We start from the raw sequence: 144,179 nt of genomic DNA on the forward strand, positions 1-144,179 counted from the left end.
AATCGTTCGTAACGGTAATACCAAAAGAAGGGAAGGACGCAACCTTGTGCTCTAGTTATAGGTCAATAGCTTTATTAAGCTCTGACATAAAACTATACGCAAAAGTTATAGCAACTAGATTAAAAGATCTAACGCCTGAATAGATCCATGCTGATCAGACTGGATTCATTCCAGGTAGAGAAGGGAAAGGCAATGGGATAAGAACGTTACTCCTATTACATAAATCTATAGGCATTAAAACCTCAGATCTACTATTGTCAAAAGACACAGAAAAAGAATTTGACAGGGTGGATTGGGGGTTTATGCTAGAAACATTAGAAGATCTGGGTATTGGTCCTAGGATGAATCAATGGATAAGAGCACTTTATAGGAATCCGACAGCATTGGTAAAGGTAAATGGAAATTTCTCACCTCCTTTTGGAATGTATAACGGGACGAGACAGGGATGTCCTCTTTCCCCTGTCGCTGGAATCTTTTTTAACTACCATACGGAACAGCGTAGAAAAAGGGGAGACGAGGAGCATAAGGTAGCAGCATATGCGGACGACGTTCTATTTTACATTACCAACCCAAGAATAACACTTCAAAATATAATAAAAGAACTAAAAAATATGGGGAACTCTCAAATTTCAAGATTAATCCAATCAAGTCAGAAATTTTGAACATCGGGCTAAGTAAGAGAGAGAAGAACTAGCCCTGCAGAAGGAATTTTCATTCACATGTGCAAAATCAGAAATTAAAATACCTAGGAATAAACCTAGCCTCTTCTCTAAAGAGCCTATACCATGTCAACAATATCCCTATGCTAAATGAGTTAAAAGCAAATATTAAAATCATATCACTATGGCCACTTTCATGGCTGGGCCGAATAAACATGGCCAAGATGGTAATACTTCCTAAAATCTTATATAAATAAAAAAAAAAAAATAGAAATCAAAAGACTTTCACACAAGTGTGAATGGAGCCTAGGGTTGTGTTTTTTTGCCAGCACAAAATGCACAGGTGCATCCCCCTGCAGACAGTTCTATTCATGTAAATTGGGATGCAGCAGCTATGAACTGTGTCCAGGCAACCACTGTGTCCCAATTAACATGAACAGGAGACCTGCATGTGGATGCAGCAGAAAAACTGTGCATCCCGTCCAGGCAAAACACGGCCCTCACCTGAGAGTATTATACCCAAAAGCAAATGGGATTTTTTATATTGCAACTTACCAGTTCTTAGATGTGGTGGCTGCATTCGTTTTCTTTTTTGGCTTTCTTTTTTTTATTTTCACTTGGTGATCCTGCCAGTAAACCTGTTATTTTTTCAAAAAAACAAGCTGTTCTGCAGATGTAGCAGTTAGACAGTTGAGATAAACCATTTACCACTGACAGGGGTGCTTATAATGATCAGTTTATTTTATTTACATGAAACCTTTATTCCAAAAAGAAAAAAAAACAGTTTGCTGTAACTGCTTAAAATGTATGAGATAGAATTTAATCTAAATTTGTTAGTGTATTTAAATGTGCTAGTACATATAACACTCCCATACCCCCTGACTGACAATGCTGCTGTCCAAAGGTGTCCCCTGTGTTCCTTCACTCATAGTATAGGCACTCTAATACAGGAGGTATGTTACTGACCAGATCAACAGGTGAAAAAAAGCCTAACAAAATAAACTAATGCAGCCACTACATTAAATGATTTGTAAGCTGCAATATATTACATTTTTTGTTTTGGATTTGATAAAGCTTTAGAGTGTAACTAAATGCAATTCTTTATTTTGGATAGAATGAGTGAGGGTTATAACCCTTGTCAGTTTTTTTATTTTCTCCTCTTATAGAGGAGACTTCCTTCCTGTACCATAGCCAAAACAGGAAGTGAGAGGAAATCTCTCCAAAGTGTGGGAATCACAAGGTGTCATCATAACTAGTGTCCCCATTGGGATTTCCCCTCGGTTTCTGTTCTGGTGACGACTCAGAATGTGGAATTTTCTTTCACTGGTGTTTTTAGTATTAATTCACCAGGACGAATAGAGAGGGTGACTGTCTAATGGTGGCACAGACAGCAATAACAACTTATCCCTCTCCCCTCTAATCAAAACTAAAAATATGGGCCTCTGTAAAGTAAAGTGCTGTGCACATCAAGGCCTTATGGTCTTTTTGTGTTCTGGAAAGAGTAAGTGTTGAAGTCCCAGCACATTTAGATATATTTGGGATTTTTTTCACCAAAAATATTTGGCAGAACACATATTGGCCTAAATTGATGAAGAAATTCGATTTTTTTTTTATTGGATGTGCAGAAAGTAAAAAAAAGTATAAGTTATTACCTGATAACTCCCTTTCCAGGAATCCTCCAGGACGGTCACATGAGAGATGGCTCCTCCTCCTACAGGAAACACAAGCACAGTTAAGTTTAAAAGGCCGCCCCACAGGCTGCCCCACAGTTGTAAAAAGATGAACTGGCCTGCTTAAGCGACTAGCTCAAACTATAATTCTAAGTATACAATTTACTAATAGGGTGGGGGTCCACCGTCCTGGAGGATTCCTGGAAAGGGAGTTATCAGGTAATAACTTATACTTTCCCAAGTCATCCTCCAGGACGGTCACATGAGACCCCAACGATGCATACCTAGGGTGGGACTACTGCCTGGAGCACTTTGCGACCGAAGGATAGATCCTGGGCTGAGACCAGGTCGACCCTGTAGTGTTTGACAAACGTCAGATCACTTGACCAGGTGGCTGCTTTGCAGATTTGCTCTGCTGAGGCCCCAGCCTTTTCTGCCCAAGATGTTGATATCGCCCTGGTGGAGTGTGCCTTGATACCGGCTGGTAAACTTTTGTTTTGCACTGTGTAGGCTGCGCAGATAGCCATTCTGATCCACCTGGCTATGGATGATTTTGAGGCCGCATTCCCTTTCTGAGTGCCTCCAAAGAGTATAAATAAGTTAGCTGATTTCCTGATTTCTCTGGTGACTTCTATGTAGTGTAGGATACACCTCTTGACGTCCAGAGTAGAAAAAAACCTCCTCCCCTGGTGAGGTTGGGTTTTGGCAGAATGATGGAAGGACTATTTCCTGTGTCCGATGAAATTCTGATGATACTTTCGGAAGGAAAAGAGGGTCCGCCCTGAGGATTAATTTATCTGGAAAAATCTTTAAGAAAGGTTCCTTGATGGAAAGGGCCTGTAGGTCGCTCACCCTTCTGGCTGATGTAATTGCCACAAGAAATGCCGCTTTCAGAGTAAGATTCTTTAGATTGCATTCTTCTAAAGGCTCAAAAGGGGCTTTGGTGAGTGCCTGTAGTACTAGTGTTAGATCCCATGGGGCCAAGCTAAGGTCTTTGCTAGGCCTGGATCTTTGGATGGATCTAAAAAACCTCTTTACTAAAGGATCTTCTCCTATAGGTTTTTCCAGAAAGACTGACAGAGCTGCCGCCTGCACTTTAAGGGTGTTTACGGCCAGACCTTTGTCTACTCCGTCTAGAAAAAAATCCAGCACAGTGCTAATATCCTTTAGGTTTCTGTTGCTGGGCTCCATTTTAAATCTGTATGTCTTCCATATCTTGTTGTAAATCTTCCTGGTTACTGGTTTTCTGCTCTGGAGCAGTACTTCCGTGACTCTTGTAGATAGTCCTTTATTTAGTAGTATGTTCCGTTCAGGATCCATGCTGCTAGTTGTAGCGTCTGACTGGAGGGGTGATGCGCTCCCTTTTGGGCCAGAAGATCTTCCTGAGCTGGTAGAATCCAGGGTTCTACCTCCGCCATTTTCCAGAGTGGAGTAAACCATGCTCGTTTTGGCCAGAAGGGTGCCACTAGGATTACCCTTGTCCCCTCCCGATGGATTTTCCTGATTGTCCTTGGAATCACTTGGATCGGGGGAAACGCATACGCCAGGCCGAAGCTCCAGGGAAATGCTAGGGCATCTATGCCCAATGCGTTTCTTTCCTTGTGTAAAGAGAAGAACTTCCTTATTTTTCTGTTGCTTTCTGTGGCAAAAAGGTCCACCTCCGGTGTCCCCCACTTCTGTACCAGCTGGTTGAAAATCTGTTGATTTAGCTCCCACTCCGCTGGGTCCAGGTGCTTCCGGCTCAGTAGATCTGCCAGCACATTTGTTGACCCCTTTATGTGCACTGCCGAAAGGGATAAAAGGTTTGCTTCCGCCTCTGATAGAATGTCTTGCGCTAATCTCATCAGGTGATTTGAGCGTGTACCACCTTGGTGGTTGATGTAAGAGACTGTCGTAACATTGTCCGACTGAATTTGGACATGTTTTCCTTTTGTTTCTTGTTGGAATCCTACCAGAGCTTCTCTTACAGCCGCTAGCTCCCTCATATTTGAGGACACTTCTTCCCCAGATTGGCACCAGATTCCCTGTCTCACCTGATGTCCTATGTGGGCTCCCCAGCCGAAAAGGCTTGCATCTGTCGTTATCCTGACCTGTACTGTGGGCATCCAGAGTCTCCCTTGAGAGAGGGAGTCTTCCTTTAGCCACCAGGTTAGTGACTTTTTTACAGTTGGTGGAATCAATATTAGACCGTCCAGTTCTGAGGTCTTCCCATTCCAGTGACTCAGGCGATGTCTCTGGAGAGGTCTCATGTGTAGCTGAGCCCACTGTACTGCTGGGATGGCTGCTGACATGAGGCCCAGGACCACCATGGTGTTTCTTCTTGATATACGGTGTAGCTCTATCAAGCGCCCCGTAGCTTCTTTGAGCTTCACAATCTTGTTCTCTGGTAACAGGATTTTTTGTGTCACTGTGTTGATTCGATAACCCAGGAACACTGTCTCCTGTGAAGGGATTCTGTTGGATTTCTGGGTGTTGATCACCCACCCCAGTGATGTGAGGAAATCTTCTGTTGTTCTGAGATTTTCCAACACTTCTGCCTCTGATTTGCCGTATATCAGGAAGTCGTCTAGGTAGGGAATTATCTGGACCCCTCTTACTCGAAGGTCCTGGACTACCTCCGCCATAATCTTGGTAAAGATTCTCGGTGCCGAGGAGATTCCGAATGGGAGTGCCTGGAACTGGAATAGGCGTATTTGTGACCCCAATCTGGTTGCGAACCTTAGGAACTTTTGATGCCTTCAGTGGATTGGCACATGTAAATAGGCATCTTGGAGATCTAGGGTTACTAGGAAAGCATCTTCGGGAAGTAGGGTTCTCACTGAGAAGATGGATTCCATCTTGAACCTCCTGTACCTTACTCTTCGGTTGAGGTCCTTGAGATTTAGGATTAGGCGGTGTTTGCCTGATGGTTTTAGCCTTAAAAAGACTCTGGAAAAGAACCCTTCCCCTTGGTGTGATAAGGGTATTTCCTTTATTACCTCCTCTTGCAACAGGTTCGAGATGGATGTTTCCCAGGCTTCTTTTGCTGGTGATGTTCTTGGTAGAGATGTTACCCGAAATTTGTGAGGGGGAGTTGTCACGAATTCTATCTTGTAACCTTCCTTGAGAATCTGTACTATGAAACGGTTCGTACAGAATTCTTCCCATTGAGGGGAGAAGAATCTCAGTTTCCCCCCTACCGGCCGTCTGGCGTCACTGGGGCTTGCTGACATTGCTGCTATTATTGGGGAAGGGGTTGTTTGGTCTACCCTTGCTCTTATTGTATACCCACTTCCTCTGGGTATTTGGTTTTCCTCCCTTGGACTGTGTATCGCCTCTCGGGCGGCGAAAAAATCTCTTCTGTTTCTCCTTCTTTTTGGCGGGGAATCCTTTTGATTTGTCCGCCGATCTTTCCAGAACCTTATCCAGTTCTTGGCCAAAGAGTAGCTTCCCGTCAAAAGGGATACTGCACAGCTTATTTCTGGATGCGTAGTCACCTTCCCATGTTTTAAGCCAGAGGGCTCTTCTGGCAGAGTTTACCAGACCAGTGGTTCGGGCTGCTATCCGTACACCTTCCGCCGCTGCATCTGCCATATAGGCCACCCCTTTCTCTATCAAGAGGAGGGAATACTGTGCCTCTTCGCTCCCTGGGACCTTTTCCAACTGTCCCCTTAGCTGTTCCAGCCAGAAGGACATGTTCCTAGCCACGCAGGTATTTCCCATATTTGGCTGAAAAGATGCTGCCCCCGCCTCATAAGCCCTCCGAAGTGTCACATCGATCTTCTTATCCATCGGATCTTTTAAGTGGCCCATGTCTTCAAAAGACAAGTCCGACTTTTTTGACACTTTGGCTAGAGGCGCGTCAATTTTTGGACATTTGGACCAAACTCCTACTGATTCCTCGAAGGGGAATCTCTTTTTCATTACTTTAGGGAAGAAAAGCTTGTTTTCGGGACATTCCCACTCCTTCTTGATGATCCCTTTCAGGGATTGGTGGACCGGAAAGGTACGTGTCTTCGGAACCTGTAGGCCTCTATATAGTCGGTCTCTCACTGATCTTGGTTCTTCCTCTTCTTGTAAGTCTTCTGTTACATATATTGCTTTCAGTAGTTCTTCCGTCTCTTCTGTTGGAAATAGGTGTCTGGTCACTTTTTCCTGTACCTCACTGTCATGCTCTTCTGAGTCTGAGCTGTCTCCTCCCAGGAGTTCCCCTTCCTCATCCTGGGAGTCTGATTCTGAGGATTCTTCCATTAGCCTGGTGACCGTTTGGATCCTTGCCGTTTTTGTGCGGTATCCTGACGTGGATGGTTGGTCTGCTCTTTTCATCCCTTCTATGGATGACTGTAGCGATTTCAGAGTGGACGTGACTTCTTTTTTGAAATCAAGGAAACCCTTCCCTAATGGCTTGGAGTCTTCATTGATTACTTTCTTAATGCATCTTTGGCACAATAGCTTGTCTGAATCCGTTGGCATTTTTGTCCCGCAGGTGCGGCAGTGCTTTTTCTTTGGTTTAACCGAAGTGTCTGTGGTTTCTGCGGGCTTGGGCTGTAGACAGAGAGAGAAACAGAGACACATATCTAGTTATCTCCCGTCTCAGGGTATACGTATACCCTCCCCCTCCCCTGACCCCCTTAAATTCTCCCCCTTTTTTCCCCCCTGACCCCCCTTTTTTGAGAGGCCAAAGGAAAAGGGCCAAAAGAAAAGAAATTTTTTTGGGGGGGGGGGGGTGGTGGTGGGGAAAGAGGAGCCCCATTCCCCTCTTCTTCCCTCCACTTACCATACTCGGGCTGGGGCCACACACCACAGCCTCTGGTAACAGGGACTGGTCCTCCGCCATTAGGACCGCCTGGAGGGAAGGAGCCTTGCAGCAGGTGAAGCATAGCCAAGCCGATCTCCTGTGAACTGGCGCCATTTATATTTGAATTTCCCGCCAGAGCGTCTGACGCTGTTCCGGCGCTCTTTGCAAACATCCAACATGGCCGCCGCCCCACTTCCGGTGGCGGCGCCATATTGGCTACGTCACTTCCGCCGCGCCAGCGGCGACGCTGGCTGTCACAGCCCATGCTGGAAACTCCACCGGGAGCCCAGCGTGGAGATGACCCTTCCGAGGGGAAATGGCGAGCGGCTCAGCACGGCCTCCGGCTGGCCGCCATGGTCCCCTCTTGGTCCGCTATACCTCGGTCCCCCTGGAGTAAGGTAAGCGTTTAGGCAGGATACTGGGTTTTACCTGCCTAGGTCTCCAGCCTTGCTTCTGCCCTCTAAGATAGAGAGAGAGAGGAGGGGGTATCTTCTGAAGCCTCACAACCCCCTCCTCTCCCGTGGACGTCCTCTTTCCTTGCCCCCATTGCTGGCACCAGCCCGCCAGATACCCTTATCGGCACAGGCTGGTGAAGGGAAGAGGTATCCCAGGACACCTGCCCAGGATAGGGAAAATAAAAAAAAACAAACAGGGGATGTTCAGGACCATGCTTGTGTAAGCAGGACAGGAAACACAAGAACTGTGGGGCAGCCTGTGGGGCGGCCTTTTAAACTTAACTGTGCTTGTGTTTCCTGTAGGAGGAGGAGCCATCTCTCATGTGACCGTCCTGGAGGATGACTTGGGAAATATATATATTTATTTTGAATTGACAGTCTTTTTTGTTTTTAGCGCAAAAAATAAAAACCAAAGAGGGGATCAAAAACCACCAAGAGAATGCACTATTTATGAGGGAAAAAAGGACATCAATTTTATTTGGGTACAACATCGCAGAACCGCGCAATTGTCAGTGGCGTATCGCATTAGTGACATGGTCATAAAGCAGGGTGACTAGGTGTCCCCGATTTTCGGGAACATTCCCTGGATTGAGAACACTGTCCCCGGTCGAAGTCTGTCCCTGGATTCAGGGCCAGAAATTTGTAGACAGGGCATCCCATGCTGGCTGAGAAACAGACTGGTGGCTCAGATGTAAACGCCCCCTGCTGGATGATATCATTGCTGCTCCTGCTACTGTTCAGGGGAGGAGAGGCAGAGCCAAAAATTGACTGTGTGGAGGGCTGAGACCGGGAGGTGAGAAGATGGGGGAGAAGGGGGGGGGGGGGGTCTGTTTGTACACAGGTGAGGGCAATGGGGGAGCGGGGGTCAGAGCTGATGCAGTTGCATGGAGAGATGGAGAGTTTAGCTGTTGTGGGGGAAGGGCTAAGAGGTGGCTGCAGAGATAATCTATGAGAGAAGGGTGCAGAGGAGAGCTATGGATGTGGGGGCAGAAGTGTCCTCTGTGCATAGCAAACCTCTGAACCCTGTACTCTATACCTAACACCCTCCTGTGTATTACATAGTCCTGTGCCCAGCCCTCAGTGTATTATGTAGTCCTGTGCCCAGCCTTCTGTATTATGTAGTCCTGTGCCCAGCGTTCTGTGTGTTATGCAGTCCTGTGCCTAGCGCTCTGTGTGTTATGCAGTCCTGTGCCTAGCGCTCTGTGTATTATGCAGTCCCATGCCCAGCGCTCTGTGTGTTATGCAGTCCTGTTCCTAGCGCTCTGTGTATTATGCAGTCCTGTGCCCAGCGCTCTGTGTATTATGCAGTCCTGTGCCTAGCGCTCTGTGTGTTATGCAGTCCTGTGCCTAGCGCTCCGTGTATTATGCAGTCCTGTGCCCAGCATTCTGTGTGTTATGCTGTCCTGTGCCCAGCGCTCTGTGTATTATGTAGTCCTGTGCCCAGCGTTCTGTGTATTATGCAGTCCTGTGCCTAGTGCTCTGTGTATTATGCAGTCCTGTGCCCAGTGTTCTGTGTGTTATGCTGTCCTGTGCCTAGCGCTCTGTGTATTATGCAGTCCTATGCCCAGCGCTCTGTGTATTATGTAGTCATGTGCCCAGCGCTCTGTGTATTATGCAGTCCTGTGCCCAGCGCTCTGTGTATTATGCAGTCCTGGGCCCAGCGCTCTGTGTATTATGCAGTCCTGTACCCAGCGCTCTGTGTATTATGCAGTCCTGTGCCCAGCGCTCTGTGTATTATGCAGTCCTGGGCCCAGGGCTCTGTGTATTATGCAGTCCTGTACCCAGCGCTCTGTGTATTATGTAGTCCTGTGCCCAGTGCTCTGTGTATTATGCAGTCCTGTGCCCAGCGCTCTGTGTATTATGCAGTCCTGTGCCCAGCACTCTGTGTATTATGCAGTCCTGTGCCCAGCGCTCTGTGTATTGTGTAGACCTGTGCCCAGCGCTCTGTGTATTATGTAGTCCTGTGCCCAACACTCTGTGTATTATGCAGTCCTGTGCCCAGCGCTCTGTGTATTATGCAGTCCTGTGCCCAGCGCTCTGTGTATTATGTAGACCTGTGCCCAGCGCTCTGTGTATTATACAGTCCTGTGCCCAGCTCTCTGCGTATTATGCAGTCCTGTGCCCAGCGCTCTGTGTATTATGCAGTCCTGTGCCCAGCTCTCTGTGTATTATGCAGTCCTGTGCCCAGCGCTCTGTGTATTATGCAGTCTTGTGCCCAGCGCTCTGTGTATTATGCAGTCCTGTGCCATTTGCCAATAAATATATATATATACAGGGCTTTTTTTCAGCGGGAACGCGGGGGAACGCAGTTCCGGCACCTCCAGCAATACATGTATGTAATGGCAAGGGGTGCTGGGGTGTGCTACAGGATCTATTGATGCTGGCTGCTGGGGATCTTTTGTCATTGGAGGGGATCTATTTTTGCCTGAGGGGGAGGTCTGTTGTTGCTGTGGGGAATCTATTGTTGCTGGAGGTGACTCTTCTGTTGCCGGGGGTCAGTTGTTGCTGGAAGGAATCTGGAGAGTCTATTGATGCTGGCTGCGGGTGGGATCTGTTTTTTCTGTCGGGGGTCTATTGTTGCTGGGCGGGGGGGGGGGGGGGTATTTTGTTGCAGTTGGTCCATTGTTGCCAGGGGAATTCATTGTTCCTGGCTGCAGGGGATCTATTTTACTGCTTTTCTTGTTATCGTTAACAAATTACATGCAAATTACTTTATACCACAAATGTTACTTGGTTCTATATTCTCTGAAACGGGCAGTACTGGGAGGTGGGTGGGGTTTGGAACCAAGGAACGATGCTCGAAGGTTGATAGGGGCGGAGACAAGGGGATATCCAGAAAGGAGGAGTTCCTGCACCTATTCTCTGAGAAAAAAAGCCCTGTATATATATATATATATATATATATATATATATGTCCCCGGATTTCATTTATAAAGTGGGGTAAATCTTCTAGAGGTCAAGTGGTTAAAAATAAAAAAAAAGTTTGTCTGGCATATCCAATACTATACAAACTTCTTGTTATGACCTCTAATCCTTCTGAATCCCATCTGTACTTTTCTCCCTGTCTATACAGTACAACGTGTCACCATTGCACACGTTATTAAAGTTTCAGCAATAGAAAAAAAAAAAAAAAAAAAAATCTATTTCCTGTGTCAAAGCACATCCGTTTCCGCTTCCTGCTCTCTCTGCATTCCCCAGCCCCATCTTCAGGCTGACGTGTCGCGGCTGATGACGTTCCTATAGCTGATAGGCCGGGCCGTATTCTATATAAAAGCTGAACGAGACGGCCGCAGCTTTCCCCGGCAGTCAGCGGATCGGGACGCGGAGTGAGTGTGAAGGGAGTCGGGAAGGAGGGTGATCGGGTGTCAGGGGAAGGGGGGGCCGATGGATGGTGTTAGGAGGGCAGTCAGCGGAAGTGTTTAGTGGGGAGGGAGGGAGGTGGGTGCTGCTGCTGCCTACGTGGAGTAAACACAAGGCTGGACTGCGTGTACACCGAAGCACTTGTCATTGACTGGCGTGCCCGGGGGGTATGGAGGGTAGTAAGCGATCCCTCATCTCCTGTATGGCCGCTGTGTGATCATGTCCTTATCCTTGGCGATCCCTGTCCTCTGCACTGCGATCCCCTCTTCTACATCCTCCTCTCCATCACAGCTTCTCCCATCTATGGCAGAACTTACTATCCCCCTCCCCCCAAGTAGTAGGGAATAACCAGTCTGTAATGCACTCAGGCTATCCCTACATTGGTCCCATTTACCTCCACAGGTCTGCCCAAGCTTTTTATATGGGATCAGTCCACCTAGAAGTCATCCTTCAGTTTTGGATGGATGCAGATGATTGACACCAGCTTGCCTTTATTTCTGATTATATTGTGCACCATTACTTAGACCCCCCCCCCCCCAATTCCATCTACTTGTTTCCCATGGAGGCTGCAGCATGATTATTGCCGGCAGAGCAAAGGCCAGAAAGATAAAGGAATGTGTTGGGTAATTCTGCTTTCCAGCAAAAAAAAAAAAATGACATCTCAGTTTGGGACGTTCCGATTCTTAAGGCCTGGTTCACGCTAGTGTGATTTCAGATGGCACTTCAGTCCTGCACAATCGCAGGACAATGGAAATATTTCCAAACATCAATTGTGTGTGTGCTACTTTGGTGCAGTTGCCACATGATTTTGTCCCCTAAGACTTCAATGGAAAAGCACCTAAAATGCATGTATTTCAGTGCATTTGTGGCAGTTTTGTGTATAACGTTCAGTCTCCTGCTCCTGTAAAATGAATGAAGCCTGAATAAAATAGTCAAAAATGCACTACAAAAATCACACTGAAAATCCGAACAAGCCGCGGCCGCACTAGCATGAACCTTGCCTTAATATGTTACGTTCCCCCCCCCCCCCCCCCTATGTAGAAGTCAGTGACCTGTCAGCCTGACCCATATGGTTGTAATCCTGCTAGTGACTAAAATATATAATACACACTAAAAACAAAGTCCAAAAAGCTCAAGTGTGTTACTTGTCTATATCAAAAGAACTCACAATCAAAGTGTTCCAAAACCATATGGTTTTCAACATTGGGAGTTGTTTTGATCTAGACTTAAGTTTTATGGAACTTGTTTTCAATTTATTTCAAGGGATAGAGCGGTACCTTTTTTTTATTACCTTTCTACATTTTAAAATGTTTCTTTTTAAATGTGCAGCTTTCCTCTGATTCCCACACCTTCAACTCAGTTCTTGTATTTCATTATGAGTTTATATATATATATATATATATATATATATATACTTTTTTTTTTTTTTTTTTTTTTACCCACTGTAACTTATTAACTATTAACCTAGAATGAGAAATCCATTAAAGAGCAGTGACAGTATGGCTTATTACTTTGTGCATTCATAGGCGTATGTTGGGTAGCCTAGTAAAGCCATGGCGTACATTTTTATGGCTTGCACCTTAGTCCTCCAGTATGTAGTCATTACATGAGATGAAAGCCTCCTCTGCTCATTGTCTTTAATAGCAATGTATAAAGACGGTCAGGATCCATACACCATATGGACTTTATGGTAGCTGTTGGTATCTACTCAGCTGAATGGAAACCTTGTGTCAATATTGATGTGATATTCAGTCAATATAATGTTCAGTGTTTCTGTATGGCCTATATTCTCTGGGTCGTTATTCTGTAGAGGCAATATAGTACTGACATCAGTGAATGGCAAAGTGCAGAATTGCATCTAACTTTGTGAAAAGTTTTTTTTTTTTTTTTTTCAGTGTGTTGCTATGTGCTACCTTAGTGTTCCACTCAATACCTAACTGGAAGCAGAGATTCAACCTGAGTCCGAAGTGGTGACGTTGGCATAGAAAGAGGCCTGAGGTGGGAGGGGTATGCAGAGCTAGAGGAGGGGGGAGGTGAAATCCTCCTAATCCAGCTCCCAGGCACAAGTCTGTGTTGCAATCTCTGCTAGTGAACCTAGCACCAGACTTCTTAAATATGTGAACTGTGGGACTTTTGCCTTGTGACTTGTAAGCACATTGCCGAAAATGTATCTGATTTCTCTTAGTTTGTGAGTTCCCTTCCATCGGACAGTTTTTAAATGAATTTGCTTTTATAAAGGTATCTAATTGTTTTTAGAAGTATATGTTCAATTTTTCTCTCTTGCAATTGATTTATGATCCATATGCAAGGTTAAAAGCTGTTTAAGATTGGCAGAATATAGAATTTAAGAACCAGACACAGTTCAACCTAGGAGCTAACAGGCACTTCTAAAGGGACAATTTGCTTTGAATTTTCTTAAGCCATAGGTTCACATAATGGCCAAGCACCTCCACTGCTCATACCTATTTTACCCATGCTGTACTACGGTCATGTTTAATCACTAGATTCCTGGAAAAAAAAAAAAAAAAAACCTGTAAGTTCCAAGTTGTGCTTAGTCAAAGCTTACACAGGACTAAGCTCCTACCCCCCCCCCCCCATATGACAGCTATTGGGTCTGATGATTGGCTGTCCAGGTGTTTAGCGCTGCGGCATGGATGGATAAGGAGAGCTGCATGCTATCTCAGACCCGTTAGTTTTACTTTATGGCAAAAGGAAATGGACAATTCCATTGACCAAATTCAAAGGAAAGCTGTCATGACACATAGGTTGCCAAAGTTTACTTTGCTGAAAATATTAACGCCTGAGTGGCATGCCGATCTTCTTGCCTTTTTATATGTTCTATCACTGAACTGGGGAAATCTACACATAAGAGTTTCTGAGGTCCTACTCTGTGTATTTTTAGGAGTTTTAGATCTATGACAACTGCACAGCCAGGCAATCTACAATTTCAGGAGGTCAGCAGTGACATGACGCGTTTTCTTTCATTTATAGGTGTATTTGCCCCCTGACTCCTGGGTCTAGTTGAGCTCTAATATACAATGCTGGATGAAATGATTTGGACTACTTTTGTGCTTTGCCTAGATTATATTTATAAATAATTGCTCTGTTTTGAAAACGTATTGTTTTATTTATACATATAAATCAAATACGCCTTATTTTCAAAACAACTCTTGCCAAAATAAATACCTGGAATAAAGGGCTTTCTGCCAAAAAGAAACTGCTGAATAATCTTCTGATACAGACAGTTCAGAATTTCAGATTCCTGGCCTCCCAAACAGCCCGCATTCCCCCCATCCAGAGTCCCTTTCAGTTAGTTCAATTCTCTGACCGCCCATATTGTCCTGTACTGGAGTTGGTCGCCCATATTGTCCTGTACTGAAGTTGGTCTCTACACAATCCTGGAATGGGCTCCAAAGTATCGTGTGCTGCAGCAAACCCTAAGCTGGAGACTGTAACCTGCATAGTATAGTGTACATTTTTCCCAGCACACCATGGACCTTGACAATTGGGTACATTTCACACGGGTGGACTGATCAGGTCCGCCTGTCTGTTTTCCAAGCGGACCCGATTAGACCATCCATTGCCCTGTATGGAGCAGCAGACATGAATGGGCATGTGTCAGTTTACACCCGCCTTGATCCTATTGGATCTGCTAAAAACAGACGGATGGAGCATTTGTTTCATATCTGTCTAGTGGGATGTGTCCCCTCTGCATTAGTGGGGTTGACATGGCCCTGTTATCTGCCTGCTCAGCGGGGAGCAAAGGACAGATCCCCCACTGAGCAAGCCTATCTGCTGGTGAAGTCCGCACGTGTGAAACAGGGCCGAAGTCTGAAATGTGAAAGATCACATCAGCGTGCAGTGTTTCGGGTCCTTGCAGGACCCCCTTCATCAAGCATGTGATGATCGTATGCCTGACTAAGGGGGTCCTGCTCTGCCCTACAAAAAAAGTTGCACTCTTCTTTTTTTTTTTTTTTTTTTTTTGTGACTTTTCTTTACTAATAAAAAGTTTAGACTTTTTCTGAAGATCCATGGTGTGCTTGCATATTTTTAAAGTGTGCTGTAGTAAAGTTGGTCTCAGTGTTGGACAAGGGATCACATTCCTGAAAGTGTTGCTTTCTGAAGTTTTAGCGGACAACCACTCTGTTGTACTACAGCAGCAATCAGTAGAGTGGGTAGAGGTAAGCATCCAACTTATTTGTGGAAAGTCGATTTTTTTTTTTTTTTTTTTTTTCTTAGAGTTTCTGTTTTACTCTTTGTATTCATGAGCCATATTGGAATAGTGTTGCGTTACCTGTCATTCTGTAGAATTACAAAAATGTTTGTATGGAAAGAACTTGTTTGTTTGGAATTTATTTTTGGTTTAACGTGGAGACCTCCTTATGGTAAACAAAATGTAAACTTCTGGAACTTTTTCTCTAGTTTATTATCCCTGAAAATCTATGATCTGCTTTGAAAATTATCTTTGTTTCTTTTCTAATACTAGTCCAGATTCTGACAGAAGTAGTCTTGTCTCTGCACCCTGTTGCTCTGCGCTTGTCCTAATCGCATGCATAGCGTCGGGTAGCCGCCCCCATGTCCGGCTTTATAAAGACATTCATGCAGCAGTACTGCTCTTTCGGCTTGCATTCCATAATTCCAAGCATTCTAGCAACTGAAGGAATCTTTCTGTTACAGAAGCAAGTTTTTTTTTTTTTTTTTTTTTTACATTTACTTTAGCTTATTTTAGTTAATCTAAGTAGTAAAATTGATTTTAGATATTTTTACATATTGGGCAATTAAAAGCAACAATATTTGGATACAGTTATCATGGTTTCTGACTGTAAGAGTAGTGTTCTTTGAGTTCAGTTTGTGTAATATCTAGTCACTTTATTTCTTTATACCAGCCGAGTTGTGTATCTGAAGGTTAGGATTGTTAGACTTCAGTGATAGCTTGGGGAAAACATATTTTATTTGCAAGGAAGGCTTGGAGAATCTTGACAATCCTAAATTTTATGTGTGTGTGTGTGTGTGTGTATATATGTATGTATATATATAATATAGTATATGTGTGTATGTATATATGTGTATGTGTGTGTGTATGTGTGTGTGTGTATATATATATATATATATATATATATATATATATATATATATATATATATATATCCAACAGTTTGCACTACAAAATGAGTGCAGACAGTACAGTTACAATGCAATTTAATGCAGGAGGAATCGGATTTGAGCTTACATTTTGCTAGTACTTTTGGTCAAATGTGCAGTCGTTTAGCATATGGTAGTAACCGGTTTCAAGTCTCTGAATGCCAGGCTTGTAAAAGATGCATGCAGATAGATTTTAATTAGTTGTTTGAGTTTCAATTAAGGATACTTTCTCTAAACAGCGTTTAAGTGGATTTCCAGGCAGCCAGAGGGTTAATCTGGGGTGGAAAGCACTGTGTAGTGTATGCTGAGCTGGCAGGGAGCACTGTCTCTTTAAATCATCCCCTCCCCCATACCGGTAATACAGGCTGTGCTGAGGTGGCAGTACAGAGGGGCCTGTCCCTGCTGATCACTAACCTCCAGCCTTCCATTGCTCCAATGCTCGGAGTGTGAACCTCCTTCTCAGCACATACACACCTGCCAACTCAGTGGCCTGTGACACTGATCCTCGCTGATCCCTCGTGTGCGCTGTACAGCGTCTCTACATCTAGCACTTCCTCATCGCTTCTCTCCAAGCAAGTCCGCCTACAAATCAAAGTTGTTCTTACTGCTTACTTGTAATTGGTGGATTAGAGCAAGCCAGGGTGGACACTCCACTATTCCCATAAAGTATTTCCCTTTGGCCGGTAAATAAAGATCTCAAGCGGGACATGACCCGGTGTGTCTTAAACTTTCCAGACAGGAAAGAAAAGTCCACTTTAACCACACAATATCTACTAATGTTTTCTGAACTGTCAGCAAACCAGTCTAAAAAGTAGGTTTTTAACTGCTTTAAATTGTATTGTTCCTGTTAAGTACACAATGCGTTTGTGAGGAGAGGCTGTGAACTGTTGTGGAATCTTTTAGTAATGTTTTATTACAGCTCTGCCTCAGTGCTTGTGCTAAATTGTTCTTAATTGTAAATCTTTATTTGCAAAGTAATTATGGAACATCTGCTGATTTAGCCTAACACATGCAGATGTAACAGCCTTTCATTTAAGTTTCTCAAGCAAGGAAACCTTGTTTCTTCAAAGCTTGTTGCGATAATTTGTTATAAAATGTTACTGGTTTGACAGTGGTGGTGGCTGAGGGCTCTCTTCCCCCCCCCCCCCCCCCCCAGTTCAGTTGAGCTGCCTTGATCTGCAGAGATAAAATCCGGGGGCACACAAACAATTGTTTTCCATGTGCGCTGGTCACATCACAATACTGCCTTGTAGCATTGCACCGATACCGGTATCAGTGCTGATACCAAACATTTGCATGAGTATTTGTACTCCTGCGAATGCTCTGATACTAAAGCCTAGTACAAACTATCAGTTTTTTTTCCGTTCCATCCAGCGGGCTGAATGAGAAAAACTGAAGAGCTCGAGAATAGAGATCCTGTACTAACCGATGTTAGTACAGCCATCTCGCCAGTGCGCTATTGTGTCCTGATGGGGGCAGCATCAGCAGGAATGACTGGGGCATGCGATTAGGAGTGGTCACACAGCCTATTTAAAGTGATGATGGGGGGGGGTTGACAACAGCCGCTGCTTTTTGCATGTAGCCGCACACAGAGTGGATAGCTTTGGTTATGGATGTCCTAGCCTTAATGTAGTAGTGTTCAGGCTCTGACATCTGGATCCTTAAATAGGAAGCCCCTGAACAAGAACCCTGCATTGATAGTTCTTGTTCAGGGACTTCCTGGTAAAGTTGAACAGTGCTCTGTCCCTGTCTTTTTAAGGTTCTACTTTCCCACACGGTCCCTGTGTCAGTGCCCGTTCGCGCTAGGTACATTGGGATTGTGCTGGTCTCAATGCAAAAATCATTTTTCTTATGCCAGTTCACACTATTGCAGCTCCCTGAAAAATGTATATGCAGTACTTTTCACACTACCCTGAAGCTAATGGGACTTCATGAAATATCACTTCGTAACATTTTAGTAAAGTTCATAGGAAAAAAGTAAGCCTTGTACTGCATCAGGATCAATGCACTCCAGCGGCTGTGACTGCTGTCTGAGACTAAAAGTGGCCAATTCAACACACATTATACTGGTGTGGCCTGCTGTTGTCACCTTTAGGAAACCTGCAGCCACCAGAGTACATGTAGACCAGGAGTGGCTTCCAAGAAGCTGCCGGAAATGCAACTGCGGCAGTGAAAAGCAACAAAGGATGAAAATGTGAAAACCAGTACCAATCTGGCACCTCAGTGCACAACACAGTAGTGGGCTGCGCAATTGCACTGAAGCAAGTCGGTTGACTACGGCCAGTTTCTTTATGGCCAGAAATATTGTTTAAATGCCGTCAAACTGTCCACGTCCATGGTCTGAGCAGTTTTACGTGAACAGCAGTAGTGCCAGCCATTGATTAGTGCATAGTACAAATCTGACAGCCATCCACATAGATTGTGTGCGTGCAGAGTTTTCCCTGTTTCCCTGAAAATAAGACAGTGTCTTATATTAATTTTTGCTCCCAAAGATGCGCTAGGTCTTATTTTCAGGGGATGTCTTCTTTTTCTATGAAGAATATGGTACACATTTATTGTTGAACAAAAAAAGGAAATGTATTACCTGTATACGGTACGGTAGTAGTTGTCATCACAAACCTCCCCCCCCATTTTGATTCCACCCCCCCTTCTGTTCCTCCTGTGTCATTTTGATTCCACCCCCCCTTCTGTTCCTCCTGTGTCATTTTGATTGCCCTCTCTGACCCTCCTGTGTCATTTTAATCCCACTCCACCCACCCCTGTGCCAGTGGACACCTTCACCAGACATCCACCCCACCCCTTTATCAGACCTTTCCCCCCTACCTCAGTCACCCCTGTGTGTCCACACAATGTGCTCGACTCCTGCCCCACCACGCGACTCACTGTCTAATTGTGAGTCAGCCAGACTCTGTTAGGGCAGAGCAAGCAGCAGGCACTTCCTGACTGCGCTGCGGCTATCAGTGAGGGGCGCCCCCCGCTACGGTCCAGAGCCCAGAGTTACGGTAGCTTCGGGGGGCCTTATTATCGGGGAGACCTTATGTTCAGGGGAGGCCTTATGATCAGGGAGGTCTTATTTTCTTGGGGGGGGGGGATACCTTGTATTTCAGCGGGAGGTAAAACTGTAACAAGGTCCTATTTTCGGGAGTTGTCTTACTTTCGGGGTAAACGGTAGTTCCACCAGCAAGGATCCACAAATTCACATCGGCGGCAGCCTTTGTGACTGTATCCTAAAGCTGGCGATACACTGATCAAACCTCTGCTGGTCCAGCAAGGAGTGGCCTAATTTCTATTTTAAAAGTTTTATTTTTCAGATAAAGGAAAATACAACAAGACTTTCCGGTAGCAAAAGCTATAATAAGCTCAGTGTACAGGGACAGGCTGACAAAGGGAAAGAGATGCCCAGACAAGGCTGCTTAGACAGTTGCAGGGCTTGGCATGGAGAGTAGCGAGTTTGTGTAGGATTTGTGGTTCTCTACAATTGGGCAGTCAACTGATTAAATGAAGCATGGTGAATGTTTGTCTTGTTTGAATGCTCCATGCTTACCCCTAGATACGTTCCTCCTCGTGGTGAAGAAATGGCATCTTTCCCCTCCCCAGGCAGAATAGCCAGGTTTTTGTGGGATGAGGATTGGCCTGTGCATTTCTTTGGCTGAGGGGGCTAAGGGAGTTGATCCTTCAAGAAGGACAGGAAATTTGTGAGGCTAATTGAATGGAGAAATGTTGCAGTTAGAATTTGAGGGAGAAGAATCTTTTAGCCTTAAATGTAAGACCCCTTTCACACTGAGGCGCTTTTAAGGCGTTGTTGCGCTAAAAAAAAGCGCCTGAAAAGCTCCCGAAAACCAAATTCCATTAAAATCAATGCTTTCACACCAGGGTGCTGCACTGGAGGGGTGGTGAAAAAAAAAAAAACTCCTGCAAGCAGCATCTTTGGGGCGCTCAAAGGCGCCCCCTCTATTGAAATGAATGGGAAGCGCCTCAAAATGGTTCTTTTGAGTCATGTGGCCTTAAAAAAAGTGCACCACTAGCACCTGGCATTTTATGGGCAGTTTTCGAGATTCAGTGTAAAAGCAGCTTAAGGAAAGCCGCCTGAATAAGTCTAGTGTTGGAAAAATAAGATAGAAAAGCCTAAAGCAGTTATAACTTTAGACCTGTCCAAATGATAATGAAAACATTTTCAGTCTGCCCATTGGAGAGATTTATTATTTCCTGCCCTGACAGGAAGCAAGGGGAAAATCTCACCAATATGGCCAAAGATAGCTATACGAATCTAACAGAACCGCTAACCCTTTACCAGCTTAGACCAAATAAAGCTACAAGGAGCAAATTGTAAGATTTAAAAAGTATACAATGTGAGATTAATAAACATTTTTAAACTTTAATTATTTTTTTTCCCACTTGCCAATGAAAGAATGGGTCTTTGAATTTTAAAGTGGCACTTCACCCCCCCCCCTTCAGGATTTGGGATTTTTTTTTGGGGGGGGGGGGGTGTTGATGGGTACCTAGTTTTGACAGGTACCTGCTCCAACTTCTAGTCAAGTGGCAGCAGCAATCTGAGCGAATGTTCGCCCCCCCCCCCTTCCATCCCCCTGCCGCCTCTTGGGACATGTCGCAGGTTCCAGGAGACTGCAGGACCAATCACGGGTGCAGCATGGCTCACACATGCGCAGTGAACAGCCGGCTCCAGAAGGAGTCAGTTGGCTGCCCACAGTTAGGATGCCGACGCCTGCACCCGAAGCCCGGTTGGGTAAGGACATCACTGGGTCCTGGGACAGGTAAGTGTTTTTTAAAAGTAAGCAGCTACAGTATTTGTAGCTGCTGACTTTTAAATTTGTTTGTACAGGGTGAAGAACCTCTTTAAGGTCAAGGCCAAAGAGGGTCACTTTTTCACTGCATGTTCGAGTAGTTAAAAAGCATGCAAACTAGTAGCAGATCAGTGCAATATAGCGTGAAGAAAATCTATACTGTATGTGAGTGTACCATGAAGGCCATGCACCAACATGAGGCATTGTATGGGTTTTCTGCATCTTTTTCTGTGGGAGAACCCCAAGAGTATGGTTAACAAATCTCTCAGAAAAGAAAGGGTGCATTGTAATAGTGATGCAAAACGATATTCTTATTATACATTTTTTTTATGTAATGCTCTCTTGTGTTTTTCTGCCTCCTTGTAATGTCCCTCATGAGTCCCCAAACTGTTTATTTTCAACGAGCAGTGCATTAGTTGTGGTCTTGTGTGCCGCCTTTACACCCTACTACTACTCCACCATCTTGGTTGCAAGCAAAAGAGGGTGGCTATGGTCCTACATACAGTAGAACCATAGAGAACGAACATAGCCACTTTCTAACAGGTTGTCCGAACACAACAGCAAAAAAATAAAATGTATTTGGTGGATGCTGATGGAAATAGAGGGTACTCATTTGCATTAATACATCTTATTTATATACTGTGTATATATAGGGGGGTATACAAAAAAAATCACCCCTTTAATAACATTTTGTTGCTTTGCAGCCTAAAATGAAGACAGATTGTTTTATCAACTGTGTGAACAACTAGTGAAAGATATAACCGTAACATGTCAGGAAAAAAATGAGGAGAAATGCAAAAACCTCTCAGAATCACTGAGTTTGAAAAGATCCTCCCCTTCTAAAACTTCTAAAACCCAATCAGGTGTAGCTAATCACCTTCTCAATGGTGAACACAGACATTTGACTTTCAACTGTGATCAGCTGTGGTCATTTTGATTAGCTCAGCATGAAAAAAACACTTTCCTGAAGCATTTCAGGCCCTGGTAGTGCAACTGAAGCAAACACTCAACTATGGGTGTCAAAGCACTGTCTCCTGGATAAAGTTGTGGACAGGCACAAGTCAGGAGATGCAAAAAAAATTCAAAGGCTTTATCAATGCCTAGAAGCACAGTGAAGTCTATTAAGAAGTGGAAGGTATAGCCAGGAGGAAACTGGTCAGAGAGGCTACTAAAAGGCCTACAGCAACTCTGAAGCAGTTGCAGGAATTTGACAAAGAGTGGTCATTGCGTGCATGTTGACACCATTTATCACAAATTCTCCGGAAATGTGGCTTGTATGAGAGAGTTGCAAAAAAACAGCCACTCCTCAAAAGGCCACATGCATTTACGATTGCGCTTTACCAAAACGCACCTTGAAGTATCTGAGGCCACATGGAGAAAGTTATGGTCAGATGAGACTAAATTTGAATTATTTGGCCCCAACACCAAGCGATATGTCTGGCGGAAATCCAATACAGCTCACCATCCAAATAACACCACTCCTACAATAAAGTATGGAGGTGGTAATATCCTGTTATTGGGGGTGTTTCTCTGCAGCAAGGACTTGGAGCACTTGTCAGGATAGAAGAAAAATGGATGAAGGGAAATACCATCAAACTCTTGAAGAAAATCTGCTGCCCTCTGCCAGAAAGTTGTCAGTGGGAAGAAGGTTTACCTTCCAACATGACAATGACCCAAAGAACACAGCAAAAGTGGTTGAAGAAAGGTGAATGTCCATGCATGGCCTAGTCAGAGCCCAGACTTAAACCCCATTGGAAATCTGTTGAATGACTTGAAGACTGCAGCTCACGAATGGTCACCGTCAAATTTAACTGAACTTGAGCAGTCATGCAAAGAAGAGTGGGCAAATATTGCAAAGTTAGTGGAGACATATCCTAACAGACTAAAGGCTGTAATTAAAGCAAAAGGTGGTTCAACAAAATACTGACATAAGGGGGTGATCCTTTTTCCAACTCGGTGATTCCGTTTTTGAATATTTTTTCTGACATGTTTGCGTTCTATCTTTTACTTGAATGTTATAAGTTGCACTGAGTAAATACAACTGGATAAAACAAAAACTGTCTTCTTTTCAGAATGCAAAGCAATATGTGATTATTTTAAGGAGGGGGGTTGATTCTTTTCTATACCCCGCTAGATGTAGTGCCACAACCATCGCTAACTATGCAGCTTTGAGTAGGGATAAGGTGTTCCTGGTTTCCTTTGGGAAAAGGGCAATGGTTTCATAAATTTGATACAATTGCCATCTTGCTGGAAAATCTTTGATTCCTTAGGACGGAGAATGATAAAAATATGAGTGTGCAGTCTTTGCTGTGTGTTTTTAAGGAACTTCCTTTATTCCTGTCAAAACCATGTTTCAGGACAGGAGACTGAATGTTTCCTCTGAAACCAATTACTTATCCTTCGAAGTACTGCCAGTTTAAGATCTATTCTCGGGCCACATGATACAAAAGGTGGTCTGTTGGAATGAAGTCATTCATGGCTGGCGATCGAGACCCTGGAAGACAGTTGGTGAGGAGCTTTGGGATTCCGCATCGCTGGATCCATGTTGAATGTAGTTTGGCTTTAACTATTGACTTCAGTACTTTTGAGTCCCTGAGCAAGAACCAGTATGCAGCTTAGAGTAAAGCTTGGTGATAAGTTTTTTTTTTTTTTTTTTTTTTTTTTCTCCATTAGACCGCAACTACCAGGACATTGTATTCTGAGAGCAGCACTCACAGCTGTCAATACACAGATTATTGGCTGTAGCCAATCAACTGAGGAAAATTTTCCAACATGTTCCTTCAACAGAAGTAGGTCAAACAATCAACTACTTTTGAGTCAGGGATGGCCACGCACTGATAGGATTTTGTCTGCTGCCTGCTGAACAGGCTGAGTTTTAATCAGTGTATGGCCATTTAACATCCGAAACCCTTATCTTCTTCTGCTCCCTTTCTCTATGTATATCTTATTTTCAAAAGTTATTGGGACGCCTGCCTTTACATGTACATGAGCTTTACGTACATGGCATCTGTCTTAGTCCGTAGGGTTGAATATTGTTGGCCCACCCTTTGCATCTATACCAGCTTCAACTCCTCTGGGAAGGCTGTCCACAAGGTTTAGGAGTGTGTCTATGGGAATGTTTGACCATTCCTCCAGAAGCACATTTGTGAGGTCAGACACGGATGTTTGACGAGAAGGCCTTATTCCCATTCTCCGCTCTTATCCCAAAAGCTGTTCTATTGGGTGGAGGTCAGGACTCTGTGCCGGGCAGTCAAGTCTCTCCACCCCAAACTCATCCATGTTTTTTATATACCCTTGTGCACTAATCCAAAAAGGCAGGTGTCCTAGTACTTTTGGTAATCTAGTGTATGTTTTAAGGCTGGGCTGCATGGAGCAATATGGGATTCTTTTGTCCTTTTTCTGAAAATTGATACACAGGTTTAGGGTTTCATGCTATAGGTTTTACACTAGGATGTGCACATAATTTCACCGCTTCATTAAGTTGTACACTTTTAAAAAGTCTGGTAAAAAGTGGTACCTGCATGAGAATACTTTGCCCTCTGTCCTGGATGTTTGTTCTCGAAGAGCTATATCTGAAAAATATTCTGCATCTGACAGTTCTAGTTGAGTTGGATACCTAGCTCCCTGGTGCATATGCTGCTAGTCCTGTAGTGATGTAGGGGGCTGATGGATGGAACAAAAGGGTGCGATAGGTCTTGGCAGGCGACACATCACTTCATCACATTTTTCAGACAGGTGGATTTGAGTCATGGGTGGTGGAACAGTAATACAGTAGCAGTTTTCTCTAGGGCCAGCAGTGATATTGGTTTTAGACCTTTTAAACTGTTGTCTGCATTAAAGGGGCTGCCTTTTTAACAAAAAAGTCCTGCCAGTATGTATAAAGTGTAGGTACCTAGCAACAATGTGCAATTTCTTTTGCCACACAAATGGCAGATTATTATGCTTGGACAAAGTTCCTGAATATCTGGCAATATCTATTCTGATTTTCATCCTGTTGTTGGATTCCTGTTGACTAAGAAGGTAGGCTGCTATATAGTGATGGTTCAGTAGGAATATGTGGGAGGGAGTAGGAAAACGTTGACTCTTTAGGAAGTGTCAGAGCTTTGTATAGTGCAATGACTGCAGGCTGCTTTTTTTTTTTTTTTCTTCTTACTGAAGAGGGAAATGTGCAGTGTTGCTCACTTGCAGTTGGCTAAGTGATTACTGAAGTTCTAAACACCATACATTTAACTTTTTTTTTTTTTTTTTTTTTACGAAGGCCTGATTCACACTGGCGTACTATAGCTGGCAGTCTCATTTCAGTTGTGATGCAGCGGTTGTCCTAAACACCCACTGTATGAGTTCAGGGCTGTGTCAGACTGGGAGCAGCGGCTGTGTTTGTGCAGCTACTTCCTCCTAATTGAAGTGCAATGGGAATGCAGAGAACACCCATGTATCCTTGTGCAGGAAAACACAGCCCTCACACATGTGTACGCTATAGTACACTTGTGTGAACAAAGCCTAAGAAATTGTTTTCTAAAGTTTAGGTGTGACCCTGTCTCAGTTGAACCTATGCTCCATTTTAAAGAGAAGTAAAGTTCAGGATATTCATCTGAATCAGTCTTCATTTAATAGTGCCAGCCTCCCTCCTGGATGGCATTTTAAATGGCATTTAAATGTATGTATTTACTCGCAGCAGGAATGTCAACTCCTTTTCAGGCTATAGTATGCAGAAAAGGCTGTCCTGTCTGCCTTGGCCCTGTGCTGAAAACTTGGCTTTCTGGGCTTTGTGAAGGAAAATTGCACCTACCCTATTTTAACCTCCCCTCCCGAGTGCATACCTAGCTTGAAATTGTGAAAATTTTCTTTGCTGTTTGTGACCTCCTGTATGGTTCTATAGGACTTTCTCCTGAGTTGGGAGAAACTTGAGACATAACCCCATCTAGCCCCTATAGAACCGTATGGGAAGCTACTCCACTGTGACTTGCGTAATAAAGATTGTCCAGTTGACTGGGATATAAAACATTAGAGGTCATGGGCACGATCACAAGGTAAGTGAGCATTTAGGGAGGGTAGTTTTGATAGCTTAGTTTAAGGTGGTGGTAAAAAGGATGGGTATCTCCCTTACCTTCTTCTATCCATGCTTGCTTGATTCACCTGTCAGGAGCAAAGGCAGAGTTAGACAATTTCATCCTTTATAAAGTGAACCTGTGCTTTGCCCATACAGGGCAATGCTACACACTTTTATAAAAAAATAAAAATCTATTTAGTACATGCATCTAATCATACCATACACATTCACATGAATAGTAGCAATGACAGTAACAACACACAAAAAAAAATAAAAAAAAAATTATTTATCCTTCCTCCCTCCATGCATAGTCCTCACAAGGATACTTTTAATATTATCTACAGAGTTTCCTAACTACTACCAGTATTAAAGAAAATGAAATCAAACGCCTCTGCAGCCGTACCAGAATCGGCCAGCCACCCTGACATATCCTGTCCTATTTCCTCAGACAACCCCTATGTGCATGGGTTTCTCTGTACAGTGATAAATTACTATTAACCAGACCTTTCCAAAAGGAAACCGTAGGTTGAACCCTTTTCTTCCAATATAAGGTAATGGCCTTCCGTGCATAAAACAAAAGACTAATACTTTTTCAGCTCTGGTAGGTAACAAAGCAGTCTCCAAACCCAGTAAACAATTTCAATAGTCCTAGGAATAGAGATTGTTGTATGTGCATTAAGTACCTTCAAAACTTCTCACAAAAAAGAATGATCTTAGGACATGACCAAAAAAATGTGTATTGTTCCCCACAAGGTCTCCGCATCTCCAACATTCAGGAGAGCATGATGGATACATCTGCAATCTAGCAGGAGTAAAATGAGCCCTATGCACTATTTTATACTGAATTTGTCGGTCCCGCAAGGAGACTTAACTTTTAAATGGTAAATCCCAGATCTTATTCCAGTCCTTCGGGCCTAAACCTGGCATGTCCCTCTCCCATTTAGCGCATAGTTTATCTAACGGAGGTAATGCATCCGCTACTAAATGAGCGTAAATCTGTGACCTGCCCTTTTTTATTACAATCCAAACTAAGCAAACATTCCAACTTGGACTTCTCTACCTGCAAAGGTGCATTCACAAATTGACTCCTGAAAGGATGAGCAAATTGCCTGTAGTGTAGAAATGATAAGTAAATGGAATCCTAAACTCCTCAGAGTTGAGCGAATGACTTCAAAAAGCCTCCCTCCACCACCTGAGAAAGAGACTTGATCTTGTATTTAGTCCAAATCATCGGGTCTGGTAGCTTAACAAAGTGAGGTAGAGCGGGTTGCTTCCAAATCGGAACAGTGGTCCTCAACCCTGGTCCTCGGGGCCCACTAACAGGCCAGGTTTGCAAGATAACTAAATTACATCACAGGTGATCTCATTTGCTGCTCGGTGATTGCAGTGTTCTAGTCTGCATCTCCCCAAGGTAATACTTAAAACCTTGCCTGTTAGTGGGCCCTGAGGACCGGAGTTGAGGACCACTGCATTAGAAGATACCAATACGAAAGAACCACGCTCCCGGAATAATCCAGCCCTCCATGCCCTAACTGTGGCGGACATCAAAGGTGTCAATGAATACAGGGCTCCCAATCCCCGAAACACCAATACACGCAAAGCCTCCAATGATCCAACTATGACCGCCTCCCAACATTGTGGATGGATTGGTCTGGTCCGGGGAAAACATCAGGCCACCGTGATCAACTGGGAGGCCAAATAATACTTCTGCATATCCGGAAAAGCCATCCCACCCTGGGAGGCAGACCTCATGAGCGTGGCTAACCTGTAACTCGGAGGGCTAGGGGACCATAGAAAAGAAGAAAAAACACTATTTAGCTGAACAAAAAAAGACTTCGGAATCCACGATGGATAGTGGCGTAGAAGATAAATGAACTTGGGTATTTTCATTTTAACTAAATTCACCCGACCCAATACAGAGATGTAGGCATTCCCAAGATGTGTCGCTTGGTTTCTTGTACCACCAGGGTCAAGTTTAAAGGAGCATACTCCGAGGACCCTCTAGAGACCCAAACTCCTAAATATTTGAATGTATCCACCCATTGAAGCGGAAGATTCAGGGCAGAAGATTCCCTCGCTCCCCGGATCAACAGGTAGTAAAAGGGATTTGGACCAGTTAACCCTCAGTCCAGTGAATGTAGAAAATGTATTAAGAATCCGTACTGCTCCTTGCCGTGAAGGTCCCGCATCGCCCAGGAACAGCAACATAGCGGCGGCATATGCCACTCTCTCCTCCAACCAACCTACGCGATGTACATGAATATGTGGGGACGTGCGGAGTGCCTCCGTCATTGGCTTGATTTGCGAAGGCAAAAAGTTGGGGAGAGAGGACATCCCCGACACCTACCCCAATACAAAGAAAAAGGGAGAGAGAGGGCACTGACCAGGCTAATTTATAAGAATCCGACTGCATCTATCTTCAGCCACTCAATGAACTGCAGGGGAAAACCCATCCTCCTAAGAGTCTCCCAAAGAAAGGGACACTCTACAGTACAAGCTCACTTTAATCTCCCTGCCCCCTGCAACATACACTGCTCAAAAAAAATTTAAAGGAACACTTTGAAAAGGCATCAAATCTCAATGGGGAAAAATCTCTTGTTGGACATCTATACTAATGTGCACTGGGTAATGTGGTGGGAATGAAAGGATGCCACATCGCTTGATGGAAATGAAAATCCTCAACCTACAAAGGGCTGAAATCAAAGTGAAAAAAATGATGCGGCAGGCTAGTCAATTTTGCTGAAATTTCATTGCATCAACTCAAAACGGTACTCAGTAGTTTATACGGCCCCCACGTAATTGTATGCATGCCTGACAATGTCGGGGCATTCTCCTAATGAGACGAGGGATGGTGTTATGCGGTATTTCCTCCCAGAGCTCCTGAACAGGATGAGGTGCAATCTAGTGGTGGCGGCTTGGCCGAAACATGTCCCAGAGGTGTTCTTGTTGGCTTTAGGTCAGGCGATTCAATGGTATCAGTTCCTTCATCCTCCAGGAACTGGTTGTATACACTTGCCACATAAGGGCCGGGCATTGTTGTGCACCAGGAGGAATTTGGGACTCACTTCACCAGCGTAGCGTCTGACATTGGGTCCAAGGATTTCATCTTGATACCGAATAACAGTCAGGGTGCCATTGTCTATACTGTAGAGGTCTGTGCATCCCTCCATGGATATGCCTCCCCAGACCATCACTGATCCACCACCACGGTCATGCTGAATGTTACAGGCAGCAGAACGTTCTCCACGGCTTCTCCAGACCCTTTCACATCTGTCACATGGTGTCAGGGTGCATGTGCCAGTGGACCTGCCAATTCTAGTGTTCAATGGCAAATGCCAATCAAGTTCCAGAGTGATGGGCAGTGAGCACAGGGCCCACCAGAGGAAGTCGAACAGTCAGGTCACCCTCATGAAGTCTGTTTCTGACCTGCTGGAGATCATTTTGTAGGGCTCTGGCAGTGCTCATCCTGTTCCCCCTTGCACAAAGAAGCAGATACCGGTCCTGCTGATGAGTTAAGGACCTTCTACCGCCCTGTCCAGCTCTCCTAGAGTAACCTCCTGTCTCCTGGAATCTCCTCCATGCTCTTGAGACTGTGCTGGGAGACGCAGCAAACCTTCTGGCAATGGCACGTATTGATGTGCCATCCTGGAGGAGTTGGACTGCCTGTGCAACCTCCTATAGGGTCCAGGTATCGTCTCATGCTACCATTGGTGACACAGACCATAGCCAAATACAAAATTAGTGAAAAACAATCAAAGATTAGGAAAATGTCAGTTGCCTTCACCTGTAAAACCATTCCTGTTTTGGAGGTCGTCTCATTGTTGCCCATCTAGTGCACCTGTTAATTTAATTACCACCAAAGCAGCTGAAACTTGGTTAAAAACCCCCTCTGCTACTTACTAACCAGATCAATATCTCAGGAATTTAATTGACTTGAAGCTATACTCTGATTAAAAATTGTTCCTTTGATTTTCTGCACAGTGTATATTACTTTTCCTTCTGTCCTATACTACTTGGTATGTCCTTCCCCTTTTATGTTCGTTGTACCTTACTCAGGGTTATGGACTTTGAGTCAGTGCTGGTGAATGGGCTTGCTTAGTTCATTCTCAGCAGTACCGAAAAGTACCTAGCATTTTGTACACTCCTGACAGTACTTATCGCTAAAGGGCATTGGCTTATGTTGCAGTTGTTGGAATCACTGGCTATCCTTTGTGATTCCTGGCTGCAAGCGTGTCAGTCTGTCAAAAAAACCCTGAAGCTTTTCTAGGTTTTGGTGTTCAGGATTTTCCCTGCAATAAGGTAAAAAACATTCTGCATGTAGCCCCCCCTCCCCCCCCACTTACCAGAGCCTGATGTCATTCCAGCAATGTGTACAAGTGCATTGGCTCTCACCCTCCTCATTGGCTTAGAAATAACTGTGGGAGCCATTTGCTTCCACTGCTGTCAATCACAGAAAGTAAAGTTGGGGGGGGGGGGGGGTTGAGGGTGTCAAGCAAGCAGTTTTCTATAGGGGCACACAGTGGGTGGGGGGAGCCAGGAGGGCCAGCAGGGTCTGAGAAGATGAAACAATGGTTTGCACAAAGCCGGTAAGTAGCACGTTTGTTTTTGCTTAAATAAGTGATCCTTCACAATCATGTAAGGGGAGCGCTAGGCTCCAAAAATAGGTTAATAGCTATATATTCTGTAGCTGCTGACTTTTTGATACAAGGACACTTACCTGTTTGGGAATCCAGTGACGTCACCCAAACTGATTCGTCAATCTGCTTCGGATGCACGCACTGCAAGTAAGGAAAATAGGAAGTGAAGCCTTCTACTGCGCATGCGTGAGTCCTGCCATGCCACATGAATGGTCCCGTAGCCTTCTGGGACCTATGATGTGCCCCTGAAGACTGCGGAGGAAGGAGGGGAGCCAAACTTCTGGCTCTAATCGCCACAATCAATCAGGTCCCCCCCCCCCCCAAAAGGTGCCAAATGTGGGGGTGAAGCCCCACTTTAACGTCTCAACAGACCAACTGTCCAGCAAAAGTCTCAGTTGCAGGGATGAGACAAACAACTTAAAGCAGAGCCAAACTCTGCAGTACTTTGCTCCCTTCAAAGTTCCAACATCCCTCGCTAATATCTTCCACCTGGCTTCTGGGTGCTGAACTGCGACTGTTCTCATTGGCCAGCATGGGATGACGTCAACTCCTGCGTGCACACAGTGGTGCAGGCATACAGCAAACAGGTGTTGTACCGGAAGGTAAACCGAGCTGCGCAACCGCTCTGTGTACATTCCAGAGAAGACTGAGAGCAGGCAGTTGGGTTTCTTTATTGCAAAAGACCCATTGCATGTCTCTTCTGCCATAAAGAGCTGGTCTGCCTAATTCTTAAAGTGGGGCTGTAGTTTTGCTTTAATATGGATAGAGGTGCTTACAGTGGTCAGCTTTTATGAATTTATGTAAGATCTTTATATGAAAAGAAGACTGTTGCTGTAGCTACTTAAAAGGTGTTGGCTGGAACACTGCTCTGTGTTCTAGTCCAGGGTCGGCAGTCTACGGGCCGCACTCGGCCCGCCCCTCCGCCCCTGCTAAATGTCTGGCCCATCAATGCATGTGATGACTTTACGTGCACCAGACCCGCAGACATTGTAACCACCTCATCTGAGAAAAATCTGTGATGCCCGTGTCCCCTGGACACAGCCAATCACAGATAGTAATAAATGCCCAACCACCGCTCATTTGCCATGTGATTGCCTCAGCCAATGAGAGATGATCTCATATATATATATATATATATATATATATATATATATATATATATATATATATATATATAATATATATACCGTGTGTGAGGGAAGGCGATCTGAGTGCAGAGTGAGTTTTGTAGTATGTTACCTTGCCAATATAGTACCCCTCAGTGACCAGTGTCAATGCGGCCCTTCATGCATTCACATACATTAATTCTAGGCCCTTAAGTAGAAAAAGGTTGCTGACCCCTGGTCTAGTCCATCTAAATCTCCTAGCGCATTGAACACTACCCACTCCTTAGTTTGACAATGACCCGTCCAAGGGTGTCTGTTACTCTTCCACCCATAGTGGACACACCCTAACAGGAAAAAAGCTGAAAAGAAAACTAATGCTGCTATATATTACTTTTTTGTTGGGGGTTTATTATCGCTTGAAAAGCACTGGTCTTCTCTAAATGCCAAAAGATATCTTTCTCTGCTTTTAAAGTTCTGAGCTTTCTGGAAACCACCTGAACGTGGCCATTCCTGTATGGTAACTGCTGATCACGCCATCGGAGTGCCATTTTGTCAGATGCTCTCATGGCTTCCCATAATTCCAAACTGTACTGTCATGGACTGCTTCATGAAACTCCAATAAACCTTCAATTGGTTAGCAATTGTATAGCACAGGAGTCCTGTCTATAAATGACACAAGTGACTGGTCTTGAAGAGGCATTGGTATGTGGGGCTACAACCTGGTAATTTTGTTTTAGTTGGTGACCACCAACACAAATATTCTTTGGATCCGAGAGTTTCTGTGTTGTCTTAATGCTTTTGAAGCAGTTGTTACTATTGTGATGTTCATATGAGGCAGTGACTTGAAGGAATTGTGTGAACTTTGTCAGAAATATCCTGTTTTGTGGGGTCCATGGTATCTGGAGATGCAGTCTTTATTTAAAGTGTTTCTAAACCCTGCATTCACTATATCTGGTCTCCACAGTACACATAACAAATGCAATTATTTTAGTAATTATAAATGGCTAAATACCGATTCTCGTCCGCTGTATATAGCAGTCTTGTGACATCTTGTCCGTGTCTGGTTCAAGCTTGTAGGAGGAGTTGTGTTCTCCTCTGATTGTCCTATGTGGCTGCATGACCCCTGACCCTATGACTGGACAGTTCTGATTGGTCTGGTGCTGATCACATGCATTAAAAAAAAAAAAAACCCTGTAGCAATACACACCAAGCTTAGCATGTGCGGAGTGCCCCCAAGTCTCTGTACTATCAGCAGATGGATTGGGGATAGTTGAAGAAGGGGAGGATCATAGAAGACTGGATCAAACAGCCTTTTTACACAATGCGGAGAATTAACTCCTTAGTTTCCACAGGGAGTCTAAAAAGCATGCTTTACTGCATATACAGACTGCTTTTACTGCTGTGGGTTTAGTAACACTTAATTGTTGCTTTGTTGACCGCCAACACCTTGTCCTTTGGATATAAGGGTTGTGCTGTTGTCTCATGCTATGAAAGCAGTTGTGTAAAAGACTGATGTGCATGTGAGGCAAAGACTTGAGGGAATTGTGTTTGAAGAACCTTGTACTTGTCTCTGGGGGATCCCATCCTACATGAGAGACTGGAGCACATCTGCACTATCCCCATAGATCTCCTGCAGAGAATAAGATGTTTGGTTTGTTTACCTAGAATTCTTTACAAAACCACTACAGTTCTGTAGATCAGGATGCATGTGTCTCGCCTTAATGGACTTTTTGGCAAGATTACACGTGGCTATAATGGCCACTGCTGTAGCTTAGCTTGTAATGCACTGCAGACCTCTGTACTCATCTGCTTTAATTCAGGGAAACTCTGCTTCCTCAGATGGTGGATCGAACTTCAGCTGATCTGTTAAATGGCCAATAGGATTTCCAACAGTGGACAGGGCCTTTTCAATCCAAATGTCCTTGTCAAAACGGTTTTTCCTAATGTTTGCTTCCATTGAGTGTCATTTTGTTTTCTTAGCTGGATGGCGCCATAAATGTAACAGAAGTACAATAAGCTCTGTAAGGCCTCATGCACACTGGGCATTTGCCCAACTCCTATGAGGGCCTTTTTACCTGGCAGGAGAAAAGCAGCTTAAAGCAATAGTAAACACCGCTGGGATACTTGTACCTACAGGTAAGCCTATAAACAAGCTTACCTGTAGTGTAGGTACAAGGGATTTTGCATAAAAATGCACTGTTTGGGAGATATTCAGTGTTGCTCCAGCCTTTGAGGTCACCGGCGCTTGCTCTCTGAAAGAATGGCATACATGTGTCGTTCCTTCAGATCTGTGCCATGGCCCTGACTCCCGTGGGTGGGAGTGACGTCATCGGGGCTCGACCATACAAGTGGTCACATCACACGTACCCCGAAGGGAGACCAGGTGAAGATGGAAGCCTCCTCAGTGGCGACCCCAGACAGCTGGAGGGCTTCGTTTTTAAAGTGGATGTAAACCCATTCATGAATTTTGACCTGGGCACATATATCTGACGTGTTTTATCTCCCTTGAAAGCCCTAGGTCCTGTGGCTTTCTCCTGCTCAGTTCTCCTGTTAGCATGATAACTTCTGACAAGTTCTCCATCAATAAGATAAAACCAGGCTGAATTATGTGTTGGGGTGGATGCTGTAGATTAGCGGAGAGCTGGTCTTTTCACATCACAGCTCTGCTTAATTCTGCCTATGAAGATGGGGTGTGTGCCTTTTTCTTCCAAACAGCTGTCTGTATAGCCAAACTTCCCTCCCACAGGTGAATCAGGAAGAGACATTTCTAAAAGGATGTGCACTTTTTTTAAACAAGAAAATAAAGCTGAAGACAGCACATATACAAGTAAAACTTATGTAGGGAGATTTGATTCATCTGTGTTTCATCGGAGGCTGTTCGCTTCACTGGGTATATGTGAGGGTTTACATCCACTTTAAGGTAAGTATTTCATAATGTGCTAGTATGCGGTGCTCTTAACTTGCAGCAAGATTTTTTTCTTAATGTGCATGAGTTAACCCCCGCTTTAAAACACCTAAAGCTGCGTTTTGCAAACGTGTTTAAGCACATCAAGTGTTTCGGCATGCATTAATTCCATTGGCCAGAATAATAATTTATTCCGGCTGTTGAAATCAATGCTCAAGCGCTAAACGCACGTAGCATTTTAGGCACATGTACAGGCTTTTGGGTGCATCAAGCGTTTTTTCTCTCCTCAAACACTCCTCTCCTTACGGCGCACGTGACAGTTTTTTTTAGCCTCTAAATGCTCCTCTTCTAATATGCCTGTAAGTGTCCAAGTGTGCACGGTGATATAGGCTCACAGTAGAGGGGCGTTTTTGAGGCTGAAAAAAAAGCCAAATGCCTGTAAAAACTGCGTTTATTTTTTACATCCTGTGTACGTGATGCCTTACGCATATACTTGGGCCCCATTGCCATATAAACGGCTCCTCAGATCACCAGTGAATCTTATAAATACATTTCCATTGTTTTAAATGATTTGTGACGACATACTAAAGTTATATTGCTGGATGTTAACACAACAATAGATTGCTAAGATCTTTTGCAGTGTTTAAAGGAAAACTATACAGTAGGCTGCTGGTCTTTACTTTGAAAATGCTAACTGCCTGACTAATGTTGAGCAAACACTTTGTTCAGAATCAGGTGCTCTTATTCATTCCTTTGCATTTTTTGTTCTGAATCAATAATTCAAAGTATCAATGCCTGATGGCCAGGCAGCTAGCATTTTCTCAAATATAAGCAGCGCACAGATCTCTCTCAGTACAGGTTTCCCGAAGACCATTGCATGTGGTATTTATTTTATTTGTGACCTAACCAATATCACAATATGCACTTTGAGCAGTGGATATATTACCCAGTGTTTTGACTCTTTTATATAAATGTCGCAAATTATAGTTCTCAAATCGTGTCTTACCAAATTCTCCCCACGTGAATCCTAGTCTTTAAGCCTCAATTATTTATTGATGCTGTTTTGGGTTGACATCTTAGTTTTTGTAGGTTTTATGCTGACATGTGGCTGAAAATGTTAATGTCGGTTTTTATTTTTTTTAACAGAAGCTGGCAGGCTGAAAGAAGCGTTCAGCTCACCGGACGGACTTTCTGGCTTTTGACCCTTTAGCTGGTAAGTTGATTGCTGGATTACTGCTTCTTTGTATCTCCTAAAGGATATTTTTCTCAAATTAAATAAAATCTTGTATTTATGTGCAATCCCATTGCACGGAGTAGTCCCTTACCATCGCTTTTGGCATTCCCTGGCTGACGATGTCCTCATCAATGCTCCGCGTGCCTCCTTAGCAAGCTAGTTGTGAAGAGGGCACCTGTGCAATACCTAGCTGGGCTGTGTACGTCCATAGACACACTGTCCCGGTAAGCCTCACCCCTGCTCCCTCACTGGAGTTGGTCCACAGCAGGAGCCTATGGCTCCCATTGCTCAGTATCTCCTGTGAAACCAGGAATAGGAGCAGTGCTGCGGCCAGGACAGTGAGAGGAGTTGGACAAGCAGGTAATGCTTTAAGGTAAAGTTGTAAATTAGAACTTTAATTCTTCCAGGCCTCCATCATAAGTCTGGGTTACGAAGAACTATCTTGGAGGGCTTAGTAGGCAAGTCCTTACCTTCAGCAGTTTATTCTAATGTTGAGGCCTACTTTTAACAATCACAAGAACAGGCTTTAAGATGTGAACTGGCCCCGAAGCAAAGATTTATAGAGTGTTATGTTGCTCCATGTCTCTTTATCATAACGAAATCAATTTCTTCTTTGGAAAGTAACAGATATGTCTGCTGGATGTATTTTTTTCTGAACGCGGAAGCAGGAAAAGCGCAGTCAATGTGAGACCCTCGGGGGCTTGCAACTGAAATCAGGTCTAGTCTATAATAACATTTGTAACAAGGTTTACGCATTACATTTCTGGCTGTCTGCAGACAACCTATTGATATATTGATGATTAAACCAAACTGTAGTGTAGTGCAAATGGGGACTGGGGAAATGAAAACTGCACTTGAAAGATGAAAATGGACCTTCATTTAGGCATAGCCTTGTTAGGCTGGATACATATGTAAAGTGCAAAGTGGGGACTGAAAAAGATCTTAAAGGAAAAATAATGCTTCTCTGGGCAGCCTTCACTGCTTCACACATTGGAGACTTGGGTATTTGGTCACACATTAAAAGGATGGATCAGCTCTCTTTAGTCTGTCAGCAAAACTAGAATGGCAATATAAACAGTTTGGTTTCACAGTTAAGGTACCTGTAGAGTTAAATGTGCACCTGTCGGATAATCTTAAAGTGGGTTTTTACCCCTGCTTACCAGGTTGCAATCTCTTGCACAGTTCAGATACTCACCCACCCAGCAGATCCTGCATTGTCCTGTTGAGATCATCTTCTCTTCCACCGAGTTCTAAACTGCCATGTTCTTCGTGACATCCTCAAGAGGCAGTTGGCTCTTTCAGGTCCAGCTGGCAGACCTCCTGATGATGCGCTGCTTGGCCTGCCCACCATCCTCCTTTGTCAATGGAAGACCATGCCTCCTGGGAAATGTGACGTGCATATCCAAGGAGGCACAAGGCGCAAAAAGCAATCTTTTATGTAGCAGAGTGGCGGAGGGGTGGGTTTGAGGTTATTTTTTCTTTTGAGGGTGAAGATCGCTTTAAGCAGTAAAATAGATTTGTAATTAGTCATAACTGACCTCAGTTCACTTTAAGGCCCCATGCACACGGGGCGTTAGAAAAAAAAGTGCGTCAAAGTTAGTTCTGACGCCGGAAAAAGCAGCTGTAAAAAACATGCTTTCAGTAGCTTTTTCCATTTGCGTTATTGCACGTTTTGCCACGCCGCTTTTAGCAGCGTTTTTTTTCTGCCTCCATTCAAAATCAATGGTTCCCTTTGGGAGCCTATTGATTTGAATGGAAGTCGCACTGCAAGTCGGATCAGGATGATCCGACTTGTGGCGCGACTTGCGCTGTGAGAATCTTGAGGGGGAACTCCATGCCAAAATGGGGAAAAAACGGCGTGGGGGTACCCCCCCAGGTTCCAAACCAGGCCCTTCGGGTCTGGTATGTAATTTGAGGGTAGCCCCACGCCGAAAAAACGGCGTGGGGTCCCCCCCAAAATCCATTCCAGACCCTTATCCGAGCATGCAGCCGGCAGGCCTGGAAAGGGGAGGGGACGAGCGAGCGGCCCCACACCCCCCCCACCCCCCCCTGGACCACACCAGGCCACATGCCCTCAACATGGGGGGGTGTTGGTGCTTTGGGGCAGGGGGGGCTCTGCACCCCCCACCCCAAAGCACCTTGCCCCCATGTTGATGAGGACAAGGGCCTCATCCCCACAACCCTGGCCGGTGGTTGTGGGGGTCTGCGGGCAGGGGGCTCATCGGAATCTGGAAGCCCCCTTTAACAAGGGGGGGGCCCCCAGATCCCAGACCCCCTCCCTATGTGAATGGGTATGGGGTACACTGTACCCCAACCCATTCACCCCATAAAAGGCAGTGTATGTGAATAACGACAGGAGACGTTTTGGAAAGTTTATTTAAAATCTTCTACCCTCGAATTCCATACCAGACCCGAAGGGCTTGGTTTGGAACCTGGGGGGGACCTCCACGCCATATTTTCCCATTTTGGTGTGGGGTTCCCCCTCAAGATTCTCACAGCCCAAGTCACCCCGCAAGTCGGATCATCCTGATCCGAATTGCGCTGCGACTTCCATTCAAATCAATAGGCTCCCATAGGGAACCATTGATTTTGAATGGAAGAAAAAAAAACGTATAACGTGGCTTAATGCACGTTAAGCAACGTTATAGCAACGTTATTCAGCCTTTAGCAGCATCAGACGTTTTTACAGCTGTAACGCTGGTCCTCAGAACGCGCAGGTCGTGGGTTCTTGTTGCAGCTTAAAAACGCCTAAGGCCACTTACAACTCAAAAACGTCTGTGTGTGCATGAGGCCATAGAATAACATGGAGGTGGGTTTTTAGGCTGCAAAAAGAAAAACTCCTGACGCTACTTAACAGTGGTGTTAAAAACGCCCCATGTGCATGGGGCCTAAAACACCAACCTATTAATCAGGCCCTCAGCAGGTTCAGAAAGTTTGGTCTGTATAGCAATAAAGGAATGGAGCAGATAACCTTGGCTTACCTTCAGGGAAGGAACATTATCAACCCATAATATACTTCTATTATACATGGCATTTACATTTTCATATGGATGCCCAGAAATCATTATATTTTAGGTCATGAATATTGCTGGCAGTGTTTCTAATAACTATTTGATCAAAAAACAAATATGTCAAGAATTACTAAATGTACATGCGTAATAAACCTGTCTGCTCTGCCATAATTCTTGAGCTATTTTATTAGTAGGGTGTGAGGGGGGGGGGGGGGGTTACAAAAAGGCAAATTATATTTGTTGCATGCTTGTATATACTATCTTTGCTGCCAGGCAAAGCTTTATGTTCTGGTAGAATGTGTCTAATATGAGAATAAAAACATTTACATTTAAGGTCTCTTAGCTGGTTGGTGAATAAATAGCTATTTAGTAACTTTCAACATGATAGAAGGCTGAAATCTTGATTTGTTTAGATGAAGTATTATGTAAGAACAGTTGTTGCATGCGTCTGTTGGTAAATGGCTTGATGTGCGCAGAGGACCTGTGTCCTAGAGACAGATGTAACAGCCACTTTGTTGGCTTTGCCAGTCAATACATTTTTATTATGTCCTAGTGTAAAACCGATTTCATTTTGCAGTGGTTACACGGATTTGCGTGGGACAATGAGCTCGGTGGCGGTTCTTACCCAGGAAAGCTTTGATGAGCATCGCAGTGGGCTGACCCAACCAGCGGTCAGAGGTCAGTGAATTTTATTTTTATCTTTATACAGTAGCTTTTGTCTACTTTCGTTTGACTAGAACTTACGTGACTAAGTATGTCTTACAGTGGCAACCATCGGATCAGAGGAGGAAACTGATCCCCCCACTTACAAAGATGCATTCCCACCCCTCCCAGAAAAGGCAGTTGGCAGTGAGACCACTTCTGAACCTGCAGGTGCATGGAGCAAGATCCGGCCTATCAAGTCTTCCGTTATCACTCAGGTTGGGTCTGCAGTATTTTTTGTTAATGTTGAGGTTTTGTAGCTGGCACAAAAATAGAATTGCCAAGTTAGTGTTTCTGTAGGGGTCTTTTTTTATTTTTTATTTTTTTGTAGGAAAGGGTTTAAACCTCTTGGCTTTGGGGTGTCCCATTGGAGAGATTTTCTACCACTTCCTGTTGTATTTTCAGGACATGAAGTGAATGCATATCTACTCATACTAAGGGGAAATCCCTTCAAAAATAGTTGTCACCAGAACATATTTCCCCTCGCATCTAGAACCTCTGGCTTGTGGTAATAAACTGACTAGTTTTATCAAAGAGAAAAAAGGCGCCGATCACCAACCCAGTGCATTGGTATATAGATGACTGTGGCCTCAGCCAGCACGGCTCCAGCAATGCCCTCTTGACAGGCTTCGCCCCGCTCACTGGGGCTGCTAACAGAGGTTTCCCACCTCTTACCAACCCTGATGAGTGGGGCAAAACATGTGAGGGGGGCGTAGCTGGAGCGATGCTGGCTGAAGCAGCATTTATCTACATACTAATGCACTGGGTTGGTGAGCGCCGCCTTTTCTTTAATAATGCTCTTACACCTCTGGTGCGTTTGACGCCAGCTACCTTCACTGCAACTGGCGGGGAGATCTGTCTCAGACTAGAGTGGTGCTGAAAGTTTCTTTTGAATTTAATTGACTTTAGTTGATATGTTTGACCTTGCAGAGGCACATCAGTAAATAAGCAGTAGTCTGCTTCACAGCTCATTAAACATTTGGTTGAGAATATTTGCCAAACTAATAGTCTTTTACTGTAAAGGATTTGTAATTATGTACAGCCAGGAAGGTGACACGCTTATTTCCTTGTTTAGCAATGTAGCTTCCTGTGTCACCGGTCCACCTTCCGCTTATTTACTTATGAGCCAATTTCATTACACCTATTCAGTAAGGAAAGTTGTCCATAAAGTATTTGTCCTGAAAAGGAGTGGGTGAAAAGATCTGTTAATTCAAAACCATTAATGGGTAAAACCGACTTCAGCAATTTAGCTTTTTCCCTGGAGTTCCACTTTAATGCAGATGCTTTGCAGGGTCTGTTAATCCCAAACTATTTTATTTGGGGATTGTCAGTTAGGGGTTAGGGTATATTCTAGAGGTCGTAAGATAAAAATAAAACCTGGAGGGTGAGTGGGATCGTCGGACCCATCAAAGTCAGTGGGTCTGGTAACAAACTTCAACCTAGACGGTTGGTATAACCGGGAACCACAGGCAACCAGAAGATTTACTGATAAAAAAGAAATGAGAGGGAAAGAACCATCTCCGAATGGTTGCAAATGCCGGGCTCACAAGGTGGAAGGTGCATCAAAAAATACTTTATTGAGGTGGTGAAAATACACAAGTATGATATAAAAATGGGATAAAATTGCTATTAACACTAGCATATGTCATCCATGGTATGGAAGAGACCCTGAGGACCTGTGTGGGTAGAATTGCCGTAATCAGCACTACCTTTGCCGATGCCCCACCCACCCTGCAGACCCTGTGGACACCGATTCAGAAGGTTGGGAGTGATCGGTTACCTGGAACCTGCGATCACTTCATCCAGCCTAAGGGATCAGAGTGCCATAACATGCCAAGTACGAGAACAAAGTCTCAATAGCGAGCTGGGAAATTGTGACCATAATGCTGTGGCTATCTGTTCAAAATTGGCAGGTAACTATGGGGACAATAGACCATGCAGATTGCTGAAGAGTTCAACATGTATAGAGAGCATCACAGTTCACTGATGTGGGATGTCCAATTCACTTGTGCAGAAGAGAGTTGGTGCACATTAGTAACCTAAGCGTTGGAGCTCATGTAGCATCATGGATCAGTCTATATGTGTCATGCTGAGTCGGGCGTGTTCATGTTAAACATGTTCAAACAACACATCAGTGTGGACACCCTTAAGAACAACCGCTGGGTAAACTGGGACGGTGGGGAGAGATGAGTTGGGAGAGCTGCACAGCAATATAGTCTACAAGGAACAGTTCACTGCTGGGGGACCATAAAGCCTGCTGAGCGGGGTGGGTCGTGACACCTGGGGCTTTCAGTGGAGGGTAGGGGGACTAGTGACAGACTGGACACCAAGCCGTGGTGGCCAAACAGCTGTCCCGTTTTCAGTGTTGGTAGAAAAGTCTTACCAGTAACCCCTCCTTGTGGCCCACGAGCAGTCTGCTCTGGTGTCACCGATCCTGTTTCCGGACGCTCTTCCAAGAGGGTACTCGGGCTGGTGTCCCCTTCAGGAGTATCGAGCTGCTGGCATACTTGGCGTCCTTCACTAGGATATCAGGCTGAATATCCCATCTCATGGCATTTCATTGCTCCCGCTCTGGTGCATGTTGTTCCGATGTATATCGTACTTGTTTATGTGTATTTTCACCACCTCAATAAAGTATTTTTTGATGCACCTTCCACCTTGTGAGCCCGGCATTTGCAACCATTCGGAGATGGTTCTTTCCCTCTCATTTCTTTTTTATCAGTATATGCTAGAGGTCATGTGACTTGTTGATCATTAAAAGTCCAGCTACCTGTATCTCAAGCTAGCTCTGAGAAAGGGGGGCACCCCTGAAATGCGTAAGCTACATTTGAAGGTACACATCCCACTACCATTTGCATCAGCAGGTTATGCTCAGTGGAGACTTCAGGTGGACTTACAATTTCATTTTCGCCTGTCCTTTCATCTCCTTTGTCAATATGTTGTATGTTATTATTAAAATAAATTGTTACAGAGGTAATGTGCTAGGCTGATGCGCCCTCTGTATTTTTCTTTTTACAGTTTGAATCATCCACTGGTTTTCTTGCATATCAAAGGGATTACAGTAGCAAACTTGGCCGTTGCCCACAATTACATTTTTGTTGTCTTATTCCCTAAACAAAAAAAAAAAAAAAACCTTTATCGAAATCGCAGCGCAGTGCTGACCTTTCCAGTGCTACATTTTTGCATGTTAAATGTTTTTATAGAAGAGGTTCACACACCGGATTATGTTTGTTTTACAATGGTAACCTGTATCGAAATATGAAACCTCTGCATTGAATTCAAACTTGCTCTGAAATATCATGCTTCTTGTGTTTAGCATAAAAAAAGTTTTCAGGTCTTTCTCTGGGTCTGCCATGAAAGACATCTGTGTTTATTCTCTTAGGTGTTCCATGTCCCTCTAGAAGAACGCAGGTACAAAGACATGGCTCAGTTTGGGGAGGGTGAGCAGGCAAAGATTTGTTTGGACATCATGCAGAAGACTGGGGCTCAATTAGAGCTTTCTCTGGCTAAAGACCAAGGCTTATCCATCATGGTTTCTGGAAAACTCGATTCGGTTATGAAGGCAAGAAAAGAGATAGTGACCCGGCTGCAGACACAGGTAAGACGTCTGTTGTTCTGTGCACTTTAGAGCAGATGTTTAGCCGTAGCCTTGACTCCTTACTCCCATGGCACTGATCAGCTTGGGGAGAGTGATGTGCATTCTCTAAGGGGAGACTGCAAAGGGATACTATTCATGGACATGATGCAATCAAAATCCCCTTAAGGTTAAATTACCTGCATACTGGGGAACAGTTTTAATATAGTGTTCATCAACAGATTATTTTGGCAGCATCTAATGTCAGTGGAGGATTATTTCCTATGCTCAATGTATCGAAGTATGGGAGTTGCTTTCTTCTTTGCTCAAAGCCATTTATTACACAAACACTGTCTTATCAGAGTTATTTGTTTATGGTTATAAATTGCTGTGACATTTTCAGTCTATTACATTCAAGTCTCTCCAATGCTACAATTTTCTGTGTGAATGACAATTGGTCTTGAAACGCTGTAATTAAATGTTCTGCAGGCTTTATTGAGTACGGCTGTTCTGTAACATGGGGTAGGTTTTAATGTTGGAGAGTTTGGAATGAGACCCCTTTTTCACAAATGCCATTTTTGTACCACATCCTAAAGGAGTCATAGGAGGGAAGATGGGATATGTCCTTGTGAAATGTCACATACCTAGGGCGGATCAAACTGACCATGTATACCTGGGGCGCATCACATGGCTCATGTGATAGAAAAGCGTGCAAGCATTAGTTGGAGTTAAAAACTCAAAACGCTACAGCAGGGGTCTTCAAACTATGGCCCTCCCCAGTTGTTCAGGAACTACAATTCCCATCATGCCTAGTAATGTCTGTGAAGGTCAGAGTTTTACAATGCCTCATGGAATGTGTAGTTCTGCAACAGCTGGAGGGCCATAGTTTGAGGATCCCTGCGCTACAGGAAGGAGGCTACAGCAGATGTTTATCCCAAACCTCTCTTGAAGTATCTGAAATGGATATAGCTTCTTGGCCTATAGGCCTGGTATAAGATGTTCCCTCAAGTTTACTTCAATTTTTTTTTTTTTTTTTTTGTGCCGGTTCACATTTCTGCGATCAGAGATCGCATGTAATTCGGAGCGCGCTGCTCCTAAATTTACATGCGATCTCTGTGTGGTGCAAATTCAGTCATACGGTTTGTATGGCTGAATTCGCACCGCAATCGCACCCAACACTCACAGGACACTTTTTTTGGTCCGCAGCAGAATCGGATAGCATGGTAGTTCAAGCTAGTGTGATCCGATTCTGTGTGATCTGATCTGGGGGGTGTCGTTATCCTTTGACACCCCCAGCGTATCGCATATGGCAGTGTGAACTGCCAGGGGTGCGGATGCGATGCGGGAACACGCTGTATATTCGCAGCGTTCCTGTATCGCACAAATGTGAACCGGCACTCAATGGGTTTGCAGATAGAATTAGTTTGCATTGTTAAAGGGGGTAGAAGATTATTCACATAAGGTTTTACAATTTTTGGAAATTTTTAAACATACGCAAGAGGTGGATAACATACAAGAAACTTTCCACAAACAAGTGCACATATATCTGCTTGTGATAGAAATCTGGATAACGACAGTGCAAGGAAGAGCTTTTTAGTCATTGAGAGGTTAGGATACTTTTTTGCCCATTAGCCATCATTGCAGAGTTGTACCTGCTTCTATTTGTGTTGAAGCTCACACATAGATCACACTCCAGTTCTACAGCGTCTACATTTACATAATGCAGTTTAACCCACCACACCAGTTACAGCTTTTGATTCCCTAAAAAAAAAAAACAGATCTTGTTCCCTTAAAGCATGATAAACAGTACAGTGCTTGTGCTGTGTAATTTGGCCCCCTATATCACCTAAAAAAAAAAACCTGGCTGATCCTGCCAATTTCTACCCTCCCCACCTGTACACTGACCACGATGTATCATGGCTGCTGAGCCCTGACACCGTACGTCTTTTATCTACAGCTCTCCTCTGTCCCCCTCCCTGCCTGTCAGCTCACTAGTGCCGCTCTGATCCCCTCCCAGCTACTACAAAACTGATCTTTACTTCATCCCCTCTGTTGGATTGCAAACTGTATCCTAGTGCCTGTGCTTTATTAAAAATAAAAAGCTGGTTTCTTCCTGTTTTCAAAAGTGCCGCTTGGTTGTCTGGTGACTCCCGACTCTCTCCTCCTTTCCGCCTCCCCAGTTGACACCTGAGGAAGTTCTTGGCCCCACCCCTTGGAGATGTCAGACAGGAGAGGAGAGCCGGGAGTCACGTCATCACCAATAGGAGCTGTGAAAACTGGTAGAAATCACTAGGATACAGTTTGTACTCTAACAGAGTGGCTTAACAACAACTTTAACAAAAAGAAACTAACTTAATGCAGACCTCCTGATGCTTGTCTGCAGTGTGGTGACAACTGCTGCTTGCTTTACGTCCTGCATAACACTGCCCTGCATATGCACCATTGTCCCTAAAAATGATCCTCCTCCATCTATGTTGCTGATAACTGTGTGTGTGCAGGACAGATGTGTTGTAAAAGCTGTGAACAAAGCTGTTTGTTTTTTAAACTTTGCCACAAGCAAGAGTCTTACAGACACTTATAAACCTCACCACAATCATTGAGGAAAAAAAGCTTTCATTACATGTTTTATGTCGGTCTATTGCGCACGCTGTAAATAGACAGTAAATAGACAGAACACTTTGTCTGAGCCTACTTAAAGAAAAACTTAATTAAAATAGGGATTGCTTAGCACCCAGCAACTGTTAAAACAATGAACAGTTTGTATGAAGTTGTAGGAGTCTGTAAGGCAGAGTGCAGGGGTCAGAGGTGTGCAATGCACAGAGTACAAGGGTCAGGAGTATGCAGTCAGTGTTCAGTTAAGGAATACAGAACACAATGCAGGGGTCCAGGGTGTGTAATGCAGTGTGTTCAAGAATCAGGTGTATGTAACACTCAGAGGGCTAAAGTCAGTCTGGGCTGGGTTTAGGAGTGAATGATACACAACGAGCAGGGGTCAGGAGTGTGTAATGTACAGAATGCAGGGTCCTGTGGTATGTAATGTACAGAATGCAGGGTCCTGTGGTATGTAATGTACATAGTTACATAGTTAGTGAGGTTGAAAAAAGACATCAGTCCATCCAGTTCAACCTATGATGTGTGTGTGTTTGCATTTAACCGTACATTGTGTACCCCTGTATGTTGTGGTCTCCAAGGTGCCCATCTAATAGTTTTTTGAAACTATCAATGCTCCCAGCTGATACGACTGCTTGTGGAAGAGAATTCCACATCCTTACCGCTCTTACAGTGAAGAACTCCTTACGCATTTTAAGGTTAAACCGCCTTTCCTCTAGTTTTAGTGAATGGCCACGTGTCTTATTGCATCTCCTCTCTCTGAATAGTTTGTTCCTTATGCTAGGGTCACCAGTACAGTATTTGTACATTGATATCATATCCCCCCTCAATCGTCTCTTCTCCAGAGAGAATAAGTTCAGTGCTTGTAGTCTTTCCTCATAGCTGATGTCCTCCATTCCCCTAATTATTTTTGTTGCCCTTCTCTGGACTCTTTCCAATTCCAGCACATCCTTCCTGAGGACCGGTGCCCAGAACTGGACAGCATACTCCAAATGTGGCCGGACCAGAGTCTTGTAGAGTGGGAGAATAATCTCTTTATTTCTGGAGTGAATCCCCTTTTTTATACAACCCAGTACTCTGTTGGCTTTGCTTGCAGCGGCTTGGCATTGCATGCCACTGCCAAGCCTGTTGTCTACCAGTACCCCCAGGTCCCTTTCCATCCTAGACTCACCCAGAGGTTCCCCACCTAGTGAGTAACTTGGTTTCTGGCCCCCAAGTGCATTACTTTACATTTTTCAACATTAAACCTCATCTGCCATGTAGTTGCCCACCCCGTTATTTTGTTCAGGTCCGCTTGTAAGGTTTCCACATCCTGCATAGAAGATATTGGCATGCTTAGTTTAGTATCATCCGCAAATACTGAGATTGTACTAGATATCCCCTCCTCTAGATCATTTATGAATAAATTAAACAGGATTGGTCCCAGGACAGAACCCTGGGGGACCCCACTTTCCACACCCGCCCAATCCGAGTACTTCCCATTAATCACCACCCTCTGGACTCTCCCCTGGAGCCAGTTCTCTATCCAGGTACTCACCCTATGGTCCATACCTACCTTCCTTAGTATGTACAGTAAGCGTTTGTGGGGAACGGTGTCAAAGGCCTTTGCAAAGTCCAGATACACCACATCCACCGGCTTACCTTTATCTAGGTGGCAGCTCACTTCATCGTAGAAGGTTAATAGATTGGTTTGGCAAGAACGATTTTTCATGAATCCATGCTGATTACTACTAATACCATTTTCATTACCAAAGTCTTGTATGTGGTCCCTTAACATCCCCTCCAAAATCTTGCAGACTACAGATGTTAGGCTGACCGGCCTATAGTTACCCGGGATACATCTCGGCCCCTTTTTAAATATTGGTACCACGTTGGCTTTTTTCCAATCAGCTGGCACCATACCCGTCTGTAAATTATCCTTAAAGATCAAGAATAATGGTCTGGCAATCACCTGGAATGTACAGAATGCAGGGTCCTGTGGTATGTAATGGACAGAATGTAGGGGACAGTGTGTAATGCATGTCAGGAGTACAAAACAAAAAGAATGCAGGGGACAAGATGTGTAATGCATAATGCATAGCAGTTGGGAGTACAAAACAAAAAGAATGCAGTGGACAGGAGTGTGTATGCAGGGTCTAGGGGTATGGAATGCACAGAATGCAGGGAACAGGAGTGTGTAATGTATATTAGGACTTGGGGGACAAGATATGCAGGGTCCAGGGGTATGTAATGAACAGTAGGATTTAGCAGTACAAAACAAAGCTTGCAGGGGGGACAGGGGTGTAATGCACAGAATGCTGGGGACAGGAAGTGTAATGCATAGGAGTCAGGAGTACAAAACTAAAAATGCTGTTGACAGGGGTATGTAATGCAATCCACTCCCTCCCCTCCAAAAAAATCCAGCTCTAATATCTTCATGCGTACTTCTCCCAGAATAAATCTTTGCGCCCCACAAATCAACCCAACCCCAATTCCTATTCCATGCAGAAATCCTCCTCCCACCTCAGATTTAGCTCCGATTCGTGGGACGCCGGGATTTAGTTCAAATCTTAGGATGGTCCTGCTGAATCTAGGATGGTTTAGAGGTATACTAACCTTATCACCCCCATCCTGTCTAACCTAAGCTGCATTGTAACTGAGCATACGCATACACCCCACCCCTAAAGTATATACTCCTTGCTGACCTACCATGTATTCCCACACCCCAAAATAATCCTGTTTCTGTAACCTAACAACTTAACCCACACATCATAACTGAAAAAAAGGGAAAAAGTGCTGCGCTACAAAGCAACAAGCACCTAATTAAATAAGTGTTGCATATATTCATATACAATTGTGTATATCAAAGATATCAATATCCATAAAGTGTAAAGAATTGTGCAAAATCGCAAATGTGCAAAGAAAATTTCAAATAAAGTCCAAATATGTGCAATATAAATATACAGCGTGACAATAGTGGAAATTAATCAATTCCATCAAACATACATTGAACACGCAGAAAAGGATGAATAAAGTCCTCAATCTTATAAAAAAAAAAAAACAAAGGTGCTGCGAGATATTAAGTCCATATCCGATCAAAGGAAGAACTTCATGTGTTCAGAAACAGGGAATTATCACCAGAATGAAGAGTCAGGAGCGCTTACCAAAATATGTGGACTCTAAAACTATAGGCAAAGAGTCATTCAAGCAGAAAGTGGTGTTGCTTGTAGTGCAGTGGTCACTGTCTCCAAGCTTTTTGATAGGCATAAAGGAACTCGGTACCCAAGAACACAAAAAGCCTCAGAGGTTGATTGCTGCCTGGTCATTTCGTTTTAGTTATACTCTGGAAGGCATTCACACAGATGCTGCTCTGTTAAAGGTAAATCTCCACCATTCAAAGGTTGCCTACCCCTGCTCCAAGGTATTCAAAAGAATTGAAGACCGCTAAGAATAGACCAGTTAGGATGTGAGAGTACCACTTACTGGCTGAAAATGTATGCAAAAGCAAAATGACCAGGCAGCAATCAACTTCTGAGGATTTTTGTTTTCTTGGCTACCAGAGTTCCATTATGGCTATCAAGACTTGAGGCGGTGACCACTATTGTGAGACCATTGCACTTCAAGCAAAAACACTTCTGCTTGAATGACTCTTTGCTTATAGTTTTAGAGTCCACATATTTTGGTAAGTGCTCCTGACTCTTCATTGTGGTGATGGTCGCACTTGGGGTGATAATTCCCTCTTTCTGAACACGTGAAGTTCTTCCTTTGATCAGATATGAGCTTTAAATCTCAGAGCACCCTCTTTGTTTTAGAAGATTGAAGACTTTATTCATCCTGTTCTCCGTTTGGTGGAATTGATTCATTTCTACTATTGTCACAATGTATATTTATATTGCACACATTTGAACTTTATTTTAAGTTTTCTTTGCACATTTGAAATTTTGCATTTTTTGCAAAATTCTATGCACTTTATGGATATTAATATCTTTTGATATACACAACTGTATATGATTATATGCAACTATTTCATTAGGTGCTTGTTGCTTAGAAGCACAGCACTTTTCTTTTCCTTTTTTTTTTTTTTCTTTTTTTCAGTCCTTTTACAACATTGTTGTGTTATAGTGCTTGCAGCTGTTTTTTGACAGTGGTGCAGTAATTTGTATTTATATTTACACACAACATAACCACCTACCACTAACTCCACTCCCCATGCTAAGGGAACCCTACAACTGTTACTACCCCCCCCCCCATCACCCCAGCAAGGGGCAGCCTAAATTTGCTCCCTGGGGGGTAGGTGGGAGGAGCCAGGAGACCTTGCTGACTGCTGAGGGAGGGGTTAACCTATAGGTGTTAACTTATAGGCGTTAAGCCCCGTACACACGTACCGATTGTCGGCCGCAAATATTCGGCCGATCGGCCGATTGTAGGCTTGTTAGTATGATGCTTCCGACAGCGCATTTTCAGCCGAACAGAATCTGTCCTGCAGGCATTAAAATTTTTGTAGGCCGACAACAGAACGGCCGATTGTGCGTCAGTCAGTACAGATTTCGGCCGACAATCAGCAGATTTGCAAGACTGGGCATGTTCAGAGAAGAAAAGACACAAAGTTAACCATCACATGACATCACTTCTGCAGTCGGCTGTTGGCCGACAAAATTCGTGTGCAGTCTTTTGCACTTTTCAGCGGACAGGACAGCCCTGGACAAAAGACGGCCGATCGTTCGGCCGACGATCGGTACGTATGTACAGGGCTTTAGGGTGGAATTTGTCAGATGGGGAGTTGTCAGACATCACTATGTTATTACTCTTTTATTGAGTGGGAGCATCTCTCAGATGTTTCCCCCGGAGGGGGGTTGGGGTTGTGACTTAGCTGATCTCCAAAATGATACCAGCCCTGGGTCTCCTCTCCTGCTGATCCCCTTTGTTACAAGTGCCGGAATCTGCCTACTCCCAGCACCTGCAGTCCTGCCGAACCACTTCCCCAGGACTCTGCCCAGGCCAGCCCAAGAAAGTCAGATCTCTAGTCCCACCAATAATCTGTGTTGTCGCCGGACTCTGCCTGCCCCTGGAAAGTTAGCATATGCGGTTAAGTGCTCAGGTCAACCGAGAGATGCAGGGAGCGCCCGTGCTAAAGCTCTCCTTCCTGTCACATTAATGGAGCTTAATGCTGGCGAATCCAGGTTGGGAGTTAGACTGGCATGCTGGGTGATTAGGGTGTGCCCAGGCACACCCTGTGCACACACCTATGGGTGCAGGTGTCACCAGGAAGATGCAGAACAAGAATTTTATCTGTTAAATATTAGTTCTTTTGTCAGCATTAGTGATTGATCCCCTCATTTTTCTGTTCTGATGACACTACCAGAAATAATAATAATAAAAAAAAAGAAAACCCTGACCGATGTTCTGATCCTTCCGTGGTACATATAAAGAGTGGGCTTGAGAATGGCTAAAAACATACTTGACCAGATTAAATTTAGGTTTAAAAGTATCTTAATTCCTAACTTAAAGGAGTATATACAGTAATATATCGATCGGTTTTAGTATTTTGCTATCTTTTTCCTTTTCACTCGGCCTGTTTTACCTCAGAGAGCTGACCAAAATCTGTTCAAGGATGATCCTAGATGCTACTTCTAAAAAATGGAAGTGGCTTTAATAGTATTGGTGTGTAGCGACTACAGATGCGTGCTCACACACACTCGCGTTCATACAACGTACTGTTATCACTGCTTCCTTTTGTAATATGTGCAAGTCTGCTGTCTGACATGTCACATCTGACACTGTTTTTATGTCTCTAGGCTTCAGCTTCAGTTGCTATCCCCAAGGAACACCACCGTTTTGTGATCGGTAAGAACGGAGAAAAGTTGCAGGACCTGGAATTGAAAACCGCTACCAAGATTCAAATCCCCCGGCCCGAGGATGCCAGTAACCAGATTAAGATCACTGGCACCAAAGAGGGCATTGAAAAAGCCCGGCATGAGATTCTGCTCATCTCAGCCGAGCAGGTGAGAAACTGCCATGGGAAAATATATAAAATTTATAGTGTTGCCTTTTAATTTTATATGTAAACCATTTGGATTTCTAATCGCCTGGATTTTCTTACCCATCAGGATAAACGAGCAGTGGAACGTTTAGAAGTCGAAAAGGCCTACCACCCTTTTATTGCTGGACCTTACAACAAGACCGTTAATGAGCTCATGCATGAAACTGGAACAAGAATTAACATCCCACCACCAAGCGTCAACAAGACTGAGATCGTGTGCACTGGAGAGAAGGATCAGTTAGCCCAGGCTGTAGCAAAAATCCGGCAAATTTATGAAGAGAAGGTGAGATCTTGTCGGATGCCCCTATGAATTCTTAATTAAGTTAAAGATAGCTGTTTAGGCCACTGAGTTAAAGCGTATATTCCCCTAAAGCATGTTATACAGCACAGTGCTTGTGCTGTCATTTGGTCCCTTTGTATCGCCTTAAAAAACCTGGCTGATCATACTAGTTTCTACCTTCCCCTCTGTAAACTGACCATGGTAAATCATGGCTGCTGACACCGTAGTCGGTTTACATGCCTCCGTCATCCACAGCCCTGTAATATCCTCTCTCCCTCCTCACCTCCCTGCCTGTCTCCTTCTGTCAGTGCCCCCCTCCTCCTGCTGCTCTTATATTTAATTTAAAATCATGCCATCCCCTCTGTAATATAAAAAGTATCCCTGTTCTAGAAAAAATATGCTGATCTGTACCTAAATCGGAGCGTCTCCCGGCAATCACGTGACCTCTCGGGTCTCTTTCCTCTTCCCCCCCCCCCCCCCCTCCTCCCCAGCTGACTTCACCGGTAGTGCTCTGGGCCGCCCTCTGGAGCTGTCAGCCGGGCAGAGAGCCGAGGGGTCAGCTGAGTGCCAGTAGCCGCTCTGACTTGGGTATAGATTGGTATATTTTTTCTATAACACAGGCACACTTGTAGTTATAAAACCATGGCATCCCCTCTGTAATATAGGTGTCTTTAACCACTTGACCTCTGGAAGGTGGAAGGTTTAGCCCCCCCCCTTCATGACAGGCTATTTTTGCGATCTAGCACTGTTAATTTAACTGACAATTGCACTGTACAAAAATAACATTTGTCTTTCCCCCCCCACCACAAATAGAGCTTTCTCTTGGTGGTGTTTGATCACCTCTGACCATTTTAATACAAAAAAAAAAAATTACTTTCAGCTATAAAATACATCCAATTAAAAAAAATGTAAAAAAATCAATTTTTTTGTATCAATTTAGGCCAATATTCTGCTACATATTTTTGGTTAAAAAAAATTCCAATTGTATATTGTTTTGCGCAAAAGTTATAGCACCTACAAATTATGGGATATTTTTAATTTTTTTTTTTTAAACTAGTCATTGCAGCGATCTGCAACTTATAGCGGGATGATATCAGCAGACAAATCGGACACCCAACCAACACTTTTTGGGGATCAGTGTTAAAAAATAGCTGTACTAATACTGGCTGAGAAGGGGTTAACTGTGTGCCTAGACTGTGCTCACCGTGGGGGAGGGGCTTTGATTAGGGTAAGGCACAGATCGGTGTTCCTGCTTAGCAGAGACATAGTAGAAGTACCTTCCCTTCTGACAGAATGACAATGTGCCTTGTTTACATAGGTACGTTATCTGGTACACAGTGGCCGCCCTGCCTCAAAAAATGTACAGTGGGTGGTCTGCGAGTGGTTAAGAGAAACTAGCTTTATTATATCCACAATATAACTTCCAAAAAACGTATTTCTGTAAAAAGGTTTGTGCCCCCACATTATTATTTGTTATTATTATTCAGAAGGTTACAATCATTTTAAAGCTTCATATGGCCACTCCTTAGCTTTTTCACACTTGCATTTAATTTTATAGCAGCCTAAAAGCGCATTAACGCACCTAACGTTAACATTTAGGATGTGTTGTATAGGCGTTCATGTTGTCAGGCAACACTTCTCAAACTCCCTGGGTGTTTGGCTTTTTTTTTTTTTTTTTTTTTTAACAAGGCTAAAATGGGAAATTATCACTTTTGCAACTGCAACGTAAAAACCTAGGTGCGTTTACAGTGCGTTTTTTAAGATGCGGTTGTAGTGCGTTTCAATAGAAGTAAATGGAGGCAGTTGCAAAGTGTCAACGCCTACCAAATTCTACAGGCAGCGTTTTTTGCCTCGCAGCAACGCTAGTGCTGCAGTGTGAACACCTCCATCCGCTCCCTGTTGTTGTAAAAATTTTGAGTGACATTGATAGGCTGTTGGGTTGCGTTTTTACCGCTTCCAGAATGCCTATTCTCAACGCCTGTGTGAGAGCCCTGAGTTGTGTGCACGAATGCAGATTGGTGCCTGCTAACATCCACACTTGATAAGTATTTACAGATAACCCTTTAACAACTTAAGGAGGGGGGCACCTCTCCCGCCGCCCATAAAAGTGAACATGCAGCGAATTCGCCACTGGGACCACTTTTATGTGAGAGGACCGCTGGCCGAGTAAGAAAATACTGGGGTTATGGCAGCTATCTGCATCTGCATTCTATGCATGAAGGTGAACAAACCTCTGTACAGCAGCCCCCCCCCCCCCCACCCCACTCCTGAATACTTCGGAGCCTGATCTTTCTCCAGCGCTGTGCACGGGAGCCTCGTTTCTGCTGGGTCTCTCCCTCCTCATTGGCTAAGACAGTCAGTGAGCCAATGAGAGAGAGGGGCGGGGCAGAGTTACGGCTCTGTATGTGAATGGACATGCAGAGCAGTGTTTATTTTTTTGCATATGTTTGATCATCTTCGCGATCACAGGAATTTGTGAAACTAGAAAGCTATAGGATTGCTTTAAGGTTAATCTCTGATAGGTGTTAAAATTCACTTCCGAATCCACATGGTCGATCTTTCCCAAGCCTGGACTGGTGATTTCAGCCCGTTGTCTTGTCACAGGCATGCAGAACGAACTGCGCTCCTGTGATCCACAGGAGAAGTACAGCCAAACAAACTTTTGCTGTACCTTGCATCCTTGTTCAATAAAGCCTTTCATCATGAGCCATCGCTTGGTTTGAAGCTATTTCTCTTGTGTCATGTACTTCTCCTTTGTTTAACACCATGATATTGTTTTTATTATGTTATGCCTTATTTATGCAGTAAGTTGACAGACTTGATCAAGGTTTGACTTTTTTCCTTCCTGCAGAAGAAGAAAACCACCAGCATTGCTGTGGAAGTGAGGAAGTCTCAACACAAATATGTCATTGGTCCAAAGGGCAATAGCCTGCAGGAGATTCTGGAACGCACAGGAGTGTCTGTGGAAATTCCACCTAGTGATAGCAGTTCAGAGACTGTCATCTTGCGGGGAGAACCTGAGAAACTGGGTCAGGCATTAACAGAAGTGTATGCAAAGGTAAAGACCAGTTTGTGCATGGTTTCCTTTATTTAGAGAACCGATTATCTAAGACCTTAGACATGATTGAGATCTGTCTTTCCAGGCTAACAGCTTTACAGTGGCCACTGTCTCTGCTCCATCCTGGTTGCATCGGTTCATTATTGGCAAAAAAGGACAGAACCTGGCAAAGATCACACAGCAGATACCAAAGGTGAGGTTTTCTGGATATGTTGGGTTCTCTGGTATGCCAGAATATTTTCTCCTCTGCAGTAAATTGACTTTAGCTTTATTGCACTTCTAAAATTCTGCAATGACAAATGTTCTTTGTGGTCTTTGTAGGTGCACATTGAGTTTACAGAAGGGGAAGACAAGATCTCCCTGGAGGGTCCCACAGAAGATGTTGCAGTTGCCCAACAGCAGATGGAAGTGTTAGTCAGTGACTTGGTCAGTTGCATATTTTACTACTAAATCTTACTGTTGCATTTAAAAGAATGTACTGGTGTTGCCTTGCATTATGGCTTCTTCCATATAAAATTATTTATTTTTCGTAGATCTAATCTTTTTTTTTTTTTTTTTTTTTTTCCCCCTAGATCTCTAGAATGGATTTTGCAGAGATAACCATCGATCATCGATTTCATAGGCATCTAATTGGAAAGAGCGGAACAAACAGTATGTATATTCAGTTTGTAATTTAACCATGCCAGTTTAGGTGGTGTTGGATACAATTATCCACTTTTTTCCTATAGGATTGGTGCACGTTTTTCATTTCCTAAAGAGTGTGTTAATAGATTAAGCCCTGCATGCTGCATTTGGGTGCATTGAACTGCTTTCTGCACACAAAGTGAATCAAATTAACACGGTTTTCAGGAAACTTAAGTCTTAGCTGTGCATTACGTATTGGAATGTGTTTTTGTGGTACATACGTTCTAAGAAGCAGAGATTTGTGACGGATTTACTATGTATAAACAAATCTAACCTTCATTGGTGGGCTTAATCCACTTTGAAACTGAGTCCGCCTATACTGACCAGTTGTGCAGTTTTGGCACTCAGGCCGATGTTACTAGAAACTTGTATTAGGCTGCTGTTGACCATATAAGCACCTCTGTCTTGGGACAGCCCAGTACAGGTCTCCACTAAACCTTTGTAATTTTAACTCTTCAGAGCACAGAGTAGTCTTTATGCTGCTATATGGATTCTTTCTGGCCAATTTAGTGTAGTTGTAAATCTTGGTGACCACAAAGTACTCAAAGTATCAATAAGTGAGGCAGTTTACTTTTGAATCTTATGTTGGCCATACACAAGTAGAATTTTGGTCCAATTGTTTTATTTTAAAACGTTAGTTTGATTTTCTAATGGTTAGTGGGGTTAAATTTGATCTTTTTTGACTGTAGTTATGAGAAATTTTTATTTTTTGTTTACAAACTTTTATTGAAAGGGAACAGAAAATGGTGGTACAAAGAGAATTGGTACATTAACATGACAAATAATGGTATCGCGTAGAGTAAACAGAAATAGAAAATTCTTAAGTATTTTCAAGTCCTCTCAGTCCAATATGGAAATTTGATATGAAGATAAGGACAAGGATATCAAAAATATAGTTCCTGGAAATGGGTACAGAGCAGCATCAAAAATGTTATTTAATGTTTTATTAATGTCGTGTTATCAAAGAAAATTCCATAACATTAAAGCGTTAGGCAGGAAACGTGGTGTCAAATGAAAGGGTTTTAAATGTTTAATCACCAGTACAGTAGTTAGAAAAAGAGTCTGAGTGTGTAATCCATGGGTCCCATCTATTAGTGTGAAATTTCATAGAGTTGTAAATGGTATGAAAAATTCTTTCCATAATGAGAAATGTATTCTTGTTTTTAAGTTGTGAAACCGGGAAAGAATTTGATTTCCAATGTATGGCATTCAGCCATTGTATAGCTACTGAGATAGTGTGAATTAATCTAGTGTGAGGTATGGCTAAATTAATAATTGGGGAAAAAAGTAAGCAATTAGATGGAGAAAGAGTGATGTTGGTATCTGCGATTTTCGAAAGAAAAAAATTTCCAACTGGCGAGAAATTTTTAAAGGTGCATTTCGTTTGGGAAGTTACTTTCATTCTAAAATCGAATGTTAAAAGCAAAAAAAAAAATAAATAAAAATATTTGAGGTACTTTCGAACACCGTTTTTGTTAAGTCATGAAATGTACTGAGAATCTTCGTATGAACCGTGTGTAGACAGTTTTAGAAACTTTGACAGATTGGCATGTTAACCTAAAACCTTTGAGAAAGCAGCTTAGGTGAGCAATGGGGTTTCCTTTTAGTTAACAGGATCAAGGAACAATACAAAGTGTCAGTGCGTATTCCCCAGGACAGCGAAAAGAGCAATGCAATTCGGATTGAAGGTGATCCCCAGGGTGTACAGCAAGCGAAGAAAGAGTTGCTGGAGTTGGCATCACGAATGGTAAGTTGAGCAGAATTTGAAGTTGATTATCTTCAGAAGGAATACCAGTCACTCACCACACAACGTTTTGTTTTAGGAAAATGAGCGCACAAAGGACTTGATAATTGATCAGAAGTTCCATCGCACAATAATTGGTCAAAAAGGTGAAAGAATTCGGGAGATCCGTGAGAAATTCCCTGATGTAAGATGCGGCTTATGTATATTTATTTTTTTTTTATTATAATGGTACCTTCCTTTTGTCTCCTGTAGTTTGATTAGTATTTTTTATTTTCTTCTAGGTGATCATCAATTTCCCAGATCCAACTAACAAGAGTGACATTGTACAGCTGCGTGGGCCTAAGAACGAGGTGGAGAAGTGCACGAAGTATCTCCAGAAAATGGTGACAGAGATGGTACGGGCAGATTTATGCACTTTTGCTCTCCTATGACCCAGATTCAGCTAAGAGCAGGCTAAAAACCTGCTGTCATATGACCTCCTAGATCCGCACCAGACTCTGGAAGGATTGGGACCATATTTTTGGGATCCACATGGCTTCCTCTCCAGCTCAGCGCTCCAGTGAGCGATGAAGGGGCAAAGCAGAAAGCAGTGATTGACAGTCACTGCTCTCTGCACCCAGAAGACCAAGAATTGAGCGATCAGTGGTCATGTGAATTCGTTTTTGGGATTAGAGCTGGTGGAGGACCGCTGCAGCATCATAACATTGCTGCATAATGGAGGGTGAGTATGTATAATTTTTGAATACCCCAAACTTCTCCTTTTTAAGACTCCATTCACACTAGCGCAACTTGTCAGGCGACTTGGTCGCCTGACAAGTCGCGGTCGGTCGCCCGCCATTGAATGGTACAGGACCCGTTCTAATAGGAGCGACATAAGTCGCTCCGACTTAGAAAAAGGGTCCTGTACTATGAGGCGACTTGCATTGACTTCAATTATATGAAGTCAGTGCAAGTCGCGCCGAGGTTGCGGTGCACGAGGTCACGACTTCACAGGTCGCCCCAGCAAGTCGTGTCGCCGCAGTCTGGACGGGGTCTTAATCTCGAGTCTAGCAATTAAACCTGTAAAAATATAAATATGGGCATGGTCTTTGCTGGCTTGGCATTAAGGCTGGGGTGATGTCCTTCATTAATCTGGTTATAATACCTAATGAGTCACTAAGTTATCTGTGATCTAATTTTCCTATAAATACACAATTTAATATTTGTATTGAAACTACAGAAGTACCTTTGCTGTGACAGGTAATTAATGTACACTTCTGTGGCCATCTAGAATTTGTTTTAATGGGCTAATGAGCATCTTTGGTAGGCAAGAACATGTTCTCTGCACTCCTGAAAAAATTTATTAACTGTAATGCTGGCACTTCTGAAGTCTAGGGGAAAAGTTACCGTCTTGCAGATGTTCAGGTTTCATATATCCCACTGAGATTTCATTGCAACTCCATGTTGCTTCAGTATCTCGAAATCGATACTAGTGACTCTAGGATAAAAGGATAAGCTAACCACGAAGAACATGTTACACCCATTTAGGGTGTAACATTTTCTTCCGCTTCTCACCCCCTCACTTCCCCACTCTGTGACAGCAGGCGGGGGCTCTTCTCCCCTTACCTGCTGTCAGATTTTTCAAAACAGCGTGGCTGATTGGGGCTCTGCTCTGAAATTTGAATAAACTGCAATTGTGTTGATCAGCACACTCTGTTCATTCGCCCTGCCTAAAACTCAGAAAATGACCGCTCGTATAGAGCTGCAAGCAGTGTCTGCAGGAGATGTAAACAAAAATATTCCAAGCTCTGTTAAAAAAAAAAAAAAAATCCAGAAACTGCAGCCTACAGTATATTTTGATACTATATAAAATGTGAAACCACAAAGGAGCTATGTGGCGCTATGTGTAAAACTTAAGCAAAAACATTTATATATTGTGACTTTGAAATAAAGTGCAATAGAGGATTTAAAAGACTTAGTGTTGAGTGACAGTCTTGCAATCCAATCCATGCGCTGCACATCCCCCACAATGTGTACAAAAGGCTTGCTTGCGTAAGCTTGATCATAATGGCTTTAAGAAGTAGCCTTTTCCAGAGATGAACCACAACTTCAGAGCTCCTCCAACCTCCTTGCATCAAGAAAGCCAAAAAGAATGGAGAACCCAAAGCCATTCCCTCAGCTCATCAGAGGGATTGGTATTTCATATAGAGATGCAAGACGAGACCCTTCCCATAGTGTAAAACCATAAAAGAAAAACCTTTTTTATTAGCTTAAAACTGCACTCCCAAAAGTATGAAGCATTCACAGCACTGTGTGTGATCGCAATATCTGAATGTGCCAGAATCGAAGATGGCCGCTGGTTCACATGCGTGGTGACGTGTATACTGTCTCTGCCTAACCTGTTTTGTCATATGTGGTGATGTCACGGGCTCAGGGCAGCACATTATATAGATAGATAGATAGAGAAGACACAGGGTGTATCAGTACAATATATGTAAATGCACAATCCCCCCCTAAAGGCCACCTTGAAGAAAAGCAGGTTATTCACATACTGCATCTATACTCCAAATTGCACAGTGGGAGGATCTTAAACGGGCAATGAATAGGAGTGCATTATATTCGGGGATGCGCTATGTACAGAGGGCAGTTTCAGGGGTGCTATAGGTATGGAGTGCAGGGTTTTAGGGGTGTGCTATCAGTGTGCAGGGTTCAGCTATTTCACAGGCATTCCTTGACTTTTATCCCCCATTTCTGCTCACATCTTTCTCCACAGCTTTCACCCCTTTCCTCATTCCACTCCCCCCACCAAAATCTTCTCCGCATCTCGCCTACCTGGCCCAGCTCTAGTACCTTCCAGCAGTGTAGGCCGCTCCACCTTTTCTCACTTGCAGGGAGATCATTGGTCGGCGTTTGTGCACCCAGGCACAGATGGGGACCACAGTGCAGCTTACCATGTGATGCTCCATCCCACACTCCACCTACATTCTGCATCTCCCTCATCTCCACTGGGAGTGCAGATCTGAGAGCCCCCAAGAGGAAAGCTGTCCTTGTAAACCCAGAAGGCTTCTGGGTTTACAAGTGACAGTGGTGAGCAGGAAGCAGAGGGCGAAAGATGGCAGAACGGAGTTCTGCCATGTTTCAGCTGGGAAAAAAAAAACCCTGGTGCCTGGGTCACATGAAAAGATCTGGCAGGCTGGATTCGACCTGCGGGCATTGTTTGATACGTGCTCTAAAGGATCACGTTCTATGCCTCTGCTAGCCAGCTCAAAAATCGATCGGAATTGTACAAATATGCAATCCCCTAGTGGCTACCAAGGAGGGAGCAGTTTAGCCCCACGCTGGATCTGTACTACAGAGGATAATTGTGAAAACCTGCACCCTCTTTGGCAGCCACTGGGGAATTGCATGTTTGTACAATTGGTATTGATTTTTGAGCTGGCCAGTAGGGGGCATACAACTTGATCCTTCTAGATTATAGATGCATACATGCTTTTCTTCATGGTGGTCACTGGGGGATGTGTATTTGCATAATTGTTACTGATCTGCCCTGTCTTTTCTATATATAGCATAGTGCCTTGTGTGTCCTGGGCCTCTGATGGGGTCACATGATGAAACACGTTAGGCAGAAACAGGATACACATCACCACACATGCGTGCTGGGGTACATCTTGGATTCTGGCATTTTCGTATATTGTGGTTACACACAGCACTTTGAATGCTTCATACTTTTGTGAAGGCAGTTGTAGTGAATAAAAGCTTTTATTTCGTGGTTCTACACTATGGGAATTGTCTTGTTTTAAATCTCTATATGGAATACCAATCCCTTGAAGCTGAGCTGGGGCAATGTTTTGGTCTCTGTATTCTGCTTGGCTTTTTTGGTGTTAGGAGGCTGTAGGAGCTCTAAAGTTTGACCACTGTATATGAAGGTCATAACCTTCTGGTAAGCCTTTTGCACACATGGGGTGTGCAGCACGCCATCTGTGAATTTAAGATCTCTTCACTGGCACAGCAAGGAGTTTGATTGCAAGATTATACAAAAAATGTTGTGACAAACACTTGTTTCACTTATTATAGTGTGTCTGTGTATAAATAGACATTTGTTACACAAGTTTATTTGGATTTTTTTAACTTGCACTTTAGATTTATATGAATATTGTGTGCATATTTGCCATTTATACGGTTTTTGTTTGTTTTGCATTTATATTTTTAAGTTTTCTATTGCAGTTTATTTTTGTTTTACAATATATAATTTAATTTGTAGCTTAATTTATTACATAGTGCCACACTTTGTTAGTTGCAGTGTACAGGAGCCTGCCATTGCACCTGTGATCTGCTAATCGCAGGTGCAATATTTTGCAGGCTCCGGTTTTAAAATTAATCAATTTTTTTTTTTTTAACATGTGAAAGGATGTGTATTTATTTTTAATGAAAGGTGAACCTGGCCTTTAATGCAACTTGTTCCTGCACCAGCATTTCTACAATTTTGTGGTCAGATCTGCCGGGGTTTGAGTTTCTCTGCTGGTTATGGTTACTTATTCCTGAACCAAAGCCATTGTTAAAGGTTAAGTTAAAGTAGAAGTCCAAGCAACTCCTAAGTATTCATAAACCTGCTTCCACTGCCATTCTAACTAATGTAAAGGAATGATGTCTACACCTAATCTAGGCTGAGGGTGCTCTGGTCCCATGATCAGCTCCCAGCAGCAGCTTCAGTGTAGAGGAGAGACAGCCGACAACGGATTCCCCATAGTAAGCCTATTGGTGACGTCATTGCATAGGCTCTGCAGTCTGTCTGCAATCTCTCTTCACTGATGCTGGAGAGATTTCTGTGAATGGACCAGAACGCCCTAAACGCATAGGTTAGTATAGACCTCTTTCCTTTACCGGGCAGCTACAGTAGACTTAGAATGAGGGTGGGATGTGCCCTTTCTGTTTTTTTTTTTTCTTTTTTTTTTCCTCACAGGCACCTGCAAAGCATTGCACTTGTGATCATTGGATCCAGGCTCCTGCAGAGTCTTCCTCCAGCTCGCTGCCCATACCTCCAGTACAGGCTGCCAGTTCAACGGCTGGAGGAAGGGTCAATGGACTATGAGACTATAAGTGCAATGATTTACAGTTCATTGGGATTTACAGTTCTGTGTGCCACAGTGGCAGATGGGACTTGTTTTTTTTTTTTTTCCCATACATAGTTCTCTGTGAAAGAATAACATGGCAGTAGGGGCATTGACTAATCAATTTCAGTCTGTATACAGTGCCTCCAGGCTTTATTCTCAATTTAAACAGATTAGTATTGCAACATATTACAAGTAAATAAAAAAATACTGCGTCTGCTACAACAGTGCAGTATTGTCCATTCATTGTTGTGGATACATAAACTATTATAAAAATTGAAAGTAGTTATAACAGTTCAAATCTTTGAGAAGATAAAAAAAAAGCTTTGATTTTGCTTAAGTGTGTGCTCCTAAATTAAGCTGTATAGTCATCAGAAAAATGGTTTGTATGAGGTGAAGAATATAGTAGGTGAGGGATGATCAAGGAAACCGGGGAAGGATATCATTACATCTAATTCCCACTTCCACTGCAGCAGAAATTAAAAAAATTAGAGTTTATTAGGAGGTAATCCTTGATCTGTGGCTTCTATATTTATTTTTTACCTAAATTACTTCAGTTCACAGCATTCATGATATCTGTCCAATTGGTATACTTTGGTGGTATTCATATAGAGTAGTATGTATATTGATTAGATAACCTACTTCTCCTTGCAGGTAGAAAACAGTTACACCATCTCTGTGCCGATCTTTAAGCAATTTCACAAGAACATTATTGGAAAGGGTGGTGCCAACATCAAAAAGGTATATATGTATTTTTATTTTTTTGTTTTAAAGCCTAAGTTTTACCACATTAAAAAAACACAAATCTGCACAAGGGACATGACTTGGTATTAATGTGCTGTGATCCTGTTTCATTCAAAGAAACTGTAGTTTGGTTTCTATGATCGAAGGAGCTGGATGGGAACGCCTGCTAAGTCAGGCACACTTGATGAGTGCAAATGACGGCTTCCTCCATTCTGTTAGCCCCAGCTGCCCCAAAATATTACAACGGCAGGGGGTGGGAACTGGAGCGATTGGAGGAAAATTTTAAGGAAACCAGAAGCCGGTAGCACAAGGGACGTGTTATTGGGAAGTCAAATCCCTTAGTGCTAATTGTTTTCTATTTTGACTACACTTAGGCTTTAAAAAAAGCAGTTTTACTTGTGGCTTAAATTGAAACATATTTTCTTATTCTTGTGGTGGTTTTTTTTCCATCCACCATGTTCAGATTCGTGAAGAATGTAACACTAAGATTGACCTCCCGGCTGAAAACAGTAACTCGGAAATGATTGTTATCACCGGGAAGAAAACCAACTGTGAGGCTGCACGTGATAGAATCCTGGCTATCCAGAAGGAACTGGTAAATAATTTTAAAGACTTCAATGTTGTAGCAAAATGGGAGTAGGGGAAAGGGTAGGATTAAAAATGGAGGACTGAAGGCGAAAGAGTAAGATGTAAAAAGGAGGACGGAAGGGAGTAAGAAGTAAAATGGGCAAAAGGAGGCCAAACACATTATGCTGCCAAAGCACAGAAAATAGGAAATGGTTAAATCTTTTAAGGAAGGAGACAAAACCTTTTTTAGGTACATAGCGATGGAACTTCCGTTCAGTTTTCTCTGAAATAAATTACACTAACAATAACAAATTTGGGGGATCATTTTGGTTGTAGTAATGATGGTTCATTTTCAGGATTTCTGGAGACAGAAGGTAGCAGAGGAACTGGCTTGGTTAAAGTTTAATAAAGCAATGGGTCCTGATAGTACACGCAAAGGGAGTAAGCAGAAGTGTAAATGGTACTTGGGTGGGATCCAGTTCTACAAGCTATAGTTAGCGTCTGTTCTCACAGCTGCCATGTCACTAGCAAGTCTCGAATAGTTGATGGATGTTGAAGATAGCCACGGTATTTTTCTTTGTAGGAGAGGTATAAATATCTTAACACCCACACTTCTGAAGTAGAGTGAAGATTTATTTTAATTTTGCTTTTTGTCCTTAACTCTAGGCAAACATCACAGAACTGGAGGTCAGCATTCCATCAAAATTGCACAACTCGCTAATTGGAGCCAAGGGACGCTTCATAAGATCCATCATGGAAGAGTGCGGAGGTGTACATATTCACTTCCCAAGTGAGGGCTCTGGCAGTGATACAGTGATCATCCGAGGACCAGCTCAGGATGTAGAGAGAGCCAAGAAACAGCTGCTACAGCTGGCAGAGGAGAAGGTAAGATGTAGGGTCTGTGGAAATGAATAAGGATTAGTATTAGGCATCCATTTCTCTAGTTTTTGTGGATAGTTGTATGCAGGGTTTTAGCATTTATTTGTAATTAGTGGTTCACTGGGATTAAAAAATGTAAACAGCAAGCAAGGACCTGTAAGCTACCTACATGTAGGGGTGCGTTCAATATTTGTAACTTACATCTGTTACTTACACAGGTGACTGATCTTGGTATTATAGCCAGCTGTGTGTCATATATATACATTTCCCAGCTCATCTCAAACGTTCCACGTAAAGAGATTTCACTCATCTATTGCTTACTTCCTATACTAGTTAATAGCTTGAGAGATTTTCTCCAAGTGGCACTATTGTGGGGTCTTTCTTTGGAAATCATTAACTTTATGCTGCCAATTGAAATGGTTTATTTCCTATCCGATACTGTATGCTTCTGTGACTTTGGGTAGTATTGCAAAAACTAAAAGTATTTTGCATATGCTGTAATAAAAATGTTACATATTTTGTCTTCCAGCAAATAAAGAGCTTTACCACAGAATTGCGAGCCAAGCCAGAATACCACAAATTCCTGATTGGGAAAGGTGGTGGAAACATCCGTAAAGTAAGGGACCAGACGGGAGCCCGTATCATATTTCCCACTGCTGAGGATAAAGACCAGCAGCTCATCACCATTGTGGGCACAGAGGAGGCAGTGAAGGATGCTCAGAGGGAACTTGAGCTTCTCATCAAAAGCTTGGTAAGACTTGCATTAAAAAATCTACTGTATGGCCATACCAGGAGGAGAGCTTAGTCTTGTGACCGGTCAGTTACCTGACTGGCTCTCTACCAGTCAGAGCTGTTTTGAGGCATACCAACAATAGAGTTCAGGAGTAGGGGCGGCCTGAAAGGCTTCCTATTCTAAACCAAGTGTTGATTTTGGTGGAAATAATTGGCCATATCAAAAATGAATTTTTAGTTACATAGTAGGTGAGGTTGAAAAAAGACAACAGTCCATCCAGTTCAACCTGTGTAGGTGTGTGTGGCTGCAATCATCTCACATACCCCTGAATGTTCTGATCCTTGAGATGTACGTCTAATAGTCTTTTGAAAGCCACCATACTACCCGCAGAAACCACCTCTTGTGGTAGAGAATTCCACAATCTTGTAGCCCTAACCGTAAAGAACCCCCCACGTTGCCTGAGGTTAAAACGCTTCTCCTCTAATCGCACTGTATGCCCCCGAGTCCTCATGCAATCCCTTTGACTGAACAGCTTTTTTTCTAAGCGGAGATCCCCATTGAGATATTTAAAAATTGCTATCATGTCCCCCCTCAGGCGTCTCTTCTCCAGGGAGAATAAATCAAGCGATTAGACGCTCTTCATAATTAAGGTCCTCCAATCCCCTAATTAGTTTAGTTGCCCTTCTCTGGACTCTCTCCAGCTCCAACACATCCCTCCTGCGGACTGGCGACCAGAACTGGACAGAATACTCCAGATGCTGTCGGACCAGAGTTTTATAAAGTGGAAGGATTATAGACTTATCTCTGGAATACATCCCTTTCTTTATGCATGCTAATATTCCAAGTCGTTGCCCACTCCGTTATTTTGTCCAGGTCATCCTGTAGGATATCTGCTTCATGCTGTGCAGTTATTGCCCTGCCCAATTTTGTGTCATCTGCAAAAACTGATATCGAACTACTGATCCCGTCCTCGATGCGGTTTATGAATAAATTGAACAAGGTTGGTCCCAGGACTGAGCCTTGGGGGACCCCGCTTACTACCTCAGACCAGTCTGAGTATGCGCTGTTTATTATCACCCTTTGGACACGCCCTTTTAGCCAGTTCCGTATCCAAGAGCTGCTGTCGATACCTGCAGACCTTATTTTATAAATTAAGCGCTTATGGGGAACTGTATCAAACGCCTTAGTGAAATCTAAGTACACCACATCCACTGGTCTGCCCCTATCTAGCTCACAGCTCACCTCCTCTTAGAATGTTGAGATTGGTTTGACAAGAACGCCCACTTGTAAACCCATGCTGGTTACTGCTGATGCTGTTGTCTTTAGCAAACTCTACTATATAGTCCCTTATCTCCTCCAGAAGTTTACATACTACTGATGTCAGACTGACAGGCCTATAATTTCCCGATATATGCCTCTGACCCTTTTTGAATATCGGAATCACGTTTGCTTTCCTCCACTCCCCTGGTACATCTCCTGTCCTAATACTGTCAGCAAAGATCAGGAACAGTGGTCTAGATATAACCTTACTGAGTTCCTTGAGTACTCTCGGATGTACACCATCCGGGCCTGGTGATTTGTTTGTGTTAAGTTTATCCAGCCTTTCCCTGATTTCACCCTCAGTTAACCATAGTGGCAAGTCCTGTGTATTACCACTAACCATACAGTCATGGTCAGTGTACCCCTTTGTTTCCTGTGTAAATACTGATGAGAAAAAAGCATTCAGCACGGTTGCTTTTTCAGTGTCCTCTGTAACCATCCTCCCATCATCGTTAATTATGTGTGCAATATGCTCTGCCCTAGTTTTTTTTGCTGTTGATATATTTAAAGAATTTTTTGTTTTTTGTTTTTTACTATCCTGCGCTATTTGTCTCTCAAAGTTTTTTAGCCATCTTGATTTCGTGTTTACTCTTCTTATTTGCCTCCTTGTATTGGTTGAAAGCCGATACTGTGCCCTCTGATTTATATTTCCTGAAGGCCAATTTTTTACCCCAAATAAGTTTTTTAACGCTACGGTTTAGCCAGCCAGGTTTGGCTTTCTCTTCTAAATTTATTTCCCATAGGAATGCACTGCAAGATGCATTTGCTTTAATATGTTCCTAAAGCATTCCCATTTTTCCTCTGTGGTCAGTGATCCCAGGGTTTGGTCCCAGTTTACCCTTTTCATCAATGAGTACAATTTTGGAAAGTTTGCCCTTCTGAAGTTAAGGGTTGCTATATTGTTGTTTACGCTAAATGTGTTCATCCTGTGATCACTAGAGCCCAGGTAGTCCTGCACTCCTACCTCCGAGATTAGGTCTGGGTCATTAGTGATCAATATATCCAGGATTGCGTTTTCTCTAGTAGGAGAATCCACCAACTGTGACGTGTAATTATCCTGTAAGGTTTCCGTGAATAGACGGCCTTCTGTGAGTGTGTAGTCCCCTCTCCCCAGTCAATGTCGGGATAATTGAAGTCCCCCAATATGATGACTGATCCTAGCTTTTCCACTTTACCCAATAGTGCTAAAAATTCCAGCTCTACCTCCTCCCCTTGTTTAGGTGGCCTATAGCAAACCCCCACAATTACTTTTCCCTTTTCTCCTTCCCTATGGAGTTCTACCCACACGGATTCTAACTCCATACTCATCCCTTCCGTAATGTCACTCCTCTCAATCACCCTTACATTGTTCTTGACGTAGAGACATACCCCTCCCCCTCTTTTTCCTACCCTGTCCTTTTGGTACACCGAATACCCTTGGATATTTGCCAGCCAGTCATGTGAGGGGTCGAATCAAGTCTCCGCTATTCCCACAAGGTCTATGTCCTCCACATGTACTAATATATTTCCAACTCATCCATTTTATTAGCTAGGCTCCTGGCATTAGCATATACCCCTCTTGGTTTTACTGAAGTTAAACGTGATTGGTGGTTATGTTCCTTTTTGGTCTGAGGTTCTCCCGCACAGACCTACATATTGACGTTGTGGACCTACTGTTGCTGCTGACCCTACAACTGCCTTCAGTCCTTTGCTCCCTCCTACCTGACTCCACTTCTGAGCCCTTCCCCCCCGTCTCCTAGTTTAAAAGCCCCTCCAACTTGGTGGCCATCTTTCTCCCCAAAAGAGCTGTACAGTCCCCATTAAGGTGCGGGCCCATCCTTACTAAAGAGCCGGTAGCCGACTGAGAAGTCAGCCCATAAATATTGCTCTAATTTCTATCCAAAAATACAATGGCTTCAATTTAAATAACAGCTATACTAAAATGATTCTGTCCACCACTCAGTGGCTTCAAAAGGTAGATATCTGTTTTATGGAGGAGCTATCCCAAATTTTCCACCTAACTTCTACCCATCCCCCCCCCCCCCCCTCATGTCTCATACCCTCTTTTCTTTGTTTGCCTGTAAACCTATGTTAACCCACATGGAGAGTTATTGTTTTCCATACTGAATTATCAGAATGTTGATTGGATAACCTCATATAATTACTGGTTGTTTTCTACACTGTGTACAACCCAAAAACACAGCTGTAAATTGTCTGTTCTTGTGTTCTTTACCTTCGTATCCATGGTGATTGGTGCTAAAAAAAATGTTGGGTGGCGTAAACAAAAGCCAAAAACTCACATCTGTGGAAGAACAATTGCATGCAATACACAGCGTGCCACTGCCCGGGACGCCTTGAGTTCCACGGGACGAGAAGCCGGAAAGCGGAAATGACCAACGCAATGATGATCAAAGCCCTACACTTTGAGAACCACACGTTCAATCACATGAGGCAAAAAAAATATATATATTCGCTAAAATTAAAAGTGGGAGGGTTCGGGGCACAGAGGACAATCTAAAACAAGCCAACTAGAGCTCTCAGCCCCAATCATACTTTTCAAAACTTTAAGGAACTAATAGACACCCATTAGTTCACTTCATGAAAAGTGGTGTTTTTTTTAATTTTTTTCATTTATAATATATTTGACCGTTTTAACATGTTAAAACTTTGTGGTTGCTGCACCTCTTATAGACTGTCCAGCACTGCTTAGTATAAGGTTTACTGTACAAGCTTTTTTTGTACAAATATTTTTATGAAATATTGAACAGAAAAAAAAATCCGCCATGGACTAGAAATGAGCATGTGTGAATGTGTATACATAAGAAAAGATGCAACAACTTGTCATCTTGCCCCTGGCAACTCTTCGCTACCTTTAATTCTCGACTCTGTCCTCCACTACCTCCTCTCACTGACTCACTCACTGCCCAGGAGATTGCCAACCACTTTAAACAGAAGATTAATACAATTCGTGAGGAAATCATTGCTGTTCAGATACCTTCCATGCTTCACACTTCATGCCCACAGGTGCAATCACTACTTCCCTCATTCAACCCCACTACTATATATGAGGTTGCTAAACTACTTGCTAACGTCCACTTAACCACCTGTCCTCTGGATCCTGTTCCCTCTCAAATGCTACGTTCACCCTCTGGCCCTATTCTACGCTCTCTAACCCACATCTTCAATCTCTCCCTCTCTTCTGGCATCTTCCCCCAACTCTCTAAAACATGCACTAGTCAGTCCCATACATAAAAAGCCCTCACTGGACCCAATCGATCTTAACAAACTACGCCCTATTTCCTTGCTCCCCTTTTTATCCAAACTCCTTGAACGTCTGGTCTACAACCGACCACCTTGCTGAGAATAGCCTCCTTGATCCCTTTCAGTCTGGATTTCGGCCTCAACACTCCACTGAAACTGCTCTCCTAAAACTGACAAACGATCTACTAACTGCCAAAACCAATGGACACTATTCTGTACTCCTACTCCCGGACCTTTCTGCTGCCTTTAATACGGTTGACCATCCCCCTCCTCCTCAAACTCCACGCCTTTGGTCTCCGTGACTGTACTCTTCACTGGTTATCTTCCTACTTATCCAACCGCACCTTTAGCGTTACTTAAAATTCTACTTCCTCCTCTCCTCTCCTCTTCCTTTTTCTGTTGGGGTCCCCCAAGGCTCTGTTCTCGGACCCCTCCTATTTCAATCTACACGTCCTCTCTAGGTCAGCTGATAGCCTCCCACGGCTTCCAATACTGTCTCTATGCTGACGATACTCGAATCTATTTATCCACCCCTCAGCTCTCTCCCTCAGTCTCCTCACGTATCACTAATCTACTATCTATCAGTCTGTATGTCACACCATTACCTCAAACTCAATCCGTCCAAAACCGAGCTTATAATCTTTCCTCCACCACATGCCCCTTCCCCTGATCTCTGTCAATATGGATAGCATTACTATCAGCCCATCCCCGCATGCCAAGGTCCCAGGGGTTGTTCTGGACTCTGAACTCTTTTAAGACCCACAGCCAATCACTGTCCAAATCTTGCCGCCTCAACTTCCGCAACATCTCCAAAATACGCCCCTTTCTAACCAAAGACACAACAAAGCTCCTAGTTCATTCCCTGGTCATTTCGCGCCTCGACTACTGCAATTACCTTCTCATTGGCTTACCCCCTACACAGGCTATCCCCCCTTCAATCCATCATGAATGCTGCCGCCAGACTCATCCACCTTACCAATCGCTCAGTGTCTGCTGCTCCTCTGTCAAGCCCTCCACTGGCTTCCGCTCACCCAACAAATTAAATTCAAAATACTAACAACATCTTACTAAAGCCATCCACAACTTAACCCCCAGCTACATCACTAGCCTAGTCTCAAAACTCCTTATCCTTATCTGTCCGATTTATCTCCTACTCTTAGCTTTTAGACGATCTCTGAAAACCCTCCTCTTCAGAGAAGCCTATCCTACCCAAACCTGACAACTGTACCTCCATTTTCTCCATCAGCTCACCCCCCACAGCTATTTCCTTTTTGTTTCACTTGACCCCCCCTTCTAGAGTGTAAGCTCTAATGAGCAGGGCCATCTAAATCCTCCTGTATTGAATTGTATTGTAACTGTATTGTCTTCCCTCATATTGTAAAGCGCTTCACAAACTGTCGGCGCTATATAAATCCTGTATAATTCTAAAAAGAGATCTGTACAATGACCTATAGATATAATGGATGGATAGAGGGGCGTGTGTGTGTGTGCATGTATGTGTGTGTATATGTATGTATGTGTGTATATGTATATATGTGTATATATATATATATATATATATATATATATATATATATATATATATATATATATATATATATATATATATATATATATATATATAATTAGTACAGACCAAAAGTTTGGACACACCTTCCCATTCAAAGAGTTTTCTTTATTTTCATGACTATGAAAATTGTAGAGTCACCTGAAATGGTTTTCACTTCACAGGCGTGCCCTGTCAGGTTTAAGAAGTGTGATTTCTTGCCTTATAAATGAGGTTGGGACCATCAGTTGTGTTGTGCAGAAGTCAGGTGGCTACACAACTGATAGTCCTACTGAATAGACTGTTAGAATTTGCATTATGGCAAGAAAAAAGCAGCCAAGTACAGGAAAATGAGTGGCCATCATTACTTTAAGAAATGAAGGTCAATCAGTCAGAAAAATTGGGAAAACTTTGAAAGTGTCCCCAAGTGAAGTCACAAAAACCATTAAGCGCTACAAAGAAACTGGCTCACATGTGGACCGCCCCAGGAAAGGAAGACCAAGAGTCACCTCTGCTGCAGAAGATAAGTTCATCCGAGTCACCAGCCTCAGAAAACGCAGGTTAACGGCAGCTCAGATTAGAGACCAGGTCAATGGCACACGGAGTTGTAGCAGCAGACCCATCTCTAGAACAACTGTTAAGAGGAGACTGTGTGAATCAGGGCTTCATGGTAGAATATCTGCTAGGAAACCACTGCTAAAGAAAGGCAACAAGCAGAAGAGACTTGTTTGGGCTAAAGAACACAAGGAATGGACATTAGACCAGTGGAAATCTGTGCTTTGGTCTGATGAGTCCAAATTTGTACGATGCAGAAAAGGTGAACGGATGGACTCTACATGCCTGGTTCCCACCGTGAAGCATGGAGGAGGAGGTGTGATGGTGTGGGGGTGCTTTGCTGGTGACACTGTTGGGGATTTATTCAAGATTGAAGGCATACGAAACCAGCATGGCTACCACAGCATCTTGCAGCGGCATGCTATTCCATCCGGTTTGCGTTTTAGTTGGACCATCATTTATTTTTCAACTGGACAATGACCCCAAACACACCTCCAGGCTGTGTAAGGGCTATTTGACCAAGGAGAGTGAAGGCAAAAGGGCCAACAAGTGCTAAGCATCTCTGGGAATTTCAAGACTGTTGGAAGACCATTTCAGGTGACTACCTCTTGAAGTGTGACTCTACAATTTTCATAGTCTTGAAAATAAAGAAAACTTTGAGAAGGTGTCCAAACTTTTGGTCTGTAGTGTATGTATGTGTGTGTGTGTGTATATGTATATGTGTGTATATATATATATATATATATATATATATATATATATATAATCTCAATTTCAAGTCAAGCTACTAGCCAAGCCTTTAGAGTTGCTTGCCACTTGTTGCCCCACCCAAACCCTACCCTGCTCCACCCCTAAACATGCCCTCGTAAAATAGCTCTTAAACGTGCCCCCTTTCAATGCAGAGTGACCACAGCGTGCCCCCTTTCAATGCAGAGTGACCACAGCGTGCCGATAGAGCAGTGCACTTGCCTGATGCAGCGGCGGCTTCTCCTCAATCCTCCGTCTCCCGAGTCGTCCTCCTCCTTGGCCAATGGCAATTGTTCACCTTTCGGCCAATCAGGAAACGGGTCTCAGACCCGCTTCCTGATTGGCCAGGAGGAGGATCCATGTGACAATATATTAATTTGCTATTGTCACACAATGGGTGGGCTCAGGGTGCACTGCTCTGCGCCCCGGGTCCACCCTTTTCTGAAGCCAACGCACCGGCCGCCACTGATGCTCACGCTGCGAGCCTGTGAGGGGCGGGGACATTCAGGAGGTGGAGAGGAGCTGTACGAAAGAATGCAGGCTGCGCTGTGAACGGCGGCGGCAAGCACGAATACATTCCCCATACAGCACAGCCCTTACTCGCCATCCTCATAATTCCACTCGCAAAATGCGAGCAGGCGAGTGGAATTTTTGAGGGCTGTGTGTGTATAGATATATAGATATACAGCTGCTGCAAGAAAAAGTATGTGAACCCTTTGGAATATGTATTTCTGCACAAATTGGTCATAAAATGTGATCTGATCATCGAAGTCACAGCAATAGACAATCGCAGTCTGCTTAAACTAATAACGCACAAAGAATGAAATGTTGCCATGTTTTTATTGAACACACCATGTAAACATTTACAGTGCAGGTGGAAAAAAGTATGTGAACCCTTGGGTTTAATAACTGGTTGAACCTCCTTTTGGCAGCAATAACTTCAACCAAATGTTAGCTGTAGTTGCAGATCAGACGTGCACGACGGTCAGGAGTAGTAATTGACCATTCCTCTTTACGAACTGTTTCAGTTCAGCAATATTCTTGGGATGTCTGGTGTGAATCGCTTTCTTGAGGTCATGCCACAGCATCTCAATCAGGTTGAGGTCAGGACTCTGACTGGGCCACTTCAGAAGGCGTATTTTCTTCTGTTTAAGCCATTCTGTTGTTGATTTACTTCTATGCTTTGGGTCATTGTCCTGTTGCAACATCTTGTGTTGAGCTTCAGCTGGTAGACAGATGGCCTTAAGTTCTCCTGCAAAATGTCTTGATAAACTTGGGAATTTTTCCTTCGATGATAGCAATCCGTCCAGGCCCTGACGCAGCAAAGCAGCCCCAAACCATGATGCCCTCACCACCATACTTCACAGTTGGGATGAGGTTTTGATGTTGGTGTGCTGTGCCTCTTTTTCGCCACACATAGTGTTGTGTGTTTCTTCCAAACTACTCAACTTTGGTTTCATCTGTCCACAGAATATTTTGCCAGTACTGCTGTGGAACATCCAGGTGCTCTTGTGCAAACTGTAAACATGCAACAATGTTTTGTTTGGACAGCAGTGGCTTCCTCTTTGGTATCCTCCCATGAAATCCATTCTTGTTTAGTGTTTTACGTATTGTAAATTTGCTAACAGGGATGTTGGCGTTTGCCAGTGACTTTTGTAAGTCTTTAGCTGACACTCTAGGATTCTTCTTCACCTCATTGAGCAGTCTGCGCTGTGCTCTTGCAGTCATCTTTACAGGACGGCCACTCCTAGGGAGAGTAGCAGCAGTGCTGAACTTTCTCCAGTTATAGACAATTTGTCGTACCGTGGACTGATGAACAGCAAGGCTTTTGGAGATGCTTTTATAACCCTTTCCAGCTTTATGCAAGTCAACAATTCTTAATCGTAGGTCTTCTGAGAGCTCTTTTGTGCGAGGCATCATTCGCATCAGGCAATGCTTCTTGTGAAAAGCAAACCCAGAACTGGTGTGTTTTTTTTATAGGGCAGGGCTGCTGTAACCAACACCTCCAATCTCATTGGACTCCAGTTGGCTGACATCTCACTCCAATTGGTTCTTGGAGATGTCATTAGTCTAGGGGTTCACATACTTTTTCTACCTGCACTGTTAATGTTTACATGGTGTGTTCAATAAAAGCATGGCAACCTTTTATTGTGTGTTATTAGTTTAAGCAGACTGTGATTATCTATTGTTGTGACTTGGATTATAAGCAGACTGTGATTATATATTGTTGTGACTTGGATATGGGTATGGAGATTATATATATATATATATATATATATATATATATATATATATATGTATGTATTTAATTTTTTTTTTTTTTTTTAGGATAACGTTGTAGAGGATTCAATGTCTGTGGATCCTAAACACCATCGTTACTTTGTGATCCGGAGAGGACAAGTACTGCGTGATATCGCAGATGAATATGGTGGTGTAGCTGTCAGCTTTCCTCGCTCTGGTGTACAGAGTGATCGTGTTACCCTGAAAGGTGCAAAAGAATGTGTTGAAGCTGCAAAGAAGAAGATCCTAGACATTATTGAGGACTTGGTAAGATTCAGTTGACCAACTTGTTGCAATCTGTGTAGCATTTCTGCAGAACTGTAGCAATAATGTGGTGGTTATTACTATTATCCAGGAGGCTCAAGTGACCATTGAGTGCATGATTCCTCAAAAATTCCATCGCTCTATAATGGGACCTAAAGGCTCTAGAATCCAGCAGATTACTAGAGAGCATGGCGTGCAGATAAAATTTCCTGATCGAGAGGAGAACCCTCAGGGAGGTAACAAAAGCTCACCGCTAGTGCTGTAGAATGAAAACCAATGTAATTGGACATGGGCTTTCTCCAACTCCTTCTGCTTTTCTTTTTGCTAGCACCCAATGCCGAGTCACCAGCACAAGAGAATGGGGAGGAAGGATTAGAGGCTAAAGTTGCTCCTGAGCCTGGCTCACCTAAGAAGTGTGACATCATATTGATATCTGGCCGGAAGGAGAGATGTGATGGAGCCAGTGAAGCACTGAGGGTAAGTGATCACGGTTTTTCATCAGTCATTTTTTTGAACGTTTACCTCCTATGCCATGCGAAGTAACTCCTTGTGTTTTAACTGCTTGTTACTTTTCTAACTTTAGTCTATCCTTTCTGCAGGCACTTGTACCTGTCAGTATTGAAGTAGAGGTCCCATATGATCTTCATCGTTACATCATTGGACAGAAGGGGTCTGGCATTCGCAAGATGATGGATGAGTTTGAGGTAGGTATATTTGTAAAACAGACTTCTAAAGTCCTCTATGAATCATCTGCTTTTTATAATGCTCAATGGCAAAGGAAGATTAAGGCTGCATTTATCTGTAGCTTGTGATTTTTTTTTTTTATTTTTTTATTATATTTTTGCCATTGTTTACCTAGAACATTTAGTTTGAGACTAGAAAAGTTAGTCCAAAAACAAGTCTTGTTTGGGCTCCTAATATAATTTTAATGCGGTCACTCTTTGGGTATTCAAGCATCTGCAGGTGCTGTAGCTGCTTAAATACAGTAGCTGGCAGTGGAAGTGCCTTAATCTACACTGTTATAGTTGGAGAAATCTGTGCGGGTATGGCTAGCCTGGGAGTTGGCCTTATCTGTCCTCACAGCTGAGGCCATTTGATGTTACATGCTGCCCCCTCAATTCAGGGGTGTTTATAACCATATGAAATAACAGCCCTGTGATTGTTTACATTTCTTTCAGCTACTGGACTTTTATTGTTCTGTGTACGCTCCCTGTCCTCTACTGGTGCAGAGTGAGTAGTGCTGTAATTTCTGGTCACATGCTCTGCTCTTGTGTCTACTTTTTTTCCCCCCTAGAGCTGAATTGTCTGCATAAAGATGTGTAGTCCAGTTTGGGGGTGAGCAGGAAAGGGTGGCTACATTCACAAGGGGGGCATGGAGAACAAACCTAGCCCCCCCATACAACAGCACATTCTAGTGAGTTTACTGTCCTTTAAATGCACATTTAATTGATTGAACCTAATCATGATGGTTTCTCCCTTTATTGATTTTTCATTTTAAATCTAAGGTGATTCTAAAAGCAGAAGTTTTTTTTTTTTTCCCAGTAATGCATTAAGATAAAAAACCCGTGTGCAGCAGCCCCCCCCCCCCCCCTAAAACTTGCCAGAGCCATATCTCGATTCAGTGATGTTGCACAAGAGCCTCGGCTGTCTGGGTACTCCTCATTGGGCCTGAGACAGCGAGCGCCATTGGCTCCCACTGCTGTCAATTCCATAATGCATTAAGATAAAAAACCTGTGTGCAGCAGTCCCCCCCCCCCCCCCCCCCCCCTAAAACTTGCCGGTGCCCTATCTCGATTCAGCGATGTTGCACAAGAGCCTCGGCTGTCTGGGTACTCCTCATTGGCTGAGACGGCAGCGAGCGCCATTGGCTCCCACTGCTGTCAAATCAGTGAGCCAATAAGAGGTGACGGGGCCAAGCCACGGCCCAGTGTCTGAATGAACATATACAGAGCAGCAGCTCTGCTCGGGTGCCCCTATAACAAGCTGTTTGCTGTGTGGGAACTCGGCAGGCGGGAGGGGCCAGAAGTGTCAGCAGGGGACCTGAGAAGAGGAGGATCTGGGTTTCTCTGTGCAAAACCACTGCACAGAGTGGGTAAGTATGACATGTTAGTCATTTTAAACAAAATAAAATAACTTGAATATCATTTTAAGCATTCTATTAGATTAAAAAGTACTTCACCCTAATGCCAATACTCATGTTGCAGGTTAACATCCAAGTGCCTGCTCCTGAACTCCAATCTGACGTTATCATCATCACTGGGCTTTCCAGTAACCTAGACCGCGCTAAAGGTGGACTTCTAGACCGAGTGAAGGAACTTCAGGCTGAGCAAGAGGATCGGGTGAGTCCTATGAAGATGTGACCTGTTCAGTGCTCTCCTGTGTGGGTATTTCCTAGCCTTGTTAGCATCAACATCTCAAAGGGCCATTTCACACCACATGCAGTCAAGTGTTCTTTTTTCTGCATCAAAAATCCATGGAAAGTAGGTTATATGGTTTCCAATGCCATAGTTCACACCAGTACTTTAATTTCCAGTGCTTTCCAGTTCCAGAAAAAAAGAATATGCTGCATTTTTCCTGCACTGGACAGCATCAAAAAGGCACTGGAACGCATCAAAATCACGCGTGCAGAAAAGCATCTGGAAGGCATCCAGACTGCGTTTCTATGGTGTGAACTGGCCCTCAAGCAAACCGTGTCTGTGAGAATCCTCCTAGAATCAATAATTTGGAAATATTTCTGTACTGACAGGCTTTCCTGTTGGTAATCATTCTAGACTCTTACTCAAGCCTCTTGACTATACAATGGCATCAAATGCAAAAAAAACAAAACAAAAAAAAAACTGGGAACTTGTTTAGACAGTACTCTTGCTGTTACTGTTAGTTAATGGCCTCAGATTTGAAGCTAAAAGGTGCTTCAATTGCATTAAGAAATGAAGCTGTTCAACACGTACCAAAATTTTTGCTCAAGCTTTACTGTACACATTGCTCCCGTAAAATTTGTAAAGCGTACGTGCAGAGAATGGGCAGTGTGGAAGCGAAGTACAAGTTTAGTAAGAAACTATGGGTGGAAATTCAGCATTTCCAATGTGCATCAAAACAGAGACGTATGGAGTACTGGTCTTGCATAAAAGGAATTCCACATTTGAGGCAAAAAAACATTCCTTATGGGTGGGTAAAGCGGAGCTCCACATTTGGCATGTCATTTTTTTGGGGAGGGAGTGGGTACCTACATTTGACAGGTACCCGCTTCCACTTTTGCTCAGGCCGCTCCCCCTGCAATCTTTTGGGACACGTCACAGGTCCCAGAAGATTGCCCGTCCACTTAGGACGTGCAGTTCGCAACTGTCTGTGAAGCCGCAAGCTGTCAGCCAGGTGTCCACACTAGAGATGCTGGCGTCACAGGGAGAAGAGGGAGAGAACCAAGGCTCCCACCAGCTGCATCACTGGACCGTGGGACAAGTGTGTGTGTGTGTGTGTGTTAAGAATCAGCAGCTACACTTTTTTTTGTAGCTACTGACTTTTAACAAACCCAAAAACTGGAACTCCGCTTTATTGTACATTGCAGGTACTTTAACAAACTTTGTTGCAGGGTCCTACCTTTCTGTTGTGAAGAAAAAGCAGTTTTATGTCCCTTGATTTCCAGGTTTGGTGGCCCAAACTATTTTCTACCCGCCCTGAGTGCGCTAAATAAACTGCATTTAATCTCAGCAACATACAGTATATAGCCCTGTGTTCTGGCAGTGAGATGAAAACTTTGTCTCACACCTGGAACAAAACTGAATCCGGCTGAGCAATTTTCAGCCTTTCATAGACTGCTTTATATTCTCAGAATAAATACAAAGCTTCCCCTGGCTGAGGCAGAGAAGCGGACAGATGTCACAATCTCAGACTTGGCCAATCAGAGGAAAATTTGTATTCAAGAGAACACAAGACTGTATACTGTATGTAGCTGACGCTACGGATAGTTTATACTGGGCATGCTTGTTTTAGAAAATAGGCTTGATTAGGTCAGCTTGTCTCAAAAGATCTAGTTAAAGGGACATTAAACCTAGAGGTCAGCTTCTATTCTGGTCTTTTTTTTTTTTTTTTTTTACCTCCAGTTTCGTTGTCAACAAAATGGAGGTAACAATTTGAATTAATACCTCCGCTTTTGTAAAATGGCTCTTTTAGGAACTATCTGAATCTGTTGCATGTGTTGTCAAATCTACGGAAATGAGCAGCCGGGCTTTTGAATCTGGCGCAGGCAATTTTAAAGGGCCACAGTGTCAGAAATGTGTTAGGAATTTATTGAATTTCCTCAATTGTACTTCTCAAACTATATACTCCCTAACATGAGGGTGCCTATAAATTTCAACTTTGCATCAGCAAGGGGAGTAGCCATATAGTCTGGGCCTTAGGTTATTTTTAACATTTTGTTTTGCAGGCTTTGAGAAGCTTCAAACTGGCTATCACGGTTGACCCCAAATTTCATCCCAAGATTATTGGTCGTAAGGGTGCAGTTATTAGCCAGATCCGCACTGAGCATGATGTCAACATCCAGTTTCCAGACAAGAATGATGAAAGCCAGGTAAAACCTTTGATGCACTGAGGTTTGTTTCTGCAAACCAGTACATTCAAAAGATTTAGTATAACATGTTTACACCTATAACTTGAAATTGGGAGGTTACATGGATACAGAAAAATTGTCAGATTTTCTTTATTTTGTAACTGGAGTCATGCCACATCCTGTATTGATTGGCTTATAATTTAGGGTTAAAACTGCAGATTGTTTTGAAATTGTGTATTATGTTCCCTGGAGCAAGATAAATTACAACCTCCTGTTGACTGTGAGTGACAATAGAAGTTGCTTGTGCAGCAGATGTAGCCAATTTTCCTCTGTATACATGTTGCTTGCTATTCCTATCAGGCAATTCCTGTAATCAATGTCCATATTTGTAATCCTTACAGGAACAGATCACCATCACAGGTTATGAGAAAAACACAGAGGCTGCTAAAGAAGCAATCCTGCAAATCGTTGGTGATTTAGAACAAATGGTGTCTGAAGACATTACTTTGGACCAACGTGTTCATGCCCGCATTATCGGGGCCAGAGGGAAAGCCATACGCAAAATTATGGATGAATTTAAGGCAAGTTATTTCTGGATGAGGGGATTACAAAGTATACATTTTGTTGCTTTTTGTACTTCATTAAAAAATGATTCCAAAATATTTGAGACATGTTTCCAAAAAAATGAATATCGAAGAACAGTGCTGCGCCACTTAAATGAATTAAATCTAAATACAAATGTGCATATCAAAATTAGTGATCTAAAAAATAGTGATACCATTGAATTTTATACAAAAGTGTGTATATATAAGAATACAATAGAAAATTCCCACAACTGTGTAAAAAAGAACATGTTCAAATATGCTATAATCGTGCAGATGCAAACTAAAGTGCCAGTGCTCTAAAAATAAATCCCGTGTCAGTGCTCACCTTCACCAATGGATGTATGGCCACTCACCTTATGTTCTTACCCCTGTTTTGCCAATGGGTCAGAATTGACTGTCCCCTTCCAGGGATAAAGACCTATTGCCGATATGCAAATAACGGTCAAGATGGTGCCGATCCTTATGCCACTGTGTACTCCAGGTCATTCACGATGATGATGTAAGGGAGACCAGGACAAGATCTAGTGCTCTCTGTATAAATTTTATTGCCGACCGAAATAAATTGCACTTACATGTAAAAGCACAACCAGCTGTGCGGGCTGGACAAGCAAACACACACGCATACAGCGCCCACTATACACTTCGCCTTCCAAAAAATGCCACCATAATTTAACTATTGAGCTTGTAATCACTCACTGGTGCCTGATAAGTGAACAAAGTCTGTCCACTGAGACCCAAGTCTTTCCCTATTGGGTAGTACCATCATGCCTACTATAGCATAGAGAAGGTGAAGCAAACGTGTCCAAGGCTTGCATGTCAGACATATCTGCCTTTACTGTGACCGCTTTGTCAGCAGCCAGGGGAATAATTGGTGATGAAAAGAGCTTATCTGATGACTTCAAAAATGTAGAACTGTACCGAATATCACTATTTCAAATACATTCCTTCACCCAAAGATGCAGACTAAACTTTTTTGGAGCAGGTTATAAGGTTTTACAAGGTTTGTTGGCATGCTAGCAGAATGCAAAAGTTCACTTTTAAACAACCCCTTTTTCTCCCAGGTGGATATTCGTTTCCCTCAGACTGGTGCCCCTGACCCCAACTGTGTGACTGTAATGGGCAAACCCGAGGATGTAGATGAAGCCATTGATCACTTGCTGAATTTAGAGGAGGAATATGTAAGTGTATCCAGATCAGGGCTGTTCTACTTGGGTTATGTCTGCTGATACTCCTAATTTTAGATGCCATGTTTTGCATACTTCCAGCAGTGTTCTAGGTAAAACATTATTTTAAAAACAAAGGAGTTTTATCTGGCATTCCCTTTTTAGATGTCTGATGTGGTGGAGAATGAAGCAATGCAGTCATACATGAAGCCCCACCCTCAGGAAGAGTCCAAGCCCCAGCCATCCAAGGGCTTTGTGGTGCGTGATGCCCCCTGGGCATCTTCAGGCAGCAATGAGAAGGTGAGATTGTACAAGGGCCCCTATAGAAATGACTTCTATAATGTAATGGGCATGTGTTACTGTAAATGTTCATTTCAATAAGTGGGTTTTTAAATAAATTGGAGAGAATTTACATAAACCTTCCTTTTTTTTTTTTTTTTTTTTAAGGCAGGCTCACATATGCTTTTGCAAATTCCTTTCCATACGCCCCGGTTCACACTTCTGCGTGTGCGGGGTTCGCATGTAATGTCGGAGCGCACTGCTCCGACATTACATGCGATCAGCTGTGCGGTGCGAGTATAGCCATACAGTTTGTATGGCTAAATTCGCATCGCACCCGCAGCAAACACGCACAGGAGGCATTTTTGCTGCCGCATCAGGATCGGATCGCACAGCGGTTCACACTTGTGCGATCCGATCCTGTGCGAACTGCACGATCGCACTGCGATATGCGATCAAACTGGGGGTGTCGTTAAGATTACATTGACACCCCCAGCGTATCGCATATGGCAGTGTGAACTGCCGGGGGTGCGTGTGCGATGCGGGAACAGGCTGCAAATTCGCAGCCTTCCCGCATCGCATATATGTGAACCGAGCCTAATGGTCAGAGTGCTGCACCAGTTTAACATGTTTTATCTGTCCCATGTTCTGTTTGTAATGCAAGGTTGCAAATCAACACTGTTTCAAATCTAAGTTAATATGGAAATGTTCAATTCCCACTGTAACATACCCAGCTTAAACTGTTGCTGCCTTTGCATAATGACCAATGCATTCTGTGCCTAAAATTAGGTTGTTATGAAGAGTTTGTATATCTAGCTGTTGACTCTTATCTGTCTTTCAATTACATCTCCTGAAGCAGATGAAAATTGTCCCTGAACAGCCATTTTGTGAAAGGCTTCTTTTCAAAGTGCTTCTAAAGCCAACACATTTTTATTTTTTACCTTAATGGGTTCCCTGCATTAGGGTATAACGTGTTTAGAAGTATGCTCGCTACATCCCGCCTTATACTTGCATATAAGCTGTGTCCATCTGTAGCAGCTCTCACGGTGCACTGAGGCAGTGGGAGCCATTGGCTCCCACTTCTGTTGGTCAAAGCTTGCGACACGGGAGCTGCAATGCTGTTCGGGAGCGAGCCTGCAAGTGTGTCCCAATAGCGGGCAACTTGCTGTGGGGGCACACCAAGAAGAGGAGTTGGTGGGGTACACGAGAGTTTGATTGGGCTGCTCTGTACAATTACATTGCACATTGAGCAGGTAAAGAAACCTGTTTTATTCTAAAAAAATAGTTTGGCAATCACTTTAAAGACAGTTTACATTTTTTTTTTTTCCCTTCTAGGCTCCTGACCTGACCAGCTCGGAGGATTTCCCCATTTTTGGGGCTGCAGTCGCCCCTAAAACATCTCCATGGGGCCCCAAGAGACACGGCGGTGGAAAGGGCCTGATGCCTGCTGACATGTCTGCTTCCTGTTAATTCTCCTGTTGCTGTGTCTGACTCACTCATACCATCATCTCCTCTTTCACCCCTTTTTCCTTTGCCTCCCAGAATCTTGTATAACCGGTCAATGCTGCAGGGGTTTACTTGGCACTTCTGGGTTTCTGGCTCCTCATGAAAAATAATATATGGGCAATGTAGTGACAGGATAGGCCATAGTGAGCAAATTATTTGTCCCTACAACTTTAGTTGGGTAAAGCTGTTTGCTTCAAAGTGCAAACTGCCACCACAGCATCTTGCTATTCTTCAGAGATGCAAGTGGTGTTGACTTGATTACCAAGACTTCTTCCCTATTTTAATGGTTAAAGTCTACGCATAGTATAAAATGCACCAAACCATTGGAAGAAATAATCATTGTCCCACAAGAACATTCAATGAAATTCTTGTTTGCACAGTTGTGATATACTTGGTAGTTGTGTTTAGCAAATGAATGTTTAGTGTGAGGGTGGGATGACTTGGAGGGCTGCATAGGTCTCCTGGGTGCCATCCTGATGCCTTCAATACACTTGGGTCTTAATACAACTGCTGTCCTGCTGCAGTGCAGAATGTATTGTAAAGTGCCCTGTAACCCTGTCACTGCCAGAGTCATTGGGGGGGGGGGGGGGTAGGATATGCACAAATGGGGGTTTAGAGTGTGTGAACACCTTTCTCCCACTTCCTCTCATTCGGTTTTAAGTCATTACAGCCAATTGTTTTCCAAGCTGTGGAGAAGCCTAGAATTTTACAGTGGTGGCATCAAAACTGAATTTTACCCTTTTGCTGCTGATAGAAGATATGCCATGAGCGAACTTGGTTAGAGAGCCCACTGCATCTCAATAGTCCTGTCACAGTCCTTCCTCTTGTCCCCTTACCTCTGATGCCGGGGGAAAGGGATCATGTTTTGTCCTGTTTGGGTGGGGGATAACATTAGCTCCAGGTTTTTCCAGACCTCTCCTCAGCCCCCTTAACCCTTGGACATTTCTTCTTACTGTGCCTCAGTATCAACTTCCTGTACACAAAGTTCAGGAAATAAACATCCTATAAAAGCCAAAGTCTTGTTCTTTACTGGAATAACTGGTGAAACATGCTGTTTATTTTGTTAACTTCTATAAACGTTGGTAATTCTGATTTTTTAATTGCTGAATGGCGTTAGAATATGTCTACAATTATGGCTTGAGATTTGTATGTGCTTCTGCAGGTTCCTCAGGTGCAGTGGGGAAAAAACATCCTTCAGTAGTAGTTTATAATCAGACATCGAACAGCCTGGGTATACCTGAAACATTAAATGGCAAGCCTTCTGTGCAGAGCCAGATACCAGTTGACACTTGTGCCCACGATTGCCAGTCATAAGGATGTGCTTACAAGCTGTCCTAAGGAGTAAGATACCGAACTACTGACATCCCTAGGTGTAGTACTTTATTCCTGAGAATAGGACTCCAGGAAATGTGAGTTAATTTACCAAGTATCTGGCAGCAATCGGGTGCAAAGGGACCTCTATCACCATCTGGCAAATGCTGCCCTTACACAGGTCTTACCTTGCAGTGATTAACCACTTAAGCCCCGGAAGATTTTACCCCCTTCCTGACCAGGGCCTATTTTGCGATTCGGCACTGCGTGACTTTAACAGACAATTGCGCGGTCGTGCGGCGCTGTACCTAAACTAATTTGGCGTCCTTTTTTTCCCACAAACAGAGCTTTCTTTTGGCGCTATAAACAAAAAAGAGCGTTAATTTTGCAAAAATAACAATATTTTTCACATTTTTTTATATGAAATTCAAAAAAAAAAAAGTAAAAATCTATTTTTTTTAACATTTTAGGCCTTTTTTTTTTCTACCATATGTTTGGTAAAAAAAAATCGCAAAAAGCGTATTTTGATTGGTTTGCGCAAAAGTTATTGCGTTTACTAACAAAGGGAAAGGTTTTTGTCATTTTGTTGTTTTTGTTGTCAGTCCCGCGTAATTGGCGGGACTGCGACATTGGGGCGGACAGATCAGACCCTTGACTGACATTTTTGACACTTTTGGGGTTACCAGTGACATTACTACAGTAATCAGTGCTATATATATGCACTGTTACTGTAAAATTGACACTGGCAGTGAAGGAGTTAACTGTATTGGAGAGGGAGGGGTTAAGTGTGTCCTAGGGGCGTGCTTCTAACTGCGATTGGCTGTGGCTTGATGTGTAAGAACAGTGATCAACGGTCCTACATAATAGAACCGTTTGATCATCATTCTTATACAGGGAGAACTGACAGGCGGCTTTGTTTACACTAGCCGCCTGCCTTTCTCCCGCTGTCACGGACGATCGCGAATGCCCGGCGGACATCAGGTCCGCCATGCACACGCGGGGGGGGGGGGGGGGTTCGTGACCGCGCGGGAGCGCGCCTCCGGCGGCGCTCGCTCCCAAAACCCTCACAGGCTAGCGACGTAGCCCTACGTTACTCTGCCTGTGAGGGGCTGACTGCCGACGTAAATAGTCGTGCGGCAGTCGGCAAGTGGTTAAACAACCTTTAACTATTTCTTTATTTGTGTTACAGATTGTACTTTTCAATCTATTTTGGATTTCCTGCATAGTTAGGGCTTCAGCACATAAACCTCTTTTTTAAAATTTTTCTTCATTGTCCACTAAGACACAGGAATTCAGGAACAGTCAGCCAGTAACGAAAACCTCATCTTGCAGTATAACCTAACAAAGTTGTAAACCAGCCCTTGTTTAACCACTTCGGTCCGCGCTATAGCCGAAGTATGGCTGCAGTGCGGACTCTAATTTTCGGGAGGCCGTCTTTATACGGCCTTCCAGAAACAGGCTCCCCGCGCGCTCCCACGAGCGCGCATAGGGGAAAATCTGTGTTGGCCGTGTCCCTTGGACACAGCCAATCGCAGATCGTGGTAAATGGCCAATCACAGCGGCCATTTACCACGTGTTCGGGCCGTGCAATGAGAGATAATCTCATATGTAAACATATGAGATCTCTCATCGCCAGCGCTCCTTCCTCACACAGAGACTGCGTGTGAGGAAGGAGCAGAGCCCGATCACCGGTAAGGGAACACACAGCAATGTAATCAGGGCACTGATCACCAGTGCCCTGATTACTGAAGAGGGGAAATAATGCCACAACTGCCCACAGTCAGTGCCCATAGTGCCCATCAGTGCCTGCTCATCTAGGCACTGTGTGGGCACTGATGGTGCTGCCCATCAGTGCTGATCAATGCCACCTGTCAGTATCCATCAGTGCCCAGCAGTGCCACCTCTCAGTGCGCATCAGTGCCGCCTATCAGTGCGGCATATTAGTACCTCCTCATCAGTGCCACCTCATCAGTCCCCATCAGTGCCGCCTCATCAGCGCAGATCGGTGAAGGAGAAAAATGTATTTTCAAAATTTACTCAGAGAATAAGAAACTTTTTTTTTTTTCAAAATTTTCTGTCTTTTTTCTTTTTTTTGTAAGAAATAAAAAAGCCAGAGGTGATTAAATGCCACCAAAAGAAAGCTCGATTTGTGTGAAAAAAATGATAAAAATTTCACATGGGTACAGTGTAGCATGACCGCGCAATTGTCATTCAAAGCGTGAGAGCACTGAAAGCTGAAAATTGGCCTGGATAGGAAGGGGGTATAAGTGCCCAGTAGGCAAGTGGTTAACACCCCCCTCTTCCCAGCAATCCTTAGTTGTTTTTTTTGCTAGTATCCTAGGAGGTTGGATGCCTTTTTTTCCTCAGCTCTGCTGATACCAATGTAAATTTTACATTACAACTACATTATAAAAAACTAAATGTCATAAAACAACGCATCAAAGAAATAAGATACTGATAGACTTGTGTAGCAATAGCCCAAATGAATAATACATGTATATAACACATGAATTGCATAAATAAGTGATAAAACCAAAATATACCACAGTGAATCCTAAATGCATGCCATATCTCAATGCATGCATAAAGTCCCTAATGAAAAAAGAAAAATACAGAAAGTTCATTTAAATAACCTAGTGAAATGAAAATAAGGTAAACCTTGAGCAATTATTCAGTGATCCATTGTCATAAGGAAATGGTTCCAGCATTCACTCTCTGCTCTCACCTGGAAATGTGGACCTATTTGATCATAGATAAATCGGCTCCTTTGACAAAAGGGTAAATAAAGCAGTTGTCTCCAGCCACTGAATAAGTGGATGTCTCAGCCAATGATCCACAAGCTTCTCCCATAGGATAAGGTGCATAATTTCCATCTGAAGCAGCCACGTAGGAGTGGCGAAAGGTGTCAAGGTACGGAGCATGACTATTGAGCTGGTGTATTGAGGCAGGAGTTTGAGGCGTTTTTAAACTACATGCGATTGACCACAATTAAGCGCTTAAAGTTGTGGGCGCTATTTGTGAGTAGCTTTATTTTGTATTTTAATGACCCTTATTTTAACTTTATAACACTATGTGGAGTTTTCTCTTTGCCTTGAATGAATGGGGCTGGTTATGCTACTTATCCTATGGGAAAAGCTTATGGATCATTGCTGTGAGGCATCTGCTTATTCAGTGGCTGGGAACAACTGCTTTATTTACCCTTCAGTAAAAGGGAAAGGCACTGACCGATCTACTAACATCAAATAGGCCGACGTTCCAGGTTAGTGGAAAGTAAATGGTGATATGATCCTCTCAGTTATGATGACACAATGGATCACTGAATTATTGCTCAAGTTTCACCTTATTTTCAGTTCATTTCACTGGGTTTTTTAGGGACTTTCTCTATGGATTTTTTCTTCATATACTTTATGCATGCCTTGACATATTTGATACATTTATGATTCATATTGGGTTTATTACAAATGTATGCAATTCATGTGTTTATTTACATGTCTTATTGATTTGGGCTTTGGATACACTACTCTATCAGTATAATAATTACATGCGTTTGTTTTATGACATTTGGTTTGCGCTGCATTTTGTATTTTTGTTTGGTTTGTGGTAGGTGCAGACTACCAGGGCGGGACACACACTATCTAAGGACCCTTACAAAGTGGGGATAGCAGAGGGGGAGACCCAAGGGGTCTCTGCTACATTCTCTGCCCTGGGACCCCCACCAGACTCTAGGTCCAGACAGGGGGGAATGGGAGTGGGGAAGCCCAGCTCAGTGAGGGATTTAAGGATGGGAGGAGGGAACCCACAGGCAGGTCCAACCATCCCTGGAGGTTACCTGCGTCCACCCAAAAGAAAACCAAAAGGGGAGGGGGGGGGGGACTGTGCTTACCCTTCCATAGTGCGGATAACGCTCCAGCCAGAATACCTCATCACCGAAGTAGGGGAGCTGTTCGCAAAGAGACCGCTGCGACTCAGACCCAAGCCCGGCCGTATGCGACCCTGCGAGACGTTTAACTTGCGGGACAGCCTCTGTCTGAGATTATGTCGAAGCTGACCTAGCGCTTATGCCCCGTACACACGTGCAGATTGTCGGCCGAAAAGATTCGGCCGACGACTTGTTAGTATGATGCTTCCGACAGCGCACTTTCGGCCGAAAAGAATCTGTCGTGCAAGCATTAAAATTTTTGTATGCCGACACCAGAGCGGCCGATTGTTCGCCAGTCAATACAGAATTCGGCCGACAGACAGCAGATTTGCAAGACTGGGCATGCTCAGAAAAGAAAAAACACAGGGAAAGTTAACCATCACATGACATCACTTCTGCAGTCGGCTGTAGTCGGCGGACAAAATTCTTGTGCAGTCTTTTGCACTTTTCAACATACACGACAACCCGGGGACAAAAGACGGGCGATCGTTCGGCCGACTATCTGCACGTGTGTACGGGGCTTTAGCTGTGGTCTGCACACGCTCGCTGGCTGGCAGACCACTGGATCTACATTATCCAGCTTGTCGCCCAGCCCGGCAGTTGGATTGTAGATCTCCCAAGAGAAAACAAAACAATGTAAGGAAGGAGAAAATTTCTAGGACCAGAGAGATCCCAGCCAGGAGCCTAGGTCCTTACTCCTGACTAGACAGATGAAAAATGATTACCTAGAGCAGAGAGGGGGGTTATATACCAGCTGAGGATGGCCCATGGGCATAGCCAGGTGTTTTGTTCTTCCTAGTTCTACTCCTGGAGGAGGCCAATATAACCCACTAATGGTGTATAAACAAATAATTAATCAGCGCTGACCGATAAACCACTAATAATCCCAATTATTTGCTAAATAGCTAGAGACCAAAGGCTGCTAACAGTACATTCACCTAACACTCAAAATATTCAAAAAAGTAAAGATATGTAGCGCCAAAGGATGAATAGATTCAAACAAAGTGAATATCAAATGCCAAAAACTAAATTTTTAAAAATAGATGAATTTATATCCCAATCCAAAGTGCATGTGCTCAAAAAATGTGATAAAAATGATCCAGGTGATAAAACTAATATCCGTGATTAATGAAATATAACTTAATGGATGATTGCTATCAAAATAAAGTGCTTGTGCTGATAATATCGAATGAGAAAACATTAGCATACACAAGTGGGAATAAAATGAAAAAAATGTGCAAAGTCCATAAATAATCAATTTTCTTCTGTGCTGGTGCTTAAATATCATAAAGTGACTTGGTGCATTAATAGTAATGATGGCCGCTCACCTCCTGGTTTGGCTCACAAATTAGAATAAGCCAAACCCACTTTTTGCACATACCAGTATTATATAGTAAGGGGATAGGTTACTTCCTCCTGTCCTCCCTCTGGAAAACGGTATAACGGCCAGGCCCACAATGCCAAACGACACAATAAAGGGAATAGGATGGTCACATCATAACCATCTCTCCACCGTCGCATATGGGTTTATATGTAAAATAAACACAGCGATCTAATGCTCTCTGTACCAACTGGTTTATTGGGGTAAAAAATACAATTAAAAAAACTCACATGAACTGGCACTCAGCCAGTGCAGGCATGGACAGCAATGGTAGGTGCTACAGTGTGTGCAGGTTCTCTCCTTCCATCCTTAAATCTCTCACTGAACTGGCCTCCCCCCCCCCCCCCCCCCTCCGTCTGGACCTAGAGTCTGGTGGGGGTCCCAGGGCAGAGAATGTAGCAGAGACCCCTTGGGTCTCCCCCCCCTGCTATCCCCACTCTGTGTCCTTGGATAGTGTGTGTCCCACCCTGGTAGTCTGGAGGGGTCCCAGTGTAGGAGACCCCAAGGTGCATGCCCTGCTGTTTGCAGTGTGGGTTTAGTGCAGGGGGGTCCCAGTGCAGAGACTGGTACAGAGTGCACAGCAGCACCTCCCCCGGGTCCCCCTTGCAGAGGGTGCAGGAAAGATCCTGGTAGCATGCTGCAGTGTTTGTAGCTGATGGTGGCCATTTTGCCTTAGTCTGGCTGGTCTCCGGTTAGTGGCCATGTTTGTGTAGTCGGATGATGAGCAGGTCCCAGCCGCTTACATTAATTTAGCGGACCAGTTGGTCCATGGGCTGCAGTTTTTCCTCTATCGTTCATTGACGGACGCAGTCTCTGGTGCATATCAGTAGGGTTATGCTGCCCCCTTCAGGAGTAGGACACTAGGCAGAAAAAAGTTCTGACTACGCCTATGAGCAGTCCCAGGTGGTACACCCTCTCTTTACCTACATAGGATGTCCATTTTAATCTGCCTAGTCAGGAGTAAGGACCTAGTTCCTTGCTGGGATCTTTCCTGCAAGATCTACAAGCAACTATTCCGGATCTGAGTGACGGCTGGATGTATAAATCCAGTGGTCACCCCAGCCGGCCAACGAGCGCACGCAGGCCATAGTGCTCCGCGCTGGGTCAGCCGCAACATAGTTCCACTGGACGGGAAATAGCCCCACGACTCGCCAGGTCGCATATGACCGGCTCTAGGCCTTAGTCGCAACGTTCCTATTTGGCCGACAGCCTCTCCACTTCAGCGGAGAGGGTTTCTGTCAGGAGATGGTGCCCGTCTGTATTCCTGGTATGGTGAGTAAATGTTTCCCCCCCCCCCCCTCTTCCTCTGGTGGATTTTGGGGTGGGCACAGGTTCCTCACTGGGACGGTCGGACCCTCACAATCCCGGGTTCCCCTCTGTCCTGTCACACACCCCCCCACCTACCTGCCCCCCTCTCAGCCCCCAGCAATATTGGGCCTGCTCCCGGGGGCTGGGACCATGCTTCAGGCTGCATGTGGGGGGGTGCGCCGCTGGTGACAGATGAATGATCGTGCGGGGGGGGGGTCTCTACCTGTCACTTCAGGGCCCACCTTCCAATCGATCCCATTCTGGAGTCTGGTGGATCCCCACAAGGGTCCTCAGTTGCTCTGCATGCCGGTGGGGGGCTGCCATTTTCTTGAAGCCTCATGTGCTGAGGAGATCGGCGCCCATCTTGTTGCACTCAGCACGGCCATTTTGCAGTGGCTTTTTCTAATAGGAATCAGGATGGGAGTTCCTGGAGACGTTTTTTGTGGGTGAAGTCCCTCCCTATACCCTGGGCTGCTCTTTAGATCCTCCCTGTTTGGATCGAGATTGCTGTTGACACGTGCTGTGCAGACGTTCTGGGCCTCCTGGTGCATCTTTGGTACAGTGAATCTGGGGGTCTCTCTCTGCTGGGGGTATCCAGTGCGCTGACCACTGGGTGGCGCAGTGGGACGTTTTTAAAAACAAAAACAATTTTTGTCACTTTTACTTTTGCTGACGGGTTCCTTTGGGGCAACATGGACCCTACAGATCTTGTGTCCCCATCTGACCCCCTCAAGGAGGCCGTAGGGCCTTCCGGACCCCAGCGGTCTGTAGATGCCATTTTGGCGCTCCTGGAATCGTTTGTATCCCGGGTGGAGGTGGCCTTTAAAGGCTGAGGTGCTAAGAAATGGCCTCAGCCTACCCCAGCCTCAACTCATGTCTCAGATTGTGAGTCTGCCTCAGCCACCGCAGACGTGGGTCTCCCGGCCGGGTCCGCTACCTTGTGCCCTGTCACCTCTGACAGTGAGGATGACATTTCTACCTCCACTGCCGCACAAGATAAGGCGCTGGTGGACGCACTGGTTGTATCTGTGCGTGAGACCCTGAAAATGGAGGATGCAACTACGACGGAGGTGCAGGTTACGTTTGCCACTCGCAAGCCATTCAGAGTGGCAAAGATTTTTCCCTTTCCCGTGTAGTTTGATTTGACGCCATGCTCAAAGAATGGGACTGCCCAAAGCATTCCCCTGGGGTGCCTAAGCGGATTGCTAGACGCTACCCTTTTGAGGAGCCCCTGGTAAAGAAGTGGACTGTAACAAATAAAAATTTAAGAAAATGCGCTAGGACAAAAACATATAACAGAACTAATGAGTGAGTCCAATGAATTGGTCCTGAGCTGCTGACACAACGTCCTATTGGTGAAGGATAGTGAAGCACAATCAAATGAAATGGCAGTGCTCAGTGTGTGTGTTCCAGACAGTCCTCCATTGAGATACGCATGAACACTGTGAGGGGAAAAAAAAAAAGAGATATCCACCACCAAGAGAGCTAAAACATGCAGACTCATACCAGATGACGCAGGATTAAACAGCAGTCAGATAGAACACGTGTCAATCGCTTGGACATTTGAATCCGATCAGAAGAAAGCATGTGTCAATCGCTTGAGCGTTTAGATCTGATCACACAATCCGCATGAAGGGTCCTTTCACGCGGCCGCTCCGTGTGTCCGCAAATCATCCTATTTTTTTGCGGATGATTTGCGGACATAATGTAAGTGAATGGCACTGCGGATGTCAGCGGAATACCATCCGCTGACATCCGATTTTCCTCCTTTCAGTTCTGTCCCGTTTTTTCGAATGGAACAGAACCCTATTTTTTCATCCGTGTAAAAAACAGAAAGGAAGGAAAATCGGATGTCAGCGGTATCATCCGCTGACATCCGCAGTGCCATAGACTTACATTATGTCCGCATATCATCCGCAAACGGATGGGATGATATGCGGGCACACGGAGCGGATGACACAAATGTCATCCGCTCCGTGAAAAAAAAAAAAAAAAGTCCTGCAGCGGACTAAAGCAGCGGAGCGGCCGTCTGAAAGGACCCCAACACAGATTCCAAGGTACATACAGAAATAACAGGGCAATCATTGCACAGACATCTTTAAAAGTATTTATTAGACAGATAAAAACCAGCACACAGGATACTCGCACTTTCTCCAATACAATAAGCCTAAAAAATGGCAAGGATGTGGTGTGATTTGTTTCAAGCCAAAAACATGGCCGACCTCCTGTAGTATGCAACACCAGCGTCATGTGGTGTTGCATACTACAGGAGGTTGACCTTCGGGTGGTTCCAAACCCTGGTCTGGCAAACAAAAATCTAGTTTCTCCAGAGTGGAGGACAAGGTCACCTCTGCCTGAAAGTGCGCCCTCACCCGTATCTGGGGTGGGGGGACGTCTTTGCCGATTTCCGGACCTGTGGCTGTCCCGGATACAAGACAAATGGTTTCAGGTGGTTATAAGGTCTGGTTACAAGATCGAGTTTCGATCCGTACCGCCAGTAAGGTTTTTTTTTTTCCCTTCCAATATACGACTGTCCTCGGATTGCTTACAGGGTCTCTTTGGGGCAGTTCAGGACCTGGTACAACAAGGTGTAATAGTTCCGGTTCCGTGCACGGAACGTTTTCAGGGTTTTTATTTAAACCTGTTTACGGCCCCCAGGAAGGAAGGCAAGGTGCGTCCGATCCTATACCTGAAGGCACTGAATTGCTTTGTGCGAGTTCAAAAATTCAAGATGGAATCAGTTCGCACAGTGGTGGCTTCCCTACATCAGGGGAATTTCCTGGTCTCCATAGACATCAAAGATGCCTACCTTCACATTCCAATATGTGCAGGACACCAACGGTTTCTCAGTTATGCTGTGGGAGAGGATCACTATCAGTTTGTGGCGTTACCCTTTGGTCTTGCCTCTGCTCCTCGGGTCTTCACAAAAGTGTTTGGCTCCGGTCTTGGCGCTGTTGCAGCAGCGGGGAATATCTGTCCTGGGTTACCTGGTTGATCTGCTTCTACGTGTGGAGTCTGCTACGGTGCTGGAAATACATTTGTAGATCACCATGAGAACTCTGGAGCAGTTCAGGTGGATTCTGAACCTTCAGAAGTCATCCTTGGTCCCTTCCAAGAGACTTGACTATCTGGGCCTAACTTTGGACTCGTCCTCAGCCAGGGTGTTTCTTCCTCTGGAAAAACTTCAAAAACTCCAGACCGCGGTTCAGCTGTTGCTGTCCAGCAAATGGTTGTCCCTTCGAGCCTGTATGAGAGTTCTGGGACTGATGTTGTCGTCCTTTGAGACGGTCTCCTTCGCTCAATTCCACACGAGGATCCTCCAGAAGGAAATCCTTCTCAAATGGAACAAGAATCCAAGTTCCCTGGACAACCAGATCCAGCTGAGCCAGGTGACCAGGGCTTCCCTGATATGGTGGCTTCGGTCCCCAATGCTCAAGCTAGGAAAATCCTTTCTGTGTATTGGACGATTGTCACCATGGATGCCAGTCTGTCTGGGTGGGGAGGGGTTCTCGGCAGGTTGTCTGCTCAGGGAGTCTGGTCCCTGGAAGAGTCCAGGTTACCGATCAATGTTCTGGAGCTGGAAGCGATCAGGCTTTGCCTAGTCCACTGGACCGAGCACCTGCAGGGTTGTCCAGTACGCATTCAATCGGACAGTGCCACGGCCGTGGCTTATGTCAATCACCAAGGGGGCACCAAAAGTGGAAGTGGCAGGCATCCTTCAGTGGGACCCTCTGGCAGACGCGCTGGTGGCCCCGTGGGGTCAGGGTCAGTATCAGATGATGTATGCCTTTCCTTCTCTCAAGTTGCTGCCAAGACTTCTTCGCAGGATCGAAGCAGATAGGAATTCCGGTCATTTTTGTGGCTCCGGACTGGTCTCGCCGAGCATGGTACACCGACCTGGTCAGGCTAGTTGCTGACGTTCCTTGGAGGCTTCCTCTCAGAGAGGATATACTGTCTCGGGCCAATCTTCCATCCTGCTTTATGGTCGCTGGCTTTAACGGCTTGGCTGTTGAAAGCCAGGTGCTGAAGGACAGGATTGTTTTTCAGTGATTCCCACTTTGCTTAAAGGGAGGAAAGCGACTTCTAGGAAGATTTATCATTGTACGTGGAAGTCGTATATTGCGTGGTGTGAATCTTTTGGGGCTCCCCCTCGTTCTTACTTGGTGGTTTGGATTTTGGCCTGCCTTCAAATGGGAGTTGATCAAAAGTTGGCCTTGAGTACTATCAAGGGTCAGGTTTCGGCCTTTGCAATTTTCTTCCAAAGGCCATTAGCCACCCATTCCCTGGTGGGGAACTTCATCCAGGGGGTGCGACATTTGGCACCTCCGGTGCGACCTCCGTTACCACCTTGAGACCTTAATTTGGTGCTGTCAGTTCTTCAGAAACCTCCTTTTGAAAGTATTTGGGAGATTCCCCTGCTTACCTTTATCCCAGAAGGTGGCTTTCTTGGTGGCTATTACTTCTGCACGCAGGGTGTCGGAACTGGCGGCGTTGTCCTGTCGTTCTCCCTATCTGGTGGTTCACCGGGATAAAGTGGTACTTTGTCCGGATCCGTCCTTCCTTCTGAAGGTGGTTTCCAGTTTTCACCTAAATGAGGACATTGTGTTACCCTCTTTGTGTCCTAAGCCAAAACATCCTAAGGAATTTGCACTGCATACTCCGGATGTGGTTTGGGCAATAGGGGTGTACTTGGAGACTACGGAGTCATTTTGGAAGTCTGATTCGCTCTTTGTACTCACGGATGGTTCAAAGAAAGGGCTGCCTGCGTCTGCTGTGACTATTTCTAGGTGGATCAGGCAGTTGTGCAGGCTTATACAATTAAGGGTCAGGTTCCTCCTTTCCCTCTTAAGGCACATTCTACTCGGGCGCTTAGTGCTTCCTGGGCTTTTCAGGTTTTAAAGGCGGCTACCTGGTTGTCTGTTCATACCTTTACAACATTTTCTAACGTAGATGTGCTGGCATCTGCAGCTGCCTCTTGGCTGCAAAGTTTTGCAGGCTGCTGTTTAAGGGGGCTTCTTAGCCTTCCTTGAGGATAGTTAATGTTTTTTTTTTTTTTTCAGTTGGGCCTCCTCTTTTGTTCTGATGAGTCCTAGGTTTAGCCTTGGGGACTTAATTTTCTGCTGTTCCCACCCCTCGTTTTATGGCACTGCTTTGGGACGTCCCTACTGATATGCATCAGAGACTGCGTCTGTCGATGAACGATCGAGAAAACTGGATTTTTGACTTGCCGTAAAATCCTTTTCTCTCAAGTTCATTGACAGACGCAGTACCCGCCCCTCTATTTTGAGTTTGGTTGGGATTATTTCTCTGACACTGCTTTGATACAAAATTGACATCCTGTGCAGGAAGAGAGGGTATACCCCCTGGGACTGCCCATAGGCGTAGCCAGAACTTCTTTTTTTTTTTGCCTAGTGTCTTACTCATTTAGGGGGCAGCATAACCCTACTGCTATTCATCAGAGACTGCGTCCGCCAATGAACTTAGGAACCTTTTTTTTGGTGATGCAGCTTTGGATACAGCTCCTGTGGCTTAAGAATCTGTTTGCAGACCAAGCCTCTAAGAAAGCTCTCATTGATCTCCCCTTTCAAGGAGATCACTTGTTTGGGGCTACCCTGGATGACGTCTTGAAGGGTATCACAGGAGGGAAGAGTACCTTCCTGCCACAATCAAGGAAAGGTAAGGAGCCTCGTCGCAGACAGGGGCCCTCCTTCTCAGCCCATAGAATAATGGAAACTGATCTTTTAATTCTTCCCCAGGAGGTTCCAAGCAACCTTGTTCTGGTAAATCTAGAGAATAGCTTCCCCAGACCAGCAGACAAGACTCCTTAGGGCTCTTTCACACGGGCTTTCCGTGTGAAAGGTCCGCTGCGGGACTTTTTTTTTTTTTTTTCACGGAGCGGATGACATTTCTGTCATCCGCTCCGTAGGTCCGCATATCATCTCATCCGTTTGCGGATGATATGCGGACCTAATGTAAGTCTATGGGGATTGCGGATGTCAGCGGATGACACCGCTGACATCCGATTTTCCTTCCTTTCCGTTTTTTGAATGGAACAAAAATAGGATTTTTTTCAGTTCCAAAAAACGGAACAGAACTGACAGGAGGAAAATCGGATGTCAGCGGATGGTATTCCGCTGACATCCGCAATGCCATAGACTTACATTATGTCCGCAAATCATCCGCAAAAAAATAGGATGATTTGCGGACATACGGAGCGCCCATGTGAAAGGGCCCTTAAGCATCAAGGTCTGCCCTAACCCATTATTGGGGTGGTCCTTCCTCTGCACAAACTTCCAGGACCACAGGCCATGATTCACTGGCTGCTGTCACATAAATAGTTGTACAATAGAAATTAAATCCCGCGCTAATGGTGCAGTAAAAAAGTGAAAAATCGTGCCAGTGACAAAATATATAAATATATATATATATATATATATATATATATATATATATATATATATAATGTGATGCAGCTGCTGTGGCTCTAAGTAAAAACTTAGGTAAGATGTATAATCAAATTTAAATCAGCGCTAGCATAAAAACCTACATATAGTGAATTATAATAATATGAATCATTCATAAAATAGCATATAAATACATAAAAAGGCAAGTCCTTTTAAAAGTGATCAAACTCCAAATAAAGTGCTCCAGTGCAAATAAACTATAAAAAGTGCTCCAGGGGCCGGTGACCCCTCTCGGTTCCCCACTCACCGCAATGGCAGATTAATATAGCTTGACATTTCAATGAAGATATTGCACCAAGCCTTGCTTCTATGGAATGCCACTAGTTAACTTTAGTATCTCCTCAGAGCAGGTCCGATCCTCCTCCACAGACACCAAGTTAAAAAACAAAGAACTGCATATAGTGAAGTATGTTTAAGACGGTTTATTGCCGGAAAAATGTATTAAAAACATACTCGCAAACCAATGGTAAAGATTCGCAATGAATGACAATGATGGTGGACGCCGCTGGTAGCGTGCGTTCCACTAACAAACCAGGAAGTGCAGCTGGAAGTGACGATGCGTCAGAGCTGTACTGGAAATTGCGTCAACGCGTTTCACCCACCTATTGGGCGTTTTCAAAGACATCATATCCGGTATATGGACCTTATTTATATTGGGCAGCGAGCGGACGTCCTGTCCGGTGCATATTATCATTAGATATTGTTCCGATGCTTATAATGTATTAAGACTTAGCGAGCGAAACGCATCAAAAGTCCTGGAACTATTTTTATGATATAATATTCAAAACAATTGGATAGTAATTTACTATTGATGAATAGTACATTCAGCATCACTTCCTGTTTACAAAAATAGCTTTATTGTTACACAAAATACTGACATTAAAAACAAAATATTATAAGAGACACTACTTATATCTATTATAGATGAGTCAAATTAAATAAGTGCAAAAACAAAAATGTGTAATATTATGTGTAGTGATAGGTGAATGTATTAGTGCTGATATATTATATAAATAGCAAAAAATTGATATTAAATTAAGTGCATTTATTCTTGTGCTATAAAAATGTGCAAATTATTATTATGCTGGTAAAAAGCCTTATTTATTATTTTTTATTATATATGATTAAATAGTGTAGTGCCATAATATTATTATATAAAAAAAGAAATAAATATGATACTAAATTAAATGTAAATATTATTATAAATCTACTACTTTAATGTTAAATGTTGTAAATTATAGTGATATGTTCATATGTTCTATAATAATTTATATTCATTTTCATTATTGAAAATATATAAAAAAAATTTTTTATTATTTTTACTGATTTTTACAGGGTGTGTATAGAGATTATTATTCATATGATAACTTTAAAAACATATGTATTGCAAAATTATGAGGATGAGTAATTAGATCTTTATAAATAATTGATAAAGAGCAAATATAAGATATGGACAAAGGAAGGGATATAAATTGTCATATTAAAATGTAACTATTGGAATAAATATATTATATTCTTAAAATATATAATTAAAAAATAAAAGTTAGGAGAAAAAGTGGAATTAAAATGAATATCTATTAGAATAAATTACCAATTTGATAAAAAAAACAATTGATCTAGATCCACGTTCAAGCCTTTAGGCTTTAGAGTATCCAGACGATGGATCCACTGAGTTTCATTTTGGGACACAGCTTTTTTAAGATTGTCTCCTCTCCAGTGTGGCTCCACCCTATCAATGCCACAAAATGTTAAAAGGCTTGGATCCTGTTGATGTGCTATTTTAAAATAATCGGATAGGCTGTGGTTTTTAAACCTTTTCTTAATGTTCAAAACGTGTTCCCTCAGCCTTACTCTCAACTCTCTGGTGGTTCTCCCCAGGTATTGTATACCACAGGGACACGAGAGGAGGTAAGTCACATGTGTAGAAGTGCATGTGATAAATTTCTGTATTTGGTAGCTTTTTCCGTTGGAATGGAATCTGAAATCGCTACTTTTTCTTTTTCTATATCTAGATGTTTTGCGTATCGTACATCTCCCACAGCTAAAATACCCTACTTGATTAAGGAAGGTACAAGTTTTTGTGGGTGGGTTGACCACATTATGTGCTAATTGTAGTCTCAATGTTTTTGGTTTGATATAAATACATTTTGGCCTTGTGGGTAAAAAGGTTTTTAAAACATTATCTTTGAGAAGTAAGGGCCAATGTTTTTTTAAAAATCTTTTCCATTTCTGAGTGTTGTCTGGAGAAACTCGTTAGAAAGGCTGTACTAAAATCATTATTTTCCTTATTTTTCTTGGTAAACAGATCTTTTCTTTTTATATTTTTTACCTTATTTTTGGTATTAATAAGGTCTTAACTTTTATAACCTTTTTCTTTGAACTTTTCAATTAGCACATCTGCTTGTTCATCATAATCATTATCATTATTACAGTTTCTCCTTATTCTCATCATTTGGCTTTTTGGGATTGTATTCAGCCACCTACGGTGGTGGCAACTTCCCAAAGGTATATACCCATTCGCGTCTACATCTTTAAAAAAAGTTTTGGTAAAAAGTCTATTGCTGTTTTTAAAAATAAATAGATCTAAAAAGTTCAAACCTTCAGTGTTTATAGTGTGTGAAAAGGAGATTCCATATTGGTTTTCACCAATATAGGTTAAAAACTTAATGAGCGAATCTTGTGTGCCCCTCCATACAATAAAAACATCATCTATATACCTTTTTATAGGTAATGAGCTCTTCTGGTTTATTATAAAAAATGGATTCATTTTCGCATAAAAATATTCGCTATGGAGGGAGCGTATTTGGCTCCCATAGCCACCCCTTTCTTTTGTCTGTAAAATCTCTTCTCATGCCAAAATAAATTGTGGCTCATAGCGAGATCTAGGCCTTGCAAGAGAAATTCTTTTTGTTTGGCTTTAATCTCTGTTTGATCTAGAGCCCACTTAGCAGCTTCCAAGGCATACCTCTGTCTTATGTTAGTATAGAGGGAGTTGACATCTACACTCACCAGAATGTCACTCTCCTCTACTTCTAAATCCATTAAAATTTCCATCAAATGTTTACTGTCTCTGAGGTAAGCCGGTCCTTCTTGTGCCAATGGTTGGAAGAAGCAGTCAAGATATTCTCCTAACCGGGATAGAAGGGAGTCCACTCCACTTACGATTGGCCTCCCAGGTGGATGCTCTTTATTTTTATGTATTTTGGGCAGCTGGTAGATAACTGGTACTCTTGGTGCATCTGGCACCAGGTATCTACTTTCCTTTTTGTTTACGATTTCTTCTTTACTAGCCCATTTTATTAATTTAGTTAATTTTGCTTTATACTTATTTGTGGGATTCCCTTTCAATTCCTCATAAGTTTCTGTGTCTTTAACCAATCTGTTGAACTCATCAAGATAATCTTTTTAATTGAGGATTACTAGGCCTCCTCCTTTATCGGCCGATCTGATTACTATATTCCTTTTTTCTAGGGATTTTAATCCTCTCTCTACATCTTCTTCTTTTTTTTCTTGAAGTTTTTATTTTTAAACTTTCCAAATCATTTTCCACCATTGTTTTAAAAACATCTAAAATCTGGTTGTTTATTCCTTTCGAGTTAAAAATAGACTTGTTTCTTAATTGGGTATACATAAAATCTCCTATGGGTAAAACATTTCCTGATGACCTTCCGGCATAGTATTTTTTGATATTTAGTTTTCTAATAATTTTTTGTAAATCTATATAAGTATCAAACTTATTTAGATTTTTTTCAGGTGCAAATTTTAATCCCAAACTCGGTACCTTAAGTTCATCCTCTGTGAAAGTGATGCTGCTTAAATTAAAAATGCCTTCCATTAAGTTTTTTTTTTTCTTTTTCTGCCCTCCTACACCCTCTTGTTCTTATTCTCTTGTTTCTCTGTAGGTTTGTGGTGGCACCATGGATGGCCATGGTCTCCATTCTTCCCTCCTGTCCAGTTGGTATTGGTTTCCTCCCCTCCCCCTGGGATTGGGTCCTCCTCTCCCTCTCCAAGGGGGTCTGCCTGATCCTCTCCTCTGAAATTCCCCTCTGTAATTGTTAAAGCCAGTATTGTTACCACGTCCACCTCTAAAACCACCATTTTGATAAGGTCGTCGTGTTCCCCGATGACCCCTAAAATTATTGGTGTTGTTATAGTAACCATATTGTTGGGGGTATCGGTCTTGAGGGAAGTCATCCCTCAGAGCAGAAAACCTATTGTTGGTGGAAACATTGTATTGGGGAGTATTGGGTTATCTCTCCCATTTTGCATACAGATTCTGAGTTTGGTGGTATCCACCTTCAAGATGGTTCGGTTTGCACAGTCCTAAATGCAGCTCCTTTAGCAGGTTTGGCTCCACAGGAGGATACCGAAGTTGGTGACAAGGTCAGTGGGGTCCTCTGACAGACGCAGATGTGCAAGGGCCACTGTAAGGCCAGTATCATCCTCGGCTAAGGCTTCTTCCGCAGTTCCTGTGAGGAACTTCAAATCATCCTTGTGGCGCGAAATGTCCCTTGGGGGCTTCTTCTTAGAGAAGATAAGTTGTCCCAAGGGCTGATCTACCATCCTGCTTAAGTCGCTGGTTTTAATGGCTTAGCTATTGAAAGCCAGGTAATGAAGGATAGAGGTCTATCTGGGTCAGTGATCCCTACGATGGTGAAGGCGAGGAAGTTGTCCTCCAGCTAGATATACCATCGTAAAGTCAGGGAGATCACAAGTTAATCACTGATAGAGATAATGTACCTATCGGAAGTATTTAGATCCAGTGGTCCCCCTAGCCAGCGAGCACATGCAGACTGAAGCTATGCGCTAGGGCGGCTGTGAAATAGCCTCACGGAGAGAAGCTGACCTGCGATTTAAATGTCCCGCAGGGTCGCATATGACCGAGTGTGGGGAGTCGCAGCAGTCCCTTGGCCGACCGCTTCCCTACTTCGGTGGGGAGGATTCTGTCTGGAGCGTTACCCGCACCATAGAAGGGTAAGTACAGTCCCCACTCTTCCATTTTTGGTGTTTTTTGGGGTGTATGCAGATAACCTTCAGGGATGGTCGGACCTGCCTTTAGGTTCCCTCCTCCCATCCTTAAATTCCTCAGTGAGCTGGGCTTCCCTCCAACTCCCTTTCCCCCCTGTCTGGGCCTAGAGTCTGGTGGGGGTCCCAGGGCAGAGGATGCAGTGGAGACCACTGGGGTCTCCCCCGCTATCCCCACTCTGTAAGGGCCCTGGGGTAAGGGCCCTGGGATAGTGTATGTCCTGCCCTGGTAGTCTGGAGAGGTCCCAGTGTAGGAGACCCCTAGGTGCATGCCCTACTGTTTGCAGTGTGGGTATAGTGCAGGGGAGGTCCCAGTGCAGCGTGCGCAGCAAAGTCTTCCCTAACGTGTGTCCTACCTTCAGGGGGGATGCCCTTCCAGAGGGTGCAGCATTGCAGAGGGAGCAGGAAATATCCTGGCAGCATGCATCAGCATATGTAGCTGATGGCAGCCAATTTTCCTTAGTCTGGCTGGTCTCCAACTGGCGGTAATGTTTGTGTAGCCTGATGTCACGGGGCCATTTTCCCTCAGTGCTGGAGACGCCGGAAGCCTCGTGGGGATGCTGACTGTTTCCTCTTCCTGTGCCTGGGGCATATGAACAGGGATGGCGTTCATGGTAATGCTGGGTCCAAATTCTTGGCACTCCTCCGATTGGTAGGGTGAGTCTTTGGGGGGTCCCTGTTATCGATCGAACTGCTGATAGGTACCCTGAGCCTTGGGGGGGAATCCTTTAGTGGTGCCAAAAGATTGTTTTTGTACTGCAAGGTCTTCCTTTCCTTATTGAGCCTCAGGGTCACATCTCCCCCACTGAGCCTCTCATGGAGGTGGCAGGTCCCTCAAACCCCAGCTTCCCATAGTTGCACTGATGGTGTTCCTGCAGTCGTTAGTGTCCTTGGTGGCAGTGGCGTGTGGGCAAAGGCCCAGGAGGAAGGGTCCCCCGCCTTTCCCTGCTCAATCTGTCTCATCTGATTCTGAGCCTGATGCTGCTGTGACGCAGCCCATCCAGGGGGGCCGAATATCACACCCCTAGATCCATCTGATAGTGAGCATGATTCCTCCATGGTCGCAGCAGCGATTGAAAAATCGCTGGTAGACGCACTGCATACTTTAAAAATGGAGGATGCAGCTGATGTAGCCAGGGATGTGGCTGTGTCTGGTACGCACAAGTCGCATCGTATTCCAAAGGTGTTTCCTTATGTACCTTATTTTGATGTTTCCTCCATGGTTGCGGCAGCGACCACTGGTAGAGGCACTTATCACTACAGGGAGTGCAGAATTATTAGGCAAATGAGTATTTTGACCACATCATCCTCTTTATGCATGTTGTCTTACTCCAAGCTGTATAGGCTCGAAAGCCTACTACCAATTAAGCATATTAGGTGATGTGCATCTCTGTAATGAGAAGGGGTGTGGTCTAATGACATCAACACCCTATATCAGGTGTGCATAATTATTAGGCAACTTCCTTTCCTTGGGCAAAATGGGTCAAAAGAAGGACTTGACAGGCTCAGAAAAGTCAAAAATAGTGAGATATCTTGCAGAGGGATGCAGCACTCTTAAAATTGCAAAGCTTCTGAAGCGTGATCATCGAACAATCAAGCATTTCATTCAAAATAGTCAATAGGGTCGCAAGAAGCGTGTGGAATAAACCAAGGCGCAAAATAACAGCCCATGAGCTGAGAAAAGTCAAGCGTGCAGCTGCCAAGATGCCACTTGCCACCAGTTTGGCCATATTTCAGAGCTGCAACATCACTGGAGTGCCCAAAAGCACAAGGTGTGCAATACTCAGAGACATGGCCAAGGTAAGAAAGGCTGAAAGACGACCACCACTGAACAAGCTGAAACGTCAAGACTGGGCCAAGAAATATCTCAAGACTGATTTTTCAAAGGTTTTATGGACTGATGAAATGAGAGGGAGTCTTGATGGGCCAGATGGATGGGCCCGTGGCTGGATTGGTAAAGGGCAGAGAGCAACAGTCCGACTCAGACGCCAGCAAGGTGGAGGTGGAGTACTTGTTTGGGCTGGTATCATCAAAGATGAGCTTGTGGGGCCTTTTCGGGTTGAGGATGGAGTCAAGCTCAACTCCCAGTCCTACTGCCAGTTTCTGGAAGACACCTTCTTCAAGCAGTGGTACAGGAAGAAGTCTGCATCCTTCAAGAAAAACATGATTTTCATGCAGGACAATGCTCAATCACACGCGTCCAAGTACTCCACAGCGTGGCTGGCAAGAAAGGGTATAAAAGAAGAAAAGCTAATGACTTGGCCTTTCTTGTTCACCTGATCTGAACCCCATTGAGAACCTGTGGTCCATCATCAAATGTGAGATTTACAAGGAGGGAAAACAGTACACCTCTCTGAACAGTGTCTGGGAGGCTGTGGTTGCTGCTGCACGCAATGTTGATGGTGAACAGATCAAAACACTGACAGAATCCATGGATGGCAGGCTTTTGAGTGTCCTTGCAAAGAAAGGTGGCTATATTGGTCACTGATTTGTTTTTGTTTTGTTTTTGAATGTCAGAAATGTATATTTGTGAATGTTGAGATGTTATATTGGTTTCACTGGTAAAAAAAATAATTGAAATGGGTATACTGTATATTTGATTTTGTTTAAGTTGCCTAATAATTATGCACAGTGGGGGCGTGGCCGGCTACTGATGTGAGAGCAGCGCGGTCCCGGAGCTCTCTCCTGCTTGCCCTGATCCTTCAGTGATCCTGTGGAACCCCGAGCCGCTACTCACCTGATTCCGACGCCCGTGTACTCCTGATCCCTCGGTGCATCAGCGGAGATGGTAAAGATCGGTCCCCCTGGTCCGGAGGCGCCTGGATCCCGGCCGTCGGCCTCCCTCCTCGAGCGGTCCCAAGATGGCGCCGGCCCGCCACGGAGCTCGAGCCAGCCAGCTGCTGCTGCACGATCCTCGCAGCCATCCGCCTCTCTCTCCCACGGAGGTGGTTCGGAGCCTGACGACTCTTCCTCCCTGCACCGGCATGAGACTGTGAGTGACCTTCTTCTTTCCTCCCCCCTAGACCCCACTGCTGAGGCAGGGGTGGGGGTAGATAGGCCTGAACCATCCCTTGCTGCCATCATGGATGCCATCCGCCATTGTCAGGCCTCTCTCACTACTCAAATTGAGTCTGTGAGGATGGAGATGTCATTCCTGAAGCAGGATGTCCATAATCTCCGCCATAGGGTGGGCAACGCGGAGCAACGTATTGGCGACCTGGAGGATGCCCACCGCCCCTTGCAGGCCTCTGTGTCTGATTTACAGAGGGGTCACACGGCCACCATTGATAAGATCACTGACATGGAGGATCGCCTCCGACGTAATAACCTCCGCTTTCTGGGATTCCCTGAGGGGGCGGAGGGAAAGACCCCCGAATCATTTATGGAAAAGTGGCTCCTTGACACCTTTGGGAAGAATGTTTTTTCTCCATTATTCGCCATTGAACGGGCGCACAGGGTGCCGCTGCGCCCCCTGCCACCAGGGGCGCCACCTCGTCCTCTTCTCATTAAACTTCTGCATTTCCGGGACAGGGAGGCTGTGCTACGGGCCTCCAGGGAGAAGGGCCGTGTCTCCTACAATAATAATGCTATCTCCATCTTTCCTGACTTCTCTGCAGCCACCCAAAAGCAGCGGGCCTCCTTTATGGCAGTTAAGAGGCGGCTGCGTGATCTCCAGTTACCATATAGTATGCTTTATCCTGCCCGTCTCCGGATCATCTCTCAAGGCAAGGCTCATTTTTTCCAGGATCCTCGGGAGGCTGCGCACTGGGTGGACTCCTTGGGCCGTGGCTCTCCTGGCCGCCAGGACCGGCGGTCTCCTCCTAGATGAAAGACTGTTTGTCTGCTGATAGTATGGTTGGGCTCTGGGCTCGTCCTGGTGCTCCTCATGGACCCTCTCTCGCCTGATTGATTTTTTGGGACAGATGGCTATTCCCTTTTTCTGGGGGTCGGGGTTCCTATTTTTCTGTTTTTTCTGATGGGCATTTTTTGGGGTGGGGGGGCTCCCCCCTCATCTCTTTCCTTTTTATTGTTTTTTCTCGTTTGTCTACTACAGGACGAGCAGATCCACGTTTCCCTGCATTTGACTTCCTTTTGTTGTTATGGGCTACAAAGCTCTCAATTGTTGGGGTTTGAGGGCCGGGTGGGCTAGGGTGGGGGGAGGGGGTGTTTGTTACTATTGCCATCCGCAACCTGCGGGTCTAGGCGGGTTTTTTCTTTTTGGTTTGTTTGTTTGCACCATTTTGATCCACAGGGTCGGTACAGTTTTTCCTTTTTTTGTTTCTGGGGTCATGCTCTCTCCTTATGCGATGCAGTTGATTTTGTTTACTATGTTACTGTGGTCCCTTTTTTTATGTCTTATGTGTACTCCTTTTTCTGGGCTCCTCTCAGATGCTGGTTGTGCCTTGGCCCTTCGGGGTTTGCCTGTTTTTGGGCTGACCTACGGGGCGCTAACGCTGATTGTTGGTATATTCCTATGTCTACTCTACGTATAATCTCATGGAACGTCAGGGGGCTAAATTCTAAAGTGAAACGGTCTCTGATGTTTGACTATTTAAAACGCCATAGTCCTCACGTTGTTTTGTTACAGGAGACACACCTCCAGGGGTCCAGGGTTATGGCCCTTAAGCGGGCACACGTGGCGTATGCGCTACACTCTACCTACTCTTCCTATGCCCGAGGCACGTCCATTTTGATTGCCAAATCCGCTCCAGTCACTATTAAACATTTAAAGACGGACCCCTCGGGGTGCTTTGTTATCCTTGTTATTGAATATTTAGGTAAACCTTATACCCTGGTGAATGTTTATGTCCCCCCGCCGTTTACTAAGTCATTCTTTGACCGTGTTTTGGGTTTGGTTTTGGAAATGGCGGAGGGCCCTCTTATTATGGCGGGTGACTTTAACACGGTCCTCGACAATGCTTTGGACCGCTCTGGGGCTGCTTCTTCCCAACATACCCCCCTGCGCTCCTACTTAGACAAATTGGACCTCACGGACGCCTGGAGGTGGAAACATGGGGGGATTACTGAGTTTTCTTGTTATTCGAGCTCACACCACACTCTATCTAGGATTGACCTCTGTTTGCTCTCTCGGGAACTGCTGGGTCCGCTCTCGGGGATCAGGTACCTCCCTCGGGCGGTATCTGACCACTCCCCTTTGCTGGTGGACCTTGCTTTGGGGTCCCCACCTAATTATAAATTGTGGCGACTAAGCCCTCTGTGGCTGGCGGACCCTGCGGTGACTGATCAGGGGCTCACGGAATTGAATTCTTTCTGGGCGCTCAATGGACGGGAGGGGTCGGCACTGCTGACCTGGGACGCCTTCAAGGCCACTATGCGGGGCACCTTCTCGTCTGCCATAGGCCATGCTCGGAAGGCGCGTCAGACCAAGTTGGTTGACGCCGAACGGGCATTGCATACGGCTGAACGGCAATACTCTGACGACCCCTCCCCTCAGAATCACGCCGCTTGGCGGGCCAGAGCCCGTGCTTTGGATCTCGTCCTTATTGAGCGCACCCAGAAAAAACTGTTATATCAGAATCAAAGAATTTTTGAAATGGGGGACAAAAACAGTCGCTTGTTGGCCTACTTGGCTAGGCCGGATTTTCAACCTTGTATCATTCCCCGGGTCACCAGCCAGGCCGGTGTCATTGTAGAACAAACTCCTGCTATTCTTCATAGTTTTGTTGAATTTTATTCCTCTTTATACCGCACCCAGGCCCATTACACTATTATCGAACTTGATGATTTTTTATATGATATTGAATTGCCCGCATTGTCGGTCGACCAATCTCGCTTCTTAGACTCCCCTTTGACCACAGAGGAGATTGACAAGGCCATAGCTACGTTTGCACATAATAAGACACCTGGCTTGGATGGTTTCCCCATTGAATGGTATCTTCACTATAGGGAATTGCTGGTCCCCCATTTGTTGAAAGTGTTTACTTGTGCTCTGAAGGAAGGACGTCTGCCACCCTCCATGACGGAAGCCCTTATAGTACTCATCCCGAAGCCGCGCAAGGACCCTCTTCTCTGTGAATCGTACCGTCCGATCTCACTTATTAATACAGATGTGAAGATTTTGGCCAAGGTCCTCGCGAGGAGGCTGAATACGGTTGTCACGGACTTGGTCGGGGCGGACCAGTCGGGGTTTATTCCTGGCCGGTCTACCTCGATCAACTTGCGTAGACTTTTTACCAACCTTCAGACGACTCATGATTCTGTGGGGGCCAGGGTTGTGGTGGCCCTGGACACTCACAAGGCTTTTGATTCAGTGGAGTGGCCTTATCTCTTGGAGGTATTGGCGAAATTTGGATTCGGACCGGGGTTCATAAAATGGGTACAACTTCTATATTATCTCCCTCGTGCCCGTATCAGGGTCAATAATTCCGTGTCTGACTCCTTTCCCATTTTTCGGGGTACTAGGCAGGGGTGCCCGTTGTCCCCGTTACTTTTCGCCCTGGCCATTGAGCCTTTGGCTGCGCAGATCCGCCAGTGTGCGGCTGTTGCGGGCTTTGTGATCAGTGGCTTGGAGGAAAAGGTTTCCTTGTATGCGGATGATATGTTGATATATCTAGCGGATCCACATCAGTCCCTCCCCACTCTATTGTCCATTATTGATCGCTTCGGTCACTTCTCGGGTTTCAGGGTGAACTGGAGTAAATCTACTCTGTTCCCCCTGGATCCCCAGGTTCTGCCCCCTTCTCTCGCATTATGCCCTCTCCAGGTGGTAGATCGGTTTCGATACTTGGGGGTTGACATTCAACTTCCCTTGTCTCGTTTCCTCCCCAATAATTTAGATCCCTTGGTTGCCCGACTTAAATCTTCTTTGCAGCTCTGGTCCCAGCTTCCTCTCACGGTTTTGGGTAGGATCAATATTTTTAAAATGATGTTCCTTCCCCGATTTCTGTATGTGTTGAGTCACTCCCCGATATATGTTACCAAACGTCGTTTCCAGGTCATCGATTCGCTCTTCACTTCATTTATCTGGGGGGGTCGGCCGGCACGTGTGGCCAGAGATGCGTTGCAGTTACCTGTCTTAGCGGGGGGACTGGCAGCGCCCAACCTACGCCTTTATTATTTTGCCTCCCAGTTGGCACACGCACATTGGTGGTTCCATCCCGAGGACAATCATGCTGCGGCGGCCTTGGAGGCGGCTATTTTCACGTCCTATGAATCTCTGCAAAATTTGCTGCACCGTAGATCTACTATGGGCAGGCCGAACACTGCACTTATCTCGGTCACTCTACTGGTTTTTGCGGCTACCGCATTGGGTGAGGCCGACCCTCCGGGGTCGTACTCCCCTAATGCCCCCCTTTGGCACAATCCTCGGTTTCGGGAGTTTTTCGGTCGGGACGACGGTATTTTTTGGGCCCGTCTTGGGGTGAAGTCTGTTGATCACCTGTATGTCCGGGGAACCTTCCGGTCCTTTGCGGACATGCAGTCCACTTTTGCTGTACCATCTACGGCTCATTTTCGCTACCTCCAGCTGAGACATGCGGCGGCTGCGCAGTTCGGCCTCCGGGATGTCTCGCTGGAGCCATCCCCCTTGGAATATCTCCTCTCTGACTCTTCACATGAGAAACTGGTCTCCACATATTATCGTAGGCTTTTGCATTCTAAGTCTAAGCGCTTGGCGGTGGTTGAGTCCCAGTGGCGTGAAAACGTCCCGGACTTGACGGAGGAGGTTTGGCATGACGTCCTTCCTGAACAAATCCCGGTTGTAATTTCCTCCAGGGATAGAGTCATACAATTAAAATTCCTGTATAGGGCTTACTACACTCCCCTGTTCCTTCATAAAATTGGTACATTATCCTCCCCTCTCTGCTCTAAGTGCTCTGATGGTGTGGGATCCTTCTTTCACATGTTTTGGGAATGTCCCCCTGTCCGTGCCTTTTGGTCAGGGGTGACGGCCTTTATAACTGATATCTCTCAATTGTCCAATGTCTGTAACCCCCTTCGTTGTCTCCTAGGATATGTGGATGATGAGGATGCTCCGGCTCGCACGAAACTATTTCTGCGTTTGCTCTTTTTCTATGCTAGGAAAGCTATTGCTCTCCGTTGGAAATCTTCCACACCCCCTGACGTTCCATTTTGGATCTCTATTGTTAATCAGGCTCTGCCTCTGTATAAACTGACGTATGAGGCCAGAGGATGTCCGAAGAAATTCAATAAAATCTGGTCCTTCTGGGTAGACTCTGATCTTACTGCCTCCTCGGTGTCTGACGCCTCCTAGGCGATGTCTACAGTGCCTTCTTTTGCTCAGCATGTGTCGTTATATATTGCTTATAATAATGTGTTACCCCCCCTTTTACCACGATTACTGGGTATTCTCTGTACTGTGGTTTTATTTTGTTAGATGATTGGAGAGGATGCTTTGTATGTTCTGTATCCTCTCTTTTATGTTGCACTGCCATTTTTTCTTTTGGTGTACTGTGTTTTGTTTGTTTAATAAAAAACCTTTAAAAAAAAAAAAAAAAATAATTATGCACAGTAAGCCCCCGTTCACACTGGGGCGACCTGTGAGGCGACCTGGTCGCCTCACAGGTCGCCGCAGGTCGCCTCCCATAGGGAAGCTGCGGACCCGTTCTGATAGGAGCGACACAAGTCGCTCCGACTCAGAAAAAGGGTCCGGAGCTTCTTTGGGGCGACCAGGAGGCGACCGCCATAGACTTCAATGTTACGAAGTCCGTGGCGGCCGCTCCGAGGTAGCGGCGCGCTGCTCGCACCGCGACCTCGGAGGTCGCGGTGCGAAGTAGCGTCGCCCCAGTGTGAATGGGGGCTAATAGTCACCTGCACACACAGATATCCCCCTAAAATAGCTAAAACTAAAAACAAACTAAAAACTACTTCCAAAAATAGTCAGCTTTGATATTAATGAGTTTTTTGGGTTCATTGAGAACATGGTTGTTGTTCAATAATAAAATTAATCCTCAAAAATACTCATTTGCCTAATAATTCTGCACTCCCTGTACAGTGCATGGCAGATGCGGCTGATGTAGTCATGGACGTGGCTGTGTCGTTTGGTACGCAGAAGTCACCTCCACACTCCAAAGGTGTTTCCTTATGTGCCTTATTTTGACAGGCTTTCCCGTAAGGAATGGGAACAACCAAAATTATCGTTTGTGGTCCCCAAACATTTTGCTGTATGTTACCCTTTTGAGGAGCCACTTTTTAAAAAAGTGGACTAGTCCAGTAGTGGTGGATCCTCCTGTTTTGCAGGTTGAACAAAGCTACCATGATCCCAGTAGAGGAGTCCCTATCTTTTAAGGACCCAGCTGAAGGAAAGCCGGGGCTGTGTCACGCAGCATGTTTACTATGGCTGGGTCAAGATTGCGGCCAGTCTCTGCCTTAGCCCTGATGTCTCAGACCCTAACTGAATGGGCCAAGCTTTTGCGCCAGGGCCTGGGGGGTTGCGCAGGTCCCCGCTGCTTATGTTGATTTAGCGGACCAGTTGGTCCATGGGCTACAGTTTATTTGTGATGCAGCTTTGGATACAGCGCCTGTGCTATCCAAACTTTGTTTCAGCAGTGGTCATTAGGCGCGTGCTGCGGCTTAAGAATTGACCAAGCCTCTAAGAACGCTCTCATTGATCTGCCCTTTGAAGGCGATCGCCTGTTTGGGGCTGCCCTTGGTGACATTAAGGGTATCATGTTGGGGGGGGAGGAAGAGTACCTTCTTGCCCTAGCCTAGGAAAGGGAAGGAGCCTTGTCGCAGGCTGTGTGGGGGGGATGGAGAATAAGGGAAATAGATCTTTCAAATCTTCCCCGGGAGGTTACAAGCATCCTTGGTCTGGTAAGCCTAGAGCTAGCTTCTCCGAACCTGCAGGTAAGACCCCTTCAGCATGAAGGTCTGCCCTCAGCCATTATTGGGGTGGGGGGGACACATCTTCGCTGGTTACTGGCCTTGTGGATCTCCTTCATGAGCATCAAGGGGATCCACAAAATTATTATTCCTTGTGTGGATTTAATTCCTTCAAAGGTTCAGGTGATGTCTGAACTACCGAAGGTATCCTTGTCCAGGGAATTGATTTACCTAGGTCTGATTCTAATTCTGACCAGAGTGGTTCTTCCTCTGGGCAAACTTCAGGAACTACAGGTCGATGCTCACCGGCTGCTGTCACACAATTCTCTCTCCCATTTTGCATACAGGTTCTGAGTCTGGTGGTATCCACCTTTAAGACAGTGGTGTTTGCATAATTCTACATGCAGCTCCTTTTTAGCAGGTTCGGTTCCGCAGGAAGATACCGAGGTTTGGGGTAAGTTCACGGGGCTTCTCTGGCAGACGCTGCAGGTTTCCAAGGGCCACGGTAAGGCTGGTATCATCCTCGGCTCAGGCTTCTTCCGCAGTTCCTGCGAGGAAGCAAGGGTGAGGATCTTCCAATCAGTCTGGTGGCCATAAACGTCCCTTGGGGGCTTACTCTGAGAAGACCAGTTGTCCCAAGGACTGATCTAGCACCCTGTTTTACAGTCGCTGGTTTAAATGGTTTAGCTATTGAAAGCCAGGTACTGAGGGATAGAGGTCTGTCTGGATCAGTGATCCCTACTATGGTGAAGGTGAGGAAGTCGTTCTCTAGCAAGATCTAACATCGTATGTGTAAAGCATACATTTTTTGGTGTAAGTCGATTGGCGCTCATCCTCAATCCTTTTCTGTGGCTCGAATCTTAACCTTTCTTCAACAGGGTGTTGATCAGAAGTTGGCCTGGAGTACCATCAAGGGCCAGGTGTCTGCCCTGGCAATCTTCTTTCAGTGACCCCTAGCCATGCACTCTTTAGTTCATACCTTCATTCAGGGGGTTCAACTAGGCTCCGCCTGTATGGTCTCTTTTGCTGCCATGGGATTTAAATTTAGTACTTTTGGTTTACCAGAAACCTCCAATTCAGAATATTCAGAAGATTCCCTTGCCTATATTATCCCAGAAGGTGACATTCTTGGTGGCTATTACCTTGTCCTGCAGGTTATCGGAATTGGCGGCATTATCCTGTCGCAGTCCCTATTTAGTGGTCCATAGTGATAAAGTGATACTTCGTCCCTGTCCATCATTGCTGCCCAAAGTTGTCTGACTTCCATTTGAATGAGGACATTGTGTTGCCTTCCTTGTGTATCAAGCTGGCTCATCCAAGGAAATTCACTTTGCATACCTTGGATGTGGTTTGTGTGATTCGGATGCATCTGGCAGCTACTGAGTCTATTTGGAGGTCAGACTCTTTTTTATAACTATGGGGGCACTCTTTACGTCTAGAGGAAAACAGATTTAATCTCCAAATATGGAAAGGTTTCTTCACCGTAAGAGCTGTGAAAATGTGGAATAGACTCCCTCCAGAGGTGGCTCTGGCTAGCTCACTAGATTGCTTTAAAAAAGGCCTGGATTCCTTCCTAGGTATACATAATATAAATGGTACTACATTTTTTTTTTTTTTTTTTAGGTAAAGTTGATCCAGGGAATATCCGATTGCCTCTCGGGGGATCAGGAAGGAAATTGTTTCCCCTGCTGTAGCAAATTGGATCATGCTTTGCTGGGGTTTATTTTCACCTTCCTCTGGATCAACAGCGGTTATAGGATTGTGTATATGGGATTGTATGGTTGGGTTTTCAATACTGTTTTTCTCTGTCGCTCATTGACAGACGTAGTCTTCTTGATTCACATCAATTGGGTTATGCTGTCTCCGCAGGAGTAGGACTAGGCAGAAAGAAAAAAACGTTCTGGCTCCACCCTAGGGGCAGTCCCAGAGGGTATATCCTCTTCCTGTCTGCTACAGAGAATCAGTTTTTTTCTGTCTAGTCAGGAGTAAGGACCTAAGTTCCTTGCTGGGATCTCTGGTCCTGGCAAGATTTTTTTAGAAAAAATATTTTTTAGGTAGTTTCTCCAGTGTTTTTCCTGTGAGATCTATCAGCAAATTACGCCGGATCTGGGCGACACCAGTGGTCACCCCAGCCGGCCTACGAGCGCGCGCAGACCATTGCATCGCGCTTGGTCGGCCGCGACACATTCAAGTAAGTATGCGGGGCCGGGCGACGGGCTGGATGTTGAGATCCAGTGGTCACCCCGGGTTCTGCCTACGAGTACGTGCAGACCAGAGCTCCGTTGAGGAGACTGTTGGTCTACCTCGAGGGTTTGTTGGGTAGGTCTCATCTGTTTACTCGATGAGTCCTTTAAAACTTCTAGTTGGCACCGGTTGGGCCTTCTAGATTGGATTTTGATTTCTGTCAATCCCACCCCTCATTTGTGGCACTGCTTCTGGATGTCCCAATTGATGTGAATCAAGAAGACTACGTCTGTCAATGAGCGACAGAGAAAATCGGATTTTTGTAAGATCTTACCGTAAAATCCTTTTCTCTTAGCTCATTGACAGACGTAGTACCCGCCCCTCTATCATTGAGTTGGGTTGGGTTAAATTCTCTGTTGCTGCTTTATAACAGAACTGATTCTCTGTAGCAGACAGGAAGAGGATATACCCTCTGGGACTGCCCCTAGGGTGGAGCCAGAACGTTTTTTTCTTTCTGCCTAGTCCTACTCCTGCGGAGACAGCATAACCCAATTGATGTGAATCAAGAAGACTACGTCTGTCAATGAGCTAAGAGAAAAGGATTTTACGGTAAGATCTTACAAAAATCCGATTTTTTTTTTTTAACCGGATGGTCTTTTTTCAACCTGACTAACTATGTAACCAAGGAAAGGGCTGGCTGCTTCTTCGGCTACCATCTCCAGATTGATCAGGCAGAAGATGGCTCAGGCCTATTCCATTAAAGGTCAGGTTCCACCTTTCCCTGTCATGGCACATGCTACTCGGGCGCTGAATACTTCTTGGGCCATCTGGCATCGATATCGCAGATTGCAAGGCGGGCATTTGGTCATTGGTGCATACCGTCACAAAATTCTATAAGGTAGATACTTTGGCATCTGTGGATGCTTCTTTTGGCTGCAAAGTTCTGCAGGTTGCTGTTAAGAGGGGCTGTTCCCTCTTAAGGGGTGTTTTTCTTTAAACTTTTATTTTTCAAATGGGGCTCCTGTTACCCGGTTAAGACTCCATCTGAAGGGCTCTTATGTTTAGCTTTGGGTTATTTTCCCCACCCCTTATGTTTTTTTCTTTTTTTTTGGACGTCCCAGTGTATGATTTATGGAGCGCTGTGTCCATCGATGAAAGAAAGAGAAAAGGGGATTTTTGTACTAGAGATAGACCGATATGGGTTTTCAGGGCCGATACTGATATTTTGGTCACAACGTATCGGTATCGGCCGATATTTTGTACATTTAAAGTTTTGAAAAATAAAGACAATTTTTGACACAAATCTGGTACTGAACATGTTAATTTTTGTTTAATGCTTTAATGGCTGGCTTGCTGGCACCCTGTGGTGGGTGGGTGGTTGGCATCCTGTGGTGGGTGGGCGGGTGGCTGGCTGGCAGGCACCCTGTGGTGGGTGGGTGTTAGGCACAGGGGCTGTGAGTGAGTGGCTGGCAGGCTGGAACAGGGCCTGTGGGTGGCTGGCTGACTGGCACCCTGTGTGTGGGTGGCTGGCTGTCTGGCACCCTGTGGTAGGTGGGTGGCTGGCTGGTACAGGGCCTGTGGGTGGCTGGCTGGCTCGCTGATACAGGGCCTGTGGGTGGGTGGGGGGCTGGCTGGCTTGCTGGTACAGTGCCTGTGGCTGGCTGGCTGGTACAGGGCCTGTGGATGTGGGTGGCTGGCACCGGGCTGCTGTGGGGGTGGGTGTATGCCTGAGATACACTCCCGCGAGACTAGTCTCGACGCCATACGAGGCTGTCCAAGGCAAGGGAGGCGGCCTAAGAAGGCAGAATGAGGTCACAAAAATATCGGCACTATCAGCCAGTTCCGGGGCCGAAACCTCTATATATCAGGGGAAGTGCATATTTGGGAGAGTGCATATCGGCCCCGCCGATAATCAGTCTATTTCTATTTTGCACTTACCGTAAAGTCCATTTTTCTGAGTTCATTGACGGACACAGCACCCACCCCTCTATGGAGTTCTGATACTTCTAATACTGCTTGCTACTAAACTGATTACCTAGAGCAGAGAGGGGGGGGGGGTTATATACCAGCTGAGGACGGCCGTGGGCGTAGCCAGGTGGTGGTCTGCCTTGTCCTACTCCTGGAGGACGTAATATAACCCAGTAGTTATGATTTATGGAGTGCGGTGTCCTTCGAACGAAAGAGAAATGGATTTTACGGTAAGTACAAAAATCTAATTTTTTAGTCCAGTAAAGAAACAGTTCAATTTTTCTCTGTCTGCTTGGGTTTGCTAAGTGTAAATGAAGTTTTTTACAAATTTTTGCAAAAAAAAATTAACATTTTTAACTTTAAATTTTCAATTCTTCATCTACTGCAGGTTCGACAACCCCTTTGTTACACCCTAAATATGCTTTCAACTGCATGGTTTCCCAATAGAGCCTGCATTGTCATCTGCCTCTTGTTGACTGGTTTGCACACCTGGGTGCATCTAATCTTCTGCATGATGGGGAGTCGCCAGTGCTGGAAAATTCCGTATTCCCCTGCATTGTCCACAGTTGGCATATGCCCTGTTGGGGATGGAGTACGTCTGGAGGCCTTTGTGGTACCTGATCCCCTGAAGTTTGGTGGTACTTGTGGCTGACCAGCAGCTTTTTGTGGTTTCCCAGATTCATATTCCATTCTGTACCTATGCAAGTGAATATGTTTGGCTAATGTTCTATCCTTTTTTCCATGGCTGTTGATGTTTTGGAATGGGTAGGTCAGATTATTTAACAATGTTCTGTATCAAGGTTAGGCAAGTTATGCAGGGTTCTTGTCAGGCCCCAGACACACCTATGGGCCTTTTAGTGTATAAGACTTGCTCTTCAGTGCTTTTGGATGTCCCAACTGTTTCTGAATTCCTGTGCCCCTCAGTAGACGATGCAGAAAATTGGGCGTTTTGTTACTTGTCATAAAAGCTTAAAGTTCATTAGGAGATAAGTCCTTCCCTTTTTTTTTTTTTTGTTAACTTTGAGGTGGCTCCGCTGTTTGTTGTCCACAGCAATTTAACCATGGATTTGGTGTGGGTTAGCTGTGATTTGCCATAGATTTCTATTGCATGCTGTGGTTTTGAAGCATTTTCTGGAAGCGCACAAAAACCAAGGGACACAATAGAAATCAATGGCAAACGCGCTGTTAACTTGCACCAAAGCCGTGGGTACAGTGCACAGTGCCTCAATAAGAAGCCACCCTATGTTTTCCCACAAAACTGAGGTATGCTGGGTAAAGGAGGGGTTATATTGGGTCTGGTTTACTTTCCCTATGTGCCAGTCTCTCAACCTTTCTGTAGATGAGTTTAACCATACTTTCTGAATTCCTGTTTCCCTTACTGGGCTCAATGAAAATGATTTTACGATTGAGTACAAAAATCTTTTCTCTTTCGTTTATTGATGGACACAGCTCTCCATTATTCAGATATATAGGGTTAAATGGCTCCCTACAGGAGTAGGACACTAGGAAGAAGACTTTGCTATGCCTATGAGCAGTCCTAGGTGGTATACTAGTTCCCTGCCCATCGCTTCTCGGCCTTTTGGCTAAGATCAAGTGTAGTATCTGTTCTTATCAGTTGGTATGGGCCTTAGCTAGTACCAGTATGACCGAAACCCGGAGCGCTCTGAGTATTGAGGTATGGGGAGTAGGTCATCTGGGAAAGCATGTGGGGCCCGCCGCCTTCTGATTCGAATGGGTTGAACTGTCCTAACCAGTTTGAAGGGGGCAGGAAAGCCGGTTCAGGGGGCCGGTGGAACTGCTCCTGGATGTAATGGGCTGAGGAACAGGATGGCGAGGGGAGGGCTTTCTCTCCTGGGTTTTGATCTGGCCTTGCAAAAGGCCTGTCCCCAGTGGTAGGCAAGCTCTCTCTAAGCTGTCCAGGTTCTGATGTCTGCTGGTGGGGATGGGCTACACTCGGTCTGGCCGTGGGCTGAGATTGAAAGAGCCCGTAGTGTAAGTGCCCCTGGGGTGGCAGCCCAGGGGTGCCTTAATTTCTCCATGTTGAGGGGCATCTCGCTGTGAGTTTTTTCGGCACCTTGGTCACTGCACTATGCACACCTTTTTCGCACCTGCCTCTTGGGACTGGCCTTTTGGCTTGCCTGTCCCAAGAGGCAGGTGCGAAAAAGGTGTGCATAGTGCAGTGAATTTTTTATTCCGGCTGGAAGGCCTGCCTTGGTTCTCCACATGGCACCAAAGCACTTTCCCCACTACCCCTTCCCCACTTCTTTGTTTTGTCTGTCTTTTTCTTTGGAGTCCGTCACCTGCACTGTCACCTTTGTTTTCTTTATTTGCACAGACTGGAGTGTGTGGGTCCTCGGGCCCAGCCTTAAGTCTTGGGAGGGGGTGGATATGGCCTTTTGGCTTAGTTCGCCCTCTCCCATGGGGTCTCCCTTCGGGGGAGCCCTACTTAGTACTCGGTGGGGGCTGTTTCGGCAGTCCCCCTGAAGAACGGGGTCTGTCTGGTTTCGGCCAGACAGACCATGTGTACCTTATGTCCCTGTCAGGAGTCTTGCGCCCCGGGGGATTGAGGTTTCGGGTCCTACCTCTTCGGAGGGAAGACCATACGTTGTCGCACACCCTGTGCTTTTTTGTTACTCACTTTGTGTGTGTGCACTTTTTTATGCACCGGGTGGAGTCTTTTGAGTGTGTTGCACACGCTACGGGCTTAAAAAAAAAAAAAAAAAAAAAAAACTAGTTCCCTGCTGAGATTTTTGGTTTCCCGGCAATTTTTTCCTTTTTAAATGGCTTTTTTTTTTGTTTTTTTGTTCTCCTCGCTTTTTTTTCCTACAATCAACTGCCAAACTGAGCGACGGGCTGGATAATCTAGATCCAATGGTCACTCCAGTCTGCCTAGCGAGTGCGTGCAGACAGCAGCTCCATGCTAGGTCGGCCGCAACATTGCCCCACTGGACGAGGGCTGGCCTGCAAGTTAAACGCCTCGTGAGGGCACATACGACCGAGTCCCGGTCTGAGTCGCAACATTCCTCTTGGCTGACAGCACCCCATTTCGATGACTAGGAGGTTCTGTCTGGAGTGGTGCTCGCTTGGTTCCTGGTATGCTGGGCATGGTGGCTAGGCTTCTTAGCTGGGGGGGTGCGGCACTGGCTGCTATGGGGGGCCCTATTCCCCCATTCCCTGCTGTTACCAGTCAGGGCTCCAGGGATCCCCATGGTGCTGGCCATTTTGCTGTGGTCCAACGACCATTTTTCATTGGTCCGGCGTGCTGTCGCGGTCACCTCTGGGCGATTTTGGCTATTGGGAGTTTCTCCTTTTCCCTTGGTGCTGACTCGTGGGTTTTCTCTTTCCCTTTTGGATGCAGCACATGGAACAGTGCATCCTGGTGCAGGCGGTGCTACTCTGGCGGCGTCTCTCCCTCTCTCTGCTGCAGGTTGTGGGGTGCTCTTGTTTTGTTGGTAACCTGCTGGTGCTACCAGCGCGGTGGGGGTGTCTCCTAGCGGTGCTGGATACTTTGTGGGGGGGGGTCCCACTCTTTGCTAATGGAGTTTCTGGAGTATGTTTCCCCACCTGACCCCCTCTGATTGGTTTGCGCAAAAGGTATCGCGTCTACAAACTAGGGGAAAGATGTTTTTCATTTTTATTTTTTAACTAGTAATGGTGGAGATCTGCGATTTTTCGATGGACTGCAACATTAAAAGTATTTTGTCTTGAGACTGGTCTAAAAAAAAGCAGTCCTGCTAGCTTAGAAAAGCAGTTCTGATCAGGTTAGGGGCAGTAGTAAGGCCTAATTCACGCAGACATACTTGAGCATACAACTGTGTGAGGGCCATATTTGCTTGCACAGGTATACACAGGTGTTTCTTGCATCCCTACGAGGCAGTCCCACCCCTGTTAATTGGGAAGAAGCAACTGCACGGATGTCAAATTGGGAGCAGTGGTTGTATTACAGTGTATCTCTTAAAGTATTCACAGCGTTTCACTTTTTCCACATTTTATGTTACAGCCTCATTCCAAAATGGATTAAATTATTTTCCTCAATATTCTACAAACAATACCCCATAATGACAACATAAAAGAAGTTTGTTTTGAAATCTTTGCAAATTTATTAAAAAAAAAAATCACATGTACGTAAGTTTTTACAGCCTTTGCTATGACCCTCAAAATTGAGCCCAGGTGCATCCTGTTTCCACTGATTATCCTTGAGATGTTTCTACAACTTGACTGGAGTCCACCTGTGGTAAGTTCAGTTGATTGGACATGATTTGGAAACGCACACAACTGTCTATATAAGGCCCCACAGTGCATGTCAGAGCACAAACCAAGCCATGAAGTCCAAGGAATTGTCTGTAGACCTCCGAAACATGATTGTATCAAGGCACAGATTTGGGGAAGGGTACAGAAAAATGTCTGCAGCATTGAAGGTCCCAATGAGCACAGTGGCCTCCATCATTCATAAATGGAAGAAGTTTGGAACCACCAGGACTCTTCCTGGCCAAACTGTATGATAGAGTGGCTAGATGGAAGCCAATCCTCAGTAAAAAGCACATGACAGCCCCCCTGGAGTTTGCTAAAAGCCTCCTGAAGGACTCTTAGACCATGAGAAACAAAATTCTATGGTCTGCTGAAACAAAGATTGAACTCTTTGGCCTGAATGGCAAGCGTCATATCTGGAGGAAACCAGGCACCACTCATCACCTGGCCAATACCATACCTACAGTGAAGCATGGTGGTGGCAGCATCATGCTGTGGGGATGTTTTTCAGCAACAGGAACTAAGATACTAGTCAAGATTGAGGAAAAGACGAATGTAGCAATGTACAGAGACATCCTTGATGAAAACCTGCTCCGGACCTCAGACTGGGGTGAAGGTTCAACTTCCAACAGGACAATGACCCTAAGCACATGCCAAAAGAACAAAGAAGTGGCTACGGGATAAATGTGAATATCCTTGAGTGGCTCATCCACAGCCCAGACTTGAACCCAATTTAACATCGCTAGGGAGAGGTCCCAAAATGGCTGTGCAGCAATGCTCCCCATCCAACCTGATGGCACTTGAGAGGTCCTGCAAAGAAGAATGGGAGAAACTGCAGAAAAATAGGTGTGCCAAGCTTGTGGCATTAATTCCAATGCACACATTCCCGTAGAAATGGCTGTGCATATAAGTGGGTGCTGAAGTGACCAACAGCTGTAACCATGACCAAAGAATGCCTGCCATGCATGCGCAAATGTGGCTTGCGAAGTTGTAATAGTGTGAACCTAGCCTAAATGACATGGCTTAGCTGAAGCAGGATTTGTCATCTGTTGTTTCTTGCCCAAATGTTGAAGATAATCTAGTAGTGTTGACTCCCTTCTGGGGCATATTCAGTTTCTACATTATGTAAATACCCAAATTACACATGACCATCCTTCCCTGATTCCTCCTACTTTTTAGAGTTACTACAATTTAAGGAACTTTAAAACATGGAATAACGGAAAATTGTTATAAAATATTTACCACAAATTTCCATTCCTGGAGGCTCCTCATGACAACACACTACTATAGCTCAGCTTTGACCCCAGAAGGATCACTTCATTAGCATATAAAAGAGAGCAATTATTCCTTACCCAGCATTCTATCTTCTAACTTTGCGACAGCACACTGGCTGGGAAATGTGATCTCATGAGGACACTCCAGGAAAGGAAAAGGACAATTACCATAAGTAGTTAAAAAAAGGGGGGGGGGTGAAAGGCAACTAAGAAAACCAAATGCTGCAAAACAATTGTTTACTTTCTAAAACAAGCAGAAGAAAGAACAAGCAGAAGAAAGAACTGTCTTACCAAAATGACAGGCTGACGGTGTAAAGCTTATAATGCTTAACCACCTCAATACAGGGCACTTCCATCCCCTTCCTACTGTTGTGGAAATTGCATATTTAACAGTGGCTCACTAATGATAAGGTCATACCTTTCTTGAAGATTTGGAAGGCAGTTTGGCCAAGCCTAACCTCCCCCCCCCCCCTCAAAGTCACTGCACAATGGATAAACAGCCCTTTTTTCCTCAGGACAAAGGGTGTTGGTTTGGGAGGATGGTATATTCTAAATACTTCTGGCCAAAGCTGCAAGAAAGTCTTCAGTCTCAAACGAAACATCCATGAAGCGATGACTGCTGACTTTTCTCTGTGCCATGTGCTTGAAAGCAAACGGGACTCCATGGCTGCAATCTTCTTTTAGTTAAGTATATTTGCTTTATCTTTATCTGTATCTGCTAGTCTTGTATTATGCTCCTAAATATTGTAATAGTTTTGTATGTACAGATTGTTTTTTGAATAGTAAAAGCACATTTATACACCACAAAGGTCTAAGTTTCCTTGGTTGTACCGCAAAGTAACCCTTGCTAGAAACGCAAGCAAAACATTTGGGGGCTCGTCCGCCGGGATTGCGCTATAAATTCAACTGAAACAGACCTGTTTGTTTTCTGTGGTGTGTTGTGTAGTTTGTGCTAGGTAAAAAATGCTGCGTAAGCTGTTTAGGAAAAACAAGGCTGCAGAGGTTTCTGGTGTCCAGAAGGAAATGTGCAGTTTACCTATCTGGGCCAGAGACAATGAGTGGGAGTCTCTTGCTAAAGAATTTGCAAAGTATGCTTCTCCTTTGAATAAGACTTGGGGTGATAAAATCTCAGATCATTTTGTAGATTTTAGCCTTAAGGGGTTGGATTTAAGTAAAGCAGAGAAGAGGACAGTTTCCACAGTGGGCTGGTATTTTCTTCATGCTCTCTATACAGAATCACAGAGAAGGGAGAAGGCAGAGGAAGAAGTTAAGTTATTGAAAGACCAGCTAGCAGTTGCTTCAGAGTGTGTGCGTTCAACTGCTAGTAGGGCTGATGATTTGCAAGAGCGGTGTGCAGCCCTCATGACCAAATCAATTAATGCCTTAAGGAAAAGAAAGGGACGTAAACCTGTTAGTAAAGCCAGGGTACGTGCCATTGTCACATCCCAAAACTGGGATTGTGAGGATGTCTCCTCCAATGATAGTGAGGATGAGGAGATAGAATTTGATGTTTCTGATGATGATCATCCAATGGGAAAGAAAAAGTGTGCCAGACCTCTCATTACTAAGCATAGGAAAAGGCAACATGATAGAGAGGATATGGCAGATGGGGAGGTGCTAAAACAGACTAAAACAAAACCTGTCAGGGCAGTAGATAAGGTCAGACAGGCTGAAAAGGACTTTTAAAGAGAAGAAAGGGAATGTGGGAGAGAAGACAGGAGGCGAAGAGAAAACCAGGCTAGTTATCGCTAGGAAACAAATGTGGGTAGACCTATTAAAGGCAGGAGTACCTAAAAGTGAGATAGATGGCATCTCTACTGCAGAAATTTTGAAGCGGTGGAAACATTTAGTGGGGAAAACTGTCAGGGTTAGAAACGCTACTCCTAGTGAAGATAACATCAGCCTAGATTTAGAGACAACAGAACAGACCCCTCCTGTTAGTCCCAAACCCATTACCAAAACTGAACATGAACTCAAACCCAAATCCCTTTATCCTGGGGAGGAGTTAGAAAGAATTAGAAAAGGGGATTGGGAGGTGCCTTATCCTTTATGAAGGGAAGGTGGGTCTCCTGTAATAGCAATAAGAACAGTGACAGCAGGAGACCGACGCCCATATGCACCTGTCACTGTATGGTGGGGGAAGTCGTCTCCTCCTACACATGTCATGGCTTTAGTGGATACTGGAGCTGAAGTTACACTTTTGCAAGGAGATCCTTCCCATCACAAAGGAGAAGTGATTTATGTAGAAGGTTTGGGAGGGCAAACCACACCAGCAGTTAGGACACGGGTGAAATTGGCTATTGGCAAGGGACCAGGATTTTGGACAAATGTTTTGGTATCAGAGTTACCTGAGAATATTCTTGGGATGGATGTACTTCAAGGTCAGTCTATTCAGACTGAACAAGGTACATTCACATTCGGGTATCCTGATAAAACGTATCTGGTCAGGGCGGTGAAGGCTGTGGTCAGAGGTCATGCAAAATGGACCCCGGTCTTTATTCCTCCACCAGAGAAGCCAGTCTGTCTCAAGCAATACAGACTTCCTGGAGGCCACAAAGAAATTGGGGAGACTATTCATGAACTGTTAAGAGTAGGGATCCTTAGACCTGCTGTAAGTCCATTCTCATCTCCGGTGTTCCCAGTAAAGAAACCTGATGGGACATATAGAATGACTGTGGATTACAGAGGTCTAAACAAAGTGGCACCTCCATTAAAGTCAGCTGTACCGGATATGATCTCAATAATTGAGAAAATTGCTAAAGAGGCAGGAGAATATCATGCTGTGATAGACCTGGCTAATGTTTTCTTTTAGATTTCAATAGACCCAGAGTGTCAGAACCAGTTTTCCTTTGTGTGGAATGGCCACCAGTACACTTTCACTGTCCTTCCTCAAGGATACCTTCATTTTCAAACGATTTGTCATGGACTGATTGCCCAAGATTTAAGCACCCTAAATCTGAAAGTCGCTGTGTTTCACTACATTGATGACATCGTGATCTCTGGAACAAAGGAAGATGTAACTGAAGCACTGCACCTGCTGATACAGCACATGGAGAACAGAGGGTGGGCTATCAACAGAGACAAAGTCCAAGGACCTGCCACAGAGGTGAAATTCCTGGGAACGATGTGGATTGGGCCACAGAGGAAAATTCCAGAGACAGTTGTGCAAACTATCCAGGCATTGTTGCCACCTACTACCAAAAAGGAGGCGCAGAAGTTCATTGGAGTTGTGGGAATCTGGAGATCATTCATCCCACATCTTGGACTAATTCTGAGGCCTATATACAATATCACAAGAAAAAAGACTGAGTTCACATGGGGTTCAGAGCAGTGGACCGCATTCCTGGCTGCTAAAGAAGCCATTTTGCAGCATCAAGGATTGGGACCTGTGAGACAAGGAGTACCATTTCAGCTGGATGTAGTTGAGCAGGATGGTACAATATCTTGGAGTCTGTGGCAGCCAAATGAAAAGAAGGGACTGAGAGCAATACCCATTGGATTTTGGTCCAAACAACTTACAGGGGCACAGAAGAGATACACGCCCCTAGAGAAGTACCTGTTTGGGGCCTACACAGCACTTCAACACGTAGAGACCATTACAGAAAAGGACACAGTCACCATCCATACTGCATTACCAATAGCAGGATGGGTGAGAGATGATGGACTGACCACTAGGGCAGCTGTAGCCCAGAACCAAACACTAATGAAATGGAAGTGGTACCTTCAAGAAAGAGGGGGTATTGCAGCTGGGGATGTCAGAGACATTTCAAAACAGTTGGCTGGGCTTGTCACTTTTACCAGCACCCATACAGAAGAAGAAATTCCTGTGCTGCAGTCATCCCCCATGTACGAGGCTCCACCCTTTGAGTCTCTGTCAGATAAGATGGAGTCAGCATGGTTCACTGATGGTTCAGCCATAGTCACCTCGTCTGGTCGTAAATGGACAGCAGCAGCTAAAACCCGAGTACAGACACAGTCCTGAAGGAGACCGGAATTGGAGGGTCCAGTCAGTATGCAGAGTTGAAAGCTGTAGTGATGACTTTTCAGGAGGATTTTTCTTCCCATGTCACCATCTACACTGACAGCTGGGCGGTCTTTAAAGGACTGACAACTTGGATGCCCACGTGGAAGTCCAATGAATGGTTGATTCATGGAAAGGTGGTGTGGGGAGGCAAGGAAGTCTGGGACTTCATCTGGAAGGAAGCTCACTCCCGCACCATAAAAGTGGGGCATGTTGATGCACATGTGCCCCTGGTCCCAGACTTAGAGAACTATAACAGAGTGGCAGACGAAATTGCCAAGGTGAATGCAGTTGTGCCAATTGATCCTGTCTTGATGAACTTGGCCAACTGGGCCCACAAGCAATCTGGACATTTGGGGCAGAAAGCCACATATGAATGGGCACAGCAAAGAGGATTGCCCATATCAATGGACATAAGGACTGTAATAGGCAACTTTACAGTGTGTGGAGAAGTGTGACAATGGCCATTGCAAAAGTACTCCACTGGGTCGATTAAGAGGGGAGAGAGGCCTGCAGAGATTTGGCAGATTGACTTCATCGGTCCCCTGCCCCGGGGAAACAATGGACTGAGGTATTGTTGCACTGCAGTGGACACCAATTCAGGACTTTTGTTTGTTCATCCTTGCAAACGTGCAGATCAAGCCGCAACACTTCAACTGCTACAGAAAATTGTTGTTACGTATGGCTGTTCCAAACAAGTCCAAAGTGATAATGGCTCACACTTCACCGGATCAACAGTACAGCAATGGGCCAAAGATTCTGGAGTGTACTGGTTGTGCCACATCCCATACCATCCACAGGCAGCTGGTTTGATTGAAAGATACAATGGGCTATTGAAGGACCAGATATGCAAACTTACACCCACATGTACACTAAGGGGGTGGAATCAGGTCCTCACACAGGCAGTCATGTTGTTAAATTCTAGGCCACTAGCCAAAAGCACACCATATGAAAGGATGGTTGGGGCTGGGATGCAGATTCCACAGCTAGAGTGCAGAGTTCAGTATTTACACAAGGTTCCTGAAAGAACAGGGTTTAACAGGTACCAAGTTACTGCTTCTCATGACATAGAAACCAAGAGTGACGTATCTGAAGCTGAAGCCTATCTAGGAATGAGAGGGAATCTGGCAGGAAGGTTTGAAGTTATATTTGCATTGGCAGATGAGCTTCAGGACAGTGGCTGGGACTCTGATTGGTTAGTGGATACTTCCCAGCAAGAGTGGAAGGTGAGGCTCTATAATATCAAACCTTCCAAAATAAACAGCAGTGATCTTCTAGGAAATATCAGTATATTTCCTCTCCTCCCTATTGATGTTCTTTGGGAGGGTCAGAAGTGGATACAGGCAGGTGGAAAAGTGTTGGTCAGAGATCCAGGCAAGAAGTCAGTTAGAGGAGAGATTGTAGCTGAAGGGCCGGGGTCTACTGTATATGTATTATTAGAAGGAACAGATAATCCGCTTTGTTTTCCACTCCACAGGCTGTCTTCGATTTTGATCCATAGGAAGACCAGAGAAAGTGGTTACATGATGGACAGAATGATGGAAGACCGCAAGAGCTATGGAGAGCAAGGCCTTTTGATGTATTACAAGCCTGGACTTGTTTTCTAAAGAACGTTAGATTGGACTTTTCTAATGAACTTTTAGCCAAAGACTGAAATACCTTCATAGTTATAGGAGGGGGTTGTATTTTAGTTCCCCCATTGTGTTTTATTTAAGATAAACCAGGGGGTGGGAGAATTATTAGATGTCTTTATGTAAAGTTGGAGGCATTATGTCATTTGTGAGCCAAGGGGTGGAGTGTTGTGGAAATTGCATATTTAACAGTGGCTCACTAATGATAAGGTCATACCTTTCTTGAAGATTTGGAAGGCAGTTTGGCCAAGCCTAACCTTCCCCCCCCCCTCCTTCAAAGTCATCAAAGTCACTGCACAATGGATAAACAGCCCTTTTGTCCTCAGGACAAAGGGTGTTGGTTTGGGGGGATGGTATATTCTAAATACTTCTGGCCAAAGCTGCAAGAAAGTCTTCAGTCTCAAACGAAACATCCATGAAGCGATGACTGCTGACTTTTCTCTGTGCCATATGCTTGAAAGCAAACGGGACTCCATGGCTACAATCTTCTTTTAGTTAAGTATATTTGCTTTATCTTTATCTGTATCTGCTAGTCTTGTATTATGCTCCTAAATATTGTAATAGTTTTGTATGTACAGATTGTTTTTTGCATAGTAAAAGCACATTTATACACCACAAAGGTCTAAGTTTCCTTGGTTGTAACGCAAAGTAACCCTTGCTGGAAACGCAGGCAAAACACCTACCCAGGCCAATTTTTCGTTTTCAGCGCTCACACTTTAAATGAGAATTGCTCGGTCATGCAACACTGTGCCCAAATTAAATTTTATCACTTTTTCACACAAAGCTTTTTTTTTTTGGTGGTATTTAATCACCGCTGGGGTTTTTTTTTGGAGTACAAATGAAAAAAAGACCAAAAAGTTTGAAAACAAAAATGTGTTTTTCTTAGTTTCTGTTATAGTATTTTGGAAAGTAGAGAGTCCAAGGTATTCAGTAAGAGGCTTGACCATTTTTATTTTTCAAATGTCATATTAAGTTATTTCTCACACACGGCATAGGCATACTTGCAATTACACTCCAAAAGACATTCTGCTACTTGTCCCGAGTATGGCAGGACCACATGTGCAAGACTTTTTCATAGCCTGGCCACATAGAGAGGTCCAACATCCAAGTAGCACCTTCACCCATTATCCACTTTAAGACCAGGCCTTCTTCTGACACTTTTTGTTTACAAGTAAAAAATCTATTTTTGCTAGAAAATTACTTAGAACCCCCAAACATTATATATTTTTGTAGCAGAGGCCCTAGAGAATAAAATGCTGGGTTTTACAAATTCTTAGGTCACGCTGTATTTGCACAGCAGTTTTTTTTAAACGCAATTTTACACTCTTAACGCATAACTACATTTTAATGAATTTCAATGCAAACAAGAACCATATAATACTCACATTTTTTGGTAAAATATAAAATATGGTGTTGCGCCAGGGTAAATAGATACCAAACATATCGTGCTTTAAAATTGCGTACGCTTGTGAAATGGCGTCAAATTTCAGTATGTGAAAACCTCCATAGGGGATGCTTCATAAGCCTTTCTTGGTTACCAGTTTAGCGTTTAGGAGGTCTGGTGCTAGAATTATTGCTCTTGCTCTGACATTCGTAGTGATACCTCACGTGTGGTGCTATTGCTGTTTAGGCATGCGTACGGGACCAACTTGTGCATTCACCTTTGCACACAAGCACGGGGGGACAAAATCATCCTTACACACAGAGCTGTCACAGACCTTGCAGATTCCTACCCCCACACAGAGCTCTCACTGAGTAACATACTAAATGTATTTGGTGAGCTCCAGCTGGCTGCCTTGCAAAAAATTTCCGTCAAGACCTTATGGTGAGATGCCCAAGATGCCGATACTCCTCATGTTGAATGAGCTCTCACCTCTTATGGTGGCACCAGGCCTTTAGCAGAGTTTGAGAAGCGTATTATATTTCATATCCAAGTAGCGATGACTCTTAGGCAGGCAATAGACGGTGAGAATTAGCAGGATTCCCCCATCAACACAGACAGTGTTGACCTGGGAATCTCTCCTGCTGAGCAATTGTCGTCTTCCGGCGGGGAGGCTGTGATTATTGCTAGCGGCTATAGCAGGTTAGTCTGGCAGGCTGGTTGTAACCAAGTTGATTGATCATTCAACTTGGTACATACAGCCTGCGCATGAATGGTTTGAATCTTGAGCGCTTCCTGCCGAACCAGCTGAGATTTGAACCATGTATGGCTGGCTTCAGAGAGACTGATCACAGCTAGCAACACAATTGTATACAATTAATTGCATGAAAGGAAGCCATCCATTGTTTACAACTGTCATGTTTTGCTGTGATTGGTCACAGCGATCACATGGTGCCGGCAGTGGGCGGTACACTGATTAGTCATTGGCTGTGTCTGATGGACACAGCCAGTGACCAGGGGTGGACTGACAACTCATGGGGCCCCCGGGCAATAGGAGATCATGGGGCCCCCTGTGTCCCCATCCACACTCAAGCCACACCCACACAAAGCCCCACCTACATATTGCACTACTCACAAATGCTTTAAAGCAGCAATATAAGAAAAGCAGTGTGTCACCGTCTAGCAGCAGCTAAACTGTAAGGAGGGCTGTGTCCAGGGCCGGCGCTACCTATAGGCAAGGTAGGCGCGGGCCTAGAGCGCATATCAGTCGGGGGCGCCGCTCCCCCCGGGCAGAAGGACTGCTGGGCACGTGCTGTCAGTGCTCTTTCCTGTGACACTCTGTCTCCCGGCCCCACCGCCGCCTCTTCAAAACGCTGCCAGAGCTGTGTGTTGCTAGGTATTAGAGGCGGAGGTTGGTGGTGTGGCTCAGTTGGGGCGGGGCTGTGCGCGTGATGGGGTGGAGAGCTGGAAGAGGTGATCTAAGTTTCGGGCTGCTGCTACCTTGTGTGCTGTTGGCTCCGAACAGAGTAAGGAAGTGGCCGGGATGCAGCCTCCTTCATGGAATGTGAGTGGGACCTGTCTGGGCAGAGGGGACCTGATTGGCAGAAGCAGTCCCCTGACTGTTTGTTGTGACAGTCCAACATGGAACTGTGTGTGTGTTTATTATTATACGTATGTAGAATACCATAGAAATCCCCTGAACACAGGAATATACTCTGATTATGGAACAACATAGGGGAAGCCTTCCATATACTACCCCAGCCTGTCTGTATACCACCCCAGCCTGTCTGTATACCACCCTAGCCTGTCCGTATACCACCCTAGCCTGTCCGTATACCACCCTAGCCTGTCCGTATACCTCCCTACCCTGTCCGTATACCTCCCTACCCTGTCCGTATACCTCCCTACCCTGTCCGTATACCTCCCTACCCTGTCCGTATACTTCCCTACCCTGTCCGTATACTACCCTAGCCTATCTGTATACTACCCTAGCCTGTTCGTATACCTCCCTAGCTTGTCTGTATACCTGGCGTGAGGAAGCGAGCCGGTGTTGCCATTATCTGTCTCCAGTCTGGGCCCAGAAGAGCAGGTGCAGGCCTGGGGACCATGGCTGAAGAAATAGGTAGAGAGGCGCCACAAAAAATCATCACCCCTGCCACCGTATACATGGGCAGGGAAAAGGGGGTGGAGTCAGGGGCAGAGCCAATGGGGGCGGCAAAATGTGGTTTTGCCTAGGGTGTCAAGAATCCTTGCACCAGCCCTAGCTGTGTCCCCTCTCTCTCTCTCCTCTCTCTCCTCTCTCTCCTCTCTCTCTCCATTGCCCTACTGACTGACACGATCCAGTGCCCTACGATCCATTGCCCTACTGACTGACACTACCAGGGTTGCATAGGTCGCATATGCGACCAGGCTCTGGTGTTTTGCTACCGTGGTGGGGACCAAAACAGCAGGAAGGAGATCCACTACAGAACATGTGAAAAGGTCCTGCTGTTGGATTGTAATAAAGAAACATGAAATGGGAGCAAATGGCCTCAGGGATCAGTGGGATGGGCCCAGGCTGGGGGTCAGGGGGGCCCCATGGGTTCTTGCACTGGGGCCCTGAAAGTTCTAGTTACGCCTCTGTCAGCAAGCATATAGCAAGTCAGCTTTTTATGCTCAGTGTAAGAAAGTCAGTGAGCAGAGGCAATTTCACTTTACATATGCTTTAATGCAAGAACAGAGGATAGCAGCAGTGTAGCATTTCATGCAGCAGATAAGCAATGCTTAACACTCAGGGCTCTGTCAGCAAGTCAGAGCAGTCATACAGAGAGCTTTACCGACTTTCAATTCTACTTCCAGCTTGCTGGTCCATCAAATCTGAAATACTGTCTCTGTACTCCTACATCAGATGCTGTTTTTACTCTCCCATAGCTCAAAGTGTAACACAACCTCGGAGCACAGAGCTGCTGTGTGTTCCTCTGCCCAGTGCCTGCTCCAGCTCACACCAAATAGTCCATCCGTGTTATACTCAGCTTCACTACCATGCTGACCGCTTCCCTGAATATAGTAAGATGGCGAGCGTCATGGGGCCCCCTACTGGCCCCGGGCAGTGCCCTAAATGCCCGTATGGTCAGTTCACCCCTGCCAGTGACAGATCACGCCACAGCATGGCCCTGCAAGGACGTCATAGCCCATCCACCCAGATTGACGAAAGTCCAGCTCGGCCGTCATCTTGTTTCACATTCCCCAAGTGTCTACTTCCAAACCCAGACTTGGCACCTCCTTTCGTCGCAAACCTCAGACTCCCGACTCAACCAAGCCTACCCAAAGGCCTTCCTTACAATGAAGGGGCGCTACCATACTTAAGCTGTGTATACACTAGTAGAATTTGTTCAAAAATGTCAGTCTTCAGAACATTTGCTCGATTTTCTAATTGCAAAGATATCTCATGATGTGCATAAAATGTCCAATGTGACCGTATATAAATATGATCTGTAAAAATAAATAGATAAAGTGCAAATTAATACAATAAACCTAGTGTTACTAGATAATAAAAACTCCAGTGCTAAAAATTGTAACAGATCATAAATTGATATCCTCAAATTTTTATTTCTAGTTTTTTTATAATATATTTATTTATTATCAAAAAAACTAAAAATACAAGGGATGGTCCGCGGGACTTTTAAAGAGACAGATACCAAATATTAAAATTATACAAATTTATTGCACATCAGAATTTAAAAACAATAACATGGTGAATTCATCAGTAGAAAAAGCATCAATAAATATTGAAATACAAATTCAAACTATATACAGCTTTATATGTGGATAATGATTTGTATTGTAGTTTGATTTGTAAATGACCAGCCAGGAAACCTTCCTGGTTGGTCATTTCTTTTGACCTTCTTAGATAGCGACATCTCCCCTGGACTCCCAGGGAATGCTGGAGATTTGCCTGTGATCGGACTTTCCTCCCCTCCCCAACTTCTGTGGGAAAGATCTATGCACCCCTATATATTTTTTTTGGGGGGGGGGTCGTTCGCAACGATCTATATTGCTGCATTATTTATACACATCTATGCTTCTCCTGATGAAGCGAATCCAACATTTCGCGAAACACTTTGAGATGTATGCAGCACAGACTGCCCCTTCTATATGATATTGTGTACAACAGGATCTATACAATACAAATCATTATCCACATATGAAGCTGTTTATAGTTTGAGTTTGTATTTCAATATTTATTGATGTTTTTTCTACTGATGAATTCATCATGTTTTTAAATTATATGTAATAAATTTGTATAATTTTCATATTTGGTATCTGTCTCTTTAAAAGTCCCGTGGGCCATACCTTGTATTTTTGTGTTCAAATTTGGGACTGAGACACTTATACATTCCACATATATCAGCGTTTCTTTCTTATGAAAAAACAAATTTAATACCATCTGTGACGGTACTCACCATCGCTATGAGTGAAAGACAGATAAGTAATGGTTTGGATTGCTTCAATATTTGTCAGCAAAATCTTTATATAGAAATATGAAGATTTAATACCACCTTACACAGTGTATTCCATGCTTGGCTGTGAGAGAGACACAAAGACTGTCATTCGCAGACTTCCCTATTGTTTGTGTATTGGAAGGGAATGTGTATTGTGATAAAGTTTACCTGTCTGTTCCATTGTTAAATGTTAATGACCTCACATTTGTTCTGTCCAGATGGCTAGATAATTAGTTTAGTTCCTGTATACACTTTCATCTGTATATGCTACTGTAATCAGCCAGAGGGGAGGGATTGTGTACACTGTATGAGAGTGTTCCTATTGGATTGTGAATGTTACGTCCAGTCTTCAACAAGGTCCACCTGGGTGGGTCTGTTTCTTGTTCAATAAAGTTGTTCTAGAGTTACTTCACCCTCAATCTAGAGTCCTGTATCTTATTGGGGGAATATGCTACAAGGGATTGTTATGGTCTTCCATACGCCCTTAGATAATCACTAAGCTCTTGTAAGAGCTTGTTCTGCTGCACTCTCTGGGGAAAGAGAGGTTCACCCATGGGAACCTGGAGCCTTGTCGTAGGTCCAGGGTGGGTAGGAGATGGCGAGACCCTAACCAAGCTGCAGCGGTTTGTGGGGGCTGAAGTGGTTACGGTGTCTGGTGGAGTGCTTGGAGCCCTCGGGAAGCACTAGGAGCATCGGTCAACGGAGGTACCCAGTCAGGGGTGTTCTGTTCCGTTACATTCCATCCAATAGTCCCAGCACTGGAGTTTGTGTTTATTATCTATGGTTTATTGTATTCATTTTGCACTTTATATATTTATTTATTTTTACGTACATTTATATACGGTCACACTGGACATTTTATTGACATGTCATGAGATATCTTTGCATATAAGATTTTCCCATATGTTGTTTTTAACTTTAGGCAGCGCCACCATACCTTTCCTTTTTTCACATTACTATACCCTTTCGGGGTATTCCAAGTAGGCAGCAGCCTTTATATTCCCTTGAAATCCTAGCACGGTATCTATATTTATTTCCAATTTGCTAATTGCTACAGATGTTCAATGTTTGTTTTCAACCATAGTGAGGAGAAAATTTCAAAGGAGCAGGATAAAAAATGTTTCTGGAATTAACAAATTTCTAACAGTGTATGTGGTTTTCATTCTGGAAATGGCATTCATTCCAAAGCAAACAAAAAAGTACGTTTGAAGGCCATTCGTACAAAGTATGTGCAAAGAATTTACATACAAATGTTTGTTCAAAAATGTACTAGTGTACAGCCAGCCAGGGAGTGGCTAGGAGTGTCTGTGTCAGTCTGGGTCCAATCTATCAATTCAAAGATGTTTTCCAATGCTTCTCTTATGCAAGAGTAATTTCTGGAATCAGTAGACATATGAGATTATCTACAATCCACATCTTCCCTGGCAGACCAACACTTCCAAATTGTATCACTACTATTTGGGCTATCTGCACCCCGAGTGTTCACCCCACTTCTGGCGGTTCTGTGACATGAATGCCTTGGGTTCATAGGTTACTTGGTTGACCTTCTACTTGGGGATTCCTTGAAAAATTCCCTTGTCTGCCACTGTCCAAAGTACAATTCAGCTTCCTTTTTGGCTTGATAATCAACTTTCCATAGTCTGCTCTCCAGCCCTCATATCATTTGGAGTGTCTGGATCTAATCTTGGACACAGTATAGGCCTGAATTTTCCCTCCCTAGTTCCCTTGAACGGTGCCTTGGACATGTCAATCACAATGCAGGTTTTAGAGGACTTCAGGGGGGAGTTCTTGGACCTTTGAGATCATTTTCAGGCCAAGGTCTTCCAAGCTGACAAACTGCTATTTGAGGTTTGGCAATTGACAACATAAATACTGATATCTATCTTTTCTATTGAACTACAGGCCACTTCTGGGACTGATGGTATCAACCTTTTGTAGAAGTTATATTCAAATCCACTTACAGGAACTGGACATTCTTATGGCATGGGACAAATCCAGTATTTCTAGGAAAAAGATTATCCAGTTACAATCTCAAACCAAGATGTCTGTCAGGGCACTTCTGCTCTTGGCAGTTTTTTTTTTCTTCCCATTTAATCGAGGATTGTCAAAACAGATGCCAGTCTCCTGGGCTGAGCTGAGTTCTAAGCTCTCTGTCCTGGGTTGCTGGTCTCAAAAAGAATTGACTCTTCCAAATAACACCCTGGAGTCACATTCAGTCATCTGGTCTAAAGTCAATCCAACAAAGCCACAGCTGTGGCTGAAATCAGTCATCAGGGGAACACCCAGGAGTGTTGCAATGGCAACAAAGATAGAGCCCACTCGTGTCCTAGAATGATTTTTGTGTTCCAGTGATCTTCATGATGCACTTTCCCAGGGTGGATATTAGGTGTTAGGGCACACCAGATGTTGATTTACTAGCTTCTTGTTGCTACAACTAGATGGACAGATTTAAGTCCGGAACACAGGATCCAGCAGCGGATGCAGCAGATTCCCTATAAAGCCATTAGATCCATATGCCCTGATCTATACCTGAAGCTTTTACTTTTTCTACTCGAAGAATCGAGTCCAAGGACATCTTTGTCTGTTAACTGATGCTGTGCAGATTACTAGATTGATCCTTGTAATCTGGCCAATCTTTCCCCTTGCTTTTCCTATCCTTGTATAGGTGGCCTGGTTTTTGAAACCCATGTTTTGAGCATTTCTGCTTCAGTTATCCCAACCATGCCTAACGTTTTTTTTTCAAATATGAAAAACTTTTTTTTTTTGCACTCGTGTGGCTCTGAGGAGGCTCCACACTTGCTTTTATGGCGGGCCATGTTCTTTCTTCCCTCCAGTTAGATGTATAACAACACTTGACACTTACACTACATCAGAGGTCAGGAGTCTGTGTTGTCCATTCTTTTTTTTAACATTTACTGATCCCCAATGTCTTTCAAAGAGTTGCACACACAGGTTCCTATGTTTCCTCTGTATTAACTGTTGCAAAGTCCATCATTCAAACCTATCCAAGACATTTCTTTGATGTTGTTACCCATAAGGTAGCTTTTCTTGAGGCTATCACTTCAGCCAGAAAGTTTTCTTAAGGCCCGTACACACGTACCGATCGTCGGCATACAAACGTCGGCGGACGAAAGATCTGCCGATTGTACGCGTGTTAGTATGGTGCCTCCGACAGCTGTCTGCGCACAATCCGCGGACAAAAGTCTTTCTTGCAAACATGAAAATTTTTGTCTGCGGACACCAGAACGGACGATTGTTCGCCGACAGACCGCAGATTTGCAAGACTGGGCATGCTCAGAAAATAAAAAACACAGGGAAAGTTAACCATTACATGACATCACTTCTGCAGTCAGCTGAAGTCTGCAGACAAAATTCTTGTGCTGTCCTTGTGCTGTCTTTGCACTTTTCAACAGACACCGACATCCCGGGGAGAAAAGACGAACATTTGTATGACGACGATCTGCGTGTGTGTACGGGGCTTAAATTTGTCATGATTGTTCTGTAGAAATCCCCATTTGATCCCACAAAAATACAATGTACATAAATATATGGTATTGAGGCTAAGGGTCTCCTTTGTACCCAAAGTGATCTCTGCTTTGTACCCTAATGAAATTCCTGTGTTGCCCTGCGTCCAGAACAGGTTCACACTAAAGGCCCGTACACACGTACCGATCGTCGGCATACAAACGTCGGTGGACGAAGGATCTGCCGATTGTACGCGTGTTAGTATGGTGCCTCCGACAGATGTCTGCGCACAATCCGCGGACAAAAGTCTTTCGTGCAAACATGAAAATATTTGTATGCCGACACCAGAACGGACGATTGTTCGCCTGTCAGTACACAATTCGGCCGACAGACCGCAGATTTGCAAGACTGGGCATGCTCAGAAAATAGAAAACACAGGGAAAGTTAACCATTACATGACATCACTTCTGCAGTCGGCGGACAAAATTCTTGTGCTGTCCTTGTGCTGTCTTTGCACTTTTCAGCAGACACCGACATCCCGGGGAGAAAAGAGGAACATTTGTAAGCCGACCATCGGTACGTGTGTACGGGGCTTTAGGAGATTTCTCTCCATTGCTTGGATGTGGTGAGGGATGTTGGGGTTTACCATTGCTTTGTTTAGGTAGATGGATTTACTGTTTTTATTCCACAGGGTCCTAAAAGAGGTTCTCTAACTTCCAGTGCCACTATTTCTAGAGCAGGGATTCCCAAACTACGGCCATCCAGTTATTCAGGAACTACAATCCTCATCATGCCTAGTCATGTATGTGAATGTCATTTTACAATGCCTCATGAGCTGTGTAGTTCTGCAACAGCTGCAGGGCTGTAGTTTGGGAATCCCTGGTCTAGAGGATTTGACAAGTTATTGTGCAGCTCTTTGAGTTGTGAGATGAAGCGCCTCCTTTTCCAGTTGAGGCCTACTCCACTAGGGCAGTTAGTGATTTTTGGGCATATTGTCATCAGGCCTCTGTGTCTCAGAATGCAAAGTTGCGCAATGGTCCTCTGTACACACATGTTGCCAAAAGAAAACCTTTTCTGATACTCACCCCCACCTCCACCCGCCCCCCCCCCCCAAATCAAATATATGCATTTAATAAAAATAAGAAGTGGGGTTAAGGCCTGTACACACTTAGCGATTGTCAGCCGTAAATATTAGGCCAACGTCCGATTGGCCGATTGTCGGCTTGTTAGTATGTTGCTTCCGACAATCGACTGCGACTTTTCGGCCGAACAGAATCTGGTGTGCAGGCTTTAAAATTTTTGTTGGCCAACACCAGAACGGCCGATTGTTCCTCAGTCAGTACAGAATTCGGCCAACAAACAGCAGATGAGCAAGACTGGGCATGCTCAGAGAAGAAAAAACACACGGAAAGTTAACCATCACATGACATCACTTCTGCAGTCGGCTGTTGTTGGCCGACAAAATTCGTGTGCAGTCTTTTGCACTTTTCAACCGACAGGACAGCACCGGACAAAAGACGGCCGATCCTTCGGCCGACAATCGCTACGTGTGTACGGGGCTTTAAACCCCCCACTCATGAACAATCACATGGTAAATAATGTGGCATGAAAACAACTAAACATGCAGAGAATAAATTATGAACAAAATATATAACTGAACAAAATCAAATGAACGTGATACAATGAATTCGGTGCAAAATCCAGTGTTGGGTGAACATAAAAACGTCCTTTCAACGAAAAAGTCCTTTTTTAATATTAAACAAGCTTTTTTGCACATAAAGTGCAAAAAAAAAGTGTATAAATAAAGTTGATTGATTAAATCCACCACCAAGCACCAATACTTAGCATGCTCAGATAGCATAGACCATAAATTATAATAGTCTTAATAGGCGGTGGCTACTCAGCAGCAGCTCCAAATGGATCGGGGATAAAAAAAAAAATGAACAAGCATAGTGAAGCCTGCTAACATTTTAAGTCCTTTTTTTAAAATATATAAGAAGTACCTTTGATGAGTTGTAAACGGGCACAAATGAGTAAAAAACCAGCAGACTGTCAGCTCTTGAGAAAGGAATGCCATGCGTGACGGCTAAGCAAGCGTGATGTCTTCAATAACAGCCAATCCCAACACGTTTCGTCATCGGTGATGTCTTCCCAGGGAACATCAGATACAGTCAGATCCATAAATATTGGGACATCAAAACAATTCTAATCTTTTTGGCTATATACACCACCACAATGGATTTGAAATGAAACAAACAAGATGTGCTTTAACTGCAGACTTTCAGATTTAATTTGAGGGTATTTACATCCAAATCAGGTGAAAGGTGTAGTAATTACAACAGTTTGTATATGTGCCTCCCACTTGTTAAGGGACCAAAAGTAATGGGACAATTGGCTGCTCAGTTGTTCCATGGCCAGGTGTGTGTTATTCCCTCATTATCCCATTTACAAGGAGCAGATAAAAGGTCCAGAGTTCATTTCAAGTGTGCCTCCCACTTTTTAAGGGACCAGAAGTAATGGGACAGATTAACAATCATAAATCAAACGTTCACTTTTTAATACTTGGTTGCAAATCCTTTGCAGTCAATTACAGCCTGAAGTCTGGAACACATAGACGACAGCAGACGATGGGTTTCATCCCTGGTGATGCTCTGCCAGGTGTCTACTGCAACCGTCTTCAGTTCCTGCTTGTTCTTTGGGCATTTTCCCAGAAGTCTTCAATTAAAGCACATCTTGTTTGTTTCATTTCAAATCCATTGTGGTGGTGTATAGAGGCAAAAAGATTAGAATTGTGTCAATGTCCCAATATTTATGGACCTGACTATGTTTAGTAATGACAAAGTTTGCTGAATCAATAGACATAGCGGAAATGTAAAATAGCTCTGATACATAAGGGGAATACAGGTGTGGGAGCTGAAATGGATAACAACTGTGTAATTTGACTTGCACACTACTGTAACAACTGACAATACAGCATATACTACATAAAGTAATTTAACAGAGATGACTAATAAATACTGTATATGTTCATTTGTTTTAACTTAATCCAAAATTATTTGCATTATGGAGCCAAACTGTATGAGACTCGGTTTGGAGTAGCATGGGAGTCCCCTGCTTGTAAACATAGGAATCAAATCAGTAGAATTGGAGTATTCAGCTAGGCAATAGGGATAAGGTTAGACTTTGCGGCTACCATGGGTTTGAGGCAAATCCTGAGTTTTCCCGACTCATGGTCCTTCCAAATTTATGTCCAAATTACCCTGGGAGAATTAAAAGATTGAAAAGCATTGGTAGGCCCTTGCATTCCTATGGCTAAATGGCTTAGAAGGGCCAATAAGGGGGTTTTTGAATAGCCATCCCTCTCACTTGTCCCTGTTCACATCTGTGTGATTTTATGTGTTATCACGTGCGCAACAATGCAGGACAAGAGGGCTACCATTATTTTCTAATAAGTTGGTTCACACCTTTGCAATTCTTTTGCATGTGCCTTAAAATAAGTACTTTTTTTGGCTAGACCATTTGTGTTTCTGGTACTGCAGACTTCAATAGGAGCTCATAAGAAACCCATAAAAATGCTTTAGAAAAATAGATGAAAATGCAGTATGAAAATAGTGTAAAAGGGGGAGACCAGGGTAGCCATAGTGTCAGTTTATTGGAGGCTGCTGTATGAAAAGTAAACAAACTAAACATGGAAAGATTAGGACTAGTTAGGAAGCTCTACTTTAAAGTAATACTAAAGTCTTGTTTGTTATTTTAAAAAACAAAAATGTCATGCTTACCTGCTCTGTGCTGTGGTTTTGCACAGAGCAGCCCAGATTCTCCTCTTCTCGGCTCCCTCTTCAGCTCTCCTGGCTCCTCCCTTCTGTTGAGTGCCCCCACAGCAGGCAGCTTGTCCATTCAGACACGGAGCCGCATCCTAGTCCCTCCCCCTCTCTCTCCTCAGTGGCTCACTGACTTTGACAGCAGCTGGAGCCAATAGCTCTTTGCTGGACAGCCCAGTCTCTCGTGCAACATCGCTGGATCGAAATGGGGTTTAGGTAAGTATTAGGGGGGCAGCTGCACACAAAAGGCTTTTTATCCAAATACGTAGAATGTATTAAGATAAAAAACCTTCTGCCTTTACAACCATTTTAATTCTGATTGCTATAACTTTGAGCAATCAATCCATTTTCAGTTTTTTGTCTAAAATCTTATTTTGTGGTTGACTTTAGGTCAGAGGTTACTTTTCTCTTTCGTTCATTGACAGACACAGCTCCTGAGAATCTTGACCAGTGGGTTATACTGCCCCCTACAGAATAGGACACTAGGCAGAAAAGAAGGCTCGACTACATCTATGGGCAGTCCCAGGAGATATACTCCCCCTCTCTTCTATAGGTACTAAGCTTTTTTTCTGCCTAGTCAGGAGTAAGGACCTAGTTCCTTGCTGTGATGTCTGGTTTTGGCAATTTTTTTTTCTTTTAGTTAGGTTTTTTTTTTTCCTGTGAGATCTACAATCAAATGCCAGACTGGGCGACGGGCTGGATAATCTAGATCCAGTGGTCACCCCAGTCTGGCCAGCTAGAGTGCCCAGACCACAGCTTCGCACTAGGTCGGTCGTGGCATAGTCCCACCGGATGGGGGGCTGGCCTGCGAGTTAAACATCTTGGGAGGTCGCATAAGACTGGGTTTCAGCCTGGGTCGGAGCGTTCCTCCAGGCCGACAGCCCCTCATTTGATGGAGAGGGGTTCTGTCTTGAGCAGTGACCACCTGGTTCCTGATATGGTGGGTAGCTGTCCCCCCCTCTCCCCCTTGAGGGTTTTGGGGGTGGGCGCGGGCCTCTCCCTGGGAAGGTCGGACCCCTGGATTTCCCTCCTTCCCATTAGACCCCCCTGTGCCTTGGTGGTCCCTGTGGGTCATCTCCCTCCCCTCCTATCATGGGGTAGTGTGACGGTCTGGGCTTCTTTACTGGGGCAGGGCGCTGTACTGGTAGGGGGGAGCGCCGCTGGCAACTGGGCGATAGGCTGGGGGGGGGAAAGTGAACATGGTGGGGGCTCTATCCGGTTCCCCCATTGCCTTTTTGTGCCTTGCCTGGGCCCCAGGGATCCCTCCTGGGTCCCTGGGAGCCTCGTGGAGCTGCATGGGCCCCCCATTTTGTTGTTGCCTATATTGTGTGTAGTCCAGCAGCCATTTTGCATTGGTCCGACATTGAAATCGGCCATTACAGAGGAACCCATGGACCTCCTTGGTGCAAGACAAGTGGGTCCACGAAGTGATATGGTACGGCTACAAGATCTAGTTTTGTTCTTACCCTAAAAAAAAAATGATTTCCTTCCAATGTGTGTCTGTCCCTGGATCGTTTGCAAGCTCTCTTTGGGGAGGTTCAAGACAGTGGCGTCACTAGGGTTGGTGTCACCCGGTGCGGTAACTCATGGTGTCACCCCAACCCCTTTTAATAATGTGTTTTTTTTTAACTAATGTAACTCGTAAATCATAGCTCCCATATAACACTAAATGTAATGGAATACAGTTACTTCACATGACTGACACTGTCTCTTGAGAGAGTGAGGGCTCTTTCACACGGGCGATCCGATCAGATCCGCCTGTCAGTTTTTTAGGCGGATCTGATCGGATCCTCCATGCATCTCTATGGGGCAGCAGGTGTCAGCGGAGACACCTCCGCTGACACCCGCTGCCATCCACATCCGATCCTGTGCGTGAAATCTGGACGGATGGAAACCCTATTTTTCCATCCGTTCAGGGATCGGATCGGAAGATTGCAGAGAGGCGGTCCACTCTCATCCGATCCACCATAGAGAGCAGCGGGAGCTGTGACACCTCCCTCTCCGCACTGCAAGCGGAGACGGAGCCGTCATCCGCCGGCTCAGCGGGGATCGGCGGATCGATCCTCGCTGAGCAGCACGGATCCGCCTACGGAGGCGGACCGTGTGAAAGAGCCCTGAGAGCCTGCCAGACTGGTTGATGTGTTTTTTGTTTGGACTACTTTATAGACTGTAGAAAGAGAAAGGACTGCAGGCTGCAACCACTACATGGGACTTGACTACATTGCTGGATGGAGTGGAGAGAGCTGTGTGCAGAGCAGCAGAGCCCACTGAAAATCTGTCTTTGGTGGGCCAAGTCCAGGCTGGACTTCTGGGGAGTGGAGAGACCATTGCCAAAAGTAGGGCTGCAGCCTGCATGCAATGCAGATAGAAGAGTTTTTTGCTGAGTGGTTACTGAGTCAGAGTCTGTCACTGTGCTAGCCTGCCTGTGCATTAGGGACAGACACTGACTGACAATTAATTGCACCAGGCAGTGCCACCAGATCAATTATTAAATTGCACTAAGTTCACATCACCCGGCCTGGCCGCCCGCGGCACATGACACTCACCTCCTCTCCTAGCGTTGACGTCACCGCAACTGGCTCCGCCCCCGCCCGCTCTGCCTGAACGTGAGGGCAGAGAGTGAGGGAGGGAGGGGAGGCTCAGGGCGCGCGGCCCGGCCCAGAGGAGGCGGAGCAAAGAAGTCCAGCCCAGGCACTGGCTGGCAGCAGACTGAGTGACACACTCACTGTCTGACACAGTACGTCTCTCTCTCTGTACTAGTATGAGGCAGCGGCGATGCGATGCCGGCCCGGCGGCGGCGGCCCGCACAATAAGAGAATAGAGAGGCAGAGAGCGGTGTCACCCTCCACCCGGCGGACACCCGGGTGCGGCCCGCCCCCCCCGCACCCGGCTCGTGACGCCTCTGGTTCAAGACCTGTTACTTCAGGGGGTGATTGTCCCGATCCTGACCTCGGAGCTT

The 144,179-nt window shown here is 44.5% G+C and overlaps 1 protein-coding gene across 1 annotated transcript; it reads left to right on the forward strand.

Annotated features, from left to right (window-relative positions):
- The first annotated feature begins 10,794 nt into the window (after positions 1 to 10,794).
- HDLBP (high density lipoprotein binding protein) lies at positions 10,795 to 84,553 on the forward strand. The gene is made up of 28 exons (XM_082249010.1): positions 10,795 to 10,887; positions 35,710 to 35,776; positions 39,386 to 39,486; positions 39,574 to 39,728; positions 42,893 to 43,108; positions 51,469 to 51,675; positions 51,781 to 51,996; positions 54,845 to 55,051; positions 55,137 to 55,244; positions 55,373 to 55,477; positions 55,624 to 55,702; positions 57,343 to 57,482; positions 57,559 to 57,663; positions 57,761 to 57,874; positions 63,221 to 63,307; positions 63,774 to 63,905; positions 64,544 to 64,762; positions 65,286 to 65,507; positions 75,226 to 75,444; positions 75,533 to 75,677; positions 75,770 to 75,918; positions 76,041 to 76,145; positions 77,646 to 77,780; positions 79,862 to 80,005; positions 80,386 to 80,565; positions 81,651 to 81,767; positions 81,918 to 82,052; positions 83,367 to 84,553. Exons 3-28 carry the CDS (start codon positions 39,411 to 39,413, stop codon positions 83,499 to 83,501), a joined length of 3,852 nt encoding a protein of 1,283 aa, XP_082105136.1. The 5' UTR covers positions 10,795 to 10,887; positions 35,710 to 35,776; positions 39,386 to 39,410; the 3' UTR covers positions 83,502 to 84,553.
- Positions 84,554 to 144,179: the final 59,626 nt, after the last annotated feature.

This window comes from Pelophylax lessonae (assembly GCF_965119305.1).
Source record: "Pelophylax lessonae genome assembly, chromosome: 3".
NCBI classification, from domain to species: Eukaryota; Metazoa; Chordata; class Amphibia; order Anura; family Ranidae; genus Pelophylax; species Pelophylax lessonae.

Bases quoted from the DNA above. Each gene is read 5' to 3' on its own strand.
- HDLBP (XM_082249010.1), top strand. From the start codon at position 39,411: ATGAGCTCGGTGGCGGTTCTTACCCAGGAAAGCTTTGATGAGCATCGC. The intron at 55,245-55,372 runs GTGAGGTTTTCT...TGGTCTTTGTAG, and splicing joins TCACACAGCAGATACCAAAG to GTGCACATTGAGTTTACAGA. The intron at 75,678-75,769 runs GTAACAAAAGCT...TCTTTTTGCTAG, and splicing joins AGAGGAGAACCCTCAGGGAG to CACCCAATGCCGAGTCACCA.